This window comes from Phocoena sinus, chromosome 5 (assembly GCF_008692025.1).
Source record: "Phocoena sinus isolate mPhoSin1 chromosome 5, mPhoSin1.pri, whole genome shotgun sequence".
NCBI classification, from domain to species: Eukaryota; Metazoa; Chordata; class Mammalia; order Artiodactyla; family Phocoenidae; genus Phocoena; species Phocoena sinus.
In genome coordinates, this window is record NC_045767.1 from 137,549,207 (window position 1) to 137,693,385 (window position 144,179).

A 144,179-nucleotide genomic window follows, 5' to 3' on the forward strand; every position below is an offset into this window, starting at 1 on the left:
TGGAAATTCTCCAGGATTCTAAGTTTTTCAGTATCTTTCAAGTGATGCTGGTTGTTGTCACTAAGCATTGCTCAGTCATACAACTAAGGAAAAAAAGCACTTTACTGATCACTGTTGTATTATAAGAGGCACAGGCTGGGTTTTGGGAAAGCAAAAGAAAACCAAATATGTGTGCATTTCATTTTAAAAACACTGATTTTCTTCCTCTTTGATCTCAAGAACGTTCTATGTTTATACATGGAAGCGTTTAAGCTATAAACGTTTTTCTGTTTTGCAATTAGATTATTTCGTTACTTCTGCATATGGAAGAGGATATAATACAGATAATTAAGAGTAGACATTTAAAATATAAGAAATTAAAAAATAAATAAAATAAAATAAGATATAAGAAATTGTCTTTTCCTAGCTCAATCAGCCTAAGACCACCAGAGACAAACCTGTGTACCAACTAAGTCAGCTTTACTGACTCATTGCCATGTGGGAGACTGCACATCCAAGGAACCATGGGGAGTTTCACCAAAGAAAGGAAAAAAAAAGAGTTACTATGGGATTTTGCAAGAGTGGCCTTTAGGTGCATTGTAAATGAAGTGGTGTTTTGATGGGCTCCAAGCAAAGTCAGGCTGTGTGTAAAGGGGCCACCATCAATTCTGGCCTGTGAAGTGAACCCACAGTTACGTTTTTCTTGGAAACAAAGTTAACGTAGATGTCAAATTCTGTGTCCAAGACCTGCTTGCTGAAGCTCTGCACATGGACTGCAAATCAAGGCTGCTTCAGAGTATCACAATGATTAAACTCCTCCAGACCAGACTCTGGTGTTTTATCTTTACTGAAATAATGCCAAACAGAAATGTTTCTGATAGTCCATGATTTCAGAGAATAAGAATGCTCAGTATGAAATCCATGGTCACCCCAAGAATTGGGCTGTTACTGCCTTTTAGGGCTGCAGCTTGTATTTGGGAGAATTACTGTTTTCCAATAAATTCTCACCTGGCTTTACTTGCAGTTCTGATTCTGCATTGGCGAATGGTAAGGAAGATATTTACTCTCTAAATTCAAACCAATTTTTAGTTTTTTACTCTATATTATTATAACATACTATAGCTCAAAATCTTGATGCATACGTCCTTCTCCCTTCCTGGGTAATCTTGGTCAAGACACTTAAGGAGTTTGTACCTCATGTTTTTAATTCATAATATAAGGAGGTTGAAAGAAGTCCTCACCAGTCGGTTTATATAAAATTTGACCTCTTTTATTTTTAAAGCTGAAATTACAATGCCTCCTGCAGTATGTTTACAAGACCTCAGCATCCAAGTTCCCACAATTACGTCTGCCAGTCCCCAAAGGGGAAGCCTCCCAGGTGATCATGGGGCCTGTGTGACATTTTCCTCTTCTTCTTTTCCTGTCCTAGTTTCCCTAGGTTACCAGCTACCAGCATCACAGTCGTCAGAAGAAGACCTCTTGCTGCTGTGACTGATGGATGTGGCACCACCGCTGTGCTCACAACGCTGCAGCTCCTGAGGTGCAGGGCACCGTTAGTTCTAGAAGAAGCTCGGAGGAAGTCTCTCCTCACCATGATGTCCTCTGGGCCTTGAAGTGGTTCTGCTCCTGCTGGGTGTCTCAGCAGAGCAGCTTCTGCCTTCTGGGCTTCATCACCTGCACGTGATTCTCAATGCTTCAAACAAGCAAGCAAACAAAACAGAATCAAATAAACCAATCAACCAATAATAACAATAAACAAAGGATGTCAATATTCTCAGAGATGGAGTTCATTCTACCTTACATGGTGACTGATCAAACCACAACACCTGACTTCAGCCTACAGGTCACTGCAACTTTGTCACAGACAAAGGACTTGTCTTAAGTGTGTGTAGTCAAAGGGCTCATTTGTTGATTTTCTAAAAATGAGGTAATTTAAACTCTCCGTCTTTGGAGACCAAAAACTTCTCCTAGTATCACATTTAATTATACTTGATTTTACTCATCAAAAATATAAAAGCTCTTGAGTCCAGGGCTTAGCCGTGATACCTGTTGTGTACATAATCTTTACCGTGCCCGCCAGTGAACCTACATGGCCTCTCCACTTGCTTGTTGGTGTGAACGTGTGGTTTTTCTTCAACAGTGTTTCCAGTTGATGGATTCACGGGGTAAGAGGGAGGCAACACAATACCTGTGGTGGAAGGACAGTGGGGCAAGGTCAGGGGGGTGCTGATGGGTACTCTGACGAGAGCCGGCAGGCGCTTGGGAGGGTAGAAACAAGTCAGGAGAGAAGGTCACTAGTAGGGCCCTAAAATGAAGACTTCTGGATGGAGGATAATGATACTAATGATAAATAATAACTATGGAGTGTTTACCATAGGCAGGGACTGCATGGAGACCCTTCTCTGCATTATTTTGTTCAGTTCTTAGACCAACTGTGTGCGTTACACGCTATTATTACCTCCATCTGATGGGTGACGAGGCTGAGCAAGGTTCAAGGGGTGATTTGCTCAGATCCACACGGCACATCAGTTCTTAAGTCAAAATGTCTCTGATTTCAGTGATTTGGTTATTCATTGTTAATATACTTTCTAAAGTATTATGAGATCCATGTCTCATTCTGACCTCTGTGAAGATACCTGAAATGTGCATTCAAGTACCTGAAGCAGGTAAAAAACTATAATGTATCTATACACTTTGACATGTATGTTCAAAAATTCTCTAAGCCTGCTTCATCCACTGCTGATCACCTACAACCTTACTTGTTTTGTTCCTGACCTCTGAGTCCTTCTAATTTGACTCTGTTCCCACTATCTTTATACTTTTCAGGTGGATTCCTATTTTCAAACTTAACTTATGAATTCTCCCTTTAGGATCTCACTTGGGGGTTACTCAGTTTGGGGGGTCAAAACCAACAGTAAGAGACAGCTTTACAGTTGCCACATAATCACAAGAAAAAGAGTAGGTATATTTGAAAAGAATTGTCAACAATAAGCTATGGATCTAAAAATTCTGCTATCGAGAGATTAGCTCAAGATGGTGGAGTAAAATGACGTGCACTCTTAGAGAACACCAAAATTACAACTGCTGAACAACAATAGACAAAAAAATGCTGGAACCTATCAAAAAAGATAACTTACATCCAAAGACAAAGAGGAAGCCACAATGAGATGGGAGGAGGAGTGCAATCACAGTAAAATAAAATCCCTTACCCACCGGGTGGGCAACCCACAAACTGGAAAAAAATTATACCACAGAAGTTCTCCCACTGGAGTGAAAGTTCTGAACCCCATGTCCAGCTTCCCAGCCTAGGATTCTGGCAACAGGAGGAGGAATGTTCAGAGAACCTGGCTTTGAAAGTCAGTGGGGTTTGATTGCAGGAATTACATAGGACTGGGGGAAACAGAACCACCACTCTTGGAGGGCACGCACCAGGACCCAGGTAAAAAAAAACAATGACCCCATAAGAGACTGGGCCAGGCCTACCTGCTAGTATTAAAGAGTCTCCTGTGGAGGTGGGGGGTGGCTGTGGCTCACTGAGGGGACAAAGACACTGGCAGCAGCAGTTCTAAGAAGAGCTCATTGCAATGAGAACTCCTGGAGGCTGCTATTAGCCCCATCCAATGGCCTGTAGGCGCCAATGCTGGGCCTAACAATGAACCAAACAATGAACAGGGTGGGAACACAGTCCCACCCATCAGCAGATGAGTGGCTTAAAGTCTTATTGAGCATGGCCCTGCTCACCAGAGGGAAAAGACCCAGCTCCCCACACCAGTGGGCAGGAACCAGGCCTTCCCAACAGGAAGCAGGCACAAACCTCTTAGACAACCTCATCCACCAGAGGGTAGACAGCAGAAGCAAGAAAAACTATAACCCTGTGGCCTGAGGAATGCAAACCACAATCACAGAAAGTTAGACAAGAAGAGACAGCAGAGGAATATGTCCCAGATGAAGGAACAAGATAAAACCCCAGAATAACAACTAAGTGAAGTGGAGGTAGGCAAAATCCTGGAACAAGAATTCAGAATAATGATAGTGAAGGTGACCCAGGATCTAGGGAAAAGAATGAAGGCAAGTATCAAGAAGATGCAAGAAATGTTTAACAAAGACCTAGAAGAACTAAAGAACAAACAGAGATGAACAGTTCAATATCTGAAATGAAAAATACACTAGAAGGAATCAATGGCAGAATAACTGAGGTGGAAGAATGGATAAGTGACCTGGAAGACAGAATGGTGGAAATCACTGCCATGGAACAGAATAAAGAAAAAAATGAAAAGAAATGAAGACAGTCTAAGAGACCTCTGGGACAACATTAAATGCACCAACATGTGCATTATAGGGGTCCCAGAAGGAGAATAGAGAGAGAAAGGACTTGAGAAAATATTTGAAGAGATAATAGCTGAAAACTTCCTTAACATGGGAAAGGAAACAGTCACCCAAGTCCAGAAGTCAGAATAAACAAAAGAAGGAACACACCAAGACACATAGTAATCAAATTGACAAAAATTAAAGGCAAATAAAAAACATTAAAAGCAATAAAGGAAAAGTAACAAATAACATACAAAAGAACTCCCATAATGTTATCAGCAGATTTCTCAGCAGAAACTCTGCAGGCCAGAAGGGAGTGGCACGATATATTTAAAATGATGAAAGGGAAGAACCTACAACCAAGAATACTCTACCCAGCAAGGCTTTCATTCAGATTCGACAGAGAAATCAAAAGCTTTACAGAAAAACAAAAGCTAAGAGAATTCAGCACCACCAGACCAGCTTTTTGACAAATACTAAAGGAACTTCAGTAAGCGGAAATAAAGGCCACAACTAGAAACAAGAAAATTACGAATGGAAAAGCTCACCAATAAAGGCAAACACACAGTAAAGGTAGGAAATCATCCACACACAAATATGATATCAAAACCAGCAACTGTGAGAACACAAATGCTGGATATTGGTAATGCATTTGAAATTAAAAGGCCAGCAACTTATGACAATCTTTTTTATATATAGACTGCTATATCAAATCCTCATGGTAACTGCAAAGTGAAAATCTACAGTACATACACACACACAAAAGAAAAAGGAATCAAAACACAACATTAAAGTTAGTTGTCAAATAACAAGAGAACAAAAGAGGAAGGGAAGAAAAAAGACCTACAAAAATAAATCCAAAACAATTAACAAAATAGCAACAAGAACATATATTGATAATTACCTTAAATGTAAATGGATTAAATGCTCCAACCAAAAGACAGAGACTGGCTGAATGGAAACAAAAACAAGACCTGTATATATGTTGTCTACAAGAGACCCACTTCAGACAGACTGAAAGTGAGGGGATTAGAAAAATTATTCCATGCAAATGGAAATGAAAAGAAAGCTGGAGTAGAAATACTCATATGAGACAAAAAGACTTTAAAATAAAGACTGTTATAAGAGACAAAGAAGGACACTACATAATGATCAAGGGATCAGTCCAAGAAGAAATATAACAATTGTAAATATATATGCACCCAACATAGGAGCACCTAATATATAAGGTAAATGCTAACAGCCATAAAAGGGGAAATTGACAGTAACACAATAATAGTGGAGGACTGTAACACCTCACTTTTATCAATAGACAGTTCATCCAGACAGAAAATCAATAAGGAAGTGTAAGCTTTAAGTGACACATTAGACCAGATGGACTTAACTGATATTTATAGAGCATTCCATCCAAAATCAGCAGAATACACATTCTTCTCAATGTGCACATAGAACATTCTCCAGGATTGACCACATGTTAGGCCACAAAGCATGCCTTAATAAATTTAAGAAAATTGAAATCATATCAAGTATCTTTTCTGATCACAACACCATGAGATTAGAAATCAACTACAAGGAAAAAAACTCTAAAAAACACAAACATGTGGAGGCTAAACTATATGCTACTAAAGAACAAATGGATCACTGAAGATATCAAAGAGGAAATAAAAAATACCTAGAGACAAATGATAACAAGAGAACAATGATCCAAAACCTATGGGATGCAGCAAAAGCTGTTCTAAGAGGGAATTTTATAGCAATACAATCTTACCTCAGAAAACAAGAAAAATTACAAATAAACAACCTAACCTTACATCTAAAGCAACTAGAGAAAGAAGAAAAAACAAAACCGAAAGTTAGCAGAAGGAAAGAAACCATAAAGATCAGCACAGAAATAAATGAAATAGAGACAAAGAAGACAATAGAAACGATCAATGAAACTAAAAGCTGGTTCTTTGAAAAGATAAGCAAAATTGATAAACATTTAGCTAGACTCATCAAGAAAAAAAATGGAGAGAGCTCAAATCAATAAAATTAGAAATGAAAAAGAAGTTACAATGGACACCACAGAAATACAAAACATCATAACAGACTACTACAAGCAACTATATGTCAATAAAATGGACAACCTGGAATAAATGGACAAATTCTTACAAATGTACAATCTCCCAAGACTGAACCAGGAAGCAATAGAAAGTATGAACAGACCAATCACAAGGACTGAAATTGAAAGTGTGATTTAAAAATTCCCAACAAACAAAAATCCAGGATCAGATGGCTTCAAAGGCAAATTCTAACAATCATTTAGTGGACAGTTAATGCCTATCCTTCTGAACTATTCCAAAAAATTGGAGAGGAAGGAATACTCCCAGATATATTCTATGAGGCCACCACCACCCTGATATTGAAAGATATCACACACAAAAAATTATAGGCCAATATCACTGAGGAACATAGACGTAAAAATCCTCAACAAAATACTAGCCATCCGAAATCAACTGCATATTAAAAGTACCATACACTATGAACAAGCAGGATTTATCCGAGGGATGCAAGGCTTTTTCAATATCCAGAAATCAATTAGTGTGATACATCAACAAATTGTAGAATAAAATCCATATGATCATCGCAATAGATGCAGAAAAATTTTGACATCATTCAACATCCATTTATGATTAAACACTCTCCAGAAAGTGGGCATGCCTCAACATAATAAAGGCTATATACAACAAACCCACAACAAACATATTCTCAATGGTGAAAAATTGAAAGCTTTTCCTCTAAGATCAGGAACAAGACAAGGGTGTCCACTCTCACCACTTTTATTCAACAGAGTTTTGGAAGTCCTAGCCGTGGCAATCAGAGAAGAAAAAGAAATAAATGGAATCCGAATTGCAAAGGAAGAAGTAAAACTGTCACTGTTTGCAGATGACATGATACTATATAAAGAAAATCCTAAAGATGCTACCAGAAAGCTACTAGAGCTAATCAACGAATTTGGTAAAGTTGCAGGGTACAAAATTAATACACAGAAATCTGTTGCATTGCTATACAGTAACAATGAAAAATCAGAAGGAGAAATTAAGGAAACACTCCCACTTACCATTGCAACAAAAAAAATAAAATACCTAGGGATAAACCTACCTAAGGAGGCAAAAGACCTGTACTCTGAAAACTATAAGATGCTGATGAAAGGAATTGAAGACAACACAAACAGATGGAAATATATACCATGTTTTTGGATTGGCAGAATCAATATTGTGAAAATGACTATACTACCCAAAGCAATCTACAGATTCAATGCAATCCCCATCAAATTATCAATGGCATTTTTCACAGAACTAGAACAAAAAAATCTTAAAATTTGTATGGAGACATGTAAGACCCCAAATAGCCAAAGCAATCTTGAGAAAGAAAAATGGAGCTGGAGGAACCAGGCTCCCTGACTTCAGACTATACTACAAAGCTACAATCATCAAAAAAAATATGGTACTGGCACAAAAACAGACATATAGATCAGTGGAACAGGATAGAAAGCCCAGAAATGAACCCACACACCTATGGTCAGTTAATCTATGACAAAGGAGGCAAGATGATACAATGATGGAAAGACAGTCTCTTCAATACATGATGCTTGGAAAACTGTACAGGTACATGTAAATAAATGAAATTTGAACACTCTTTAGCATCACACACAAAAATAAACTCAAAATGGATTAAAGACCTAAATGTAAGGCTGGATACTAAAAACTCTCAGAGAAAAACATAGGCAGAACATTCTCTGACATAAATCGCAGCAATATGTTTTTCAATCCGTTTCCCAGAGTAATGGAAATAGAAACAAAAATAAACAATTGGGACCTAATTAAACTCAAAAGCTTTTGCACAGTAAAGGAAACCATAAACATAATCAAAAGAACACACAGAATGGGAGAAAATTTTTGCAAATAATGTTACTGACAAAGGATTAGTAACCAAAATTTACAAACAGCTCATGCAGCTCAATACCATAAAAACAAGCAACCCAATCAAAATGTAGGCAGAAGACCTAAATAGACATCTCTCCAAAGAATACATACAGGTGGCCAAGAAGCACGTGAAAAGATGCTTGACATCACTAATTATTAGAGAAATGCAAATCAAAACAACATTGAGGTATCACCTCACACTGGTCAGAATGGCCATCAGAAAAAATCTACAAACAATAAATGCTGGAGAGGGTGTGGAGAAAAGGGAACCCTCCTGCGCTATTGTTGGGAATGTAAATTGGTGCAGCCACTATGGAGAACAGTATGGAGTTTCCTTAAAAAACTAACAGTAGAGCTACCATATGCTCCAGCAATCCGACTCCTGGTCATATACCCAGGGAACACCATAATTCAAAAAGATACATGCATCCCAGTGTTCACTGCAGCACTATTTACAATAGCCAGGACTTGGAAGCAACCTAAACGTCCATCAACAGGTGAATGGATAAAGAAGATGTAGTACATATATACGTTGGAATATTACTCGGCCATTAAAAAGGATAAAATAATGACATTTGCAGCAACATGGATGGACCTAGAGATTATCATGCTGAGTGAAGTAAGTCAGACAGAGAAAGAGAAATATCGGATGATATCCCTTATATGTGGAATCTGGAAAAAAATGATACAAATTAATTTATTACAAAACAGAAACAGACTCACAGACTTAGAGAACGAACTTGTGGTTTCCAGGGGGGAAGGATGGGGGGAAGGGATAGTCAGGGAGTTTGGGCACAACATGTACACACTGTTACATTTTAAATGGATAACCAACAAGGACCTACTGTAGAGTACAGGGCACTCTGCTCAGTGTTATGTGGATGGGAGGGGAGTTGGGGAGACAATAGATACGTGTATATGGATGGCTGAGTCCCTTTGCTGTGCACCTGAAACTACTACAATATTGTTAATCATCTATGCTCCAATATAAAATAAAAAGTTAAAAAAGAAAGAATGAAGTAAGGCCATTTGCAGCAACATGGATGGACCTGGAGATTATCATACCCAGTGAAGTAAGTTAAACAGAGAAAGACAAATATCATATATAACTTATATGTGGACTCTTTAAAAAATGGTACAAATGACCTTATGTACAAAACAGAAACAGAGTCACAGACTTAGAGAAAGAACTTATGGTTACCAGGGGGGAGGGTTGGAGGAGGGATAGACTGGGAATTTGGGATTGACATGTACACACTGCTATATTTAAAATGGATAACCAATAAGGACCTACTGTATAGAGGGAACTCTGCTCAATATTCTGTAATCACCTAAGTGGGAAAAGAATTTCAAAAAGAATAGGTATATGTATATGTATAAAAATAAATAAATGAATAAAATTAACAAAATAAACTATGGATCTGATATGGGAAGTTTATTAATGAAAATTCATAATGGATCTAGCAATCCAATTTCTAGTATATTTCCAAAGAAAATGAAATCAGTACCTCAAAGAGATACCTGACCTATCATGCTCATCGCGGCACAACCAAGATTCGGAGACAACCTAAGTGCCCATTGACTGATGAGTAGATAAAGAAAATGTGATATTTAATGAAATGTTACTATATATACATTATAATGGAATAGTATCATCCATAAAAAAGAAGGAAATCCTGAAATTCGAGACAACATGCATGAACCTGGAGGACATTATGCAAAGTTAGATAAGCCACAGTCACAGCAAGAAATAAAGGCATGATCTCACTTATATGTGGAATCTAAGAGTCAAGCTCGTAGAAGCAGAGAGTAGAATGGTGTTTGCCCAGGGCTGGGGGTGGGTGGGGAGAGTGAGGGGATGCTGGTCAAAGGGCACAAACTTTCAGTTATGAGTAAGTTCTGGGCGTCTAATGTATAGCACTGTGACTATCCTTTATAATATTGTATATTTGAAATTTGCTGAAAGAGTAGATCTGATCCATTCTCACCACACACAAAGAGGTAACCATGGAAGGTGACGGATGTGTTAATTAGCTTGATTGTGGTGATAATTTCACAACGTATGTGTGTAATCAACTCATCACAATGCAAACTTTAAATATGCACAATTCTATTTATACCTCCATAAAGCTGAAAAAAATTATAATGAAACTTTAATCCAATTAGGGTCAAAAACTTATTAACACAGGTGACAAATCCAACACGAGGATAAATAACGTAGTTCTTTCAGTTTTTTTCTGTAGCTGATTTGGTCCTTTTCCCCAACGGCTGGTAGGAAGGAAAAACATGAACTTTTATTTAAGGCTTAGTGTGATCTGCTCATTTAAGCAGACGTTTTATTTAACACTCAAATTCTCTTAATGAAATAGAAACAACACAAACATCGTTCAGTTATCAGGACCCTCCCAGCCCTGCTCATCTCCCTCAGGGGGTAGCCCTGTGCGTGGGGGAGGGGTGTGGCTTACGAGGCGTTATGAACGTGGCTGAGTCAGAGCCTGAAGGTGCTGTGTTGTAGGAATCCTGGGTTTCCAGGACAGCGTCCCACTTAATCTCTGTCTACCCTGCTGGCGTTCATGCCTCCCGCGGAACTCTCGCCTTGCGCTCCCATCACTTCATGGAAACTGTCAAAATCACCGATGTCAGCCACATTGCTAAGTCCAATGGCTAATTCTTTGTCGTTATTTACGTGACCCTCCAGCCGCATCTGTCACAGTGATTTTCCCTTCTCTTTGATGTTTTTCACTGACATGGCTTCCAGAGCATCACATCCTCCTGGTTTTCCTCGCATACTCTGAAGGCTTCATCAATCTGCTTGGATGGCTCCTCATTTATTCCTGAACTCTCAATATCAGACCCACTGGATAGCACAGAGAACTACACTCAATATTGTGCAACAACCTGTATGGGAAAAGAGTCTGAGGAGAATGGGGATAAATGTATATATAACCGAATCGCTGTGCTGCACACCTGAAACTAACACAACGTTGTTAACCAACTACACTTCAAAAAAAAAAAAAAAAGACTAAAAGGGGGCATTCACCAAAATTTAAATAGAGTGTAGAAGTTGAAATCCACTCCCCAAAGTCAAATATGAAAAACAGAGAAATCCCACAAAAAACCAATAATTCAATCAGAAATAGGAGACGGCCCAGATTGCTTTTCTGAAACCCAGTCCTATGTTTCTAATAGCTTCCTTGACCTCTCCACATAAACGTCTGAGAGAAAACTCAAACTTACCCAGCCCTGCCCTGCTCATAATCCTCTCCTCTGTCAATGGCAACCCCATTTTTCTAATTGCTCAGACCAAAAACCTTGGAGTCCCGAGGCTCTGCTAGCTTGTGATCTTGTTTCCAAGAGGGGAGAAACACAGATCCGGATTTTTTGCTCATGAGGTCTTGCCTCTTTGTGACTCACACCCCTTTCTTCTCTCTTACTATACAAGGTCCACTCTACTAAATCCCATAACCATTTGAGAGTGAGCAAAATTGTTTTGGAGACTAGAGTTCCAGGTAATCTTGGGGTAAAATTACACCCAGTTTACAGTTTGAATTTGAAGTTTAGTCTGAGACGACCTGTTACATCAGAATCAATTACATGCATAAATTGTCTCCTACAGACGTGAGTAATAACGTTGACCATCCATACTTTCTTGTCACCCTCCATGGGGCTTCAACGTATTTAAAACATTATCCTTTCGGTAAGGAACACCTACGGCTATGTTTGCCCTTCTTCCGGGAATTGTACTGCTGTTCTTCTTGGAATTATTCCTCTCCTTCCTTTAACTTTGTGGTTTCCACGAGCATGGCTGTTTTCTTACGTGAGTCCGCCCCACTGGCCTCATTTGATGGGTTCAGGGATATCATCCTGGCCCAACCTAAGCCAGCGATAGGATTGCAATATCCTTGTGGCGATTGCTTGATCTATGACATGACACGAGGCAAGTCAATCAGAATCCTCCCTTAAAAATTTTGAACTTGGAAGTAAAGAGAGTAGGCAGAGAGTAAAACTGCCTGCCTTGTACTCTCTGCAGGTTCAAGTTCAAATACAGAGATAGAACCAAGTTCAAAAATAGAGACAGAACCTATGAAGAATAAACCTAGGGAGATGTTTGGTGGCCACAGGGCCAATGATGTAAATGAAAGTAGTCTGTAGTGGGAGACAATGACACCAGCATCCAGAGAGAGGTGCCGATGAACGGTGGGCCAGATTCTGCAGACAGGTCAGTCCCCAAATAGAGTTTTTCCTGAGGCCCAGTTCAGTAGCTCTGGCCTTCCAGCAGGTATTCGTGGAGAACCTAATACTTTAGATTCCAGAGACCCTTTGCTAACTAGCCAAAGGGAGAAAGAGGAATTTATTTCCTCATATGATTGGGAAGGATATTGAAATAGCTAATATGATCAAAGAAATACTGCATTACCCCGGCCTCTACTTATGCCTGGAACTCACACTGTCCATCTTTCACCTCCTCTTCTCTCAGCTTTTGAGTTGGTCTCAACTGAACTTCACGCAGTTAGACTCTTTTCTAGGTTGCTGAGGAAGGGGGTTGCAGGCTGCTCCAATTATTCATCCTGCCTGAACATTACCCCAAAGACAACAGCTGCAGGAGAAAAGTCTCTGCGGGCTTTACTGGAGAAGCTTCATGAATTGAGACTGATTGGCAAGCTCAGGTCTTACGACCACCTCTGAGCTGGTCACTCTGGCCAAAAGTGTGGGGCACTCTGACCGGCCAGTCCTCGCTCATCCACTTCTCCTGTGTCTGTGAGTACGTCAGATGTAGCTGTACTTGAAACCTGGAGACTGTGATTAGAAGGGATATGAAAATGCATTCTGAGAAGACAGCATAGTAGCTACCACAGTTCACGACATGGTTGCTGGTTCAAGCCTTTCTTTGATTCCATGCAACAAGAAAAGCCATTTTTTGTCTGAGCCAGTTGAGTTATTTTCTCTTATTTGCCACCGAGAGTCCTGATCTCATCTCTATTTTTCTTCTTAGGTGCTTATGTCCCTGCAGCATGCTGTTTCGCAGATCGCCCTAGCTGGAGGCATGGGGATCCTCTTCCATTTCTCCCTATTCCTCCTCTCCCTTTATCCAGAAATGTGAGAATTATCCTCCATTTCTCCCTATCCCCCCCTCTCCATATCCAATCAGATATCCTATGGCAGTTCTAACTCTGAAATGTCTCTAAAACCAACCTCACTCTTCCATTCCTATGGTCACAGCCATTGTTCACGCCTTCATCATCTTTTGTTTGATTTCCCCCTTGGTTAGTTTTCTTACTTCTAGTCTTGTTTCTTTGCACTCTGCCCACCATCCTTCTGTGAAAGTGAAATGATCATGTCACTTCCCTGAATACATATTTCTCTTGGACCTATTGCCAAGAAGTTAAAAACTTCCTGGTGATGCGTTTGGGATCCTTGTGAACCCTTGCCGAGGGTGCCTCACATGGTCCTCGTGTCCAGGTCTCAGCATCAGCTCCTACCTATGTATCCTGCTACTTGGTTACTGTGTTATCTTGTTACCTGGGTCCTATTCCTTTCAGGCATTGCTGTCCTGGCCCTAAACTCTAATCTCATAATTAGGTGACTTTTATTGGCTCTTGGGATTCCTTGATATCCTGACTCCTTCTGTCTTTGGTACTTAACACATTTCCAAGCCTGATATTATCTATAAATGACTTAGGAAGCTTTTAAGAAGCACATAGTTCCTTGACTCAACCCAGATACACTGCATCAAAAATATTTTTTGAAATGAACTCCTGGAGATACAGAGGCAGACGGTTTGTAGAAGTGGTCATTTGGCAAACACCAAGCTTGAGTGTGTCTGCTGTTGCCTGCTCTCGGGGTCCTCTGATGCCTCTTCTCTATACTGACTGAGTTTCTTCCTTTACCTACTCCAGAGACTCCTGATTGGCCGACCTGCCTTGGAGTCCCCTCAGTTTACATCCTGGTCATCTCTGCTCTGGACCCTCATGCCATCAGCCAAGAATCAGTTATTTCAACCACTGAGCTCTCCTATAGTTATGTAGTCCCTTCATAATTCCACATCCTTGGATTTATTCTGTCTATTCTTGCTTTATCATCCATACTTCAACCTCTAGTTCAAGTCTAAATTACTTTTCCCATCTGCTTTGGCCATGTCTCCAACCATAAATTCTCCTCTTCATTTAGGGGCCCCAAATACTAGGTAGTTAGGTAGATAGATAGATAGATAGGTAGACAGATAGTCACTAGCACTTTAAAATTATCATAAAGGCTCCAGTTAGTGGTAAGGTGCAGCTGATGGGAGACTGTGTACATCTCTCTCAAACTCCATATTCAATAAAATTACATTGTTTGAAATTGAATTTGAATATTTACACAGAAATCAGCAAATACTCAGAAAATCCTACTCCCCCCTCCAAGGGACTGGGAAACATTTCCCATCATACCGCTACTTCCAGAGTTAGACCAAGCTGTGGGAGCCCTGGTGCCAACCTGCAGTACCTAATACAACACTTGCAGGTAAGACATGTGTACCATGAAAGCACAGGCAGACTGAGCCTGGACAGGTGGGTGGTTAGTGTTCTCTAGATCTTGAAAAGTAGAAAAGCGAACTCCTTATATTGCTCCAATCTGTTCACCTCCTAGACGATCCCTCTCTGCTAATGGCAATTACATTCACATGTCATTTAAGCAATCTGTACATCAAGTTCCTCGTCCATAAATGGGGATGCTAATAACATTTATATCATAGGGTTGTTCCGACGATTACATGAGCTGTGATTGGCAAAGGGCTTAGAATAATGTCTGGAATAGTTGTGATTCCCTGAAATAGTATGTGAGTGTTTAAATAATTGCTCAGAGTAAAACCTGTGGAATCAGGCTTGCTCCGTTCATTCTCTCATATCCTAGATTTGAAACTCCAGGAAATCCTTTTATTTTGCCTTTTAAAATGTACATCTGGATCTGACCTCATCTTACCACCTCTCCTGTGACTACCATGTATCAGGGCTCCATCGTCCCAATCAGAGCTATTTTGATTGTCTGCAGATCCACCCCCCGCCACAATCTGTTCCTGAAACAACAATCAGAGCGATGATTTTCAGTCATTTTTAGACTGCATCCATTTCTCAACTGGAAACCCTCCAGGGCTCTCTACTTCCCTAGGGTAAAAGCCAGTGTCTTTACAATAGCCTTGGCTTTGCTCTGAGCTCTCCTGGGACACGATACCGTCTCAGTCTATCCAGTCTGGCCGTCCTAGCCATCCTAGAATGGAGGGGCAGTAGGGAGTACAGTAGGATTGTTAAAACAAGAACAGGGGAGAAGGAAGATGGACACAGTGAAGCAGTGGGGGCAGGCGTGAAGGGCGGGGTTTAAGTTGTACAGAGAAAACAAGTAAGAGATAGAGTAGGAGCAGGTCAGGAATTTTGTCCAAAGCAGATCAACTAAGAGCTTGATCTGTACCCAGTCCCTTGGAAATAGGCTTAGTATGAAGAAGGCAATATAGCAGCCACAACTAGTACCTGCAGAGAACCTGGCAACCCTGAATGCCCGTGAGTCCTGGGTAGACACGGGTCAAGTGTGGTCTGGCTTTGTTGTGCAGTATCGGAGCTGGGGACCCTGTGCAAGTCTGGATAAAAAAGATTTCCAAATCTGGTGGTATGTAGAATACACTCCGCTAAGAATATTGACCTCCTCCTCTCCTAGAAAAGTGATGGGAATTGAATGTTCCTTGGGAACACTGGGATGGGTTTAGGATGAGGGCAAAGGTTAACACAGCGAAGAACAAAACCGTGGCAACCAAGGCACTTGGGAGAATCAACCTTGATCCAGCTCATGGATAATCTTCCTTTTCCTTGAGACAGAGAAAACATAGACCAAGAACAAATATACTGTGTCATCTTTAAGGTCTCATCTTGATAAGGTCGGGATTATAAACCAAACAAGCAGATAATCAAAAAGAAAACAAATATAAAAACATTGCACTAAGGAAAAGATCCCGCAACAAAATCTACTGGGATTTCAGCACAGAATCAGGATGGGATCCTGTCTGTTTTCTTACAGACCAGCCTCATCTTCTGCCTTTTCTCCTCTTCTGGTACCGATCTCTGTCTATTGATCCTGTTCTGGTCTGTACATGTACCTTTTAGGCTTTGTGTCTCATCCATGAGCTTGCTGTTAGCTGCCAGTATCTAAGAGTCAATACCCCTATGATGACTTGGCTGTGGCTTGTCCACTGGCTACTTGCTTTGCTTAGATCCCTATGCTTTAGGTCCCTGATGGTACAGTAGGCTCTAGTGTTGTAATCTCTCTGCTGCTGCCTCTTTGTCCCCTGCATCCACCCCGTCCTGGTTTTCTCCAGACCACATCCTTGGGTTAACCCAGGGTACCCTCAGAGATACACCCACGGAGGTAGACTCTGTGCAAACACCTCAGAACAGGATAGAAAATTCCATCAGAGCACGGCCAGGTACCAGATAAAAGATTCTGGAGTGCTGACAAGCTCAAGGCTTGGTCTTGGAAAATTTGTTCCAACTGAGGGTTTAGGACTTGGTGATCAATCATTTCTACTCAGCAGCTGAGGCTGCTGGCTCCCCACAGAGTTCCCGTAGCCAGCGTGCCCTCCCCCAGCGGCTCAGAGTAGAGGAGCTCAAGCTTAGAACTACTACAGCTTCCTCCAGAGAACTGCCCTCGCCTTTGGCGGAGAGGAGCTGCCCCTCCCAGAGAGGCTTGGGGCCTTACTCTCCCCTCCCCCATCAGCCCACCTAGATTAGATTTCAGATCTCACTTTTTGTATAGGTGGAGTTGGGGGGAACGAGGCTTCCACCACATAATCACCAGGTAATGTGGTTATGAGTCTGTGACTTTGTGCTGATTGCGTGCTGTCAATTAAAATGATCCTGCTTCCGACCTAGAAATAAAATCTACCTTGTGACTTGGAGGTTTTTTTGTCAATTCAAGCATTAATAACTTTCTCTAACTCTGATTAGGGAATTATTTCCAGATGAGAGCTCTGATACATCTTCTTGGACAAGCTGTCAAACCCACACTTCATCAAAGGTGCCTCACCCCTGTGATGACTTGCATCTTTTGGAGGTAATAGATCTTTAGACTTATAAAAGAGCGGTAGGAGGTGGTGTGTGAGTTCCTCTCATCAAACTGCATTGATGTGAAGCTCTAGAGAGGGGTATTGGATTCTGTTTCCATGGCAACTGCTTCACTGCTCAAGGGGAAAAACAGGACAGCAATTGAAGTCTGTATTAATAGCAGCTCTAAATATAATCAGTAATGTGCTGAAATCAAGTGAAAAAAAACACAAAAAAGCAATAGGTAAAACTTACAACCATGCAGCGTGGGGTTGAAAAATGAGGTGTTGTACAAATATTATTGCAACTACAATATGCTTTAAGAATTACAGGAATGGGGGCTTCCCTGGTGGCACAGTGGTTAAAGAATCCGCCTGCCGATGCAGGAGACACGGTTTTGAGCCCTGGTCTGGGACGATCCCACATGCCGCAGAGCAACTAAGCCTGTGCGCCACAACTACGGAGCCTGTGCTCTAGAGCCCGCGAGCTGCAACTACTGAGCCCGTGCGCCACAACTACTGAAACTACGTGCCACAACTACTGAAGCCCACATGCCTAGAGCCTGTGCTCCACAACAAGAGAAGCCACTGCAATGAGAAGCCCGCGCACGGCAAGGAAGAGTAGCCCCCACTCGCTGCAACTGGAGAAAGCAGGCACGCAGCAACGAAGACCCAATGCAGCCAAAAATAAAATAAATTCAAAAGACTAGACTTAAAAAAAAAAAGAGAATTACAGGAATGGTGGGTGACAAATACAGTTTTGAGGAGAATCAACTATTATTTTATTTGCCCATTCATTCGGGTGAATGAATCTGAATCTGTAGAATCCTGATCGTATGTCAGCCACGAGTAGGATCTGAAGGCACAGAGGTATGTCAGGACTCTCTCTTTCTTACAGGCTCTCATGGTTTTATGCGGACAATAGAAAAAAACCTACTGTGATTATAACGATGCTTTATTCGTCTACCCAACACCATTCTAAGCATTTCCCACTGTGTAGCAGTCAGGAGGTTAGGGATTTGTATGGGATTAATATCACATGCAGCTCCAGGGATAATTCAAAGTCGTTTACTATAACTATAGTTATTGTTTCAGCAGTGAGCGGGTAACCAAGGTGTAAACCTATATGACATTCTTTCATCTACAGGGGTTGGCTTCTGCACGAAGCTCAGAAATCTTGTTTGGTGGCTGTGAGATGCTTCTAATTTGTTTTTCTCCTAGAGGTGAAAGAGGGGTCACGTAGAGTCTGTTGCTTCAGGAAGCCACCCACCTGGGGACCAGCCTGAGGAAGTCAGCCGTTGACAAGGGCACAGCCAAGAGAGTGACAGAGAATCATAGCCAGATGTGACCCAGCGACACTGAGGCCAGTTCTATCCCTGCCTGTTCCAGTGACACCAGCCAAGACCACTTTTTTTTGTGGATGCTTGAATTGGGTTTTTAGGTTTCCTGCTGTCTGGAAACAAAAAAAAGCATGGCACCAATGACAAATGACAATACCATGGAATAAGTAGAGTACTGGAAATAAGCAGAGGGGTTGACGTACAGAGGAAGAATAAATCAGGGAGAGAGAGGAGGGGACAACTGGCTCATCTGGCAGAAAGGAGTGCAGGAAAGATCAGAAAGGTCCTCTCCCGTGAGGGAGAGAATTCAGCGCTTCTGTCTGCGTAGCTCCCGACTATTGCTGGAGAAACGGGCCTCTCCCAACCCAGGCTCTATGCCTGGGGGGATGTGCCATGGACCCAGAGGGGCTTGAGCCCAGGTGCCCTTCACTTACACCGCCCTTTGCGGGGGCCGGGTGGATGTGCTAGCCCCAGCTGCACATCAGCACCTTGCCCCCTGGATGGAGGTCACTCTCCAAAGCCTGGTGGTGTTTCTGGGCCGTGGGCAGGGGAGGGGTGCCAACAGCACTGCTTCTACTTTTCCTGACCTCCAGTTCACAGCCCCTGGTGGACCCCATGGAGCACCTGGCCCTTATCTTTGACCCCGACGATGGATGCTGCTTCCTGCCCTTCTTCAGGCCTGCTCTGCACACTCATGGCCCAAGGTTGCCCAGCCACGTGCCCAGCCATGTGAGGGAAAGGCGAATGCAGACTTGGGGTCACCGTCTGTGACGATCCTCTTTCCTCAAACCCAGCGCCTCTGGCTTCGCGGACCCCACATGTGTCTCGGCCCGTGATACCCCTGCCTTCTTCTCGGGCCCTTGTTGCCCTGGCCACAAGTTGGAAGATGCCCACGGGAGACTTCTGAGGTGACTCGAGTCCCCTGTGTGTATCCCTTTCTAGGGATCCCAGCTGCTGCAAACCATTTGTGCTGGCTCTCCAAGGCCTTCAAAGGATTGCTTATATGTGTTTACAACTTTTAAAGTTATTTTTGGTAGAAGATTTCATTCAGTATAAGCTACACCGTTGGGCCCAGGGCTCAAAATTGTATCCATTGAGTTTTAATTTCTATTATCGTTTCTAAATGTTACTTTAAAATTTCTTTTAAATATGTGCTCAATCATTTTTAATTCCCTCTTATTGCATGCTCACTTTGTTGTCCCTTAAGCATTATTTATATAGTATATACTAAATTTATATTTGGTTTCTAATTCTAAAATTTCTCTTGTTTTTGAATATTGGTGATTTCTGATAGTCATCTCATATAAACTGATATTCTTTTGTGGAAAATTTAAATTTGAGAATTGTTTCTTTTTAGAGAGCTTGCAGACAGTGGTTATATGTTTTTCCTTATTTGTCCTGAGTCTAGGTTTAAAGTACGAAGGTCTTTGAGAGTAATGGCCTCTGACACAATGCTGAAGCAGAAGTTACACACTTTATTCTTGAATTGTGTTCTCCGTGGAAAACTTAGAAAAGTGATAAAATGTTTAGTGATGAACTTAGATTCACTAAGCTTCTCAGACAGTTAAAAGCTTCAGCTGTTGAAGTTCCATACTCATCTTTTAAATGTTTTAAAATTTATTTAAAAATTAATATATTTTACAGGGAAAGTTATTCACCTGTTAGCTAAAATTCGACTAATTTTAAAGGATTTTTTTTTTCTTAAAGAAAAGGACAATGTCTTGTTTTCCAAGGTCCAGTAAATGAATAAGTGAAAATAAGCTTTGGTTTGGTTTGAAACATACGACAGAGTGGTAGTTGAATTCTTCATCAAACTAAAATGAAAAATCTATAAAACTAATCAAGGCAGTCTAGTTCTGCCACTTGGCAGATGGCAAATTTGGCCTGATTAGAATTGTCATATTTGAGGCTGTGTGTAGGAGGGATCTGCTTAACTGTGCTGAGACCAGACAGGACGGGAAGAATTTGGGTCTGAAACCAGACATTATATCTGGGAAGGTCCTAAGGTGGTGGCTGGGGAAGAGGGTGGAGAACAGACAGAGCTGAAAGCTCCTGGGGAGTCTGGCCTGGAAGATGGGATCCCAAATTCCCCTTGACGGCGAGATCCTAGAAGAAGGTCAACCCTCTTCTCCACAGCTACATCCGAAGGGACTCGACAGTGCCTGTCCCAAAGTACTTGCTGCAAGGATATTTTAAATGAAAAAAACAAAATGACTAATGTAGGAGTCTAAAGATATGGCAACAGACACCTCAGGCTCTGATAACCCCTTACAAGTGTCTGCATAGGAGGGAGAAACCTGCCTGGAGAAAGACCGTTTAAAACCATCCAACAACTTGGTGACCCCTCCCCTGAGTGTGAGCAAAAGGCAGTGGTCAACTCTGAATCTCTTTCTGGCCGTGATAAGTAAACATTTCTAAGGTCTATTTTTCCCCACCACAGTGTCCTGGTAATGACTGAGTTAACTTCTTTTTGGTATGCTAAGGGCTTTTATTTATTAATTGATATAATCCTCACACCAACCCTATGAGGTGTTATTATTAAGAAAACTAAAATGAATATTAAAGTTTTATACTTCTACTGGCATCAGTAATTATTGTTCTGGTAATATTGTTCTGGAGGTCTAACCAGCTGGAAGATGTCAAATCACCCGGGGGGAAGTCCTTCCCGGTGTGATCCACACGTAATACCTTGTATGACAAATGCCCCGTGATGTCAATTACATTGCTAAAGATCTCCTGACTGTAGCCTCCCAGCGGTTACCATAGACTAATTCTAAATAAAGGCAAAAATCACTGAAGGTTTGAATCCAAAGTAGCCAGGAAAATGTACCTGATTATCTTTTTTTTTTTTTTTTTTGCTGTACGCGGGCCTCTCACTGTTGTGGCCTCTCCCATTGCGGAGCACAGGCTCCGGACGCGCAGGCCCAGTGGCCATGGCTCACGGGCCCAGCCGCTCTGCGGCACGTGGGATCCCCCCGGACCAGGGCACGAACCCGCGTCCCCTGCATCGGCAGGCGGACTCTCAACCACTGCGCCACCAGGGAAGCCCATCTGATTATCTTTTAAGTCCTTTGCTAAGTATAGAAGGAAATAGTGAATCAAATTCTGGATAATTTGCTGGATTAGTAATTCAGTAAGATTGATGACTGTTTCTTGAACCTGAAACTAAGTGTTGATCACTGTTTTACCCACTGGTGTTTTCTTATGGTCTCCTTAGAGAATGCTCAGTCAGCCGCGTCATCCTTGCAAGAAAAAGAGAGCAGGTGAATAAGCCATGACTTCTGTGGATTGAGCACTGTGTAAGTGCTTTATGTACATATAACATAGAATTTAATTGTTAGAACAACACTTGAACTAGATACAATAACCCCAGTTTTTCAGATGAGGAAATTGAGCAAAATGAACTTTCTTGGTCTCTTAGTCCAGGCTAATAAGTCTATGGTAATAAGAAATTACCATAGACTGGGTGGTTAAAACAACAAACATTTATTTCTCACGGTTCTGAAGGCTGGAAGGCTGAGATCGGGGTGCCAACGTGGCCAGGCTCTGGTCGAGAGCCCTCACCCTGGTTGGCAGGTGGCTGTCTTCTGGCTGTATCCTCACCCAGCCCAGAGCAGAGAGAGAAGAGGCATGCTCTTCTGTCTCTTCTTACAAGGGCACTAACTCCACCACAAGTGCATCACCTTCATGATCTCACAACCTCCCGAGGGCCTCATCTCAAAACACCATCGCATTGGCCACTAGAGTTTCAATATGTGAATTTTGAGGAGCGACAACATTCAGTCCACAGCACCCGCCGAAAGCACCTCGCTGAGGTAAGAGTATTTTGTTTACAAGTTCCTCAGCTCCACTGAATTTAAATGCAGATTTATTGTCATCTGCTCTATTGTCTGGTTGTTTCTATGTCCTAAGTAATTAGTGCAAAGGTAAAGCAAAGAGCATTGCCTTTGAGCTGGTGATGACCTCAATCAAGGTTGTCTTCATACCCCAGAGACCTGCAAAATAATGTGCCTTTTGAACCAAAGCATTGGTTATTTCCTGTAGGGAAATAATTGGGGTGTGTTTTATTTACAGAAGCAACATGTTCATTCTTATAAAAATAATTGATTTTCTTCTACGTGTACTTTGTATCTGTTCACCTTTTCAACTGCAGAACCCATTCCAAGCTTCTTACCAAAGTTCTTTGGCTTGTACTTTTTGGCTACGATACACATTACATGTGGGCATGGGAACCTGAGGACTGCCTTTCGGAAACCACTGTGATTTTACCGTAGAAGGTATCTTTATGGACGCAGAACAGGTGCTGGCCTGTGGAGGATCTGATTTCTTTCTGTGATTCTGTGATTCTCCTCCACACCCAGCCACGAGGGCTCCTGGTTTTCATTCCATGGATTGTGAATGGCAGAGTCTCTCTCAAATGTCTTCTTTTCCCAGTATTTACAGGTTATGACCTTGCTTTGAGCAAGGGCCTCGAATCATAGGGCTGGGTGGGGAAGGCGAGTGGCTGAGTATGTGATGTAACCTGTTCTCTGTGTGTTCTAAGCCAATGGATGCAATGTCTAGGAGGAAACAGAGCACTGTTCATGAAGGGAGAAAAGGTACAGAGCGGCCTCACATAATGTGGTTTTGAGTCTTCTGAACTTCTTACTTTATCCTTCCTCTTTTGGCATTTTCCTCTCTTCTTCCTGACCTGTCCCATTCTTTTTGGGGTTTGTCCACCAGGGCAATGGGTCTCAAGCCTAGGCATGCATCAGATAACTGGAGGGCTCGTTACCATACAGATTACGTGGCTTCTCCTCCAGATTTTCTAATTTAGCGGATCTGGAGTGAGGTTGAAGGCTTGCATTTCTGATAAATTCCCAGGTGGGGCTGATACTGCCGGTCCAAGGCCAGAGTTTGAAAACCACTGGTCTAGGGATTCTCGGCTGCCAACTGGCAAACTGCCAACACCTGGAAGTGGGACGGGGAGGATGGGCTCTTCCCTGACCTTGCACCCCATTTCCTGCCTGGAAACCAGTGTGTACTGCTAGGGCCTCTGTGTCTCCGAATAAAACATGAAAATCCCTCCATCAGGGTTTGCCTGTAGTTCTTTCCTGGGGCTTGAATGCATAGGGTGGACGGGCCAGATACATGACACTAACACATTCTGTCTTTTCTAATCCAGTTTCTTTATCAGTTTATAACCGTGTGTGCGTGTGTTTCAGAGCCCAACAATTTATCAGATGTGCCACACATGTCTGAACCATCGTGGGGAACACAACTGAGTCTCAAAAGAAGATACCAGTGTAAAAACGACCCCAGATTTCTCTCTGTCTTCTTTTCCTGTCCTTTTAAGGTGTTTATTTATAGCTCCATTTGTAATGTGCCCAATTTAATCTAGGATCGCCAGGGGGCCTTCCTTCCTTTACTTGTACTTCGCCAGCAGCTTATTTCTTTGACACCAACTTGCTTTCGGGGAGGAGAGGAGAGATCCTTCCTCTGCTCTGCACTAGTTTCCTGCAAGGAGCCTAAGGATTGAGAGTGCTTTATCCCATCTTCATCCCTCCACACAGGCTGAAAACCACTGCTGCTTGGGGCGTTCTGTCCTAAGACAAGAACGACCCAGGACTAGTGTGTCTGTCCATCCTGGCTTCCCTGGGAGTGTGGGTTGGAAACAGAGAATTGAGGCCTTCAGTATCCACGGCTGAAACAGAGAAGCTTAGCTGTCTAGACTGTCTGGGGCTTTTAGAAGGAACTTACCTCAGACTTAGCCCACTTTTTCTGTACTCCACAATGAGTCTGTGTGTTCTTGGGTTTTAGAATTATAAAACAGTTGCTGATTATTATCACATGCATAGATCATCTAATTATCTAGAAGCGAAATGACAACCTTACAAACATCTGTTGCTTCCAATATGTGTCAACTTGACTGTCATATATTTTACCTGTTTCCTATACTATGCTGTGTTTCTGGAAACATTGCTCAGTTTCTGGGCACGTGGTGGGACCATCCTAACACAAACACAACTTTAAATAAACGGAACCAACATTCCTAGGGAGATGAGGCTAAAGGGATTGTTGTGGGAGATTTCTACACCGGGAAAAGGCAAGGTTACTCTTCACCAGATATAACAGTAGACAGAGGGAAGGAGACCCAATGCAGTGAAAGGCCAGCCTGTGCATCCCCTGGAAATAGGCCTATTGGCGCTCTCTTGGTTGCACGTGAGAGATGGACCTAGGACACTCAGCATCGCTTCATAGATGGGTGAGTCTAGCTTTTTTTTTTTTTTTTTTTTTTTGCGGTACGCGGGCCTCTCACTGCTGTGGCCTCTCCCGTTGCGGAGCACAGGCTCTGGACGCACAGGCTCAGCGGCCATGGCTCACGGGCCCAGCTGCTCCGCGGCATGTGGGATCTTCCCGGACCGGGGCACGAACCCGCGTCCCCTGCATCGGCAGGCGGACTCTCAACCACTGCGCCACCAGGGAAGCCCGGGTAAGTCTAGCTTTGAGAAGACATGGGGTTTTCTTTGAAAGCACTTCTCCTATTGAGACTAGGTGTGGTGGCATGGGTCAATAGGAGAAATGTCCTTAGCAGTGTGTCATCAGTGTCAGATAAAAGTGCACGTATCTCTACAACACATAACACAAAACCTGTAACTTCTTTATGAGGTTTTAAAGACAGATCTAAGCATTAAACCCCTTTGTAACAAAATTTCAAAGCTTATCAGGCTAAGAGTGTTTCAGCAACAGGTCAGGCCAGCTTGGTCCCGCCCAGGCCTGTGTTAGGATGGGTAGCAAGAGTACTAGCAAATTCCTCATGACAAGCAGGTCAGAGGTCAGACCCAAGAACTGAGGCTAAAGCCAGGATTATGATTCTAAGAGAGCTGTGGGTCCTACAGGTCAGGAGGGTGGTGGGCAAGTGTTAGGGACCCTGGGGGCGAGTCTGGACAGCACAGACCAGGGATAGAGTATCCATCTGTGGGTCTATAGCCTATGTAACAAGTCTGGGTCAACCACAGCAAGGAAAAGCTTAATACTTAGGTCTTCAGTGACTGGAGCCCTTACGTATCCCTCTGGTGGGTGAGCTTGTTCCCATGGTAGCAGCAAACAGCAAACAGTACACCTGACAGACGTGGGGAAAGGAGAGTCCTTCCTACTGTCGGCCCTGGTCCTGGACTTCTCCCAGGTTGAAGGAGAAACAGCCTTTCCACATGTGGATCTTTCCCTTGGAAGACCTGAAGGATTCAAAGATTATTTCCCTGACAGTAAAACCTAACGCGTATCACTTGACTGTGAAAAGCTGTTAATTTGCCTCTGAAACTAGCCATTTAACCTTTAGAAGAGTGAATTATAACCCTGCACATTGGACATTTTTCAAACTATGGATTTCTGGGCCCCTCCTCACAGCAATTCAAGGAGACTCTCTGGGGAGCTGGATGAGACCTAGGCGTCTATTTTTTAAATTTTCAGTGATTTCGTTGTTCTTCAAGTTTTTAATTTAATTCTTGAATGATGAAAGTATCAGGACCTCTTCATTGTAAATAAAAAAGATGTAAAACATTTTTACTCTCTCACTCCCTTTCTGTATGGGGGTATAACGGCTATATCCACAATATAAAGAATATAAATGAATATTTGTCTACCCACCACCTCTTTCAGTTTTATTAAAGGATAAGATATATACGGAAAAGTGCACAAATAGTAAATGGATAGCCAAGGAATTATTCCCAAATAAATATCATCTAGGTCAAGAAATAGAACATTAGGGAGTTCCCTGGTGGTCCAGTGGTTAAGACTCAGCTCTTTCACTGCAGGGGCCCAGGTTCAATCCCTGGTCAGGGAACTAAGATCCCGCAAGCTGCATGGCATGGCCAAAAAAAAAAAGAAATGGAACATTGCCACAAACCCATGTTACTTCTCCATAAGTATATAAAAAATGCCCGGGTTATTTTACTGGGCCACACCATTGTCTTATTGTCTACCTTTCCGCTTTGTTTTGCTCATAGATTTATTTTTTAATGGAGAGAGAATACTTTAGGTATGAGGTAATATTATCATATCAGTCTCTCTGAGCTTATAATATTCAGAGCAGTAACAAATATTTTGAGTGTTCTATGTGTCCTCACGTGGTGTATGTGAATGTTATATCGTGACAACAAATTTTCAAACCGTGACTCACTCAAGGAATTCAGGCTTATTTTTCTAAAATTGAATGGAACTTCGCTCTGGAGCCCCATGACACCTGACGGGAGAAAATACCTTTCTGTTCAGTTTCAGCCGGGACCTTGAGCAACAGATGGGAATGGTTGCACATTCCAAAGTGTGGTGTGGGATCGCTGTGCCTGGGACGGCGGCTGCTGTCTTGGGGAGCCTGAGGTTGCTGAGGCAGAGGATGTGACTGTGTCTGTTGGACCATTTGTGGGAGATGCACACAGGCCTAAGTGAGAAAGCCAGCCTGCTGGTTATCTCAAATGCTTTCCAGGAGAAGGGCCTGAAGAAACAAGGTGATCTCCGCAGAATAGTGGGCTGCCAGATTCCAAGGGGCTGAGCAGACATCGACAGCCAGTCAGAGAGGCCACGATCTTCAAAGTGACTGCACCTTCCCCCCTAAAGCGGACACGCAGGCCCAGCGGCCATGGCTCACGGGCACAGCCGCTCCGCGGCATGTGGGATCCTCCCGGACCGGGGCACGAACCCGTGTCCCCTGCATCGGCAGGCGGACTCTCAACCACTGCGCCACCAGGGAAGCCCTTGGCCATACTTTTTTGAGGAACAGCAAGCTGCCCGAGAGGGGAAATGCTTAAACATAAAAGAAATGTGAACATCTCGACTACTACATAGAATCTAACTTTTGATTCGTTTATGTGTGTGTATGTGTGTGTCTGTGGCTCAAATGATGGAGAAATTTTAAAAAGTCGGACTACAGAAATTATGCCTGAATTTTTATCCAAAGGAGTTGAAAAGGGCTACTAGTGCCCAGAGTGGGTTTGAATAGGCAGTGGGAAGAATGATTCAAATTGTTTTCTGATTCTATCTGCTGAGCCCTGTTTATCCAGTGTATTTGTAATATCAGTATATTAGCGACACCCATGATTCCATGAGCTGGTTCCTAATTCTACCAGAGACCTTCCCCTTCGGCAGTGGTGACTCCCTGTCAGATGCCAGGGCTGGGAGAAGGGCCTCCAAGAAGTTCAATGAGGTGTCAGGGACAAACATTTTGGGGGCGAGAGGAGGAGTCTACCAAGTTTACTAAGTCAGACAACTCTTATCTACTTCCTAAGCATTTTGCTGCTAAAGAAACCTGCTTTGGAACCAGCTAGCAGAGTCTTCTGCTTAGTAGAACCCGGCCTCTGCCAAAGACTTACTTTTACTTTTTAAAGACTTCAGGTCAGTTATTCTTCTGAATACTGAAAATAACAAGATAGTTTTACAAACTGGCTTGGTTATAGTTTCCTTTCAAAAAGTTAATATTCACTATCTAGAAAACAATTCTGCACTCATGGAAGTGTGCTTTAAGAGTATTGCTACCTCATGATCCAGCAACCCCACTCCTGGGCGTATATCCGGAGGAAATCATGGTTTGAAAGGATACATGCACCCCAGTGTTCATTGCAGTGCTGTTTACAATAGCCAGGACATGGAAGCAACCTAAGTGTCCATCAACAGAGAATGGATAAAGAAGATGTGGTACATATACACAATGGAATACTACGCAGCCATCAAAGAGAATGAAATGATGCCATTTGCAGCAACATGGATGGACCTAGAGATTATCACACTAAGTGAAGTAAGTCAGAAAGAGGAAGACAAATATCATATGATATCACTTATATGTGGAATCTAAAAAAAAAATGATACAAATGAACTTATTTGCAAAACGGACTCACAGACTTAGAGAATGAATTATGGTTACCAGGGAGGAAGGTGGTAGGGAGGGATAGATTGGGAGTTTGGGATTAACATATACACACTACGATATATAAAACAGACAACCAACAAGGACCTACTGTATAGCCCAGGGAACTCTACTCAATATTCCGTAATAACCTAAATGGGAAAAGAATTTGAAAAAGAATAGATACATGCATATATATAACAATCACTTTGCTGTATACCTGAAACTAACACAACATTGTAAATCATCTATTCTCCAATATAAAATAAAATTAAAAAAAGAGTATTGGCGAACAAAGGAAATCAATTTGATGCTTAAGTTCTCATGCAGTTTAGCCAGAATCTATGGGTGCTTCTAGGAAGAATGGTCTGAGTTTGAGCGCTACAGGAACAGTTCTAGTATAATTTTTGGTATTTGATCACTTGGAAGTTTATCCTTTCCTTCTACACATATTCCAATGCCTTGATCTTTTCCGTATTGTTAAATATAGTCTTTTTACAATTACACACCATGCTCTAATTCCCACTCCTTGCCCCCACCCCCCATAACAACCTTCTTTTCCTGTGGGGAAAACATTCCCTGGCCCCTGCCTGCCTGCGTGCCTTCTAGACTCTATTTGCTGTAGAAGCAAAAACAATAAGTCTAAGTGAGACCCGGAGGTCATCAACCCCTGCCTTTGTGCCCGGACATGCAAGCCACCTAAAGCAATCACTAACCTGTTTTTAAAAGAAACCTCCGCTCAGGGAGAATCCACAACTTCTTTTTGTGCACTCTTGCACCGAGTAACGGCACACTATAAATGTCTCTTCCCACCGATGTGTACTCTCGTCGGCCTGTTCTTTTTTCTCCCTCATTTGCATTAACCCTTTCTTGCCTTTTTACGAACTTCTGGGCCTTCTCTTCTCAGAAGCGGCGGGAGGCCAATGTTACTCTGGACACAGCCAGGATGGAAAGGTAAGTCCCTGGCAACGTTGCTGCTCTAATCCCCGGTGGCTGGGATGGACAGAGAGGAGAATGCATTCACCTCATGTGGTGTTTATTTCACTGCTGCTAAGCGAACACTCTCTAATGCTTTTTAGACTGACACTTCTGAGTCTGTTTCCATACAGGACACTAGAGGGCTCCCAGGAGTTAAAAATAAGTGGAAAAATACGGCATTTGCTTTTTTTTTTTTTCCAGAATTTAAAATTAAAGTTTATTTTTTACAATATTAAAAAAAAAGAAACCCTTACACATCTTAAAAGTGGGTTGTCAGCAGCCAGTGAACAAGTACCCGTTTTGCTTTGCAATCAGGAGTTTTCAAGGGACCTTTGAAAGCAGAGCTGAAATATTTGAAATGTGGAACACTCTTGACCATGAAATATGTTCTACTTACATGCCTCAGCCTTTAATAGTTCTTTGCATTAGAGTGAGGGATTGCATTCTTCCTGGGGCCAAGCACGGGGCCAGCTGTGTAAGTAAGGTTGCTTTTTACCAGTTCTTCTTTTTAATAATGTGAAAAAGTAGAGCTAGAGGGCTTTTGGTTCTCTTCTTTCAGCTGACTTTGGTGAAAAGAAGAGGAATAAAAAGCAGTTAGATGTCTGTTTTGTGTTTACGTGTGTGTGTGTTTCTGTGTGTGTGTGTGACTGAATACATGTAATCGCTTCCAAGATACATGGGCATGTATGCCTTTATATTACGATAACCCTTAAAGTAAGATAATGGAATATATTATGAAGAAAAGACTGTACCATACGATTAAGAGAATATGTTTCTGAATTTGAATGTTAATACTCGGTGCTTCTGTCCAATTAGTTAAAGCAGGACTTTTAAAAATAAATAGAAGACAGCTACAGATTTCTAAAACCTGTGGTTACTTTTCTTAAATTATTTCTGAATTTCAAAACGAAAAGCCTGGATTTGTCCAATTTTAATGCTTTTCCTTCGGGATCAAATTAAATGACTCTAGCTACAAGTTATAAAATAGTCTTGGATTTTGGTGGTTGGTTTTCACTAATTGAAACTGAATATCAAATCTATACATCTATCTTGTTTCTACTTTTTTTAAACCTCACTTAAAAAATCATTTCGTGGTGATAGTGATGAAAGGAAAAGGTTCCGCGTTTTTCTTTCCTCTTCTGGAGGAACTGACCGAGTTTGAGACTGTGACTCCGTTCGCTCTGTTTCCATTCATTCCCAGGAACTAGCCAGACTTCTCCTCGGGGAGGCTGTCGGGGTTTAGAAGGTTTGTTGTGGCCAGTGTCAGAAGCCTGCCCGGCTCCATCACCAGCCCTTAACTTCCTCCTCGACCCACTGGAGACCACGTAGACACCTGAGTGGAGGCGACAGCTGCGTTCAGCAAACCATGCATCATGCCAGAAGGAGCCAACAGCAGACTTTAAACTCTGTGCAGCATGCGGACGAAGCTCAGAAATGAGCTGTCCGGACAAGCCAGGGCAACTCATAAACTGGTTCCTCTCCTCCCTGTGCGTCCCGAGGGTGCGGAAACTCTGGAGCAGCCGGCGCCCCAGGACCAGGAGGAACCTCCTGCTGGGTACGGCCTGCGCCATCTACCTGGGCTTCCTGGTGAGCCAGGTGGGGCGCGCCTCTGCCCCGCACGGAGGGCGCGCGCGCAAGGGGCCGCACTGGAGCCGGGCCACCGCCGAGGCCCCCTTCCCTGAGATACCCCTGGACGGCACGCTGGCCCCTCCCGAGTCCCAGGGCAATGGGACCACGCTGCAGCCCAACGTGGTGTACATCACCTTGCGCTCCAAGCGCAGCAAGCCCGCCAGCATCCGTGGCACCGTGAAACCCAAGCGCAGGAAGAAGTATGCGGTGGCTTCTCAGGCCCCGGGACCCGGGGCTTTGGTCGGACCGTCCCTTCGGCCTCAGGAAGCTGCAAGGGCAGCTGATGCTGAAGTGCCCGGGCACGTCTGGGGAGGAAACCTGGCCAAGGCTGGGGAGCGACCCTGGGGGTGGATGCAGGGTGTGGGAGCGCAAGGTGGGGACGCAGATGTGCAGCTGCCCCGGGCCGAGGGAAGCAACATCAGGATCTACAGCGAGAGCGCCCCGTCGTGGCTGAGCGGAGAAGACATCGGCCGGATGCGCCTGCTGGCCGACGGCACGGTGGCGGGTCTCCAGCCGGCCTGGCCCAGGAGCAGAGCGCGCCTGCTGGTGTTGCAGGGGACCGGCAGGCCCGCGGGGCCCGCCTGCGGCCCCAGCCCCTGCGGGCTGCTCAAGCAGCCTCTGGACATGAGCGAGGTGTTTGCCTTCCACCTGGACAGGATCCTGGGACTCAACCGGACCCTGCCTTCTGTGAGCAGGAAATCCGAGTTCATCCAAGGTAACCGTTTCCCGGGCTTCTTGTTTGCAGCTGTTGGATTGGGCTTGATTTTCTCTTTTCCCTCAGCCTCTTTTTCTAAATGATTTTCTCCACCTGCCTTTCCCATTTGGACAGCAGCAGCGCGTCTTTCCATACGCTTGGCATCCTCGATTTTCTCAGCTTTGGGAGGACACGAGAGTGCCCGGGCGATGCCGCGCTGCACACGCGAGAGAAGCCCCCGCTGTGCAATCTGTGCTTTCCGTTTCCCTCGCCGCGCTTCCCGGAGGCTTATCACATCTGATGAAAGCCAGTGGCAATTGTGTGATCAGGAGAGCGAGCCGGGGTGGGGGCAGAGGGCTTGCTGACAGTCAGGCATATTAGTAACTGGGTTTGTATGGAAGTACGTAGAATCCTGCGCACTGGAAGTTTTTAAAAATAAAGGCAAAGAGGGTTATCTTTCTTCGGCAGATGGAATCTTTTTAAGAGGCCCATGTTAGATTCGACCCCTTCATCTTTCACGATGGACATAACCGCTTTAGTTTAGAAAATGAGGCCAAAAGAGGTGATTTGTTCAGTGTACATACCGACCAGCCACGTGGTTTCTCAAAGTCCATGACTATGGTTTATTAAGCCTGAGTGCCGAGAGATGCCGTCAGGTGACAAACACTGTGGCAGGTTCTGGGGTGTGCAGCCTGCCGATTCAGCTGCAGGCATCAGGGCTGCTGTGTGACAGTGCTCACGCCACAGAAAGGATTTTCTCTGAATCCTAAGGCTATTCCAGCGTTCCAACACAAAGTAGGGTGGGTCCTTGGCTGTGTTTGAAAGCAGAGTGCTTCCAGAAGTTGCCACTCTGAACCCAGGCTGGTCCAAGAGGCTAAAATGGACCCCAAAGAGATTATAAGCTCAAAGCCTATTTCTTTACAAAACGTAGCATTTCAGCCCAGTTCCCATGGAGTCTGGACTGGAATGGATTAAAGCCTTGGGAGTGGCCAAAAGCCAAACTGCATTTCAGTGGCTTCAGGGGTATAATTTAGTCTTAGAATGGGTACTTCTTGAAGTACTACTGGTTTGTTTAGAAGGACTCGGCATTCCCTACTCATCCTGGTTCGTGGCTAAGTGCTGCAGAGTCACAGGTGTGTTTCGATGCCTCAGATTCACAAAGTCTTCCACCAGTATGATGCCGATGTGAGAAAGCCTCTCAGACATGCTATCAAATGGTGATACAAGTTCACTTCTAGAGGGTGCTCGCTATTTGCTAAGCGCTTTGCTGCCTGAGACATAGAGTCTCTATACATCTTGACTCCTGTGTTTCTCGCAGCAGTACTAGGAGGTGGGTGCGATTCTTCTCTCCACTTGGGAGATGAGAAAGCTGAGGCTTATTTAGGTAAAGTAACTGGCCTCATGTTAATGGTTAAGCTGGGTTTTGCGCCCAGGCCCAGCGAACTTCAAAATGTCAGCTCTTAGCCATTGGGCTTAGGTGACGCTACCACTTCTGTCCAGACAGGTGCACCCTGGAGAGAGGGAGTATGTGGGTGGGCATGGAGAAGCAGGCACACACGGAGCCTCTCCTGGACCAAGCAGGGCAGAGGGTCCCCCTGGAAGGCTCCCTTGCCGTTCATTCATGTCATAAAGGCCCTGAGAAGAGGTGATGCGTGCTTGAATGTATCCTGAGGCATGGTACTCTGATCTGTCCTTCCAGCTTCCCTGGGAGCTCCTGGACGGAAGTTGAGAGAGGAAAGTAGTGGTCAGGAGCCTGGGCTCTGGAGCTGGACCCCTGGGTTTGAATTTACCAACCTGTGACCCAGAAACACTCATGTTCTCAGCTCTAAGTGACAACAGTACCCACCTCATGAGTTTGTCGCTAGTTAATACAGGGAACACACGTAGACCTGGTGCTTGACACACAGTAAATCTTCAGTAAATACTGCTATTGGTGTTACTACACGAAGCACATGAGGTTCCATATTCACTGAGTTACTCGTATAGCCTCCAAGCCTCACCTATCACTTCTTTTTTTTAATTGAAGTCTAGTTGATTTACAATGCTGTGCTGTTTCAGGTGTACAGCAAAGTGATTCAGTTATACATATATATATTCTTTTACAGATTCTTTTCCATTTTGGTTTATTACAAGATATTGAATATAGTTCCCTGTGCTACTCAGAAGGTCCTTGTTGTTTATCTATTTTATATATAGTAGTGTGTATCTGTTAATCCCAAATTCCTAATTCCTCCCCTTCCCCTTTGGTAACCAAGTTTGTTCTCTATGTCTGCGAGTCTGTTTCTGTTTTGTAAATAAGTTCATTTGTACCATTTTTTTAGATTCCACATATAAGTGACATCAAATGATATTTGTCTTTCTCTGTCTGACTTACTTCACTTAGTGTAATAATCTCTAGGTCCATCCATATTGCTGCAAATGGCATTATTTCATTCTTTTTTTGGCTGACTAATATTCCATTGTGTATATACCACATCTTCTTTATCCATTCATCTGTCAGTGGACATTCAGGTTGCTTCCATGTCTTGGCTATTGTAAATAATGTTGCAATTAACACTGGGGTGCATGTATCTTTTTGAATTAGAGTTTTCTCTGGATACATATCATTTCTTCATGTGACAGGGCTAGGACTAAAACCTAGCTCTCCTGCTGGCTTAAACGTTTTGGTGTCAGGGGACCTCTTAGGTATTTAATTCTGTTCTCTGAATATCCAGCATCTTTGGGAATGAAGAAGGCAGTTGCATTAAATTTGAAGGAGACATTTATAATTCCAATGTAGACTGGTGTTCCTCTCTCTTTGCAGAAGTAAGTGATGATAGAAAGAAACCAACAAGGTTGTATTGACATGACTCTCAATATGATGAGTTAAATACCTAAGACTGTATCTCAAGTAATACCAGAACTTTCTTTATTCTCTCTTTGATACTTTCTACTAGAATGTAGTTACTGAGAGTCATAAAATCAGACCAGTTTCCTCAGGAGGCTAGGACATGATTTATAGTTATGAGCACCCTACACAATAGAATTCTACTCATGGAGACATTGTACTGATGCAAAGTACATAAATAGATCAGTTCTGGTCACGGTAGGGGATTAACAGTCTTAGGTCCTCGGTATCTCTCTTCACTCACCTACCTCTAGTCTTTTCCTGACTTGTGTCTTTCTTCCCTTGATTTCCACAGATGTGTGGATCTTCCCTCTAGGGTCCTCCTAGTCTTCTCTTGGTCCAAGCTTAGCTTTATTTGCGCCTCCCTAGGTACCTAAGGGGGTGATAGATCTTATCTTGTTACCCAGCATCTGTTTCTGGCTCATTCTATATCATTGCTGTATAATTATAATTGCTTATTTAATCATCTCTTCTTTCCCACTACGCTCTAGATCTGTGAAGGCAGAGACGTTTCCTGTCGTGTTCATCATTGAATGTCCAGATCCCAGTGGAGAGTCTGGCACATGGTAGTTGCTCAATAAATATTTTTGAATGAATGCAAGAATGCATTTTTGGTCTGTTTCACTGACTCCAAACAGTAAATCTGTACTTGCTTCTGGCTTCAAAAACTCAGGACAAGTGCTACCATTTTAGTCCCAAATCCAGGCTGGGATTTCTCCTTGAGATTCTTATAAATAACTCATTGAAAAGGTAAAGAAAAATATCCTTGGCAGCCTCTGTTTTATGCAAATAATAAGGTTTATGGAGCTTATTCTTGTGAGGACCATCAATATAATATGGTCTGTGGCTTCACTCTGTAATGTAATTTGATAATGAGTTTTCTATAGGAGGAAAAACAGAACTCAGCTTAGGTATGCATTTCTCTGATGATCTGGCTTGGTCTGGGAGGAGATCTTTTCATATCTGGGAGAGTGGGTAGTCAGCCAGTCCTGTAAATAATCTGCCTTAAGTGTTGTTTCTGTTCTCTGACTTTTGATGAATGTTTGTGAAAACAAATTCATGCTCAGTACCAAGAACATCGCTAGTCTCTTGTGAGTCGAATATAGATACTTGGCTTATCGCAGTTAATCTTTCAAAGAAACCTATGCAGGAGATACTTTCTTACCTCAATTTTGAGAAGAAAGAAAGATCAGAAGAAGGCAGCTCAAGGTCATACAATGAGTTAATTGTCCAGAAAGAATTCAAGCCCTTGTCTTGTAACTTCCAAGACTTTCCTCTTTATCAATCTGCTTTCCTCACCAAATCCTTTTGGGAGTCCTTAAGGTGTGTCTTCTTTCTCTATCACCACGACCTATTTGTATACCTGATTATCTAACGCAACTAGACATTGATGACTTGTGTACTGCTGCACAGATATGGGCTATGGGAACCTCTTATTTCTCAAGGAGACAACAACTGTAACCATAGCAAGAGTAATATTGAATGTTACCATGTACTGGCACTGTTTTAAGTACCATGCACCTATTATCTCAATAAATCTTCCTAAACTTTTATAAGGTGGGTACTCTACGAGAGGCCTTTTGTGGATGTGTAAGTAGAGGCCCAGTGTAAGTAAATACCTTTGCTGAAAGTCATGTAAATTACCTGGCTGTAAAAAGGAGACATATGATGCCAAGGGAGATGTAAAAGAGTGTCAGAGGCTGTGACTGAATGATATGTCTGCCCCAGCCTCTCAGATGAACTTTCTGTTCATCCAGTCCAAAGACAAAAGGTCCCAATGATAAAGCTCATCTTCAGGTATTTATTTGTTTGTTTGTTTGTTTGTTTGTAAAACTGACACAGGTGATCCTATTGGCCCAGAGCCACTAGCTCAGGTTCCTCTGGGACAGGTTCTTGGTTGTATAACTTGAATTCTAGATGACTCCCCTTGAATCCAAAAAAATATATATGAAATTAGCAGGTTTACTGGCCCTGAACTGTATACTGGACCATTTTCTGACAGGTGTCACTCCAAAGATATCCCAGAAAATGGGAAGGTTGTACTTGGGGAAGGACAAGGCTGTAATTAGGTAGGGAGGGCCAGGAGGGTACCACCCTACAAAATCCAGCCATGACCACTAGACCAGAGTCTCATCCTATGCGTATCTGTGTGGGAAATACAAAAGTGAATTGAAATATAGCATCAAAGGCCCTGTAAAGAAATCCATGTTTGCAATAATGATGTATTTTTCAGTTGTAAACTTATAAAGAACCTAGTATTATGCCTCACAGCGTGTCTATGCTGCATTTGCTGTCATTTGACTATTGCATTACTTAACAATTCCACACAGCAGATAGTATTGATACTTTATATATGGGACTCCTGGGGCTTGGTGAGGTGTGAAATTTGCTCAAGGGCGCATAGCTAGTGAGCAGTGAAGTGGAATCTGTACCCAGTTCTGTCTGATACTAAAGTATCCTCATGTTGCTTCTCTTAACCTACATTACCTCTCAAATATAACTTGATATAATCATGCGACAGTGAAAACAATGTGCAAATTTTATCATGGTGATTTCTGATTTACCATTATGCCGATCTTTCTATTTAACTTCTTTTTTCAACTCAACCACTTAACATTGTTAAAATTTTCACTCAAAGGAAGTGTGGCCATACTACCCTGAGCGCGGCTACAAGGGCTGTTGTTGTTGTTTAAATACAAGCCAACGCTTCCCAGATTTTCTTGTTTTACCGTAAACAATCGTGTATATGCAAATATGACTGAATGTATTAGTATGTTTTCTGCCAAACCGTCCTTGCAAAAATCGTCAATCATGATAGAGGTCACCAGATACTATGTGATACTGATACATTTAAGTACTTTTTGAAACAAAATATTTAAAAATATGTATCTAAGACAAGACAAAGCAGACTCTGTCTATGTAGAGAGCAGAAGAACCCCAGCCCCCCTGTGATCTTCCACTGACCACTTTGGCCAAGCTCCCCAGCAGTCTGCACAGAGATGCACATGAACCCCAAGGGCTACCATTTTGGTAGCACTTAAGCATCGGACTGTTTTTCATGCCCAGCGTGGGAGATGCATTATGTGTGCTTTATTTTTAGGATGCCGCTTTACGGCCATAGAGCTGTCAAACTGCATCAGGTAGCCTCGTTCCAGGAACGCTGTGTGTCAGGGCTGCTTGGATGACAAACTGCAGGCCCCTCACCCACTTCCATTTAAATTCAGTGTAGATTCCAATGTGCTTACTGTTCTCTGACTTGTACTGCCTCGTCTCATCATAGAGCAGGAGAAATACAGTGGGTACTTTCCTCTCTCCTCTCGAGCCCCTGCGAGCAGTGCTGTGAGCTGCACGCTGGTGGTATGGCTGCCAGAGCAGGGGAGTGGCAGCTGCACAATTCATGTTGTCCCAGGCTCTCAGGTAAAGAGTTACGAGAATAACCCAGATGCCCTCACAAGTTGGAAACACACTGACCTCAAAATCCTAGAAGTCCTGGACATGGGTGCAAACTTTCTTAAAATATTGACTCAGGAGTATAGGAGTCATGTCTTGTTTCTGAAAATTTGGATGGAGAGCACATTGTGTTCTTTATCAGAAAAGCCCCAAGGGTATTATTCTTTAGCGATCAAGTTGAGCTGGTCAACTAAATACATTCATAAGTGGACAAAAGTTTACTGAGCATGGGCTGCAAGCAGTGCTGGGCTTCACTGTTGTCTTGTTTGCTCACTACATACCTTCTTCGGTAAACTGGGGGAACTGGGGAACCTTCTCTGCTGTGTCTCTGGAAGGCGTCCCCAGATCTCACACGAGGCTGGGATAGAAGGGACAGTGGCTAGTAGTTGCCACGGTGCTCACAGCCTGAAAGATGCATGTTCCTCAGCTCCGTGCAATCTATTCCCTTCTACAGCATCATATTTACCTTTTCTTCTTTTAAGAAATAGTTGTTGAGCACCTGCTATGTGCCAGCCACTCTTCTAGTCATTAGGGGCTACATCAGTGGACAAAAGAGTCAAGAATCCCTGTCCCCCTTGGAGCTGGCACCATTGGACCGTGTGACAGCTCAGTGGCCTGGAGGGACTCTTCTTATAGCCACTGATTTCAAGATTCACTCAGCACCAGCCTGAGCCCAAGGTCATAACCTTTCCATTGGGACTGAATCTGTCGCCATCTCTGGGTGGGTTTAAGGACAACACAGGTGCTGACCTCAGTTAATGGGCAAATATTGACGTTTCGGTCGAATTTGGTTGTCACTGACAGCATTTAGTTTCTATTTGTGACTCTAAACATGGGGAAGGAGCTGTACAGTTTCTAATTCAAAGAGCTTTGCAGTTCAGATTGTGGACTGGCATATCTGCTTGCTAGGGCTACTATCACAAAATACCACAGATGGGCGGCTTAAACAGAAGACATTTATTTCTCACAGTTCTGGAGGCTGGAAGTCCAAGGTCAAGGTGTCGGCTGGTTTGGTTTCTTCCCAGGTCTCTCTCCTTGGCTTGACGATGGCCGTCTTCTCACTGTGTCCTCATAGGCTCCTTCCTCTGTGGCCCATCCCCCTCCTGTCTCTCAGTGTGTCCAAACTTCTTCTCATTAGGATACCAGTCAGATTGGATTAGGGCCACCATAACAGCCTCATTTTAACTTAGTTGCCTCTTCAAAGGCTCTTTCTCCAAATGCAGTCACGTTCTGAGGTGCTGGGCGTGGGGTTTCAACGTATAAATTTGGGGGAATATCATTTAGCTTCACAATGACTGTCAGTCTAGACGCCCTGAATTTGAATCCTGGTTCTACTGTGTGACGTGGGTGAATTCACTTAATCTCTTTCTACCTTATTTCTTCGAGTGTAACGGTATTGATAACAGTACTGACCTCATCGAGTTGTGAGAATGCAGTGAGCCGATACGGATAAAATATCTCTAACAGTGCCCCCCGCATAGGAACACGCAGTGATTGCTGTGTGTTATTTTCATTCAGTTTCTAAGCTGACTCAGCTCTTGGTGATCTATCACCTTAGATTTCCTTAGTTTGTTTCTCTAGATTGATGTTCACGTGAGCTAAATACACAGGCACCTCAAATTGTCATGTAAAGAAAGTGCCTGGAGTGGGTGGTGGAGGGTCCCAGTCTCTCCCGTTTGTGGAGGGCGAATCGCTTTACATTCAGCATCTCACCAAACCGCGCAACAGCCCCACACATCAGCTGTTCTCGGACAGATTTCCTGTGGGGAAAGTGAGGCTCAGAGACTAGCATATGTCCAGGTCGCATGCAGTGGGGCTGGGATGCATACGTGGGTGGCAGGGCCCGCCAGGCTCCCCTCATCACTGTCTGCACCATCATCATTATTCTCTCACATCACCTGGACCCTCGGTGGATGTGGCGGCGTCATCATGCGTCCCCATGGAAACCCCCTGCCTCCGCAGCCTTTCAGTCTGATTCCCGAGTGCAGCCACGACGCCTTAAATGTCCGCCTTCTTATGACGGTGATTTGGCGTCAGGAGGAGTGAGGCAGTGGTGTCTCCACCACCCCTGTGTTCATCATTCCCGAGTCTCAGAGGATTATGGAGACATGGTGGTGGATGGTAGAAGGAGGGCCTGGAAACCCCTCTGCCCCCACCTCTACCTCTCAAGTGTCTCAATCCTTCTTAACCCACTTAGAGTGAGGACAGTGGCATCACTGCTTATGAGGAGGTCACACCAACCAAACGTTTGTTCAGGGCCCATTGACCATTGCTTAGAACCTAAGGGCTGGAGGTGAAAACTGGGGGGTTCTGAAAAATTCACTCATTCATTCCTTAACATTGTTGAATGCTTGCTTTGATCGGGACTTATGGCAGGAGCTGGAGAACCAAAGATGATTGGGAACCAGTCCCTGCTCTCACAGGGCTCCCAGCTTGAGGGCAAGAGACAGCTAACCAAACCTGTCCTACAAGAAGGGTAGGATCTGAAAGAGAAATTAAGGACACACTCCCATTTACCACTGCAACAAAAAGAATAAAATACCTAGAATAAACGTACCTGAGGAGACAAAAGACCTGTATGCAGAAAACTATAAGACATGGATAAAAGAAATTAAAGATGATACAAACAGATGGAGAGATATACCATGTTCTTGGATTGCAAGAAGCAACCTTGTGAAAATGACTATACTACCCAAAGCAATCTACAGATTCAATGCAATCCCTATCAAACAATCAATGGCATTTTTCACAGAACTAGAACAAAAAGTTTCACAATTTGTATGGAAACCCAAAAGACCCCGAATAGCCAAAGCAATCTTGAGAAAGAAAAACAGAGATGGAGGAATTAGGCTCCAGGACTTCAGACTATATTACAAAGCTACAGTAATCAAGACAGTATGGTACCGGCACAAAAATAGAAATATAGATCAATGGAACAGTATAGAAAGCCCAGACATAAACCCACGCACATATGGTCAGCTTATCTTTGGTAAAGGAGGCAAGAATATACAATGGAGAAAAGATAGGCTCTCCAATAAGTGGTGCTGGAAAAACTGGACAGCTACATATAAAAGAATGAAATTAGAACACTCCCTAACACCACAGATGAAAATAAACTGAAAATGGATTAAAGACCTAAATGTAAGGCCAGACACTATAAAACTCTTAGAGGAAAACGTAGGCAGAACACTCTTTGACATAAATCACAGTAAGATCTTTTTTGACCCATCTCCTAGGGTAATGAAAATAAAAACAAAAATAAACAAATGGGACCTAATTAAACTTAAAAGCTTTTGCACAGCAAAGGAAACCATAAATGAGACAAAAGCGCAGCCCTCAGAATGGGAGAAAATATTTGCAAATGAAGCAACTAACAAAGGATTAATCTCAAAAATATACAAAGAGCTCATGCAGCTCAGTATCAAATAGAACAAGCCACCCAATCAAAAAATGGGCAGAAGACCTAAATAGACATTTCTCCAAAGAAGACATACAGGTGGCCAAGAGTCACATGAAAAGATGCTTGACATCACTAATTATTTGAGAAATGCAAGTCAAAACTACAATGAGGTATCACCTCACACTGGTCAGAATGGCCATCAGAAAAATCTACAAACAGTAAATGCTGGAGAGGGTATGGAGAAAAGGGAACTCTGCTGCACTGTTGGTGGGAATGTAAACTGATACAGCCACTGTGGGGAACAGTATGGAGGTTCCTTAAAAAACTAAAAATAGAATTACCATATGACCCAGCAATCCCACTACTGGGCATATACCCTGAGAAAACTATAATTCAAAAAGAGTCATGTACCACAATGTTCACTGCAGCTCTATTTACAATAGTCAGGACATGGAAGCAAGCTAAGTGTCCATCGACAGATGAATGGATAAAGAAGATGTGGCACATATATACAATGGAATATTACTCAGCCATAAAAAGAAATGAAATTGAGTTATTTGTAGTGAGGTGGATGGACCTAGAGACTGTCATACAGAGTGAAGTAAGTCAGAAAGAGAGAAACAAATACCATATGCTAAAACATATATATGGAATCTAAAACAGAAACCAAAAAAATGGTTCTGAAGAACCTAGTGGCAGGACAGGAATAAAGATACAGATGTAGAGAATGGACTTGAGGACACGGGGAGGGGGAAGGGTAAGCTGGGACGAAGTGAGAGAGTGGCATGGATATATATACACCACCAAATGTAAAAGAGATAGCTAGTGGGGAGCAGCCGCATAGCACAGGGAGATCAGCTTGGTGCTTTGTGACCACCTAGAGGGGTGGGATAGGGAGGGTGGGAGGGAGACACAAGAGGGAGGGTATATGGGGATATATGTGTATGTATAGCTGATTCACTTTGTTATACACTAGAAACTAACACACCATTGTAAAGCAATTACACTCCAATAAAGATGTTAAAAAAGAAAAACAAAGACGGGTAGGGTAAAGACCTCCAGGAGATATGTTTAGGGAAGCCTGCAGGCACAGAGAGTGATGTGTGTGTAAGGGGGGTGGGTAGGGGGACTGCAGAGGTTCTAGAAGCAGTAGTGTCAGACTAGTTCTTCAAAGTCACTGTGGGTGGGTACAGAAGGGTGGAGAGAACCCATGTGTGAGAAGCTTGTGAAGGGAGTGTGTGCGTGGAAACTGCACACCGTTTTGGAAAAAGGAGAATAGGGGCTGGCGGTGGTGAGTGGAGAGTGGGTGGGTTTATGTTATGGAAGGACATGGACTTCATCCCGCAGATAATGAGAAATCATTGAAGGGTCTGAAGAAGAGAGGTGATGTGATGAGCTTTTGACTGTAGGAAGCTCACTCCAGTCAGGAATTCATGGCTTCTTCATCTACCTTAATCAACATTAAACGGCCCAGGACCAGGTCCCCCTGATGTAACCAAGACTTTACTGGCAAAATGTTTGTGGAGTTTGGCAGTGACTCCATCATCACGACCCTCTGAAGTCAAGGTCGGTTCCTGTTTTTCTAAAGGGAATATTGAGACAGGAAGTGTCTGGGAGCTCCCATTTTTATAGCGGAAGTCCAGGGCAGACCTAGAAAGCAGAAGTTCCCATCCATTAGTCAAAGGTTCAGAACAAAGAAGGACACTTTGTTTTTATTTATTTATTTTTAAATGTTTATTGGAGTATAATTGCTTTACAATGGTGTGTTAGTTTCTGCTTTATAACAAAGTGAATCAGCTATACATATACATATATCTCCATATCGCCTCCCTCTTGCACCTCCCCCCACCCTCCCTATCCCACCCTTCTAGATGGTCACAAAGCACTGAGCTGACCTCCCTGTGCTATGCGGCTGCTTCCCACTAGCTATCTATTTTACGTTTGATAGTGTATATATATGTCCATGCCACTCTCACTTCGTCCCAGCTTACCCTTCCGCCTCCCCTTGTCCTCAAGTCCATTCTCTACGTCTGCGTCTTTATTCCTGTCTTGCCCCTAGGTTCATTAGAACCTTTTTTTTTTAGATATCATATATATATGTTAGCATATAGTATTTGTTTTTCTCTTTCTGACTTATTTCACTCTGTATGACAGTCTCTAGGTCCATCCACCTCACTACAAATAACTCAATTTTGTTTCTTTTTATGGCTGAGTAATATTCCATTGTATATATGTGCCACTTCTTTATCCATTCATCTGTCAATGGACACTTAGTTTGCTTCCATGTCCTGGCTGTTGTAAATAGTGCTGCAGTGAACATTGTGGTACATGTCTCTTTCTGAATTATGGTTTTCTCATGGTGTAAGCCCAGTAGAGGGATTGCTGGGTCGTATGCTTTTAAAGTAGAGCTGATGGTTTGGGTTGTTTCAATCGTCTGTGACAGAGGGAAGTCACAAGTGCTTCATGCTTAGCTAACGCTTGAGGAAACGTGGAGATTATTTTAACTCAGTCCAACCTCGAGAAAACCAGTTAGTGAAACAGTTAGGAAAGTAACTAAATACATTTCTATTTTTGTTGGAAGAACGGTTTTCTAAATCACCCAGAAATTGGATTCCTAAGACAAGCCCTTGTATTGAGGATTTGGTTGGCTGCATGGAATCTACACGTGTAAAATCTATGGAATTCTGCTTCTCTGCCACCTTCCCCTTTTAAAACCTAATATAGGTTGATTCTTTTTAATATCTGACAGTGCCGTATTTTCAGTGTCTCTGGATCTCACACTTTTCACGCCTTGGGGAGCCCGTTGCCTCAGTCAGGGTGGCTGGAGGACTGGTCTTGAGTCCTGTGGAGACCAGAGATGCAGCGTCAAGTGTAGAATCAACACTCATGACTTGGTTTTCCACCCAGGCACTCAGCTCCTCTTCAGACATGGCTCTTCTTGTTCATGGCCATAGCTGCTCATTTCGCTATGCTGGGGCCCGGCAGTTCTTCATTGCTTGGCTTGGCTCTGAGAGCTCAGCCTTTATTTTAGTCCTTCCTTCACTTGGTCCCTTTAAAACACTCTTCAACTGGCAGACACACAACCTGATCGTCATTACACGCGTGCTTGTCTGTTTCCATTAAACTCCCAGCTGTGGCCCAGGCCTTGCCTGGGACTGGGATTTTGCAGGGCCTCTGTTTCTGGTATGCCTCACTCTGAATTCTTTCTATCCCAAACACAGGAACCAAATGCGTCCAGATATTGGGGGACAATGGTAAATATGTGTTTTGGGAATAAGTGAATTAACAATGTTTGAAAGCCTGAGCATCTTATCCTCCACATTTCCTCCCCGGCCAGACTGTCACAGAATCCTATTTCACCCGCCCTCACATTGACTGACTTGTCCACGTTCGCCATCCCTAAGCCAAGAGATCTTACCTACTTTTTCCACTTTTAATCGCCAGAACCCTACTGTGAGAGGCACCGTAGAAAAATAGAGCAGATAGTACTTAAGGGATCATTAACAACCAGACACCTGCTACCTTCTCCGTGGAGGTACGCCCACATCAACACTTGCTTTTCGATTAGAGAGCTGCAGCATTCAAGTTTTCCTTCAATGCATTGGAAGTTGCAATGGAACATGACAATTTGTTTCCCATAACAAAGGTGAACCTCACTGTTTGGCCGGTCTTTGTTTTCTTTAGAGGGTTTGGGAGTTATTTTTAATGAAGGGCTCTGAGCTGAACTGTCACTTTCTTTTTTGTCTTGTTCACGAGAAGCTTGGAACTTGGCCCATGTGATAAAATAGGCTTGTGATTTCAGAGCTCAGGATGTTTCTACTTGGTTTTGCCCAGTGATAGATGCAGACATTCACTGATAACTCCCCCTGTAGTTCAACAAAACGGGTCACTGGTTCAAGGTGAAGGGCACCTGATAAACCAGAGCAGATTGTGTAGAGCATTCATTCTTAGTGGATTTTCACGTTCGTCTTCTCACAAGAATGTCTTCTTTGTGCTTTTGAATAAAGAACGACTTGGGAGAACATCAAAATTCAGGGGAGATATTCAGATTTTGGAAAAAATAAGTTTTACTGGCAAGTCTCAGTTTTTTAAAAGACAGTTATATAACCGTTAATTCACATGAACACCCACGTTTCTTTTAAAACCCCACTTCCTCCCCATTCTGACAGGTAGAATTTTCTCTCTTCACCGTTAAGATTTCTCTAGAGAGCCCAGTACTGCCTCATTCTGACAAATCCAAATGCGAAGAGATGAATGCCCTTCATCTCTGAAACACTTCAGGTAAGTTGCTTTAACCTGTTTGCTGCTTTCAAAGGGTATTTTTCTGTCATCCCTTCAGATCTATCAAGCTTCATTTGATTCTGTTATCAGCCGTATTTTATACAAAGTGGAATGCACCTCACAGTAGTTGCTCACAGCTCTGAGCTCTGGAACCAGCCTGGGCAATGTGTACAAATACTCTGCAAGACCTGCTGGCTGGAAGGAAGGGCATCCAGCCTGGCTCAGCCTGGGAACTGCCTCTTACCCTGCTCTCTGGAAGCCCCTTTCCCTGTGGTGACTGACGCCAGGCATGGCAGGACAGAATGTGTTTCTGTGGCAGTCAGAATATTTTGCTGAGGGGAGATGCATGTGGAGGAAAACAGAGGATGTTAACTGAAAACCAATTATTCCTATCCGTTGAAAGCTCCCTGCGGCAGTTTGAGAACCATTTAATAGAAAATGTATCATTCAAAAAAAATTTTAAGATTTAAAGGAGAGAAATGGTAAATGAAACACAATAAACCCACACACTAGATTAGGGATTGATTCACTACAGTCTGTGGGTGAGGGATAGCCCACAGCCTGTTTTGTGTGGTCCCTGAGCTACCAATGGCTTCCACAATTTTAAATGGTTGAAAAAAATATCCAAATAATAATAATACTACTATGACACTTGAAAATTACAAAAAATGTAAATTTCAGGGTGTGTAATACAGTTTTATTGGAACATAGTCACCACCATTTGTTTATATACTGTTTTGACTGCTTTCGTATCACAATGGGGTTGAGCACTTGCTAGTTGACATTGTGTGGCCCTCAAAGCCTGAAATACCGTCTGCCCTTGACCAAGTTTGCTGATCACTGGGTTACATTATTGTATCACAGTTAAAGTGACACTGTTTAAGAATATTTAAGTGTAAGAGAAATGTTTGCAATGTAACATTTAGTGAAACAATTATGATAAACTATATATATAAGGTGATTCCAAATAGTTTATTTCCCTTGTGTAATTTTTGCCTCTTTTCCCTGCTGGAAATGTAAACTCTATGAAAGCAAAAAATCCCACAGAACAACAAACAACTGAAAACCTTGCATGTATGTCTATATGCTTTAGGCCTAGAATAGTGCTTGAGACATAGTAGATGTTCAATAAACAAATAAGGGCTAGAAGGCTGATGAATTATGTGATTGTATAACGCATGCATATAAAAATAGTCATAGCAGGGCTTCCTTGGTGGCACAGTGGTTGAGAGTCCGCCTGCCGATGCTGGGGAAGCGGGTTCGTGCCCTGGTCCGGGAGGGTCCTGCATGCCACGGAGTGGCTGGGCCCGTGAGCCATGGCTGCTGAGCCTGTGCGTCCGGAGCCTGTGCTCCACAGCAGGAGAGGCCCACGTACCACCAAAAAAAAAAAAAAAAAAAAAAAAAAAAAATAGTCATAGCAAAACCTTTCCAGGATATGCATATATGTTAGGCACCAGGCTGAGAACTTTAAACGTATGATCCTGTTTAACAAAGTTTGTTTTGGAAGGTACAGTATTGCCCACACTTTACAGAGGATGAAAGTGAGGTTTGAAAAGGTTATATAACTTGTCCAATGTTACAAAGCTAAGAAGTAGTAGGATCAGAATTCAAAAGGTCTGTTGGGTTCTAGAGTCTGAACTCTAACCGAAAGCTCTACTCCTTAAATTTCTAAAAACAATTTACTTTTTCATGTGTGAAAGAAAGGGATGGGAAAATACCAGATGTAAATATACGAATAACAGAACCGGTTACTAGGGTAGGAGATTGTAGATGATTGCTGTTTTCTAGGCTAGACATTTTTTTATGTTTGTTTATTTGTTTTTTGTATTGAAGTAGAGTGGATTACAATATTTTATTAGCTTCAGGTACAACATAGTGATTCAATATTTCTGTAGTTTTACATTCCATTTAAAGTTATTAAAAATCACAGATATATTTTCCTGTACTGTATATCTTTGTTGTTTATTTGTTTTATACACAGTAGTTTGTGACTCTTAATCCTATAGCCTGTATCTCACCCCTCCCCACTTCCCTCTCCCCACTGGTAACCACTAGTTTTTTTTACCTGTATCTGTGAATCTGTTTCTGTTCTGTTATATACATTGGTTTGTTTTATATTTTTAGATTCCACATATAAGTGATGTAACATAGAATATTTGTCTTTCTCTGTCTGCCTTATTTCACTAAGCATCATACTCTCTAGGTCCATCCATGTTGTTGCAAATGGCAAAATTTCCTTCTTTTTTATGGCTGAGTAATATTCCATTGTGTACATATACCACATCTTCTTTATCCATTCATCTGTTGATGAACACATAGATTGCTTCCATATCTTGGCTATTGTAAATAGTGCTACAATGAACATTGGGGTGCATGTATCTTTTAGAATTAGTGTTTTTGTTTTCTTTGGAATATACCCAGAAGTGGAGTTGCTGGGTCATATAGTAGCTCTGTTTTTAGCTTCTTAAGGAAACTCCGTACTGTTCTCCATAGTGGCTGCACTGATTTACAGTCCCACCAACTGTGGAGGAGGGTTCCCTTTTCTCTACAGCCTCACCAACATTTGTTATTTGTAGTCTTTTTGATGTTGGCCATTCTGACAGGTGTGAGTTGATATCTCACTGTGGTTTGATTTGCATTTCTCTGAAAATTAGCAAGGTTGAGCATCATTTCATGACCTGTTGGCTGTGTGTAAGTCTTCTTTTGAAAAATGTCTATTCAGGCCTTCTGCCCATTTTTTAAGCGATCTTTGGTTTTTTTTTGATATTGAGTTGTATGAGCTATTTTTATATGTTGGATATTTACCCCTTGTCAAACATATAATTGGCAAGTATTTTCTTCCATGTAGTAGGTTGTCTTTCCATTTACTTTATGGTTTCCTTTGCTGTGTAAAATCTTTTAAGTTTAATTAGGTCCCATTTGTTTATTTTTGCTTTTATTTCTTTTGCCTTAGAAGACAGATTTAAAAAATATTGCTACAATTTATGTCAAAGAGTGTTCTGCCTTTGTCCTCTTCTAGGAGTTTTATGGTTTCAGGTCTTACATTTAGGTCTTTAATGCATTTTGAGTTTATTTTTGTACATGATGTAAGGAAATGTCTAATCTCATTCTTTTACATGTAGCTGTCTAGTTTTCCCAGCACCAGTTATTGAAGAGACTGTCTTTTCTCCATTGTATTTTCTTGCCTCCTTTGCTGTAGATTAATTGACCAAAGGTGTGTGGGTTTATTTCAGGGCTCTCTATTCTGTTCGCATTGATATATGTGTCTGTTTTTGTGCCAGTACCATGCTGTTTTGATCACTGTAGCTTTGCAGTATTGTCTGAAGTCAGGGGGTGTGATTCCTTCAGCTCCCTTCTTTTTTTCTCAGGATTGCTTTGGCAATTTGGGGTCTTTTGTGGTTTCATATAAATTTTAGGATTATTTGTTCTAGTTCGGTGAAAAGTGTCATGGGTATTTTGATAGAGATTGCATTAACTCTGTAGATGACTTTGGGTAGTATGGCCATTTTAACAATATTAATTCTTCCAATCCAAGAGCATGGGATATCTTTCCATTTCTTTGTATAATTTCCAAATTCCTTCATCAATGTTTTATAGTTTTCAGCAAATAGGTCTTTTACCTCCTTTGTTAAGTTTATTCCTAGATATTTTATTCTTTTTTATATGATTGTAAATGTGATTGTTTCCTTAATTTCTCTTTCTGAGAGTTCATTTTCAGTGTATAGAAAAGCAACAGATATCTGTATATTAATCTTATATCCTGAAACTTTACTGAATTCATTTATTAGTTCCAATAGTTTTTTTGGTGGAGACTTTAGTGTTTCCTATATATATTATCATGTCATCTTTTAGCTATACATTTTAATGTTATATTTCCTAAAATGAGTAGATTTACTCTTAATTACTTTTAAAATATGAAACAAATGTTTCTAAAGGGAAGGAAAAACATCACAGAAGTTAACTGTTTCAACTGTTTATGTGCATAATTTCCTCATTTCTCTGAGGGCCTTGTGTACTGAGGAAACTGGTGCTTTGTCTGTCTTGTGTATTGATTTGTGTTGTTGAATTTCAGTGTTTTTCAACTCCCTTTGAATACTTCCCAGCCCTGAGAATGCAAAGTGCTAGCTGTGTATCAGTTTGTTCCAAAGACACTGAGTGATAGAGCCTCTTGGTGTTGATATTTAGAAGTCTGAAGTGCCCATATCTTTGAAAGCTGTGTTGTGTCTCTTACATGTATTTCGTTACACTGGTTTATGTGTGTCTCCCACTACATGATGGCCTGTTTTTACCTAGAATTTATTATTATTATTTTTTAAATTGGCATAGTATTTGGAGCATATACATTTAACATTATATTTATCTAATACCTAAGAAGATAATTGGGTCCCAGCAGCCCCAAATCATTTAGTACAGTAAAAGGAAGTAAAAAGGAGAGAGATAACAATTAAGTTCTTTATATATGGTTCATGTTTCTTTGTCTATTTTTCTTTCAATTGTACATCAGTGACTGTGACCTATTTTCCACAATCTAAACGACTTGCTACTGGCCCTGGCCTAAATTGCAAGGCTAAAAGGAGAAAGATTTTTCTTTTGAACAAAACTGGAATGTAGGTGATTAGAATGAGTAAGTGAATGTTATTAATATTATTAAGGTCATTGTAACACCACATTCAGGAGTGGTTAGAGGAGTGACTGTCCTTGCATTAAAGACCAGAGATTAGAGCTCTACATGAAGGCAAATAAGCAAGGTGGGAAAATAAAAGTCTTTAACAAAAAACAGTTACAGATTGAGAACCTCTCAGGTCATTTGAAAGAGCTTTAAAAATCCCTGCGATGTGTCTTGACATTCCAGCCATAGTTTCAGAGGATTCGAATGCCCAGGCCTGTTAAGAATGTTAAATGGGATTTTTCAGACCTTTGTGACTTAGTCATTTTTCTTTTTTTCCCCAAGAGATCATTCTGATTTTTAAGTTACAAGCAAAGCTGCTCTTCATCATCTTTCAGTGACTTTATTTGACAGACATGGGAGCTTGAGAGGGATGCTTTGGCTTTAAGCTTACAGTGTCATTTAATGTACAGTTGACCAATGAAATTTCTAAACTATCAAGAATGAGACAAAAACATTCGAGTGACAGACTTTTTTGGAAAAAATATTCTATGCACAGGAAGTTGAATAAATGACATTTGCTTAAATACACTTTGTGAGGTTTTATGTGAATAAATGACCCATTACCAGAAGTGCTGTTGTTTCTATCAGAAAAACAAACAAAAAAAAACCCCTCTTGCTTCCTTTTTCTTTCTTTGGAGATTATAGTGACTGGTGCGAAACATACAATTTCACTTTTAAATTTGCAGCTTCTAAAAATTCTTTTTCTTCCTGACATCATAATATGGCCTCAGAAAATCACACGGTTGTTATTACAAATAGAGAGCCACTCCACTCAGACACTGAATAGATAATTATAAATGTCTGGATTCTTTCTTTTTTCATGGTGACTGCTTTTAGATGTGGAATAAAACCACATTAACCAGAGCACGTAGTTATTGGTGGTTAGTGGCCTGTTCCTGCCACATCTATAAAGTATCTGTTTAAAAAAATCTTTTCTTTCCTTGTCTAACAATAACTTTCCATCTTATAAGACTGCTATCAGGAAGCATCACTGAGGTATAAAAATAGTAAATATTCAGAAGGGAAAGTGATCATAAATGTCATCTAATCAAACTCTCACATGTGACAGATGAGAGTGTGAAGCTGTGAAAGACTGAATGACATCCAAGAGTACACACTGAGTCAGTGACATTCTAAAAGTGTTTTTTTTTTTGTGTTTTTGGATTCTATAGATGGCCGCCCATGTCCTTTCATTCTCTGGGACTCATCCTTGTCTCCAACGAGTAATGAGACCCACTCTTCTGTTAAGCTCACCTGGGGAACTTATCAGCAGTTGCTGAAACAGAAGTGCTGGCAGAATGGCCGCGTACCCAAACCTGAATGGGGCTGTACTGAAATACATCACCACGAATGGTCCAAGATGGCTCTCTTTGATTTCTTGTTACAGGTAAGTTCAATCAAGTAAGTGGTTATCTGAGACTGACGCAGAGTTACAGAAGTCTGCCACTAAGGAATTTCCTGTACCTTGGGGTTTTATGAAGCCAGAGTTTAAGTTCTATAAAGCTGTATTTGGCAAGCCCGGTGTTCTATAAGGTTGTATTTGGCAAGCCTGGTACCACATCACGAGATGCTATATCTTTTGGGGAAATATTCAGAAATGTCCCTTGGCCCTCATATTAATTTCTGAATAAGTAATTCTTCAGTATTTTACTCATGGAATAGTCATACCCATCATAGATACAATTTACTGAGATAACCCATCAACAGCTCTTCAAGGTAGAGAATCTTACCCCACTTGGGAGGTAAGTAAACCAAAGTTTTTTGAGGTTAAGTAACTCACCCAAGTTCTCACAACTACTAAAATCTGGGACTTGGAATCCTGGGATCTGTTGACAGTAAAAGTGCCTTTTTATCTATTATTCCATACTGTTTCAATGGTCACTTGGCCACATACCTTACAGCCACCATTTCCCCTGTTTTTTTTTTCCAGTAATTCTTTGCAAATATGTCATTAAGATTAGACATTGGAGAATAATAAATATTGGCCATCTATATAACTGAGTGACTTGATGTTTTATAGGTTTTTTAATAACTCTTACCTCCTTGTGATGAAGATCTCATGACTCTCCCTACCCCCTCATTCCAATTACTGCCTTCCCCTTCTTCCACCTTAGAAAAACTGGTTTTCTGTTTTTGTATTGTTAATTAGTATATTTGTGGCAATTTAGGACTGCCTTTCTACAAAAACATGGGAAGAAAACCAGTTTAGTGAAGGTTGAGATTTAGGAACTTTGAGAAGAAGAGATGATCTCTGGTGTCTGTGCCTCAGAGCCACCATTGAGAACTGAGCCGAGAGCAGGCCACTTGGTTTGGCAAGGAGTCACCAAATACTGATGAAAAGGGCAGCTGTGAGACTCAGGCTGGGCTCTGTATATGTATAGCCTCATTATTCCATTTAATTAGCACACTATCTCTCTGAGGTAAGTGTCCTCTTCCATTGCACAGGTAGGGAGACTAAGGCATAAAGAAGTTCCTGTCAAGAACTGTGAAGGGTCTGAGGTCTTACCCTGCTTGCAAGTTAACAAGTTAGCCAGCCATAGATGCTATAGCAGAAGACAAGAGCCTCCCGGGTCAGCGACAAATGACTTCATCACTCACGTTCCTCTGCCCTCAGGTCCCACTGGGGCGATGTGAAGTCACCCCACTGAACGCTACACCCAGTGAGGTTTTGTACCTTATGAGGAAACCTCCAGTCTTATAAGAGGCTGCTGACACAACGGTCCAGCATTTGCCCCAGAAGGAGACATTATCGTTATTATCCTGGTCAGGAGACAAATCTGACTTCCACCCCAGAGGGAGGCACTCTTTGTATCTTCCAAGACTGTTTGCTATACTGACATCCTTGAAGAGATAGTGCAGAAGAAAACTTGATATAAGATGTGCAGAAATGCCATGGAGAGCTGTTTCTCAAGAGTTACCTCTCTTGTTTGCTGTTACTTAGCTAGTAAGTTCCCAAATAGAGATTTTAGCAGGTTTGGCTAACTGTATTTTTCATATTTTTAACTATTATTACATAACAACTACCAAGTTTTTCTTAGTTTAATGGAAGATGTTGGTATGATAACATGTAGCAGCAATACAGTGGAGAATGGAAGAAGATAGCTAGGGTGAAGTAGGTAAGGGTATTCGCTATGGGGAGTGGTCAGCATAGATGTTGAAGGTCCTGAGGTTGATGACCATGGTAGGGCATGGGGGATGGAGAGGAGATTCATGGACCTTGTGGTGAAGTCTACGAGAAGGGATAGACCTTGAGGTTTGCAGCTGATGAACGGAAGAGCTAACCTATAATGATTAGATGGCAAACCCTGTTAGAAGTTGTCTCTGGTGACATTTGTTTTAATTTTGGAACCTTCAACTAAATCTCAACCTACCATCTGTCTTTATCATTCTCCTTTCTGTTAAGGGAAGCTCCAACTATCATTCAACCAATGAAGATATATTTGTGCGACATCTGCTGTGCCTTAAACCATAGAAAACCACCGCAGGGGCAGCGAAGTAGTATGAGATGGTTATCCCAATGCTGTGCGCCAAGTTTCATTTTTAAAACGTTACTTAGGTAGGAAATTATACTGTATAAAACAAAAAGATAGATCCATGTAAGGATGGCTGGCCGAAAATAATATAAGTTCTTGCTGTTATGCAGTCAAAAGAAGAAGAACCTTTTGCCATAAAATAGTGAAGGAGAAAGTTCGAGTGGGATCGTAGGCTGGGAATGATAAAGAGGTTGGGAAACCATGAGAAAAAGAACATGGATTGGCAACGTTCCTATGATACTTAGTGCACCCTAAATACAGGCATACTTCGGAGAGATTTCGGGTTTGGTGTCAGACCACTACAACAAAGCCAATGTCACACTAAAGTGAATCACACAAATGTTTAGGTCTCCCAGTGCATATAAAAATTATGTTTATAGTATATTATGGTATATTATAATCTCGTAAGGCTGCAATAGAGGGAGGAGTCTTTCTCATCCCCCATAATTCATGAGGATGAGACCTTTGCAAGACTTTAACCTGGAACCGTCCAAGGTAAGACACCAATATTGGAGTTCCCAGTTTTGGCTCTGGTTAAAGCACTGAATGTAGAAGTCAGAAGTTAGTCTGACTGTTAAGAGTTCATTTGGTCACTATTTACAAAAGTAGATCAAACTATATATACAAGGGTGGCATCTGTGAGAATGGATTTACATTTTTGACTCATCCAGCATTTATTTGTCCCAAAGTCACAGACAAAGGCTATTTTTCTCTAGATGTTGCAGTGTTTCACAATTCTACAAGTAATGTGCGAGAGTGTCTGCTTCCTTCTCTCTTACCAACTTTGGGAAGTGGAAAACTAATAAATGTTTTTGCTGATTTTATGGAGGATGATGGGGTCTTGTATATATTTCCGGGTCCTTCATTACAAGTGAGGTTGAGGATAACATATTTTCATACATTGATTATTTGTGTTTTTTTCCTGTGAATTGCTTGTTCAAATCATTGATGTTTTTATTGCATTCCATAACTTTTTTCTTATTGATTTATAAAAACATTTTTATGTGATGAAAGTTAGCTATTATCCAACCCTAAACGTCTCGAATAATTTTTCTTACTTTGTTGTTTTTCTTTTGACTTTTTAAAAAATTTATCTATTTTTGGCCGCATTGGGTCTTCATTGCTGCGCATGGGCTTTCTCTCTAGTTGCGGAGAGCGGGGGCTACTCTACGTTGCAGTGCGTGGGATTCTCATTGCAGTGGCTTCTCTTGTTGCAGAGCATGGGCTCTAGGTGCACGGGATTCAGTAGTTGTGGCATGCAGGCTCAGTAGTCGTGGCTCGTGGGCTCTAGAGCGCAGGCCCAGTAGTTACGGCACATGGGCTTGGTTGCTCCGCGGCATGTGGGATCTTCCCGGACCAGGGCTCAAACCCGTGTCCCCTGCATTGGCAGGTGGATTCTTAACTACTGCGCCACCAGGGAAGTCCTCTTTTGACTTTTCTAATAGATTTTACTCCAGAGAAATTTTACATTTTTTGTAAGATCTTATTTTATTTATTTTTTGCTTCTTATATTTAGCATCATACAATGTTTATAGAGAGATGTTTATTGAAAATGTTTACTGAGCAAATAAATGAATAAATGAACAAGCTTAGGCCATTTTTCATGAGTACCATAATAAATGGTTATTTTTTATACAATAATGCTTCTCATCAATTACACTGAAATTTTTATTTTAAAGTCAAATATATGCCTTATTTAAATGGTGTTTGGGAATATGTTGGATTATACTGGGTGGATTTTGTGAGCAGTCTTAGGAAAGTTATGCCTGAAGCAAACTGAAATCACTTGCTCTGATGCTACGGCAAGGGCAAGGGAATACAGAACACAGTTGTTAATTTTCTGTACACAACATTCTTTCTGTTTCACTCAGTTAAAAAATCTACATTCCCAAAGGCTATGGCATTTTACTGGGTCTGTTAACTATGACAGAGGCACAAGTAACCTTTTATTCTTGAAGCGTGGGTATCTGAACTGAGTGGATAAAAATTCTCCCCCATTAGGATGACAAAGGGTAGTATTCTAGAGAGCATTTGAGTTTCCAAGATTTGGTCAAATTCCTTTCAAAAGATTAAATAAAATAACAGAAGAAGATTTAGGAGGTATAAAACTTGCTTTTTGACCTCAGATATAGTCTGTTTAACAGTTAGAAACTGAGATTCTGGAACCAGTCTGCTAAGTTTGAATTCCAATTGCCAATAACTAATTTCTGAACATTGAGAAGCTACTTAACCTCTCTTTGCCTTGGTTTCCTCATCTGAACTTAATGCGACAGATACCACATTAGTGCTTTTGGACCCTTTAACATTATATGAAAGACCATGTTTGGCTTCATAGGTGTTGTATTTAAATAATTTGCTTCACAACCATTTGTTCTATTTTTCCTATGAGCATATGTTAGTACTTTTCATTTTACTTTATAAACAAAACTAGGAATTATAAGCATACAGGATACTGCTTACAGGGTTCGATTAAATTCAACCAACTTGGACTGAGGGATTTCTGTGTTCTAGTAGATAATTCCCACCCAATCTGTGGGCCTCAGGTATCATTTCAGATCTTGTGTCTTGGCTCTCAAATCTGACACAATGTCATCTCCAGGCCTGGGAACTATTGTTATCTCATTTCTCAGTGTGATTCTTTCCCAGAAAAGATGACCCCTTGGTTGACTCACACACCCAGCTCCATCTAGGAAGTTGGTAAAGCCTTCTCCTGCAGAAATTGACCCGTTAGATCATCCCTCCTACTAAGAAGTTAGGCCAACTCAAAACCTCGTGGAGATTAGGAAACCAGCACTATTTCAAAAGGCGAATAGTTTCACGTTTTATGGCCCTTACATGGAATGTACTTCTGCTGCTAAAAGTTCTCTACAAGAACATGACAGGATGGAGAAAGTAAGCACAAAGGCCCTGACCTTTGTCAGTCTGTCTTTTGGCTTCGACATCTTTTCTCCGGTGGAGAGCTTTTAAAGACCACATTCTCTCACTCCACAGAATTTAAGCTATTTATTTGATTTTTCAAGGATGCAACTTTGAAGATAAAGAGCTGCCACACCAACCCTAGTCCGTGACAGAGGTGTAGCTTACTGGCAACCTGGCCTCTACAGCAGGAAGGTATTTCTCTGGATCCTGGCCCACTTCCTGTTAAGGGTTCTCTGTGTCTCAAAGCATCTCCTTCCTGTGAAGAAGCACAGAGTTGCTCAGACGTCTGCTTCCAACTTCAAAGCCTTTAGAATTTTATGTATCCTTTCCACCTACTGTCTAGCATTTATTCTCAGAGCTTTCTGGCATGGATTATGCTAAAGCCTCATTTGTGTAAAATGTGGGCGGGTTGACATAAGTCTTTGCTCTTGTATCTGTCGGAATCAAAGGAGAAATGTCTGGTCAAATACATTATATTCATAAACCTCATTGCCAAGTGACAACCAACTGAGCATTTCTGGGTCAATTCTAATGTAATTGTTAATCAAAGCACAGTCTATTTTCCTTAATTACAGGTCATCTTTGCTTATTTCAACCCTTGCCATGGAATTTTTAGGCTGTGCTGAAATTGATTAGTGCCTGGTCAGTACACATCAATCCTAAATCTTGTTGTATCCATCGCTGGGCTGGAGAGATCAGGGATTAGAGGAAGCCTGTGTAATTCCATAAATAATCTTTTGATACTCAAAGATTGTTTAATGCACTGTTTGAGCTAGCTTTTGGGATTGGCTTTGCCACTGATCCTATGCCATGGAAACACAGACAGTTTGAAACCATCCTTGACTCTGCTGTTTTCCGGGAAAACAGGAGGTCTAAGTGTTGAATCTAGATAAATCTACCAGGAGGTAAATAAGGAAACCGTGGAAAAAACAACCCAACAGTATTGCCATAGCAACAATGAGAGGACAAGCAACTATTTATCTGGCTCAATATATATATGTTTTGTATGTAATTATTTTTTAAAGATTCAAGGTTTGTTTTGCCCAAGGAAGTAGACTCAGAGAGATTTAAGGGAGAGCTGGTCCATAAGGATTCTATTAGTGACAGGCTCTTTCCAACCATATTCAAAATGTTTATGGACACAGATAACTAAGAGATAAACAGGACTTTTCACATTTGTTACTGATTATGGTCACATTGAATGGGACTGTTTGGGGTGATGGCTTTTCTGTGGCCCTTTCAGGGGAGTCTGTGAGGTCACAAAACTCAGAGTTTTTGCTTTTTTCTTTTTTTTACAATATTTACAAAATTTGCAATCATGGGTGAATCTGTTGGTGCCTTGGGATGAATCGAAGCTGGCACCAGACTCTACCAAGAGTTGTTCTCCTTTTGTGGCCAATGGACTCATGTGAAAAGACCCATGGAATGAAGGCCTGATGCACTTAAGAAAATCCTTGATGGAGCAATAAAAACTGTTAATGTTCTTAAGTCTCCACCTGTAAGTGTACATCTTTTTAATATTTTGGGTGAGCAAGTGGAAAGTGTATATAAAGCACTTCTATTGCTTCCCACTGTGCAGTGGTTGTCTTGAGGAAAACCACTTATACAATTGTTTGAATCAGGAGCTCGACTCATTGCTGTTTTTTCCTTTAACACCATTTTAACTTGCAAGAACAATTCCATTTCTCTTATTATTTTTTTAGAGATACAGCAATTTCTTGTAAAAATATGTTATGTTAACATGTCATGGGTGTATCAGTGTTATTTTTAAATGAGTTAATATGTAACTATTCAAGTTTTTTCAGTTTTAATTTTGATATGATAAATAACCCACATAAAGGAGGATTTTGGGGGGCTTCAATACCTTTAAGAGTGCCAAAAGGTTCTGAAATAAAAAAGTTTGAGAACTATGGCTCTAGGGTAATTTTTCTGAAATAAACTCACTTTTGCCTGTATAGTCTCTGGTAACTTCAGCGTTATGACGTTTCTGTAATTCTAAGATTCTTTGATTTTGATTTTAACACTCTGAGCTTTTTACAAGATACTGGATCAGGAAAACGTGGAGGTCTGCCCTGATTAGAGAGAGGTCTCTTAGTAGTTAGCTATCTGCATTAGACAGATTTCAGTAGGAACTGGCGTTCATTCCTTCATTTTTTCCAACAGACATTTATTGAGTATTTGCATTGTGCAAATCGTGGTGTTGGTTGGTGTGGAGGATACACAGTGAATCATACTTAGAGGCATTCGATTGGAATCTCTGTGAAAGCAAGAATCTTGTCTTCTCCATGTTGGGAGGCAGTGTGGAAAAGGCGGAAGTTGGTAGAAATCCACATCATTCTCTAGCTGTGTCTCGTTGGGCAGGTTACTTAGCCTCTCTGAGCCTTTTCTTTATTTGTAATGTGATACCTAACCTTTTGGTTTATTTTGATAATTAGTAACTGCATGATATAAAATGCTTTTGCAGTATCCTGGGATTTCATATCTAAGCTACATAAACGGCTTTACTTTATAGCTATTTGCCAGCCCAGGGAGCATAGAAACAAATACATTTTCAAACAGGAAATTCTATACATGTGTGTAAAACTAATCTTTGTTTTTAAAGTCTAATTTAGTAAAGCAGAATTTGTTTATTTATTTTCTCTTTTTTTTCCCTTCTAGTTTTATTGAGGTATAATTGACAAATACAATGCATATACTTAAAGTGTACAATGGGGTGATTTGAGTTACATATATGTTGTGAAATCTTTACTGCAGTCAAGCTAATTAAGACCTCCGTCACCTCACAAAGTTACCGTGTGTGTGTGTGTGTGTGTGTGTGTGTGTGTGGTGAGAATGTGTAAGATCTACTCTGTTAGCAAATTTCAAGTGTACAATACAGTATTATTAAATATAGTCTGATCCTCAGAACGTATTCATCTTCTAACTGAAAGTTTGTTCTCTTTGACCAGCATCTTCCATCTTCCCGACTCCCCAGCTCCTGGCAATCTCCATTCTACTCTCAAGCATCATTTATTTTTAAAGAACCAGAAAAGAATCAGTCTATCTTTCTTATAAAGAGAGCTGATTTCCATAAAAAATAAGTTTCAATAACTTTGGGGTATTTTTAATTAGGTTGTGTTAATCGTTGTTAAAGAAAAACTATTCCATGGTGCTTGTTAACGATGGTAAGTCAGCCTTTGTTCAGGATCATCGAAATAGGTGTAGGGATCACTGCAGTGGGATTTTACAGTGGGGAGAGAGATGGGGCTGAACCCAGAATACAGCAGTGCAGGTGGGAACGTATAGCTGGGGGGGGACAGAGTCGGGGTCATGGGGTGAAAAATGGCTAAGAGCAAACATCTGGGGGAAGGGGAGTTCCAGGTAAAGTGACCTAACCAGATTCTTGCTAAAGACAGGTGCTCAGACATCACCTTTGGGATGGTGGAAGCTGAGGACGCAGGTTAGGTATTAAGCGTGATCAGGTAGCTGTAAGGGTGAGGGCTCCTGGTTAAACTGACTTTGCAGGGTTCTTGCTAAAACTTGATTTTATAAGGAAGGGCGTGAAAAGCCTCGGAGCAAGTCCAGGAGCCTGACTTTGGTCAAACACAGAATCTTTGTCAGCAAAATCAGCATTGTGTTTTACTACAGTCATTTAGTTTATCTTTACTCATTTTTGTCACTATCCTTATAATAAAATACTACATAATAGAGGAAAATAAAACAGAAATTCCATAAGAATGCTAAAAATGAATACACGTCAAGTCACGCAAGGGGAAAGCTTTGAATGAACTGTTCCCTGAGATGTAAAATTATTGGCAACCCTGTTTAATGTTAAATCATTAAAATGCTGTTTCATTCCATTGAAAGTATTTTTAAGAAAGTGTACTTATATTAAGGTTATTTTATTGCTGTTTTAAATATTTGCTTCATGTAAATCCATTCTATAAATCAGAATTCCATAAAATATTTACTGTTTTTCTTAGTCAAGTGCTCTTTGTAAATCTTTACAGGAAGGTGGGTGTGCCTTTGACAGGCTTTTTTTTTTTTTTTTAAACATCTTTATTGGGGTATAATTGCTTTACAATGGTGTGTTAGTTTCTGCTTTATAACAAAATGAATCAGCTATACATATACATATGTTCCCATATGTCTTCCCTCTTGCGTCTCCCTCCCTCCTACTCTCCCCATCCCGCCCCTCCAGGCTGTCACAAAGCACCGAGCTAATATCCCTGTGCCTTGCGGCTGCTTCCCCCTAGCTATCTACCTTACTACGTTTGTTAAACACTCTCTCGCCCTGTCAAAACTCACCCTTCCCCCTCCCCATATCCTCAAGTCCGTTCTCCAGTAGGTCTGCGTCTTTATTCCTGACAGGCTATTTTCACGCAGCTCTGCTTGTGCAAATTACGGAACGTGAATTTTCTTTCTCTAAAAATAGATTGTCACTTGCCTGGTGACAAGTGACTCTTTCCAGAGTCTTTCTGTGGCAGAATGATGTTTGACTTCTGGTATTTATTCAGAGGTACATGAATTCAAATACTGCATCTGTAGAACTAGATCCAAATGTATTGTAGCATTAAAAAGTTTTACTTATATATAAAAAAACACTGTTACTCTTTACTTATGATTCAGTAATGGGACAGAAACTGGAGAGTCTGCATGGAATTGGTATACACTGATAGTTATTTTTAAGTGTGGAATTCTGGAGGATAGGCGGTGTAGAGCCATGACTGCTGTTTACAGAGGCCGAGGCACAGGGGAACCGATGCCCATAGTTAGATATATGTACCGCAAACGATTTTTACTTTTCTCATCGTTCACCAGCTACTCTGCTGGTCACATTTGCATGCATACTCATCTAACAGGCTAGCTGCTGCCATGGTAGCACAGAAGAAAAATGAAACCTATTATTTCATGAGATGAGAGTTCCCTAGCTCTACAGGTGCAGACTGGTGAGAAGGATGCTTTTACTTTTGCTTTGTTGAGCTCCCAAGGTATGGGCCTAGGTCTGTGATCACAAGTACCATAGGGGCCGGGGTGCTTGTCTGAGGTCGCCCTTCTCTGTGATCTAGTAGAGATCCACACACCACTAGACCACAGGGATCCAAATCTGGTTCCACTGATAACATGGCAACAGTGCGTTGATTGACATCAAGACAAATCCAAGTACGAGGATTTTCCAACGTGAGTTATTAGCTGGCAAATAAGTAAGTCCATATGCTTGTGTTTCTCTTCCTAGGGTGGGGCTGACAATTCTCACTGTTTTTTTGCCTTTTTGAGATAAAATATGTACTGAAAGTTTTCTCTCCGTGCATTTTCTAAAAACAAATGAGGTGTCAAGTGAGACCACTGGAATTCAAAGGAATCTTCCAGAAAACTGCAAATGACAATACTATTGTTATTTCTGTCACATGTGCGTGTTGTTTTTCAAATGCCTCTTGCATGCAGGGTGTTCCATGGACTCCCCGTGGGCTGTGAGACTCCGTGGTCCACAGTTAGTGAAACTGAACCACGTAAAGACGCCAGTCAGAAGCAAACGAGGAGGACAGGCAGCCCTGTTCTTTGTTCCCTGCCCATCTTTCCCACTCCATCCACTGGATGCTGTTCTAAAAAGACCCACGTCTTACTCTGCCGGAATCATTTTGTTTATTTGAGTCTTCCCAAAGAAGACAATGTTTTGGAGGAGCTTTGTAAATAGCCAAATGCAAAGTGGATGCTCTCGGGAGAATTCTGTCAATGGTACACGTAGGTCAAGTGCCTGCTCTGTACCAAGCGTTGGATGAGTTACTACAGTGAATTGTTCAATTCCACTCATTACATGTTTTATTGTGTAATTTCAACTTTCTTTATAAAACGCAGTTTTCTTTGTAAAGGGGCAGTTTTAATGTTTTAAATTTTATTTACATTTTTACATTTTCTTTATTTTTTATTTGAAGTATAGTTGATTTGCAATGACTCAGGTGTACAGCAAAGTGATTCAGTATTTTTTTTTCACATCTTTATTGGAGTGTAATTGCTTTACAATGGTGTATTAGTTTCTGCTTTACAACAAAGTGAATCAGTTATACATATACATCTGTTCCCATATCTCTTCCCTCTTGCGTCTCCCTCCCTCCCACCCTCCCTATCCCACCCCTCTAGGTGGTCACAAAGCACCGAGCTGATCTCCCTGTGCTATGCGGCTGCTTCCCACTAGCTATCTATTTTACTTTTGGTAGTGTGTATATGTCCATGCCACTCTCTCACTTTGTCACAGCTTACCCTTCCCCCTCCCCATATCCTCAAGTCCATTCTCTAGTAGGGGTGTGTCTTTAATCCTGTCTTACCCCTAGGTTCTTCAGTTTTACATATATATGTTCTTTTTCAGGTTCTTTTCCCATTTAGGTTATTACAAAATATTGAGTATAGATCCTGGTGCTCTACAATAGGTTCTTGTTGTTTATCTATTTTATACATACTATACATAATAACATAATATATTTTAATCCCAAATTCCCAATGTATCCCTCCCTTCCTTTCCCCTTTGGTAACCATAAGATTGTCCTCTGTGTCTGTGAGTCTGTTTCTGTTTTGTAAATAAGTTCATTTGTATCGTTGTTTTAGATTCCACATATAAGTGATATCATATGATATTTGTTTTTCTCTGTCTTACTTCGCTTAATACGATAATCTCTATTTTATCATCTTTTAACAAAGCAACAGGCCACATGGAATATGGGGCCCGGGGAGAGAAAAGGCAAAACCACTAGGTTTTTCATGGCAGACCACTTGAGAAGCATTGGTCTAACGTACCCTCAGGTTCTCTAAAGATGCCTTTGGATTTGCTACCTTCACGCCTTTGCGTGTTTTTTAGCTAATACTGCCTGTCTTTTAAAACCCAACTATAATATCCACTCCTTTATGAATTTTCCCTGAACTCTTGCGCTGAAGTTCTTTGCGTTTCTGCTGAAACCTGTGACCAGTACTTAGTGAAGTGGGGTCAGTTAACATTCTGCACAAACGTACTCACGTCTCTGCAGCACCGTGTTGGAGGATGCCCCTGAGAAACACAGGGCGATGGACCTCTGGGTTGGAAGCCTGACTTTTGTCATGTGTCAGCTGAGGGACCTTGAGTCAGTTCTCATTCATCAAATGGGACTCTTGTTAGCACTTAGCTCTTGGGGTTACTATGAGGATCGAATAAGCCACGTAAGGAATTAAGTGGACAATTCCTGGCACACACCAAACACTCAGTAAATGACTGCTATTATGTTTTTCATTATTCGTATTACCAGCATGTTTAGAATATTTTTATTTCCTTTGTTCAGGCAATAAAATTAATCATTTAATTGTTTTGCTTTGAGGAAAAAGAGATAAGAAGAAACTCCCACAGATCCCCTTTTTGAAGACACAGGTAGAAAGGGTGGGGTGCAGAAGTGTGGAGAGTGATTGGATTTCTGCAGGTTTCTACTGGGCCTTAGAGAGCTAGTCAGGGCAGCTGAGACATCCTGGTCTGGGCTCTGTGCACATAACTTGAGTCGCTCTTATGATACTTTTTCTTACAGACAAAACTCACACTACCAAAAGGAAAATGGGGTTAAAAAAAGAAACTTGAGAAGAAGGCAAGATATCTAAAAATATCCCCAACAACAAAATATCTGGCAGGAACACCTGAATTTTCTGAGTATAATTTTAGTTAGGTAAACATTGAAAAGATAGATTTTCCTAAAAGAGGAAAGAGTCATTTTATAGAAACTCATCGTTGGCAGGAATCTTCACGTTCGGAAGATCAATTTTGCAAAAGATTTTCCTTGTTTTAAAGAGTAAGAAGATGCGAATTTGAACAAGTTGCAATAACGGTGATCAACACCTAACTGCTTAGCTGACAAGATTTACCCTCAAGCAGTCTTCTCTGTAGGACTATTACCTAAGAACATAGACATGTAGATGGTAACTATGGGGTCTGATCATACAACACTTAAATGAAATGATTGTTTTAATGTGTGGACTAAACAAGTACATATATCAAAACCATAATTATGGATATATAGATGTCTAGGATGTGCTTTATTGGGCCTGAAAAAGTGGGTAAACTCTGCTCAGTGTAAGTGGAAATATATTCAATATATAACTAAATTAAATGCCAAGCAAAACGGTGTTGAATTTAAGGGAGTGGATTATGGTTTTGTGGTCAAATTATTTTGGGTATATTGAATGTCAATTTGAAAGGGAGACTATAAACAGAATTCTGGGAAGGGCTAGGAACAAGATTTAAGAGCTGCTTAAGCCCTTGCTAGACAAGGTTATTAATACAAAGACATAATTTACTATAGTTGGATGCTAAGAAAAACAAAGTAAAACTCAGAGTGTTTAAAGCCTTGCAATCTGATTCTCTATCTGTAGGTGTACACGCACACACACCACACACACTCAACGTGTGTTAACATACCCACCGGGTACATGCATAGATCTGAAAAAAAGGAACGATAGACATTTTTGGAAGAGAAGTTAACCTGAACGCACACACCCCGTTTCAATAACAAGGTCTGTGAGACTTGAGAGCACAACAGTCTGACAGGGAAGTGGTGAAATCATCACAGACTGTTGAGTGATTCAAAACGAGATCAGACAAAACACTTTAAAAGTGCACTGTTCGAAACAGTCCAGTGTTAGAAGATAGTAAAAAGGTGCCCTAAGTCGGTCTGTCCCACTTTTAACTTTTAATGCTTTCTTTTAGCTTAAAAATAGAAAAGTATAATATTTGCAGAAGTTCTAAAAGTTAGGCCTGAACATTAACGTGCTTGTTATTTAGCAATAGCATGTATGATACTCGTGTCCTTGTTGTAGAAACAACAGAAATATTGCTATATGTCTTGGTCCTTTCCCGCTACTAGAAATCAAAAAGGAAGAAAGAGCTTAGGGTTCAGAGCACCATTTAAGACCTGGCTGGTAGATCTGTCGTTAAAATTTAAGTTCTAAACACACATATCCAACACAACACGCCTTGATTTTGTAGCCAAAATGAAAGAGGATTAAGTTTTCCCCCCTGTATATAATGTCATTATAATCGGATAAAAACATATGAAGATGATGGGAAAAGGATTCTTTGAGAATTATTAGCTAATGTATATAAAAAAGAGACATTGGCAATATAATTTTATAGACAAGCCCTCAAAAATAGTCAGCCCACTCTCAAAAATCCTCTCGAGTCCAATAAGCAAATTTTAAAACCCCACCCCCAAAGGGGGGACATCGGGTGAGAAGCATTCTCTAGAAGAGTTAATTTTACCTTCTCCCTGACCCCCCAATGGTAACTCAAAAACTGGTGAGCATATACAATCTCTCTGTATCATTTGGTTTCTCTTATAGTCAAAGGCAGTCAGGGTGCTACATAAAATAAATCAAATTGAGAAGAAAAGGCTCAGTACATTTTTCTAATCGTTTCCAACTTATGCTTTTTTTCATTTAACCTGCAGTCCTGTGGTTGGGCATTCTTGCCCACCTTTGAGAAAGTTTGAACCAGCCCCGGGAACTCACCATGCCCTGGAGTCAGCCGATGTGACGTTTTTGGATAAACCACTGGTTAGGTTCATGACCCTATGGATCGGCTGCCTGGAGCCAGTTCTGCCAGAGCCCTCCCTGATCTGTAGACTGTTTCTCGACCAGCACTGTACCCTCCGAACTGTCCAAGTGCTTGTGGTTCATGGGCCGCCCCATCCCATGTAACTGCTTTTATATAAACCTCATAGAAAATTGGCCTATGCTAACTTCTCTTATAATTCCTGCTTCCCAAAGTGTGCTATTTGATACCAAGTCTACTTACCTGCAGAAAACAGAGAGGAGGGTCCTTTGTCCAGTTCTCAAAGTTTGCTGTGGTAGTGAGACAAGATTAAACCACTTCATTTTCCTCAGGAAGTAGTGCTGGTGGAGGGGTGCTGGCCATGGGTGACATTTGCCTTGGTGCCTGGCCCACTGCTAGAGGGTAGAAGATGTTACATAAACATCTGTTGCATGAATGAATGAAGAGTTGTTTCAAAGTAGGCTCAATTTTGGTACTACTCTTTCTGCATCCGTTCCTTAGCAAGTGGCCACAGCCCCACAGGATCTGCAAAAACCCAGGAAGAAGAGAAAGGATGGGAGTTTAGTGACAAAAGAATAAAAATGACACTCTGTGTTGAGCCATCTTTTGAATTTTGAGCGTATGTACAATCTTCGACTAGCCTTAAACTATTCAACGTGACGTATTGGGGGAAAATCGTGGCATTTTGAAGACAAACACAACTGTGTCTGAATCTTAAATTTGCTACTTACTAATATTTAAGTAGCAGAGCAGATTATTTAAACTCTCTGAGGCTCAGTTTTCCTTCACTGAAATGGAGAAATTACCTTTTGCCTTGGAAGCTTTTTCTGAGGTAAATCACTTCATATCATGTGTGTGTTGTGTCTCAACAATAGTAATGACAGTTTTCTTTTTTTTTTTTGAGTATCTTCTAGATGCCTGGGTCAGGGCTGGTGTGTATCCAGACACTTTCATTAATCTTCCCACTAAATGCGCAAGGTGAATAGTTTCATTCCCATTATGCAGATAATTAAACTGACAGTCAGTAACGTAAAGGAATCTATACAAGGTCGCGGAGCTGAAAAGTGTGAGAGAAGAGACTTGAGTTTAAATTTATCTAACTCCGAGCCTGGGCTTTTCTTTAACCTGACTAATAAATATTATTTCTTCCCTTGCCCCAAAGAAATGGAAGTAACCCAATTCTCCCTTTCTTAGTTAATCTGTTTGCCCTCTTCTAGAAGGTAGGAGCCCTATTACCCACAATAAACACCAGTAGGCCCAACTGTTCTGCTCACTCTGCTTACTTATTTAAAATCTAACTCTGGGCTCCATACATAGAGTGTTCTTGGCTATCATTACTGGATCGCGCATCTTTTCAATAGGTTTCTTCTCTGTTATTTCGCGTTAGACACTGCAATGCTGAAATCCAGAGAGGTTAGGGGATGCAGTAAACTTTTAGAGCCTCTGAGATCACTCAGGTTTTCTGGATGTGTCGAAGTACAATGGTTTCTATCTTCTGTCCCGAGTAGCATCAGAGCAGAGATTCTTCTGGCCACGCATCGGTGTATGATGTCAGTGGGAACTCTGAATATTAAGGGTGGAGATGCTTAGCTTGGATGACCTGCCTTTGGAGCTGTTAGCAGATCTGGCAATGCTTAGACCCATCGCTGAGTGAGAAGGATATGAACCTTGGACTTTAAGTGTTGCCTTTAATTAAATGAGCCTGGCCCCAATTAGATTCTGGCAAGTCAGCTATTTAGAAAGCGCTCATTCTTTGGAAATCTTCTGACTTTCCCAAGTTTTGTTTTTACTCAGCATCTCAGAATTGTTTTTGTTTTCCCTTTTAAGATTTATAATCGCTTGGATATAAACTGCTGTGGGTTCCGACCTCGGAAGGAAGATGCCTGTGTACAGAGTGGACGGAGGCCGAAGTGTGACAACCAGGATGCTGTGGCTCTAGCCCACATTGTCCAGCGAAAGCAGGACCCAAGGCACTTGGTCTTTATAGACAACAAGGGTTTCTTTGACAGAAGCGAAGATAACTTGAACTTCAAACTGTTAGAAGGCATCAAAGAGTAAGTTTCTTGAGGTAGTAACATCTGCAGGACATTACATTTCTCTTGAATAAGTAGTAAGGTCTGGAGAAGACCCACATCCTGTGTCTGATAATTTAGCCCTTAAAGAGAATCTGGGAATGGAAGCCCAGAGAAGGGAACCAAACCCAAGGGGAACAGAATAAGGGTGCCGCCAGGTTTTACCATCACTGACCCGTGCAACCTACAAAGGTCCTACTGAGTTTCACCTCCATCACGTGGCTTGACCCTCACTGTGAAAATCCATGTGGGTGGGGTTGGAGTCACGTGGAGGTCTGTGGAATAGGAAGCAGCACAGCAGGGGTGAGCAGGTGACAGGGGCTCCATTACCAGGGCACAGGACCGGAGAACTAACAGACGAGCTGATATTGACAAGGCAGGATGTCCAAAGGCAGAATAAACTCAGTGACTTTGATCAGCGCATGGGAAGTCAGAGCCAGTCGGCTGAGTAGGACATGGTAGCCAAAGACAATGGCTGTTTAATTCAAGTAGGAGGGTTTCGGAGCATTTGAAAATCCTTCCATAGACATAGATTATGGGGAAAAGTATCTTGAGCTTACACTCAAGAAGTATTTGGAAATATAGGAAACTAAGACACTCCATAGTGGCAGGAACCTCACTGCAGAGTCTGAGCTATTCGCCCCCAACCATGGAGGTTGAGGCTACATTTCAGTGCTTCCCCCCAAAAAGCACACTTCATAGTCTTTGTCCCTTAGTGAGAAATCAGGGTCACTAAGAAACTGGGGTGTGTGTCTGAACTTGAAGACAGAAGGGTGCTTCAGTGAAACAGTCAACCGGCCTTTTGTGAAACTGAGTGACTGCTGGGGACACAAGAGCGAGCCTAAAAGAAGCCAGGTCTTCCAAGTCCAAGTCCAGTAATTTTTCTGCAGTGACTCTTGGTGTTTCTGCTGTTCCTATTTCTCTTGTTAATAAAACTCTGAAGCATATTTCAACAATTCTTCCTAGCTCCATGAATTAGGTAATGTGGATTTTATGGTCTTTTGACACTAGAGACAATGAGAGTTTCAGGAGCCTCACTTTCTTGAGTTTTATGGTCTTTTGACACTAGAGAAAATGAGAGTTTCAGGAGCCCCACTTTCTTGAGTTTTATGGTCTTTTGACACTAGAGACAATGAGAGTTTCAGGAGCCCCACTTTCTTGAGTTTTATGGTCTTTTGACACTAGAGACAATGAGAGTTTCAGGAGCCCCACTTTCTTGAGTTTTATGGTCTTTTGACACTAGAGAAAATGAGAGTTTCAGGAGCCCCACTTTCTTGAGTTTTATGGTCTTTTGACACTAGAGACAATGAGAGTTTCAGGAGCCCCACTTTCTTGAGTTTTTGTTGTGTCTTTCCCTGTTAATATTCATTCTTCACATCTCTTTGTGGACTGAAGGTAGAATATGTGGATTCTCTAAGATTCTCTCTTCTAAGTGTCTAAGTTCAGGAAATTTTATGTGTAGGCAAATTTACATACTAGAGACATCACTCACTGAGTTGGTATTATGGGGTCTTCTTTAAATCCCTGCATTTCCTCTTAGAATTAAGTGTGTGCCTGGAGAATCCATCTATCCTATACCTTCATAAAAATATGAATAACGTTTTATTTATGCTTTCAAAGAGGATTTAACCTTAAATGCATTATGAGGAGTAATGAGTTTAAAGTTAAATCTTCTTTGAATATGTAATTTACCCATTCAACAGCAAAAATGAAAACTTTGCTAAGCCAGATTTATGCATAGAATATTTCTATTAATCAGTGTAATGCAAAGTCAGGTAATTTTTTTGATTTTCCTTTATGAAAAGGATTAGTCGCTAAAGAGATCCATGGTTTTAGCAGTTTCATCTCGTACATTCCGCCACAGCTAAATTAGTTCAAGGGCCATAGAATTTATAAATCGTGGATTATTAGCACTTCATAGAGCAAAAATTCTTACTTAATTAGTACTATGGTCACTAACTTATATAGGACATGTCTTCGGGAAGCTCCGAGCATCTGATTAGCATCCTTTAAGCACGTCCACCTCTGTGGCCTTTGGTCTCTCTGCAGCATCAGAAATGCTGGAGCATGTGGGTTGCTGTATTCACGCTCCCTCAGTGCTATCCCCAGCTTGCTCCACTGACTTTTGGAGAAGGTGCTTAGAGGCCCGAAACTCCTGGCAGACTGTACTCTTGAAACAAGTATATGTTCTGTTTTAGTTTTTATATGTTCTGTTTTAGCTTTTAAGGAACAACCAAGTTTACTATTACACCCCAAAATTTGTACTGTGCTTTCATCAGCATTTTAATGAAAGCTTGGAGAGAGGCCAAATTGGAGATTCAGCAAAACATTGCAGGTAATTTTGAACCAGAAATTTTACTAAGTCCTTCAGATAATGTATATGCTAGACCCCTGGCTTTATTCTTCCTAAATGAAGAGCGGAAATCACAATGCACTCTCTTTAGGTAATTCAGCAAGGATCCTTCTAAATTGACGTCGGGTTTTCCAGAGAGATGCTTCATTGTGGAATGCCCTGGGTCTCAAACTTGAGTTTTGCTAAATTTATTTGAAAACAATTTAGTATTCCGGTTTAATAGAATGTTCCCAGATTCTTAGAAATCCTGAAGTATTACCTGAACCAAAGGCAGTTCTTTATTTAATTGGGCATTTTGGAATGATTTCTTTCTTTTTACTACATACATTTTGGATTATTTCTCATTAATTTCAGTCATGCGTCTTCTTCTCTAGAAGAGTACTCTACTGAAATTGTCAGCATTTTTCTTCTCATATTTCCTTGCATAAAACCCCATGTTGACACTTACAAGGTTACCATTCTACTTGACTGATTCAGGTGGTTTCTATGGGTGCAATGGAGCTTAAGATTGAGGAAAGTATTTTTCCGGGTTATCAGAATCCATTCTCATTCCATGCCTCTCTTTGCCTACATATTATAACCTTAAGTTAGACATTGGTATTTATGTCAAGTTCTCAATGGTATAGAAAATGCAGTTCCCTTGAAACCTATTCTCCTAGTATGTAATTATTAAGAGATGTGTCAGCTTGACAGTGACAAAAAACGTTTTGATTCTCAAGGTATTATCTGATAGTGTGATTTCTGCCAGATTAATGAAGGGCAGAGCCATTGGGTAAGGCATAATATTTCCAAGCAATTACGAAGAATGAAATATCATTTTCTCTTTTTAGGTTTCCTGAATCTGCAGTTTCTGTTTTGAAGAGCCAGCACTTACGGCAGAAACTCCTTCAGTCTCTGTTTCTTGATAAAGTTTACTGGGAGAGTCAGGGAGGTAGACAAGGAATTGAGAAGCTTATCGATGTAGTTGAACAGAGAGCCAAAGTCCTGCTCACCTACATCACTGCACATGGGGCCAAAGTGTTACCTATGAATGAGTAGCAAAAGGTCTTGTGGCTAGAGTTCTACATATATTTATGCATTTTTGTTTTGGGGTCAAGTACACAAACCTCAAGTCCTTTCAGGGATGAGGCAGTAGCGATGAATACACAAAATAAATGAATTTAATCAAGTATATATGATGAACCCGAACACTATAAGCAGACTCTAAAAGCTTTTACAGTTATACCGCTACAAAAGGTGTACATTTTCCTCCAACGCCATGACCTGTGAGTCGCAACATCTGGGCACAGAATGGTTGCAATTATCATCCCAGCTAGCCGTGTTAAAATATCTGTCGTGTCGGTTAGTGTGAATCAGACGTAGTGACTCCTTTAACAATTTGCTGCTCTGATGGGAACGGTTCTGGATGTCCTTCTGTTGCTAATTGTTAGAACATAGAGCAGTCTCAACACTTTGCACAGGCAACTCTATGTTGGAAGTTGGAGGCGTATGATCTGCAGAAACCTCAGAGCTTACAGTAATTCTTAGGAGAAATGGTGGTTTATTTGTAAAACCCCCAGTGTATATTCTATTGTACCTATAAATGATCAGCCAGCTCTGTGATCCTGAGCTCAAGAATCGCATTTTCCATTCCTTTTTAGAAAGGTATTTGTTGCCAGTATAGAAACCATCCATATCCGAAGATTTATACGTTAAGTAGTTTTGCTCTCTCAGTTTCGCTCCAGCTTACGTCTAGTGGCTTAGACATTCAGCAGTTATAAGGTATTTACACATGTGAAACTATACTTATGAGTATCTTTTTGTTAAGTGGATGCTCTTTTTACACTTTTTGCCATCTTTACTGAGGATATGCTATAATTTCTGTATATTTCATTAATAGCAGTGGGTTTCTTCTAATTTGTTCTGTGTAATTATATTTAAGCTGAATTAATTGATATTGTCCAGATATTGACCATAGGACCGGACACTGAATGTGTTTAAATATATGGTTTGGCTTATTCTAATATGAAAAATATGAACAACATCAATTAAAACCCAACGCTGATCAATTCTCCTCAATGAAAGCACATGACTAGAACTGAAACAGCCAAAATTATTTAGGCTCAAATAATTCTCTCCAAACTCTACCAACTTTTTAATGAGGTAGAAGGACGTGAACACATAGTATTCCTGTGTTGAGTCCTCATGTCCTTGAAGGTGTCCACATAATGGTGTTTGATAGATGGTCACATACAGATTTCAAATCCTGAACAAATCATTATTACCCTGCCCCATCCCTTATTAAGAAGCTACTCTACTGACTTCTCCTTTCAGTTTAAAAATACAATTTAAGAATGTTTATAATGCATTCTATCCTCTGTTTTCTCAGTTCTGCGTGTTATTCCTAAAGTGCACCCCATTTTCTGTGTTCTGATCGAGGGTCACTCAATATCACTGTAAATTAGAACTATTGAAGACATTTTGATAAAGGCTAACGTATCTATAGATTATAATTTACACCAATGAATGGGGCAGAATGTCAAAATGGCATGTTGAACACAAGAGAAGACAGACCAAGGGAAAAGGAATCATTCAATCATCTAATTATAACTTTTCTAGGGTCGCATTCAAGCCCTATTCTCAGCACCTTCCCTTGCTGGCTGACACTTGGAGAGCTGGTCTTCAGACGATCTTCTCTTCAGTGTCCCCTCTGTAGCCCTGAGCGCCTCCCCTGGTCCTACACATTCAGTGTACGCTTGGACGCTCATGAGTCCTTCTGCCTGCTGGATTTGGGCTTTTTAAGATCGCTTTATGTCTCAATAATCAGCACATTAATGAAAAATTGGCCTAACAGAAGTCTGGAGATCCAGACTCTACTTTAAAATAACTCTTTGTCAAGTTGCCTTATACCTTGTCTTATCCATGTGGCATATTTGCATTTTAAAATGCTTTTTATGGAATATACCATCTTATCCAAATTTGTGAAATCGATGCTGGGAATTCCATGGTCCTCAGAAGCGGCTTTAATTTTGCATCTCAAGCTACACCATTTCGGGGTAGCTTGGTCCTCCCACTAGTGGGTCTGATTGTAAGGTCCAGGAACACATGTTTATTTTAGTCACCTTTGCTTTTCAACAATGTAGTTTGTTTTGGAATCAGTGAATAATTCATGCTGTATTATTTTTGAATAACGGATGACTGAGGGCCAGGCTTTTCATTCTAATAAGTAATACTCTGCTCTTACTGGAACTAAGGGAACACTCTGTGCCTTTCAGGTGTACTCACTATGCTGTGGTTTGGTTCACATTGCACATTATGGGGTTTATTTGTAACTTGACAAATTTGAAATAGAGCAGTTTACCTGGGCAGACATACAAAAGCTTATTCTTCTGTGATTATTTTTTTAGCTGATATCTAAAAAATGTATAATAAAAATATTAGAGATGAAAGATGCGTGCTTTTTATTCTGTAGGTGGTTTTTTTTTTGTTGTTTTGTTTTGTTTTTGTTTTTGTTTTTTTGTAGATGGGCTGCTTTTCAGAAGTGAAGTCTAGGAGAATGTTTGCTGCCTTCATTCGTGATAAAAGAAACGACTGAATAGTCAAAAATTATACTGGATTGTGTTTGTGTACGCATGTATTTGATATCATTAACAGTGATTTCATGACTTCTCTTGGTGTACATTTAGCATTGTTTTAGGTGGTATGAAAATTAGGTAACAGGTATCATAAACTAGAAGAAAACATTAATTTAGGGTTTTCTTTGCTTTGGGTGAGTCTTACCATTATGTTTAAAGTTTTCTTTATAGTATTCATATTTATTAAGCTTATTATTATAAAGTGTTTTAGACTTATGCTCAAAATATTTATAATCCCTGAACTTGTGTAATAGCCTGTTTATACCATTGTACTTTTAAATATACATTAAATTACAGCTAATGACTGAAATAACTTAGTCGTAGATTCATCTACACACTGTCTTATGAAATTCTAATGTTTATCTTAGCACAGAACAACTAATGCCCATTTAGGGCACTAGTCTGAAAATATGATATGGGAATTGTACATGGGTCAAATAAAGATGATGAAGACCTTTCTCTAAACACTAAATAGTGCCATCAAGAATTAAGAACTTTCATGAATGAAAGGTGATTCGACTTGTCAGAGAAGTTTCCGGACACTTGGAAATAGCCAGAAGCGTTCTTTCAGTGCAAGGCTGGGCTTGATTTTTTATTGAATGGACTATTTAACAGTGCTCTAAAGCAGAGGTTAACTTGTCAATTTTTATCCCAGGGAGATGCAAATCATTTCTGTCTGGTGGAAGAGACAACCCTAATGGTTTTACAGTTTATTACCCTGTTGGACATTAACCAGTTTTTATATCTAGTCCAACAATCTTATCTTAACATAGCCTGTAAATATTTAGCTTTGAAATACTCTTTAAAATGATCTTACCATCTTACTGGTTCCCTTGTTAGTTAATTATTTGAATAAAATCTTTGACATATGTTCATTTTACATTTGCATAGGAGTTGCAGTTCTACCTTTTTGAAAATTTTGCTTTAATAAATTTTTGACTGCAGAACCAAATATTTGTAGTTTCTTGAGAGTCATGATTTAAAAATTTTGAAACTTTAACCACTTTCAAAACAGAGTCACATAATTTTACGAACTGAACGCTACCATTTGATCAACAGCTTAAGTTTATTTTCATTTAATCCTTTAATTTATTAAAAGTTATTACTTGATCATCTACTTGAAAGGTCTGACTCAGTCGGGTTACTGGCACACTTTGTTTTGTAGCCTAAAAATTCACATGGTATGTGAATGAAGTCACAGAAATCCTTTCTTACATCAGCGTTTCATATGGTTAAATTGGTTCAACATTTTTTTTTCACCTTAGAAAGGTATCCTTTTACACTCATGTTTCCAAAGTGCACTTAATTTGTTGATAAAAATATGCACAATTTTGCACACATTCAGAAATCTCTATGCATCTTCTTTCTAAAAAAAGTAGTGTGTATTTCTTAGCAGCACTTGTCAAGATTTCTAAGGCGTTTGAGACAAAGAGCTAAAAACAAAACAAACAGAAAAACCCTCCCTTTTCACGGGCTTTTATCACATGCTGCAGAATAGCTAGCTGAGCTATATTTCAAAAGGCAAACTGGGCTGCAGGGAGTGGACCAGTAACTAAATGAGACTGAAACAGCTGTGATTTTGCAAAACGTGCCAACATTTTCTTTAGCTCCAGGACACGAGACACTATCTGGCTCATAAAGTACTCTATGTTATTGGCTCAACTTCTGTTTAGGAGAACAAGAGATCTTGTTCTGTATCCTCATTTCAGTTTCTCAGGAGTATTACAAATTGAGGTCAACATTATTATTTTGCCTTTTAGTACTTAAAAAATTAAACTGTGAGTCAGATATCTGCTCTAACTTAGTGAGAATACATTACAATGAAACTTGCGAGATTCAGGTCTTTCATAAGAGAATTTTGAAATAATTTATAGCATCTCCTAGGAGAGAGTCAATCTTCCTCTCTCTTCATCAGGTAACAAGTGACAGTTAAAATATAAGACTTTCCCAAGACTTCTGGTGACAATCGTGGCAGTACCATTTGTGTCATTTCCTTACTTTATTGTTAGTTGCAAGTAGAGACGAACTATGTTTAAAGAGGAGTGACATGGCAGCATCCAGAGCAGGTACTTCCTGATTAAGGACATAGATTCCTAATTAAATCTTGACTTTGTCCCGGGCTACCTACCAGTTGCCAGTAGTAACATGCCTTCAAGTTGTGACAACCAAAAATGTCTCCGGATATTGTCAACTATCCCCTGAAAGGCAAAATCATCCCCTGGTTCAAAACCACTGCTTTAGTCCGTTGCTAAAAGGTCCCCCATAGAAGGTAAACCTTTAATTTTCTTCTGTCTTCTTACGTTCAGTTCATGAAGATGTTATCTGTCAAATTCCTCACATTAGAATGGATTGCCATGTTGTATGACATCAATCAGAGCCCCAAGAGGTTTGATGGTTTGGGGGAAGGGATCTTGAAATAAGCCACAGGAGAGTCAGGAGGAAGAGATATCTTGGGCTATGAAATACAGACTTTAGGTGAGGAATAAATCTAGGAGCACACGACAAATTAAATGTCAGCGCAAACATTTTGGAATGAGTGGTGGTAAAATTGCTTTACCTTCCTCTGCCCCCGAGGCCAGTATCTGTATCCTTTGAGAAGAAGACAGGTCTGTAAAGAAGACATGCTCTCATCAGGACTCTAACAGCCCAGGGGACCAACCCTCCACCGCCCCCCCCCCCCCCCCCCCGACAGAAAGTCAAATATTGCGGAGGGTGTTTCCTTACAGCAGGAGGGAAGAGTAATGAAGTGCCTTAGAGGGAATTGTTGGACCAGCATGCAGTTAGCAGCCAATGGGAAGAGCAGAATCACATGGGAAATCCGAGAAAAGGATGGAATATCAATAAAACAGACTAAGTAATGCCACAGAAACAAAGTGCCATCGAATCTCCGTGGCTTGAAACCACAAATGTCGATTTCTCCTTCAAATGCCCATCCCGGCTTGGCAGGAAGGCTTTGTGTTTCCTAAACCCTGGGACCCAAGCCGATGAGCAGGCTGGATGTATCCATCGCTGTGCCCGAATGAAGGGACGTTCTGAAGGGCTGGTATATGCAGTTACAAGTCATTGGACAAAAGCAGTCTGGGAAGTGAAAACTTGAACTATTTGGTGAATGGTACAAGTGGTGGCTCAGATTATATTTGAGGCAAATACAACCTATGTCTACTATTGTCCATTCAATAACCCTCTTCTGCTGGGGACCCCTCCCATCCCCATTTCACTTCCCCTCTGCCTGGGCCCCCAGGCCATAGTCGAGAGGTTAAGGGATGTATGTGTGACTTCCACTGGGCAAACACAGTCTCTTTATTCAGCTCTCTTTGCTGTCATCATTGATTGGTTCAGAATTGAACACCTGACCGACTGGGTCAATCAGAAAACGTGCCTCAGAATTTTAGACCTGAAAAGGAGGAAGACCAGGACTAAAGTGATAATGGGCAATATTCTGGAGATCTTACTCAGACTTTACATGAGCCGGAGAAAGCTGATTACAGAGAAAGGAGGAAAGATGGAAGGGAACCCGCAGAGGATCTGACAGCTGACAGGAGGGGCGGCTGGTGCCTGTGGTCCTGTTGCTGCCGTTGCCTTAGTTGCCATGGAGATGCTTTCCAGTTCTTGGTCTCCTTGAAATAGCTCAGTGTCCTTTATTAATTCACCTTTTTGCTTCAACTTAATCTGGGTTGGTTGTTTTTCTGATACTTGCAACCAACAGAAAACCTCTGATTGGTTTCTAAGGTAGTTAGGTCTTCTTCTAATACAAAGTTTAGAAAGCACGTCGTGATTTCTTCCTATGACAGATGAAGATGTCCGTGCTCTCAAGTGTTCTTCCCCCACTTCTTTCCTTCCCAAACCAACTTCTGAAATATGTATCATCGTGCTCACATTGTTGATCTTCTTACTATTTACCTTCCGGCTTCCACCTGTCACAGGTGCTTTATTGCTTTGTGTGCATGGATTCCCTGTCCACCATCAGTTACAGCTTCCTCATTCCTGACGTCTTTGTTTTTCCTGCTTCATCTCTTTGCTGACAGGTTTCTTCATCAGATGATGTTTACAGACTTACTCATGAGTTCTATATTCACAGAGACCTGCTCATTTGTGAATAACACTCTGTTTTATTGATGTGTTTAAACAACAGCCTGGTGTTAGGAAATTTGGATTTCATATACTTTTTTTCAAAACAAAATGTCGCTGGAGGTCTGTAGACATTGCAACCCTATCATTTGGCATTGAACATTACAGATAAGATTTCAGAGGCCAGCCTGCAGTTTTGTTTTTTTTTTCAGTCTGACTTGTAGGTGATTTGCATTTCCAGTTTTGATGCACACTGAATTCTTTCTTTATTCTTTAATTTTAATAAATTCTCAGGACATGTCTTAAAGTTGGTCATTCTATATCAAATTTTCCTGGAACACAACAAGAAATCCACATATTTATATTTTTCCTCATTTCAGAAATACTTTTACAATATATATTTGAATATTCTTTTAGTTCTATTTGTTCTGTTTTCAGGTACGGAGATATTTATGATGTGTGTATGGAATCTGCCTCTGAATCAATTGTATTTTCCTTATTTGCTTACTTTTCTATATTTTTTTCCTTCACAAAAGATACTATTTTCTCAAGGGTTTTCTTTATGTCTCTGACTTTATTTCAGGGGCATCTATTCTACTTCTTACTACTTCTCAGTGTTAATTCCACTAACGAATTTATCTTCAAATTTCCTGTTTAGAAAGCTCAGCTTTCATCTTTTGCTGCTTTTATTAATTCTTTATTGATTATTAATTTTTTCATTCTTTTTAGTCGAACTAGTTTTTCAAAGGGTTTTAAAAATATCCTTCAAGACTGTAGGAAATAGTTTCTGTAACTATTCAAATTAAATTCAAATGAAATAAAGTTAAAAGCTTATTTCCTCGTCACACTAGCAACATTTCAAATGCTCTGTAGTCACAGGTGTTTAATGGATACTCTATTATCATATCAGCTCAGATGGAGTGCATTTCCATCATTGTGGAAGGTCTGTGGGCCAGTATTGCTGTAGAGCACAGGCCGCCTCTGTGTATTTTCATGTGCCGTCCTCAGCAGCGGCTGCTGTTTCCCTATTTCTCCCCCTCTACCTCATCTGTTGGGCAGCACATCTAGGTTAGGGTTTTGGTCTCTGTCTTAGTCAGGTTGGGCTGCTGTAACAAAACGTCACAGACTAGGTGGCTTCAACAATAGGAATTTACCTTTTACAGTACTGGAGATGGGAAGTTCAAGACCAAGGTGCCAGCAGGGCCAGTGTCTGGGGAGGGCTCTCTTCTTGGGTTCCAGACAGCTACCTCCTTACTGTGTCTTCACATGGCCTTTTTGGGGTGTGCAGGTGGAGAGAAAGGAAGCAAGCTCTCGGATGTGTCTTATAAGGCCCCAATCCCACCATGAGGGCTCCACCCTCACGACCTTGTCTAAACCTCCCAAAGACCCCATCTCCAAATACCATCACATTGAGGTTAGGGCTTCAACATATGAATTTTGGGGTGACACAATTCAGCCTATAGCACTAGCCCTTCAAAGTTCACATCCTTCTTGCATATAAAATACATAAATTCCATGCAAACAGCCCCAAAAGTCTTAAACTGTTTCAGCATCATCTCTAAAGTTCAAAGTCTCATTTAAATACCATCTAAGTCACATATGCAGGAGACTTGAGGTATGATTCATCCTGAAACAAGATTCCTCTCCAGCTCTGAACCTGGGAAACCACACAAGTTGTGGGCTTCCAATATACTGTGATGGGGCAGGTCAAGGATAAGCAGTCCCATTCAGAAAGGGAAAAATAGGAAAGAAAGGAGGGGAGACAAGGTCCCAAGTAAGTCCAAAACCTAGAAAGGCAACTCTCATTGGCTCTAAAGTCTTGAGAATAATCCTCTCTGGCTCAGTGTCCCGCCTTTCAGGGTCATAACAGTGGCAGCGTCATCCCCACAGCTCTGCCCCTGCAGCTCTCTGAAAGGTCCTGCCCACATGACGTCTGGGATGGCAGCAGGTTTGGGGTATCCTGGCCAAGTGAGAACTGAAGGAACTAGTTCTGTCCCTTGGGACTGTGGTGAGAGTATCAGCCCTGATGATCTCTGAATCACCCTCAGCATCATCCTTCTGTTTTCTTGAGGAGTAGTGCACATTCATAACTGAAGAGATCTATGGTCCTGTCTTGTAGAATCATGCAGGCTGAGAAATCCCATGATCTGCAGTTAGTGAGTTTGACAGCATTTCTTCATTCTGTCCTGCTTTCTCTGTCTCTTTCATTTCAAAACAGCAGTGTCTTTGCTGGCATAAGCCCATCTTCTCCTTCTTAGGTTTCTTAGAGCCCTATTGTTTATTTTCAAAGAAATAAACACACTGCTTTCTGCTTTTGGTGATGGTCATCTTATAGCTTTATACTAGAGACATCATTCTTTCTCATTTGCCATCTTCTTTATTCATTTTAGTGGTTTCCAAAGAATAATTGTATGCCTTTCTCCCATTTCTCGTTCTTCAGAAGGAGAACCATGTGAGAAAAGAGACTATTGGGGCAGACTGGCAAGTGTGTCAGGGAGGACGTGGAGAAGTGATCTAAAAGCTCTGGAAGTTACTTAGGCACAAGGGAATCAAGGAGTGAGGCAGGATGTGTCTAATTTTGAAGTGTTTTTCATACATAATTGTGGGTCATTATATATTTTAAGGTTCAAAGTGTATTGACTAACCATTCTGAGAAAACTCATGACTATGGGAGATAACTTGAAAAGATATTCCAGAAACAATATGTAAAACAGGCTGCTGTGGGCTTAGATGCGTTTTCTGCACCTGTAGTCATCACACCAGTAGTAGTCTTTAAAGGGAACTATGTCAACCAGAGAAGGTTACCTGTGTTTGTATCACTGAGAAAGGTTCAGAGCAATTGACAGTCCCCCCCACCCCCCCACCCACACACCACACCACACACGTGGGACAATAAATCCAGTTAAAGAGCTAGATTGTTTTCTTTCTTTTGTTTCTTAATGAACAGGTTGATTTCTTTTCACAGTTGATTATAAACTGAGTGATTTACTATTATCAGAATTGAGACTTTGAACTCAGGTTGGGATGCCCCAAACCATGAGATTAAACCCACATCTCAGAACTTTCTGGACCAATTATCTCTGAGCTGGTGGTGACTACAGAATTTATTTTAACTTGATTTCTTTAAAGTTTTATTGTTTTATTCATGTAATAAATATTTCTTGAGTGCCAACTGTGTGTCAGGCACTGCCTTAGATCTTGGGATCCAGCAGAGGAAAATAAGGGAACACATTTTTCTTCAGCAGCTTCCATTTTCAAATCTTTGATCATGAAACTGTAAAAGTTAATATGTGTCTATATGTGGTATAATGGAAATCAGAGGCATTAGCTAATTTTTTTCATACATAAGAAAAACTAATTTTATAGAGAGTTTTTTAAGACTTTCCTTTCTGTTCTTCAAATGTTCCTACTAAAAAAAGAAATATTATTTTTTCAGATATATTTATGAATCAGAATCTCTTACATAATTTCTCAAATATCCTTCATGATAGCTCCAGCCAATGCATTTTATTATCAGGAATTGTGTTTTGTGCACTTAACGCTCTGTTCTTCTTCAATTTTATCTTTGGTAGAAAAACACTCCTCCTATAAATCCTGACAAGGACTCCAGGAAGAAAGAGCTTGGATTTTTGCCAATCTTGGTAGTGTGCTTTCAGATCAAGGAAATGTTCTAAAATCAGTATTTAAATAGCATACTTGGCAAAATGTTCTGCCCTGAAAGGAATGGATAACTTTTTTTTTGGAAGAGGAAGCATAATGGGAACCAGACAGTGAAGTTCAAGAAGCCAGTCCCGTAAGCCTACTTCCCTTTGTTGCAGCATAATCCCCTTCAACTCCCTTCAACATCTCAGATCTCTTTCTCCACTATCAGCCGTCTTCTTCTCTTTCTATTTTGTTTTCAGTGAATTGCAACCTTCTATTTTATTTTGTCTAAAAGCCTCTTCAGTGCAATATCTGACTATCAGAATACTTTTCTGCCATATACCACCATTTCATATTTGTAAAATCTCCATTGGTTCTTCCCCTTTCTCACTAACATTGATTTATCCTCCTTCTCTGAGATGGAGAGACACAGCCTTTGATATTCTGTCCTATTCTCCTGCTTCCCTCAAAGCTGTATCCTTTTTCCCCCTATGTTGTTGCTCTTAAGAAATTTAATAACTTTGTTTCTACTGCCTGGGCTGATGACAGCTAAATCAGCTTTGCCTTATGAATACTTCCACAAACCGTTTGTTTGTCTTATCTTTCAGCTCTTTAAAAGTTTCTTGAATAAGTACTGGACACCATTTAAATCAATTGAAAAGAGCATGAGATAAAGCAAAAGACAAATAATGGGAGAATGATACAGTTGGAGATCTGGTCATCATGTAGGCTCATTTGGTACAAATTTTTCATTTATATTTTGTGAGTTCTAGAGGGTTGTGGCATGAAACAGTATGGTAGATCTCCTAATTTAATCACAATAGCTACCCACCATGGCCATCATTAAAAAGTCTACAAACAGTAAATGCTCGAAAGGGTGTGGAGAAAAGGGAACCCTCCTACACTGCTGGTGGGAATGTAAATCAGTGCAGCCACTACGGAGAACAGTATGGAGGTTCCTTAAAAAACTAAAAATAGAGCTACCATATGATCTAGGAATCCCATACCTGGGCATATACCCAGACAAAACTATAATTCAAAAAGATACATGCACCCTAATGTTCACAGTAGTACTATTTACAATAGCCAAGATGTGGAAGCAACCTAAGTGTCCATTGACAGATGAATGGGTAAAGAAGATGTGGTACATATATACAATGGAATATTACTCATCCATAAAATAGAATGAAATAATGCCATTTGTGGCAACATGGATGGATCTAGAGATTATCATACTAAGTGAAGTAAGTCAGACAGAGAAAGATAAATATCATAATATATCACTTATATGTGGAATCTAAAAAATGATACAAATAAACTTATTTACAAAACAGAAACAAACTCACAGACATAGAAAACAAACTCATGATTACCAAAGGGAAAATGGAGGTGGGGGGATAAATTAGGAGTTTGGGATTAACATAGACACACTACTATATATAAAACAGGTAACTAACAAGAACCTACTGTATAGCACAGGGAACTCTACTCAATATTCTGTAATAACCTATATGGAAAAGAACCTGAAAAAGAATGGATATATGTATATGTATAACTGAATCACTTTGCTGTACACCTGAAACTAACACAACATTGTAAATAAACTATACTCCAGTATAAAATAAAAAATAAAAAAAAGATAGCTACCCATATGAGGTTCACACTGTGAGGATGGCATGGTGTGATACGCTTCAAAAATAGTAAATACTTTAGTCCTCTAGACTCTGTCACATGAGATAAAGAAAGAATGGAGAAGTTAATAATTTGTCTAAGAACAACCAGGAAGTGACAACCTAGTATTCATATCCAAATCCACCCAACTTCACAGCTTGTGCTTATGACAGACAATCGGGCCACACAGCCTTCCCAAGTTCATTCAAGGCCTCTCACCACTCTGTCGCAGTGACTCACTTCCTTGAGAGAATTCGTATCTCTTATACACACCGAGATAAATTGCAGAAACCATGGCCAGGTGTTTAAGTGGAAACATTGACTAAGAGCCATCTAATCGAGAAGAGCGTCAGCGGCTCAAGTTTGCAATAGCCCTCACACGTCTGGTTCTACTCATGTGTGTGAAATGGTCATTGTCATTGTTCCCCAAGATGGCTACCTACTCTTTAAAAGTGTTATCATCTGGGGCCATGTGTTTGGGCTTCCTGATTCATAGGAGACAAAGAGAATTTCAACTCAGAACTGCAATCTCAATCTATTTGCCGTGATGCTGAGTTACACAGAACTCGGGCACATGTAAAATAAATACCTCTTTCTGTTCCAAGCCCTGATGAACATTTTTCTTGATGCATTTGGATTCCTCGGGTAAGAAAATCACAATGTAAAGCCATTCTTTACATTCGATGTTGTGAACTTGAACAAAAGGCTGTGAGACCGCTATGGCGTGAAAGCTGCTGAAGTTCACAGAACAAAGGAGGATTAAGCCCCCTTAAAATCACAGCCTTCCACTTCATTTTACTTTGTGTTGTTATGTCGAAAATTGAATTTGCTAGTTTGCAAGTACATATAATAGCCAGTTAGGGCTTTGTTCAACTGATTAGTTAGTGTGTTTTGAAGCAAGAGATTGAAAAAACAATGAACAGATTTGAACTCATATAAAATCAGCTCTGTGCTGGGAAAGAATTTTTACTTTCACTGAGAGTCATATAAAAAAGTTTATTTTCATGACCAAAAAGTGATCCTTTGTAAAATTTTTGTTACCATTGCTTTGATTTAAACATTTTTTTTGCTTTCCTGTTGCCAGTTGTATGAGTGACAACACTCTTAAAAATGGTGTTAAGTCCCCAATATATACTCAACAATCCAGTATCTATCTGGTTGGCTTATATGAAGTCATTGAGGATTGTGGAAGATTAAGAGGTAAAAATAGACATCTTTCCCTTTAGATTGTGGAAGATTGAGAGGTAAACATAGATGTCTCTCCCTTTATCATCGTGAACAGTGTTTTAAGAACCTGGACTCTCCAGGCAGCCATGTATGTCATTGTGACCATGAAACAACATCAAAGCTCATGGCCAGTGGGATATCTGAGCGCGCGATGCACAGAGTATTATGAAATTCATGGCTCAGTCCAGTGTTTCAGGGGGAGATGAGGTGCTTTTTTAGAATACCACATTCTTTCTTATGAAGCTGATAGACTATCAAATCTGTTCCATCACCATATGTAAAAATGAGAAGCCATTCCCAAAGAACTGGTTAGTACAGGACCCATTTTACAAGAAGCTACTGTTGAAAAGTAAAGCTCCTTAAATTCTTTCTATCAAGACTGCTGCATCGCACAGGGAGATCAGCTCGGTGCTTTGTGACCACCTAGAGGAGTGGGATAGGGAGGGTGGGAGGGAGACACAAGAGGGAGGAGATATGGGGATATATGTATACGTATTGCTGATTCACTTTGTTATACAGCAGAAACTAACACAATATTGTAAAGCAATTAGACTCCAATAAAGATGTTTAAAAAAAAAAGACATGCATTTGTACAGCATTGATTTATTTTTCCCTGTGTCTTTCCCTATGACATTCCAAAAAGGACTTGAAGCACCTGGTTTCACTTGCTCCCAGTTGAAGCTAGGAGCAGCAAAATGCTACTCCTGTATTTCAAGATATAAAAATTCAAATGATGAACTCTTGGAAGCTGAAATTTGATCCACAGAAAACAAGAGACTAAGAAATAAGGTGATTCTTCTGAAAGTTTGGTATTGGATATAGGACCTCATGAAACAGAAAAAAATCAGTGAGCTATTCAGAACCAAGACAGTCGAAGTGTAAGGGGATGGATGAATGTGTGAGAGAGAAATGTCTTCAATGTCACAGCTACACAAAATCTTCACCAATGTTAATATTAGCTTTGGAGATTAAAACCAAATTATAAAATATATTTACCTTGTATCACATACAGATTTAATGCATTATATGATATATGGTTATACATACATATAACGTATATTTTCTGTCTACATATATTACATACATAGATATGTATATATTTAATATACATGTGCATAAAATATATACATTATAAAAATATATGTGCATACACATAAATATTTATATAATGTATACACACATGCATGTATAATGTATAGTATGCATACAGGTATTTATATTACATAATGCATTAACCATTTAGTAACTGTGTATAACTTGTTTCATAGTATATGTTCAGTCACATACACCTAAAGCTTGAAGTCCTTCGAAATTCAAGATCTGCAGAAGCCCTTCAGTCAGTGTTAGTGAGCGATCACTCCTGGTAATTTCTGTTACATATTAACTAATTCCTTTAATAAATGTTTCCTGAATACCTGCCATATCCCAGGCCCAATAAGAAGTAGTGAACTAAACAGACACCGTTCTTGATTTTCTGAAGCTTATATTTAGGGCAGAATATATACAATAACAATGACAACTGCAGTGAAAGTTGTGAGAGGGGAGCTATGTTACAGATTAGGGCAGAAACGAGGGCCCCCATAGGAGGGATGTGGGTGGGATCAGAGGACTAAGGGGCACTTACCCTGCGAACTGGAGAAAGAGCGTCTCAGGCAGAAGCATCCGCACGTGGAGTGCAGCATTCCCACTCGGAGCTGGAGAAGTGCGCAGCGTCCTCCAGGAAACCAGGGAAAGCTAATTTGTCTAGAATGTAGTGAATGAGGGGGAGGTACAGAAGGTGATTGGTGAGACCACCACACCGGACCTAAGGCCTGCTAGGGAGTTTGGATTTCATCACACATGCAGTGAGGTCGCCCTGTGGTCCGTGTGGAATACAAGCAGGAGACAGGCAGTTTGGAGGGAGGGGGATAGGACAGAAGGCCACCGAGTAGCTCCAGTGAGAGGTGACGGATGTGATGGGGTGAGTGGATACGGCAATTCAAGTGTATTTAGAGGGTGAAATACACCTAATTGACTGTAAAGATTTCAGGCATGACCACAGGGTTTCTAAGTTGAGCCATCAGGCTAATTATGGTGCCCTTAACTCAAATGGGAAAGATAAAGTGAGAAACAACTTTGATGAATGAAGACAAAAAGAATATTCTGTTTGACAGAAGTCACTGTGCATTCAGGTGGAGACGTCAAACGCAGATGAGAGGTGTGAGATGGGCAAGGTCCTTCAACACTGGTGCCTTTGACATTTTGGACCAAGGTAATGTCCTGGAGACTGTAGAATGTCTAGCAGCATCTTTGGCCTCTGCCCACCAGATGCCAGTGACACTCTTTCTTGCTGTGACAATCAACCTGTCTCCAGACATTGCCAAATGTCCTCGGCGGTAAAACCGCCACTGATTGAGAACAACAGGCTTAGAAATTTAATTCGGGAATTGTTGAAGTGTAGATGAAATTCAAAATCGAAGAAAGCAGAAGAAATCACCTAGGGGCTTTCAGTTCCTGCAAATTGAAAAAAAATTTTTTTAATTATCAAAAAAATGCAGAAACTCTCCCGCTATGTTTGAAATGCTTGATAAGATCTAACTATCAAAATGTGTCACTGAGAACATAAAAAAAAGAAAATGCCCAGGCAACAGTATTATATTATAATAATAAAATTCATTATATTATTAGGATATAATAGGACTATTATATGATAATGAAAATAAGAAGGGATGGAACTTAGTAAACATGGAGCCGCTGATGCTGTGGCCTTGACCCTGAAGGTGGAGGGGTTAGTTACTACATGAAGAGAACATGGAACTTGAATTTTAACAAATATGTAGGTGCTGTACAAGGAAAAGATTCAGAACTCTGCGTGAAAAACATTCTTTCATAAAGTCTGGGCTGTAGAAACCTGAAGTTTTAGTGAAAGGTGGACATGAAATATCTACCCATCATCCAGCATTTGACAAGGAAGCTCTTATGTCTGGTGTCAGGAAAAAGTCTCCTTTTAGCAATCTGAAGCTTGAACCTATGTCCCCTTCTGGTTTGGAGGCTAACTTTGCAGCATCGGAGAAGGCCAGAATTGCCAAGCTGAGAAATTAATATAAATGGTGGTCCTTGGGGTACTCTTAGGATGTACAGAAGAAGTAATGCAAAACTTCCTTGGAGGGTCATTCTCAGAACAAGTTAGCACATGAGACCCTGGGCAAAACCAAGCCCCTCTCAAAGAAGTGCAAAATTTTAAATTAAAATATGAAGAACTTAGTTACCATGAAAGAAAAGTTTACAGGAATAACAAATAGGAGAATCATTGCTTTAATCAGTTGAAACAATAAATAACCTGAAGCCAACTATATAGCCAAACTATATAATAACCTGAAGCCAACTTTAATCAGTTGAAACAATAAATAACCTGAAGCTAATTAATAATGTGGAAAATGATTAAAAATATTAAATATATACATATATGTATGTAAGAAGAACAAGAGGCCAGGGGAAAAAAAGGACAGAGTGGAATTCTTGAAATGACAGTTATAATAAGTGACTGCAAACGCAATGGAAATCAGACAGTAAACTCTTGCTCTACAGAAACTGAAGAAACTGGAAGATAGAGCTGAGGAAATATCACAGATTACAGCTGAAAGATGACTTCTTTATGGAAGATAGTACAGAAAGGACCCACACGTATCTGTGAGGCATTCCAAAAAGACAGGACAGAGAGAAGAGAGAAGTGGCAATAACTGAAGAAGCAATGCTCACAAATTTCCAAAATCGATTCAAGACACAAATTCTCAAAGTGGAGAAAAACTGAAACATAAATCTCAAGCAAGATAAATAATACATTCAGCACAGGCACAGTGTAGGGCAACTGCAGAACACTGAAATGAAACAAAGTATCTTAAAAAGAGATATCATCTAGTAAAGGGAAGAGGGACAGATGGCAAGAGGCAGTAAGACCCGTCCTGGGTGAGCGCCAACAGTGAGAGAAGGCGGATCAAGGGCATCAGAACAGCCAAGGCACGGGAGCACCCCAGTGCCCAGTAACAGAAAATGGGCTTCAGAAGGTGTGAGATATACAAGCACAATGGAATACTACTCAGCCATAAAGAAGAGTGAAATAATGCCATTTGCAGCAACATGGATGGACCTAGAGATTATCGTACGAAGTGAAGTAATTCAGACAGAGAAAGACAAATTCCATATGATATCACTGATATGTGGAATCTAAAGTATGGCACAAATTAATGTATATAGCAGAACAGACTCACAGACACAGAAAACAAATTTATGGCTACCAAAGGGGAGAGGGAGGGGGAGGTACAAATTAGGAGTTTGGGATTAACAGATTCAAACTGCAGTCCATAAAATAGATAAGCAACAAAGATTTACTGTAGAGCACAGGGAATTATACCCACTATCTTGTAATAACGTTTAATGAAATACAATCTGCAAAAAACCGAATCACTAGGATGTACCCCTGAAGCTAGCACAATATTGTAAATCAACTATACTTCAATAAAAAAGAATATTTTGGAGATTAATATCTGAATAAGTTTGTTCCTGTGTGGTTTTGCTATTTACCACCTACAAGTGGAAAGAGAGGAAAAGCAACCCACCTAAATATAACATTTTTCTTCTGGGCGCATAGAGCACCTAACACCAAGACTAAAGCTCTTCTGCTTCCATATATATAATTTGATCTTGGGGCCTTCTCTCTATTTCAAATCAAATCAAATCAAAGATCCTCAGCCTCCACCCAAGATCTTTCACTTGGTGTTAAGACACGTAACTTGTCTGACTTTTAAAGTTCCCTTTTATTTTATTGATAAGGCATCAACTCTGTTGCATGAAAACATTTTTTTTCAGATTTTATCAAATTATGACAATCGAACATAGCCTTTACATTTATTTTTTATTTGAAATGTTCTTTGTATCCCAAACTATTTGGTAAATATTGCATGAGTAGTTGAAATGGGTATATTCTCTGAATCCTAGAAAATTTCATATGTGTCTCTTAATGTCACCTTTTAAAGTTAAAAAAAAAAACTCCCAAAGACTTTCAGAATTTTGTTTTGTTTCCCACCATCAGCTAATAGTGTCTTGTTAGAAATTGCCTCTTCATATTATTATTGATTTTTCCTTTAGTCTCACAAAGACTTTATTTTGTGTACTTTTTATTATGCCCTGGTGTTTGTAACATAAATATCATTGTTCCATTTTACTATATACTTATTTTTAACATTTCTATATTATATGACTTTAGATGAATCTCTCTAAGTAGCAAATAACTATGGTTTTATAATTCAGTTTGAGAGCCTTTATTTTCAAGTAAGTCGATGTAGGTCATTTAATTTTATTGTCAAGATCACTGCTCTTGAGGGGTGGAGTCAAGATGGGGGATTAGGATGACACAGAATTTGTGTCTCTGCACAACTAGAGCACCAACCAGGCACTGGTGGGTGACCACGGACTCCTAAGGGGACGGGAGGAACCCCCAGCAACCGGGTAGGATGTGGGGCGTGAGGTGTGGTGGGAAGCGGGGGGTAGGAGAAGTGGAGATGGGATGGGACTGGCATTCCTGAGGGGCGGCTGGGGGAAGAGAGAAGTTCTTACACCCAGAGGGACCCACCCACTGTTAGGGGTCCAGTGGGGACAGGGGAGATGGGGGAGACAGTGGGGGAGGGTTTCAAAGAAATGGAAGGGAACAGGGCCAGCACTTTCCCTGTCCACTTGGGCACTGGTGAGCCTGTTGGGCTCCCAGCCTAATCCTCTGCTCTTGGAGCCTCCCTCCTGCTGTGCAGAGCCCAAGCTCTGCCCCTACACCCTACCAAGGGCCCCACCTCTACACTCAGAGACCTGCTCGGAGACATCCTTCAATGTGCTGGGCCCAAACCCCACCCACACTTAATAAAGGCCATATATAACAAATCCACAGCCAACATCATTCTCAATGCTGAAAAATTGAAACCATTTCCACTAAGATCAGGAACAAGACAAGGATGTCCACTCTCACCACTATTATTCAACATAGTTTTGGAAGCTTTAGCCACAGCAATCAGAGAAGAAAAAGAAATAAAAGGAATGCAAATTGGAAAAGAGAAGTAAGGCTGTCACTGTTTGCAGATGACATGATACTATAAATAGAGAATCCTAAAGATGCTACCAGAAACTACTAGAGCTAATCAATAAATTTGGTAAAGTAGCAGGATATAAAATTAATGCACAGAAATCTCTTGCATTCTGATACACTAATGATGAAAAATCTGAAAGAGAAATTAAGGAAACACTCCCATTCACCATTGCAACAAAAAGAATAAAATACCTAGGAATAAACCTACCTAAGGAGACAAAAGACCTGTGTGCAGAAAACTATAAGACATTGATGAAATAAATTAAAGATGATACAAACAGATGGAGAGACATACCATGTTCTTGGATTGGAAGAATCAACATTGTGAAAATGACTCTACTACCCAAAGCAATCTACAGATTCAATGCAATCTCTATCAAACTTTCAATGGCATTTTTCACAGAGCTAGAACAAAAAATTTCACAATTTGTATGGAATCACAAAAGACCCCAAATAGCCAAAGCAATCTTGAGAAAGAAAAATGGAGCTGGAGGAATCAGGCTCCCTGACTTCAGACTATACTACAAAGCTACATTAATCAAGACAGTATGGTACTGGCAAAAAAACAGAAAGATAGATCAATAGAACAGGATAGAAAGCCGAGAGGTAAACCCATGCAATTATGGTCACCTTATCTTTGATAAAGGAGGCAAGAATATACAATGGAGAAAAGACAACCTCTTCAATAAGTGGTACTGGGACAAGTGGACAGCTACATGTAAAAGAATGAAATTAGAACACTCCCTAACGCCATACACAACAATAACCTCAAAATGGATTAGAGAAATAAATGTAAGGCCAGACACGATAAAACTCTTAGAGGAAAACATAGGCAGAACACTCTATGACATACACCACAGGAAGATACTTTTTGACCCACCTCCTAGAGAAATGGAAATAAAATAAAAATAAACAAATGGGACCTAATGAAACTTAAAAGCTCTTGCACAGCAAAGGAAATTATAAACAAGATGAAAAGAAAACCCTCAGAATGGGAGAAAATATTTGCAAATGAAGCAACTGACAAAGGATTAATCTCCAAAATATACAAGCAACTCATGCAGCTCAATATCAAAAAAACAAACAACCCGATCCAAAAATGAGATCTAAATCGATATTTCTCCTAAGAAAGTATACAGATTGCTAACAAACACATTAAAAGGTGCTCAGCATCACTAATCATTAGAGAAGTGCAAATCAAAACTACAATGAGGTATCACCTCACACCGGTCAGAATGGCTATTGTCAAAAAATCTACAAACAATAAATGCTGGAGAGGGTGTGGAGAAAAGGGAACCCTCCTGCACTCTTGGTGGGAATGTAAATTGATACAGTCACTATGGAGAACAGCATGGAGGTTTCTTAAAAAATTAAAAATAGAACTGCCATATGACCCAGCAATCCCACTACTGGGCATATACCCTGAGAAAACCATAATTCAAAAAGAGTCATGTACCACAATGTTCACTGCACACTATTTCCAATAGCCAGGACATGGAAGCAACCTAAGTGTCCTTTGACACATGAATGGATAGAGATGTAGCACATATATACAATGGAATATTACTCAGCCATAAAAAGAAATGAAATTGAGTTATTTGTAGTGAGGTGGATAGACTTAGAGACTGTCATACAGAGTGAAGTAAGTCAGAAAGAGAAAAACAAATACCGTATGCTAATACATATATATGGAATCAAAAAAAAAATTGGTTCTGAAGAACCTATGGATGGGACAGGAGTAAAGGCGCAGATGTTGAAAATGGACTTGTGGACACGGGGAGGAGGAAGGGTAAGCTGGGATGAACTGAGAGAGTGGCATGGACGTATATACACTACCAATTGTAAAATGGATAGCTAGCGGGAAGCAGCCGCATAGCACAGGGAGATCAGCTCGCTGCTTGTGACCACCTTAAGGGGTGGGATAGGGAGGGTGGGAGGGAGACACAAGAGGGAGGGGATATGAGGATATATGTATACGTGGAGCTGATTCACTTTGTTATAAAGCAGAAACTAACACACCATTGTAAAGCAATTATACTCTAATAAAGGTGTTAAAAAATGAAAATTAAAAAAAATTTTAATTAAGAAATATAAAACAACAGGACATTGCAAATGGGTGAGAAATTGTGTCTGAGAACTGAGAAATGACCACTTATTAATGACCTTCAAGCAAAGTGTCACTGGAGTAGTGGGGGTAAAAGTCCAATTGGAGTGGTTTTAAAAAAATGTGTGGAGATAACTTAGAGATGGCAAGTATATACTGAAACATGGTCTAAGATAATCAATTCATTTTGAAATTTACCTAGAAAATCTAATTTTCTTACCTTATCTTTTGGATTTTTTTCCCCTCTTTTTCTTCCCACCCCAGCCCTGGGGTAAGATCTATACATGACAAGGAAGAATAACTAATACGTTTGGACTTGTTTGAGCAGTATATGACCAAACCAATAGGGAAGTCGAGTGCCTTGAATTCTTCTCCTATCGTAGTTAATGGAATGATCCATTAGGTAAGTTATGCATTTTCAGATGATACCTATCACCATGGTACAGATTTTAATGTTGTGAAGTTGTATTTAACAACTCAAATATAAACAATATCGATTTGCAATTTTCCTAATGACCCTTCCTAGCTGGAATTTGACTGAAGATTTCATGAACCTCAGAGCCTCACATACCAATCAATCTTCCAGTGTATTCTATGAAAGAATATCCTTATTTGGCAAAGAGAAGAGTCAAACTTGAAAAATAATTTTCTTTTTTATTTCTGGCCTTAAAAACAGAAACTCCTGGGGTTTTAATGAGAAAGCTCCTTTAACGTTAGTGGGAATATTTTAGAGAAGTTCCCAGCAGAAAGCCTCAGGCTGTGCTCTGCTCTCTAACTAGTGCCTGTAAATATCTCACATGATGGTAGGTTTCTGGCCCTCAGAAAAATAAAGACCAAACTGTACAGTAAGTTTTAGATTTTTGTGTTTCATATTAGGGGTTCTTGTTCTGTGTTTAGTGGATGATCAAACACCCCTGAGGCACCACTTTGGTTTATGTTCTATATGCCATACCTTCCTTGACTTTTCTTGTTCTGCCACCTCTGATGACTTTCAATCAACCCAAAGACATGTATTTATTGCTGCCCTTCATGCCTGCATCTTCTCTGTTACCCACCTAATCACTCAATGGCAGTAGAATTGACAAAAACCACAAAAAACATAACCGGAAAAGAATTGGGCTAGAGAAGATGGATGGAGGTGGGGACTAAAAGAAAATAAGTAAATCCTGCACAGGGAGCCTTGGAATAGACTATGTCTTCTTGATGTATATGGGATCTGCTTTCCATATTATAAGAGGTGAGGAAATGTCAGTGTAGTATGGTGCTGAGAGCTGAGGACAGGAACGGGCCTTGTTTATGGCCCTGCTCTGGATGGACACTGCAGAGATTACAGCAATGGATAAAGTCAAGTCTCCACCACTGAGAAGTCTAGGATCTAGTGCTAGGTGGTCTCTCTAAAAACTAGAGCTAAAATATCAAGTGACTCCCTAATAAATATAATTAGGGACTAGGTATTACATACGAGCCAAAATATTAGTTACATTTGGGTCAAAATTTTACTTTATGAAATGCCTCCTTGTTAAATATTTTATTTTCTTTAAGTTTTTAGGAATATCTCCAGTCATTTCTCAGCCAAACTGGAGAAAATGAGGTTCCCCTTCAGTCCAGGGAGGAGGAGGTAGGGGTATGAAGAAGTAAAGCAATCACCCCTCCCACCTCAGCTGCTGGGCATGTGCTCACAGCGGCCTCAATCCCCACACCCTGGAGCAGAGGTGAAGGGACAAGACCACCTGTGCAAACTAGAACTTCTCCTTGCCTGGGGGACCAGTGGTGACAGCCACCTCCTAGAACTCTTAAATCTGGGTCAGGATATTTGCCTGTCTGAGCTTACTAGCAGGAAATACAAGTTGTGCTTCTGTCGTGGCTCATCCACATGTTCACTTGTCTCTGTGTGGGCTTTTCTCTCCCCCATCTCCAAACACAGAGGCTGCGTCTGCAACCTGGAACTTCACAGCCAAGCTGACATGAGCAATACCAGATCAGCATAAGGGATCATTAGTAAAGTGCTAAAATCACAGTTAAATCCCATGCCACAGTTGGTCGGGAAGCATTTATTTACCACTTTTATAGACCATTGGATTTCCAAATGCTTCTGCAGAATTACTTTTCATTAGAACAAATTAATCACTTGGTAATTTTAGCTTTGATCCTCCATAACTTTGACACATGTTCATGTTTTTTCTTTTGCTAAGGATTAACCCACTGCCTGAATCCAAGTCCTTTGAAGACATACCTAAACAAACTTGCAAAAAAGCAGCATTTGTGTGGCATTTCCTTTGATGTGTGCGGCCAGAGGAAACACAAGTCACCTTTCCTTTCAGGGATACCTTTTGTAACAGCAAAGGTCTCTCATTTAATTCCAGCCATTTGATATTGGATGAATTTCTATTGTTGCTTGTTACTCAAGGTGAATAGTCTGTTTTGCAGGTTAGAGTTTGGATCTACTCATAGTTGGATCTACTCATAGTAAAAAAAAATATTTTATCTCAACGAATAGTGGGAAAACTTCTGCAACATTTCACGAAGCTGGAATTAAGTGGGGTGATTTTGCCCTAATTAGAGATCAGTTTGCTAGAATTTTACAATTCCAGGTGAGGAACTCATGGTAAAACGAACCCTAATAAACACTGTGGGCTGCCTTTCCTTCTCCACTGAGGTCAATGTAACCCAGCAACAGAATCATTGGTTCCTGCCGTTCTTGTATGTCTCCCATTTTCTGTAATTTTCTTCATCTGTCATGACTGGATTTTTTCAGATAGCTCTGACCTTGGTGTGCTTTTTTATTCTTTTTGGACAGCAGGGTGGACAGGCAGCTGCTTCTGCAGTTGCTAACATCAAAGTTATTTGCCAAGAACAGAAGACAGGTTTCTCAACATTCTGCAAATAAATCCTTAAAAAAGAAAAGGGCTTCATGGGAATGAGAATATTTTGCAGTTAAATACCATATGATATCACTTATATGTGGAATCTTAAAAAATGATACAAATGAACTTATTTACAAAACAGGCTTAGACTCATAGACATAGAAAACAATCTTATGGTTACCAAAGGGGAAAGGGGGGAGGAGGGATAAATTGAGAATTTGGGATTAACAGATACAGACAACTATGTATAAAATAGATAAACAACAAGGACCTGCAGTATAGCACAGGGAACTATATTCAGTATCTTGTAATAACTATAATGGGAAAGAATCTTAAAAAGAATATATATGTGTGTGTGTAAACATATAAAATTGGATCACTTGGCCGTACATCTAAAACTAACACAACTTTGTAAACCAACTATACTTCAATAAAAAAAGAAAGTATCCCTTAAAAAATTAATGGAAAACTTGTTCAGTATTTTTGGAGGTGAAAAATATTCATGAATCATACATTTGCTTCTTGGATGGGCATAAATCTCTGACTGTCTCACCTTCCCTACTCAGAGGTATCTGCATTAGATCTCGTAAAAATTTCAGAATGATGGCCAAAACAATAACAGTTCAAGAATGCTTCTTCATTTAGTTTGCTATCACCAATCTCTGCAGGAAGTGAAGAGCACTTTATTTTTTTTTAATTTTAATTTTATTTTTAACATCTTTATTGTAGTATAATTGGTTTACAATTGTGTGTTAGTTTCTGCTTTATAACAAAGTGAATCAGTTATACATATACATATATCCCCATATCCCCTCCCTCTTGCTTCTCCCTCCCACCCTCCCTATCCCACCCCTCCAGGAGGTCACAAAGCATCGAGCTGATCTCCCTGTGCTATGTGGCTGCTTCCCACTAGCTATCTATTTTATGTTTGGTAGTGTATATATGTCCATGCCACTCTCTCGCTTCGTCCCAGCTTACCCTTCCCCCTCCCCATGTCCTCAAGTCCATTCTCTAGTAGGTCTGCGTCTTTATTCCTGTCCTGCCCCTAGGTTCTTCATGACCTTTTTTTTTTTTCTCTTAGATTCCATATATATGTGTTAGCGTACGGTATTTGTTTTTCTCTTTCTGACTTACTTCACTCTGTATGACTAATGCACCTCTTGAATACACATGCCTTCAGGGTTACTCACACTTTGTACTCATGTGGTCCTGTTGGGAGTTTCAGGAAGATAGATAAGGAGGTGGCTCCTGTTTGTAGGTGAAAAAAAAAAGACGTCATGTGCAGCCAATGCTTAAAACTCCGCTTACATTTTCAAGAGGTGTCTATGGCCAAGCCTTCTTCTCACAGATTGTGAAAGATTGAAGAGGCTTGGGGCAAAGTCTCAGCAGGTTGTCCGATTTCTTTTATGTCTTATTTGTCGCTTCATGACAGTGTGGATGCTTATTTTTACCTCGTTTCACCTCTAGAGAATGTTGCCAGGGGACACACTGAATGCTTGCTAGCATCCTCTGTGTCTTCTCTGTTTACCCATCTCCAGAGAAGCTTATGCAAACAACATGCTGATGTTTCATGATTTTAAATTCCAGGGGAGCAAATAAGCCCCTTTCTTAGAATGCTACCAGGAGAAAAAAAATAGAAAATAAACCCAAATTAAATTTCACCAGTCATGGCCAAATTCTCATCTTTTGTAACTTTATTAGGAAATTTTATGAAAAGCCTCTTAGCCACTTTTATGTATAACTTTTTCCCCTTTTTAACAAAATATTGCTTCAAAGTTCATAAAGGATAAGAAATCAAATGACTGGCTTTGACATATTAAAGATGTATGGCTTTTACGCACTTTTAAAATGAACTATTCATAAATCCACTAACTGTAAGTTATAAATTGACTTTCCAAACAAGTTTCTCTTAAGTGGACATAGTTGCTGTACTAAATGTATTTCTACAAGCTGCCATAAATTATTTCTGAATTACTTATTGCTAAAAAATAAACGAGCAGATTTCCCCCCTTTCTCTCCACCTAAAACCACGTATTCTTTAGTTAGACTTCAAAATATTGAACTTGACATGAATAATCTTGACACTGAAAAAGCTAACCCCAACTTAAATATTTATTTTCTCAATTCCTTAATGCAATATTCAATCAATAGCAGTTAATTTTAGTAAAATCACATTTGGACAATATATTGCAAGGAAATGGTTAATGTAAATCCAGAATTTTGATATGATAACATCAATATGTATTTTATACAAATGAATCAGCTCTATTTTTCTTGAGTTCTGAAGAACATGAGTTTCTAATTCTAGAGATGTTTTAAAGCTGAACTCAGGGGTAAAGGGCTGCTGAATCAATGCCATGCTGTGAGTTCTCTGCATGTGCCCTGTGGGGTGTAGACTTTGGTAAAGCCTCATCTTGGGGTGAGAAGTGTGTGTTGCACGGGCTTGGGGGTAAGGAAGATTCTGGTTTCTAGAGACTGAAAGTTTCCATAGAAAAAATATTAAGAATAACTTAGGGCTTCCCTGGTGGCGCAGTGGTTGAGAGTCCACCTGCCGATGCCGGGGACGCAGGTTCGTGCCCTGGTCCGGGAAGATCCCACATGCCACGGAGCGGCTGGGCCCGTGAGCCATGGCTGCTGAGCCTGCGCGTCCGGAGCCTGTGCTCCGCAATGGGAGAGGCCACAACAGTGAGAGGCCCGTGTATGGCAAAAAAAAAAAAAAAAAAAAGAATAACTTAAAGTTTTCCATTGTAACATATTTGCCCTAATGACTTTTATAAAATCATATTCCGTTTTAAATATAATATAATTGCATTTAAACTTTGGGGAAGTGGAAAAAGAAAAAATCAGTCATAGCTGCACGGCTCTGATGTTAACCACTGCTAACATCTTGCTGTAGTTACCCATTATTTGTCATTTTCCATATTTTATGCTCCAAATTCCTTATTTGACACAGCTTTTGCAGGCAGATAATACTGAATTATCTATGGAGAACTTACTACAAGTACTTTACATACATTATCCCGTTACGTCTATACAACATTCCTGTGAGGCAGGGACTATTTATTACCTCTGTTTCACAGACAAAAGAAAATTGAGGAAGGCTTATGAAGGTTAATTCATTTGTCCAGGTCATACGGCTAGTAAATTGCTATGTCTGGCCTCAACTCAAGGAAGCACCTAACTTTGGAGCTCTTGATTTAAATGTTATGCTATATTGTGTCTCTACAAAGTTGCTTTTGGTGGAATTTATGTAGATTGAAAATAAAATTATCTGACTACTGCCAGAAAAAATTTTTACCATGTTTCTCTGTTAAAGATACAAGTAATGGGCTCCAAGCTAATTTTGTAGATTGATTATATTGTTCAAATTTATTGGCCTAATTTTTCTTATCAAAATTATGGTTGGCAAAAATTTTAAGAGATATTTGGCTCAGTAACTAACTGAATTACCTTTAATTTTGACTGACTTTTCCTTCCTCCCCTGTAGGTTCTAAATCCTTCCCTTTTCTGTTTTTTTTTTTTTTTTTTTTTTTTTTTTCTGGACTGTGGTTGCCTTACTTAATCAGTGAATATGTTTAGTGCTGCAAAGACACTTGCACACTGAAATTCGTATTTACTCTTTGGCTTTAAAAAGGGATCAAGGCAAAATTAATCACGCTTCCTTTTAAAATTTATTTCTGCAAGTGCAAAGCCACAATGGTGCTTGAGATTTCGGATTGTATAGAAAATGAAACTTGGAGAAAGGATGAGTGAATTGCAGGCAGGAAGGCATAACTTACAAAAAATCAGTCTGAATTTTTATTGCCCAGTTTCAAGGGTGTAAATCACGCCCTTGATGAAGAATGTGATTGTTGCTTGTGTAACTGTCTTTTTTATATCCAGAGCTAGACATTAGCAGCTGCCCAAGCAAACCCTTCAGTGCTCTTTTGAGCAAATTGAAATGCTGAGAATCAGGAGAGTTTGGGGAAGAAAGACGACTTTGAGATGGTTTAAGCAGCTGCATAGAATCTGAATGAGGTTTTGGCTTTTCCTACCAGATTATTTATTAGATAAAGAGTGATAATAGCAAAGGTTTGCCATATTCACATATCATAATGTACTCTAGGTCCTCAGAGTGAAACACAGAGGGGAGAATTCCTCTCCTGGAGACAAAATCAGGAGCCCTCTCCTCCACACTGTCTGTAATCAGGGATGGAGAGCAAAGGAGAGTAAAAATTGGGACAACACTACCCCACATGTATTCTTGTGAGTTATACAGGCATCGTGGGGTAGTAGTGAATTGAAACCAGCACCATTTACAATAGGCAAGACATGGAAGCAACCTAAATGTCCATCGACAGATGAATGGATAAAGAAGTTGTAGTATATTTATACAATGGAATATTACTCAGCCATAAAAAAGAATGAAATAATGTCATTTGCAGCAACAGGGATGGACCTGGAGATGATCATACTAAGTGAAGTAACTCAGGCAGAGCAAGACAAATACCATATGATATCACTTATATGTGGAATCTAAAATATGATACAAGTGGATTTATTTACAAAACAAAAATAGGCTCACAAACATAGAAAGCAAACTTATGGTTACCAAAGGGGAAAGGAGGAGGGAAGAATAAATTGCGAGTCTGGGATTGACATATACACACTACTCTATATAAAATAGGCAATCAACAAGAGCCTAAGGTACAGCACAGGGAACTCTACTCAATATTTTGTAATAACCTATAAGGGAAAAGAATCCGAAAAAGAATGGATACATGTATATGTATATGTATAACTGAATCACTTTACTGTACACCTGAAATTAACCCAACATTGTAAATTAACTATATTTCAATGAAAATTTCTTTTAAAAAAAGGAAGAAGAAAGAATAGATTAGGTACAATGGATACCTGGAGATGTCTATCTCTGTCACTAACTAGAGGGTTAACTTAAGAGACAACTAACCTCTCTGGGTCTTAGTTTTCTCCTCTGAGCACCGTGAAAAGATTGGACCTGTTGACCCCTTCTCTCATCACGTTCTTTGCAATTTCAGTAGACTCATGACTCTTAGTTGGTGTTGAGCACATAGGAAGCCATTACATAGCTTCTGATTAAGTGGCTCTTGCATCAGATGTAGGTGAACCTGGGGGTGACCACATAATACAGGACAAAAAGGAATACAAGCTTCGCATGATTGATGAATAATACATAAGTGGTACTGAGGAAAGAAGGATTAGACATTATACATTTCATATTTTAACGGACGGTGTTTGAACTGAACATTTTCCTTGATTTCCATGAGGACTTTGATGCCTGAGGTGATGGTCTTCAGAGTGAAACCAAATTCTTTTCTTTAATAATAATTTTTAAATTAAATTAAATCAAATTTTTATTGAAGTATAGTTGATTGAAAATACTGTTAATTTCAGATATATATATATATGGGGATATATATAAAAGAGTATAATATATAAATATATAATATAAAAGAATATACATACATTCTTTTTCAGATTCTTTTCCATTATGGTTATTACAATAGTTCCCTGTGCTATACAGTAGGTCCTTGTTGGTTATCTATTTCATATACAGTAGTGTGTACATGTTAATCCCAATCTCCTAATTTATCCCTCCCCCCTTTCCCCTTGGTAACCATAAGTTTTTTTCTATGTCTGTGGGTCTGTTTCTCTTTTGTATATAAGTACATTTGTATCATTTGTTTTTTAGTTTCCACATATAATCGATGTCATATGATCAAATCACTGACTTCTGTAACGTATCCATATAATTAGGTCTAAGTGGAATCTTGGCTTAAGTGATTCTTAACATGTAAGTTCTTCAACAGGTAGGGCAGTGCTGTGGCTTGGATTGTGTCCTCCCCAAAACGTCTGTCAGAATCTGACTCTCCGTCACCTGTGAATTTGATCCTACTTGAAAATAGAGTCTTTGTAGATTTAGTCAAGTTAAGGTCATGATGAGGGACCTTAATCCAATATGACTGATGTCCTTATTTGAAGAAGGAAAATTGGGCACAGATGCAGATACATAGGAAAACGCTATGAGAATGGAAGCAGAGGTTGGAAGGAAACATCTACAAGCCAAGGAACTGAGGATGCTCGGCTGTGACCAGAAGTTGGGAGGGGGGACAGAGCAGATGTCCCCTCAGAGCCTTCGGAAGGAGCCAACCCTGCCGACAACTTGATCTCAGACTTAGGGCCTCCAGATTTGCAAGACAATACATTTCTGTTGCATTAATCTACCCAGTGTGTGATAATTTGTTTTGGCAGCTCTAGGAAACCAGTAGAGGTAGGAAACTCTTCCAAGCCATTTAGTCCTGGATGATGAGACTAAAATAAATCCAAGTTATAGAAAAAAAGTTTAGGTAGTCAGCTATTTCCTTCCTCACTGATGGAAACCAAGCTTTGAGAAACCTGAGGACTCTGGCCTTGAGATAAATGTTCTCACTAATCAGCAGAAAGGGAGCCTTTTTTCCTCCTAGGTTTAGAAGCTGTTCACAACTGCCCACAGGGTCAACAGTTTGTGAACTTTGTGACTCTGCTTTCTACCATTCTAGTGAAAACAATTTCAAAGTTGAACTGTTTTAAGATGAAAAGGTAGGGATCACGCCTAGTATTCCAGATTCCGGTGTATATACGTGTGTTTATGAAGACAAAGAACAGCAGATCTCAGTGAGCTGTCATGAGGCTCTTTGCGTGGCTGACTAGCTCTCACTGCAACCATATAACATTATTTGTCTATTGTACCAACATGTAAACTAACGGTAGTTATATGCTGTGCTCTCTGTCACCTCTTCCTCACCCACCTCCTCCCAAGGAAATCAGGGGAGCACCTTGGGGACACCAAATCTATCTAAATTGCTTAATAGTTAAAGACATGAAAGGAGTACATATTAATTGATCAGGTAAATGTTATACGCTTAAGTGCTAGCTAGCACTGTGCCAGGCGTTTAAAGCACTGTGCCAGATGCTTTAAACAAAATATTAAGGCATGATCCCTGCCTTCCAGGAACTTAAAATGCGGTGAAAATAGGGATCAAGAGTATAGACCCAGGACTTCCCTGGTGGCGCAGTGGTTGAGAGTCCGCCTGCCGATGCAGGGGACATGGGTTCGTGCCCCGGTCAGGGAAGATCCCACATGCCACGGAGCGGCTGGGCCCGTGAGCCATGGCCGCTGAGCCTGCGCGTCTGGAGCCTGTGCTCGGCAACGGGAGAGGCCACAACAGTGAGAGGCCCGCGTACAGCAAAAAAAAAAAAAAAAAAAAAAAAAAAAAAAGAGTACAGACCCAGGAGTCAGGGTGTCGTGGCTTTGGTCTGACCTCCATGCAAACTGTTTCAGAAACGTTGGGCAAATTACCCTCTCTCTGCTTCATTTCTTCGCTCATCAAATGATAGCAGCTACTACATATGCCAAAAGAGTTATTTAGGTTAAATCCTTATATAATAGTAAGTGCTTAATAAATACTATTGTTATATTACTGACATTACTTTTGAAATTAGTTTGAGAAGTAACATTAACGAACACAACAATTTTAGAGAAGACTCTTAGGAATAAGTGCTAAGAAGCAAAACTGAACCGTGAAATATATCTGTATCTGTATCTATATCTATAATATAAATATATAGAAAACGATATATAAATATATATACAGAATTCATTGCATGTTAGACTTCACTATTTTAATCTTGGTGACTGAGAAAGAACCAGTATTACGGGCCAATAAAGGAGGGCTTAGCAGTAGGTTGGGTAGAGAAAACAGTCAGACCAAGTAATTTTTTTCATCAACTGGGTGGAAAGGAAAAACTAGCAAATTTCTTTTCTTAGAACTTTGTATTTGACTGAATGTTTTTAAAAGGATTTCTGTGAATGTCATTCTCATCGCTTAAAATGAATAGAATACTAAAGCTTACGTCACCAAATCTTAGTTGTGGTAGCAGAATAATGATCCCCTAAAGATATCCATCTCCTAACCCTTAAGTCCTATGAATATTTTACCTTCCAGGGCAAAAGGGACTTTGCAGAGATGATTATGTTAAGAATCTTGAGGTTGTCGAGAGAATGCTGGATTTTCCACATGGGCACAGTCTCACAATGGGTCATTAAGGGCAAAGAATCTTTCCCTACTGTGGTCAGAGGGAGACAGGACTCCAGAACAACAGTCAGAGAGGTTGCTGTGTTGGAAGACGGAGCAAGGAAGCTGCGAGCTGAGGCATGTGGGTGGTCTTTGGAAGCTGGAAAAGGCAAGACAATGGATGCTCTCCTAAAGCCTCCAGGATGAAATGCCAACATCTTGACTTTTGCTCACTGAGACCTGTGTCAGACTTTTAACCTGTAGAATTATACATAATAAAATTGTGTTGTTTTAAGCCACTAAGTTTAAGATAATTTTTAACAACAGCAACAGAGATCTGAGCTATCAGGTACTGTACCCTATCAAAACAAGCTAGGAAGAGGACATTTTCAGCCTTTCCCCGCTGTCTCTTTAACTGTCTGTTGCTTTTTCCTTTGTTCCTTTAGTTGTTGTTGTTGTTTTTAATTGTTAATATTTATTTATTTATTTATTTATTTATTTATTTTTTTATGCGTTACGCGGGCCTCTCACTGTTGTGGCCTCTCCCGTTGCGGAGGACAGGCTCCGGACGCGCAGGCTCAGCGGCCATGGCTCACGGGCCCAGCCGCTCCGCGGCATGTGGGATCTTCCCAGACCGGGGCACGAACCCGTGTCCCCTGCATCGGCAGGCGGACTCTCAACCACTGCGCCACCAGGGAAGCCCCTAATATTTATTTTTATTGATAAAACTCTAGCGACGATATGGTCAACAGAACTACACCGCTCAACACTTTCTCCCTTTAGTTGTTTTTAAAAGGTGAGGGATAACTTCGTCTTCTGCACAAGATATAGTATCAGTGACTGAATATTACCCTCCTGCTTGATAAAACCAAAAACCAAAAACAACCACCCAAAAAACAGACAGTACGTAAAAAGTGTTTTCAAGACACTGGGCATCAGACTCAAAACCTAACGATCCCCGAAAAGAAAGCAAGTCCTATCATTTCCCCAGTTTACTGCCCCAGGTCACAGCAGGGAGACGGGGGAGACCCAGGTGCAGCCCAGTGGATTACTGAGTTGAAGAGTTGGATGTGAGGGTTGATCTGGGGAGACCAAGGAGGCTGGAGTTCTCAGGACAGAGCCCTGGAGACTACAGAGCTGCACTGAGTTCGCTCCCTGGAGATCTAAAGAGTAGATTTTCCTTGGAGTCGTCATCAGAGCACTGGTCAGTGCAGGGGAAGAAATAACCATCCAAGCCTAAGGAAACAACCAACCAAAAGTGTCAGCAGGAACAGTGATTGGCACTTACACAGCTTGGGAATAGTTCCCGTTTCCAGCAGCCATGCTGGAAAAACTCACAATTCAAGATAGCTCCTGCCCAAGTACCAGGAAATTATTAGTCCTAGACTGAGTACCTCTCTGGATCTGCCTAAACAATCAGAAAGGCAAGCTCAAAAAGCTTAAATTATTTCCAAGTCCTTAACTGAATCCTAGAATAAAGCCCCAAACAAGGCAAAATTTCACTTTTTAAAGATTTTTATTAAAGTGAATCTTACCAGGCATGCAAAGAAGTAAGAAAACATAATGCAGAGTGAAGAGAATAATCAGAAAATCAAAAATGACCTAGAACTGCCACAGATGTAATAATTAGCAAAAAAAAGGACATTCAAATAGTTATAACTGTTTTCCATATGTTCAATGTGTTCAGTAGAGAAAGACTACATTCAAAATTTTAGAGGCTAAAGCTACAATGTATGACGTTGGATGGAATTAACAATTTCCATCACAGAAGAAGAAACCAGTGAACTTAAAGCCATAGTAGCAGAAACTATACATAATGAAGAGCAGAGAGGAAAAATTAAATGAAAAGCATCAGTGGTTGTAGGAAAATTTCAAGCAGGCTCATGTAATTCAGGTCCCTGATGGAGAGAAGTGTAGGGGCAGGAAAAACGTCTGAAGAAATGATGGCCAAAATGTTTCCAAACTTGATGACAATTTTAATACTATAGGATCAGTTCATCCAAAGCATTTAAGAATTCTAAACGTTTATGCCTCTAGTAACAGACACATGAGGCTAAACAGATAGAACTGCAAGGGAAAGTAGAAGTGTCCTCAACTCTGGTCAGAAATTTCAATACCCCTCTCTCAGTAAATGACAGAACAAGAAGAGACAGTATTAACAAGAATGTAATAAAACTTAACCGCACTATTTCCAACCTGGTCTATTGGACATTTATAGAATACTCTACCCAACAAAAGAATAATATGCAGGTTTTTTCAATTGCATGTGGAATATTTACCAAGATAACTCACATTCTCAGTCATAAAATAAGTCCCGGTCAAAACCTCAGCAGGTGATTTGTAAAAATTGGCAGGCTGATTCTAAAATTCATACAGAGGTACAAAGGATTTAGAATAGCCAAAACAGTTTTTAAAAGAACAAATTTAAAGGACTAATCCTAACAGATATCAAGACCTTTAATAAAGCCACAGCAATCAAGTAATGTGGTATTGCCTTTAAGATAGACAAATAGATCTATTAAAAGGATAGAGGTCCAGACATAGGCTCACATGTATAGGGACAATGGATTTTTGACAAAGGTGAAAGTAATTCCATGGAAAAAGGATAGTCCTTTCGATAACTGATGCTGGAACAATTGAATATGTATATACAAAAACAAAAAGCAAAATACATTGGTCCATACCATATCTCACCGTATACAAAATTAACTTAAAATGGATTATAGGCCTAAATGTCAAACCTAACGTGGTAATAATTCTAGATGTAAACATAGGAGAAAATCTTTGTGACCTTGTGTTAGGCAAAGGTATCTTAGATACATTACCAAAAGCATAATCCACAAGGAGTAAATTGACAAATTGGACTTCATCAAAATTTTTAAAAATCTGCTCTTCCAAAGACACTCTTAAGAGAAAGAAAAGCCAAGCCATATACCAGGACTTGTATCCAGAATATATAAAGAACCCTCAAAACTCAATAAGTACAAAGAACCAAGCCATCAAAAATAGGCAAAAGATCTGGAGTAAATTCACAAAAGGAGATTTAAAAATGGCGAATAAGTACACACACAAATGCTCACTCATTAATTATTAGGCAAATGAAAATTAAAACCACAATAGGATGTCACTACAGACTGTGCAAAAAGGACAAAAATGTAAAAGGCTGACCACACCAAATGTGGGCAAGGATGTAGAGGAATACAGCACACATACACTGATGGTGAAAATGTAAAATGATACAACCACTTTACAGAACAATCTGGCGATATCTGTAATAGTAAAACATATAGCTATCACATGATCTAGTCATTCTGTTCCTAGCCACTTATTCGAGAAAATTACCCAAATACTTGTACACAAGTGTTCATAGCAGCTTGATTTGTAATAACCAGGGACAGAAAACCATCCAAATGTGTATCACATGTGAATAGATAAACAAGCAGTGGTACATCCATACAATAGAACATGAGTAAGTAAGAAAAAGTGACGACCTATTCATACATGTATCAGAATGGATGATTTCAAAATAACTCTGCTGAGGGAAAGAAGACAGACAGAAAAGGAACATGTACGTTGTGATTCGACGTATATATAACTCTAGCTATATTCACAGTAACACACTAATTTATAGTAATCTAATCTGTACTAGTCTATAGTAACATAAAGCAGATCAGTGTTTACCTGAGCAGGGGGAAGTGAGAAAGGGATGGCAAGTTTGGGAGCTGGATCTATGCGTCATTTTGGTTGTGGTGATGGGCTTCACCACGTGGACATGTGTTACTCAGTATGGGCTATGCGGATTAAATGCATTTGGACCTGCAAAGTCCTAAAAAGTGTGTTAAAAAAGTAGATGCTTGCAATTCTTAAATATTAACATAGTGTCTAAATTAAAGTATTTCCTGTATCAGAGTTTTATCATTTTCAACTCAGTTTCCTACAATTAGAACCTTTCTTCTCATCTTCTGTTTTTTTTTTTTCATCCTCTTCCTTTCAAGAGTTTCCCCCCCCACCTTTGGTTACTCTTTTTTTTTACTTCTCTCATTATTCTTATTCTAAAAATGCAGCCCTGCTGCTTCTCTTGCTACCACTAGATTTCTTTGTCAGTGAAAGCAATGGATCTAATGAAGGGGAAAAGGTAAGCTTTTTCATAATTCTAGTCCTCTGGAGTTAATGCAAGAAACAGTGGAATAAATCACCAGATCCTACCTGTTCATAGATAGTATAACTGGGACTCTTATAAGGAAATAAAACAGCATTTTAGTTCTCAATTTATTCAGGAATATTAGAGGTGGGACGGGGAGTAAAGAGAATTGCAGTGTGTCAACTCAAATGATCCATTCTTAAGAATGTCTTTTCTTTCCAAAATAGAAAGGGGATATAGGCTAGAGAAATCTAAAGATGAAGCAAAATAGTTGTAGTAATCCTCTCATCTAGGAAGCACTATGGTGGTAGCACAAAATAGTCCTGCAATTTTCTTTCCACTAAATGAAAGAGGAGGGGAGTGTAGAGACCAGCAGTGATTATTTAATACAGGTTAAGAGTAACTAGCATCAAATAGCATTTCATCCATGCCCTGTAATAATACCTTTTATTCCTTGTATGTATCACCATACATATAAATAAAAATGTCTTCACATAAGTTTAGTTTCATAAACTATTTCGTAGGAAATGTGTCCTGAAGACATAAGTACCATAACAACAGCTAATGTTGGTTTTATTCAACCACAGTGAATTGTACAAAATATATTAAAGGAAAGAGACAGAATCAATAGTTTTATCAATAGTCTACACTTTAAGAAATATGGACATGTCATTTTGCATAGCAACTCATGAATGTTTGTGGTCTATTGCTTTAGAATTTTGTGATTTATTATTTCCTTATTGTTAATAAAATGATTTTTCTATGGAATTGCTTGTGGCCATTATAGCTTGAGCTGTAACCACAATTCTAGACAGTTTTGCCCATTATGTGGGTGAAGAACCTATAAAAATTGTTTCCATGTTGGGCTTTCTGTGTCTCCATGGAAACTCTCCATGAGTTAAATGTTTATGAATGATTCGTGGTCCTTGATGAAGCAAACTTTCTATGAAACAAACACCTTCATGAGCCATTTTTGTGTGTGTGAAAATTTCAGAATCTTTCCCTCTAAGATTCAGTGCCCAATTTACTTTTGCTGGTTTTAGTTCGCTCAGTTTAGTTACCAGTGTGCTTCTAATTTTTGTTTTATCTATTGCACTTGCTTTTTGCAAATTCCTCTGTTTCTGCTTTCAAACAGTTCTGTGGTGGTAGTGAAAGGCTGCCAGATCCTGTCTCAGAAGTGACTGTTCTCTTTCCGACATTTTATTCAGTGCAGAGTTGCAAATAGACAACCATGCTTTCAGTATCACATCTGGCTAAGATGCTTCCCTATTTCTTAAATCATTCTTGGAACAGAATTAATTTTCCTTCCATTTTCTTTATAGCACAGTTGTAAAGACGTTAAGCAGACAGACATTCTTACTTAGGAGGCAAAGCCAAAGTATTTCCATCAAGTATTTAAAATATTAATTTCTCAAATTCGTACTACTCATTTTTATCAGAATATTTTAAACTTATACTGTTATTAGCCTATATATTTAGAATTTTACCCAGGAATACAGAGGTATTCCGATGTTTTTGGTAATAGCATTCTAACTGCAGTACTTTAACACCAGTATTAGAGAATACTAGCCCTAATAACTTAATATTTAAATAAACTTTAAAAAATGTATTTCCGGGCTTCCCTGGTGGCGCAGTGGTTGAGAGTCCGCCTGCCGATGCAGGGGACGTGGGTTCGTTCCCCGGCCCGGGAAGATCCCACATGCCGCGGAGCTGCTGGGCCCGTGAGCCATGGCCGCTGAGCCTGCGCGTCCGGAGCCTGTGCTCCGCAACGGGAGTAGGCCACAACAGTGAAAGGCCTGCGTACCGCAAAAAACAAAAAACAAAACAAACAAACAAAAAATGTATTTCCACAGAGCTCTGGCCATAAAGGTTACACTCTGTGAAAACTGTAGTCATCCTGGTGGAGGCGTGGGAGGGGATTTTCCTGTTTTGACTTGTATTTCCCTGATGGCTGGTGAGGTGACCAGTTTTTCATATATTTCTTAACTGTTTGTATAACTTGTTTTGGAGAAATACCAATTTGGATTCTTTGCCTGGTTTTTAATTGGGTTGTCATTTTATGGTTGAGTTAGACTTTTTAAAAAAATTAATGAGGGTGGCTTCCCTAAAGCTATTTTTTAGCTGGTGAGTTTTAGCTGACTTAAAAAAATGATTTCCACTCTTAATGTAGAGCCTGCTCTACTTCAACCTAATGGATAACATTGATTTTTTATATAAAAGTATCAGTATCGTTTTATATTTATTTAAAAGTCAATCATAGCAAAATGATTTCATTAAGCAGTACTTTTAAAACAATGCCATCTTCTCCCTCAAGGATAGCATTTCTTGAGAAGAAACACATAGAGCGTATTTTGGAAAGCAAGAACTGCTTATTGCTTTAACAAACAGTAGGGCCTGATATCATGAAGACTTTTACAGTTCCAAGAAGACCTTGGCCTTTAGACAATGACAATATTGTTTGAATAGAAGTCATTTTTTAAATGGCGCTAACTTTTTCCTACCCTGACTTGGTAATTTCCCCTGGATGTCTCTGTAGGAAGATTAACAGCGTTGTGAAAATCAGCTGCGTGTCTGAATCTTTAAAACGTGAAGCGGGCTGGATGTCACAGCAGGAAATAAAAATATTTTCTGCAAAACAGCAATATTCTAATCTATTGACCGTGCAGATCCCTGGAAATACACGTTTGATTTTTAACACTCTTTGTAGAGTGGCAAAGTAAATTACAATACAAATGAAAATACTAGAAAAATGATTTAGAAAAAACATTATTAGTATATTTTTCCAGACAATTGTCAAAGGGTCTTCAAGAATTGTATCACTTGTAATTTGTAAAAAAAAATTTTTTAATTATATTCTTGGCATTTTCATCATTTAAACAAATCTGTCTTTCACAATAAAAACACACATTAAAAAATTTCAACCACCACAAATTAATCTCTTTTTACTTTAAAAAATTAATACTTAAGGGGTAAAATTTTCCTTAAGTGTTTTACCTGCAAGTTTCCTGAGCACAGAGACTTGCCTTGTGGACCACAGAACCTGGCATATAATAAGTACATAATATATGTTTATTGAATGAGTGAATTAAAGCTATTTTTTAATTGGTGAGTTTTCAGTGAATTAAAAAAATGATTTTCACCCTGCTCAAGTTCATCCTAGTACCTACCATTGATTTTATTTAAAGGTATCAGTATAATTGCATACTTTATAAAGTAAAGGCCACCCCAAACTGGGGTTCCTGGGGTGCACGTGGTCTGCTTCAGCCCAAGAGGGACTGGAGTATTTAGAGCCACTAGGGATGGAGGGAGAAGGAAGGTTGCGGGGAGAGAGAGCTTTGGCAAGAGGGGTGAAGGGAGTGCCTCCCCTCCCCCCTGCCCCTCCATCTGGCAAGAGGGGCAGGTCTGGGGCAGGGGGCTGAAGAGTGTTCTCAACGGCTGGCCCTCCACAGTGAAGAGGCGGCTCCCTAGCTTGTCTGCAGGGCTCAGTGGTCCTAGGGTCCTTCCTGGTCCTTCTCGTAGCAGTGAGCTTGGTCCCCGTTGTCAGCATCTTCCTGACGGCCTCCTTGGGGCTGGCAGAGATCACTGTGCTCCGAAGGGATGCAGACTCAGGGACCCAGAGGTTAGACACCAGACCCTCCTCCTTATTACACTTTTAAATAATAATGTTTTTTTCTTTTCCCTAAAGCAGGCTCCCTATTATGGCCAAGGATGTCTGTGAGTGTTACTGATGAAAGGAGGAATGAAACCCTTGGACATAGACTTCCCGCAGGGTTGCAGCTATTGAAGGATGGTCTGTGAGCCCTTTGCCCTTTAACCTCTCCCACCCTGCGAATTCCGGCTACACCCAGTGCCTGTCAGAGGTCACAGGCCTACCTCTCAGCGGCATTTGCCAGCAGTTCCTTTCAGATTCTTGGGAAAGAAAAGGAAGAGGAGATACATTTGCCTTTTACATTGTTTAGCCAATGATTTACAAAACAAACAAACATTGGTTACCACTGGAAAGATTGTTGCCAACTATGTTTGTCCCAGGACATCATTCCTTCCTGATGCTGGATATTTTTAGCCAATGCCAGATTAGCACTGCAGCCAAACTGTGTAACAATGACTCTACAAAGCCAGTGCTGAGATGTAACAAAAATTGAAAGCATTTGACTGGCAACAAACCAATTATTTCAACAATTTTCTTTTACTTATAAGAATGCAAGCAATCTTAGGCATGAGTTAGTATTTTTAGAATCCCTGTTATAATAAGTTTCTTTCAGTTCTAGACTCAATTAAATTGAAATTATGTAGGAAAGAACAAGCATGACAACAAACCTCACTTCACCTTAATCACGACCATGAATGCATTGCTTTTTCCTCCCTAGAGAGAGAAATGCTGAGGGGAGATAATTAAATTCATTTGGAATTAAAAAGAAAATTGAGGAAGTAAAATATAAAAGAGATTTTGGGGGATAAAGGACCTTAGAGATGTAATCTAGCGATTATTCAGCTGTTCTTATTCTGCTCAGATATTTAAGCCCAGGAATGTTCATTTCACAAGAACATCCTGCACAAGAGACCAGGCAATAAATCTGAAAACTGAGTAACAATTAAACTGTCACACATCTACCAAAGAGAAAATATGCAAAAAAATAACCCCTCACTAAACGTATACCACAAACCCATGGTCAAAGATGAAGAATTTCACTTAAACACTGACAGTCTTTCCTGCTATAGAATTAGCAAATTATCACTGCTCCAAGTGACGAGAAGTAGATGTTGTGATGGGAAAGTCTTCTGGTTGGTCCTCAGCAACAGTAAATGATAGATATTCTGTCTCTGACCTTGACTGACCAATTTTTAACATCTTGCATAATTGACTTTGTTATTCTCTCTTGCTCTCTCTGCCTTTGTCTCTCTGTCTCTCTGTCTCTTTCTCACATAAGCACATATACACACACACTGTGTTTTTTTTTTGTTTTTTATCTGAACAATTTGAGAGTAGGCTGCATATGCCGTACTCCTTTATCTGTTATGGCTTTCATGCAGAGCCATTGTCTCTGCTTTGAGCTTCTACACATAGGGGCATAGTAAACAAGTGTGATGCTTCAGGCTTCTGCATGATTAAACCGGGTAGCCAGGCTAAAGCATCTTGTCTGGGTTTTATATTCCACATAGTTGCACAGAACTACTTAAAAGTCTAGTCTTTATAAAGGCAAAATGGTCTACTAAGGTATTTTGTAATGTTGTATCATGGTGTCTAAGAACTCTGACTACTGAATTTTTCTCATTTTCTCCCTGCAAGACTGGATCTCTCTCTCTCTCTCTCTCTCTCTCTCTCTCTCTCACACACACACACACACACATGAGTTTTTCTGGAAAGAACTCAAAGTTCTATTGTTACCAAAATTCTTTCCATGAAGAATACATTTTGTTTTCCTCTTCAGAAAGTTGCCTGTTTTACATGGAGAGGAACTGTTTTCTCTTGTTTCTAAAAAACCGTCATGCATGGAAAATGCAAAACCTTGTTTGAAAGAGAAAGTGATCCTCTATTCAGTGGGAGAGAGGATGGCTTGTATAAGAATTCCTCATTGTTAGGAACAAATCCCCAAACAATGGCAAACTGCCTTGTCTTTCCTTGGGACTAAACCAATCAGGCTGGGTGGCAGGTATATACCGATGTCATTGCCCCTTTGCCCAAGAGGCAGTAGGAGCTGAAAATAAGTTTGACTTTTCTCCCGATGGTGAATCAAGGCCCCAGAGTTTCCAGAAAGGATAGACAGGAGGGCCTCCTTGACTCCCTAGGGAGAAGCCAGGGTACTCACTCCAGCCCCCTGCAGGAGAGGCAGAAGCTGTCTCAGATCTCTGCTGGTCCCCGCCTACCATCTGGGGTCAGTCCCGTTCTTGTCAGCCTTGTGCTTTAAAAACCAGGTCTTATTTCTTCTCTCTTTAAAACTGTTAGTAGTTTAATTGCTGTAAAAGATCTTTTCTTGTCTATGTTTCTGACCTTTCTGTCGCTGTGTCCCAATAAGCTTTTCTGAATTAACTCTCCGCTTCACCCTTGGCGGACACCTCAATGTGCTGGGTTTAGAGTCACATTTATAGTGTTTATTATGTGATATGATTGATATTATTGTCTTATGTGATCTGGTTGATATTAATATCTTGATATGATTACCTCAAGACTATTAACTGTTCTGGAATTTAATAGACTGTACATCCAATGAGAAAGGAAGAAAATCTGGGTTCTAATTTAGCTTCTATCATTAATGAATTGTCTGATTTTGTAGACATCAGTTAGCCCCTGGGAGCCCGTCTCTGTATTTGCAAAATGCACATGGGTTTGAACTGTGTGGGTCCACTTACTGGCCGATTTTTTCCAATAAATATGGCCTATAGGACTACACCAGACAATGCTGGCTGAATCAAGGGATGCAGAACCCCTGCTGCTGAGGCTGGCTGTAAAGTTATACTCAGATTTTTGACTGCATACAGGTTGGTGCCTTTCATCCTCGTGTTGTTCAGGGGTCAACTGTATTACTACCAACTCTAAAGGCTTCAGAGAACTTGAAAGAATAAAGCTTGTTAATAATGATAAGGTATTTGGGAATATGATGTTACGTAAACACGACTGAAATTTCCCTTGCTCATCAGTTATTTTGCAGTAGTCTAGAATAGACAGTCTTAAGTACAATGTACCGGGATATATAATTATTCTGCTATTTAAAAGATCTTTTTCCACAAAATATTAATCAATATATGAGTTGCCAAAAATTCTCTCAATGTATCGCTTAGCTATCTAGATATGTTTATTAGCCATGCTGGTCATAGGGAAAACTTTTGTAACTGTACAACTATAGCAAAGAGACTGCTATTTGTTATAGATGGTGAAGAAATAGAGCAGAATAAAACTAGCATGTGTTTGCATCTAGTTTGTGCTACTCACTATCCTATGACCTAGACAATTTCTGTGTATTGCATATGCTATCAAAAGAGAGGACAGCATTAAAAAGCCTTAAGAAAAGAAACCATCAACAGAGTGAAAAGGCAACCTGTGAAATGAGAAAAAATATTTGCAAATCATATATCTGATAAGGGGTTAATAGTCAAAATATATAAATAACTCATACAGCACAATAGCAAAAGACCAAATAACTCAATTAAAAATTCACAAAGAGGGCTTCCCTGGTGGCGCAGTGGTTGAGAGTCCGCCTGCCGATGCAGGGGACGCGGGTTCGTGCCCCGGTCCGGGAAGATCCCACATGCCGCGGAGCGGCTGGGCCCGTGAGCCATGGCCGCTGAGCCTGTGCGTCCGGAGCCTGTGCTCCGCAGCGGGAGAGGCCACAACAGTAAAAGGCCCGCGTACCGCAAAAAAAAAAAAAAAAAAAAAAAAAATTCACAAAGAACCTAAATAGATATTTCTTAGAAGAAGATATGTGAAGGGCCAACAGGTATATGAAAAAATGCTTAATGTCCACTAGTCACTAGGCAAATGAAATTAAAACCATCATGGGGTATCACCTCACACCTGTTAGAATGGCTGTCATCAAAAAGAAAAACAACAAGTGTTGGTAAAGCTGTGGAGGGAAGGGAACCCTTGTGCACTGGTGGGAATGTAAATGGTGCAGGTACTATGGAAAACAGTAAGGAAATTCTTCAAAAACTAAATATAGAGCCACCATATGATCTAGCAATTCCACTTCTAGGAGTACATCCAAAGGAAACAAAACACAAACTTGCAAAGATGTCTGTACCTCCTAGTTCAGAGCAGCATTCTCCATGATAGCCAATAAGAGAACCAGGATTCTGTAAAGTATTTGCTAAAACAATATGGTTTTCTTTGTGAGATCCTCACCATAGATCGGAAAAGACATTGTGAAATAAAAACATAATCCACCAATTCTACCATTTATAATTAATGTGTATCCGAGAGGAAAGGAGATGAATGTGTGGTAATAAAGTGGTATCGAGTGACATCAGATGCTGCACTTATGGAGTCGCAAAAGACACGTGGCTGGTGAGATTTGGGACTTGGGGTTATTATTTGTTTTTCACTATACCTTTACGAATCATTCACGTCTAATTACACAGATCAGCGGTAGGCAAACTACCACACGATGCAAACCAAATCTGGCCTGCCTCCTCTTTTGTAAATTAAGTTTTATTCGAACATGCCAGGCCCGCTAGCTGACCTGCTGTCTATAGCACTCCAGCGGCAGGGCTGGGTTCCTGTCACAGAGGCCATTGGGGTTACACAGTCTAAGATATTTTCTGCCTCTCTCTTTACGGGAAAGCATCCCAATGCCTGAAAAAAACCACAGGTAAAAATCGAAAAAACACAACAGCTTACCTCACCTCCCTTCCGTGTGGAAAAGAAATCAGTACTGATTCATTCCTGTTTATCTGGCTGTGTTTTAATTTTTATTGTTTTCATTATGTGCAAAAGTTGGGAATAACATTGTGTTTTCAACTTATCTATCTAGACATATGGGAGTATTTCTTTTTGAAAATATTACCAAAGTTAATGGTATTGTCTCCCTAAATTCTGTAAATTAAATCACATTACTAGTGGCTATCCACATTAGCAGTTGCTTTCTCAATTATTAAGCAAGGAAATATTTGAATATCTTACTAACATTTTAAGATTAAATAAAATGTTCTTTTTTTAGCTGAGTAGTTAATCTTTCTTATACTTTTAATTCTCTGGGAGTCAGATCTGGGGAAGTATAAATCTGCATTAGCATTATTCTCCATTTTTCTTTTCTTATTCTCTCTGTACACTTTCTTAAGAGCACATAGTATTGTTTTCAACAAGATCACAACATGTTCAAGATAAGTCAGTGTTGAGTTCCTGAGTAAAGGCTGTCTTTGAGGTCCTCACTAATTATAATTCTGCTCTAGAAATCGAAAATGTACTTATAAAGTTTTTGCTGGGTTGGTGCGAGATAGAATTACCCTTATCTGTTAAGTAAGGTGAATAGAGAGACTTAGGAAAGAAATTGTCCTCAATTTAATGATTCGGAGCTTTCTGAGTGCCAGTTGATGGAAGTCTGAAAGTGTACCAGAGAGCAATGGGTAACATGTATCAAGGACAATTTAAGTGAATGGCTTTTGAGATTAAAGTGAAGCTCTAACAAAGGTACTCCAGAGAGAGACAGGAATTGGAATCTATTCTCACACTGGGAAGGTCCTTTCACGGGACACTTCCCAGTACATCTGCACATCGATGCATTCGGCATTGTCACGGGGAATTCACTGAGCCCCTTAGCACCTAGGGATCCTTGGCTATTTAAAAGAGAAAATGCTGGTGTGTGTCCTAAAAGTGATTGTTACCACCCTACTAATGATTCTGACTTCTAAATGAAATGTTGACTCATCAAAGTCTTCGTTTTACTTCCAAGCATTGTAATGTATTAAATATTATAAAAACTTAGAGTTGCAAGTATGGATAAAGATAGCTGTGTTTGAATATAAAATAAATTTTAAATAAAGCATGGACATGTTTTAGACTTTCTGACTTCATAGCAGTCCTGCTTTTGTTATTCTCATTTGTCACCTTAATCAAAATATCACAAATACTTAGATTTTACTCTTGGCACTAATATAGCCTATGGTAAGTTCATTGCTGACTTCAAAGTAGACAATTATTTTATTGGTGTTAAGTTTTCTTTAACAATGCATTTTATTTATTTGTTTGAATTGCTAATGCAAATAGACTACAAAATTTAAAATAAATGATATGCTGTAAAATGTAAATCTCCCATCCAACTGCTGTCAGCTGGCTATGTAGTTACCTTTCCTGGAAGCAATCACCATCACCATTTTCTTCTGTGTCCTTCCAGACTTAGTCTGTGTATATGCAAGTATTAACTTATATATTGGTTTTTTAATAAAGCAAATAGTACCATGCTCTTCACATAGTTTGGAACTTTGCTATGTTACCTTAATAGTAAACCTTTGAGATTGTTTCCCATTAGCACTTCATTATTTGTAACAGCTTCATAAATATTCCATTGCATGAACGTACCATAATATTTTTGACCAGCTCCCATACCAAAGTTTTGTCTAATTTTCTGGCTTTTTGTTTAACTTTTTGTGTGCAAAAGCATATTTTGGGGGGTTTTCTTCCAGAATTTTAAGGGTAACACTCGTTATCTTCTCACTTACGTGGTTTCTGATGAGAAGCAGCAGTAATTTTCATCATTATTTCTCTGTATGTGGTGGGTCTTTCTCTCCTCTGCCTACCCTCAAAATTTGCTTTTAATCTTTTTCAGCAGTTTGAGTGTGATATGTCTCTGTATATGGCTTATATGTTTTTATCCTGCTTTGGGTTCTCTTAACCTCTTGACTCTCAGTTTTGCTGTCTTTCATTATTTTAGGAAAATTATGGCCATTATCTTTTCAAATATCGCTTCTGTCTTGTACCGTCTGTTCTCTTTCTGAGCCTTCCATTACAAGTATGTAGACGATTTGATGTTACCTGACAGCTCTCTGATGCTCTGTTCTATTTGTTTTTGTGCTTATTTGCTCTCTGTGCTTAAGTTTTGCTGATTTCTATGGACCCATCTTCAAGCTCATTGGTTCTTTCCTCAATGGACCCATCTTCAAGCTCATTGGTTCTTTCCTCAGCCTGGATAAGTCTATTACTGAGCCTGCTGAAGGGAACTCCTCAGTGGATGTTAACTTAAGCCCCAGAGCTGACAAGTGTCATTTTCTCTCCTGAAGGCATTTGCTTCTGAAGAGACAAGGGGGTGGCCAGGGGAGCAGGGTTTGCCTTTCCCAGGGTGGCAGGGAGTAGGGATCCCCCCTCCAACCTCTCCTCCATGCCTGTCTCCTGCCCTGTCCCCAAACTTTCACTTGTGTACCTGCTGGAAGTCTGTGGAAAAGGGTTTGTAAGTAAAGGCAAATTCTTCTTGTGTCTGGGGCTATCAGCAGTTTCATCGTGTCACACTAGCCTATACTCAGTCTTCAGTAATTTATTAAAATGTTAGAAGATCCCTTCTTGCCTTCTTGTCTGGTGGTCCTAGCATCTTCCTGTGTTCTGCCCTAGATGAGACAGTTCATACCGTCCCTCTCTCTCCTGGGGCCCTGCCCCTTATTGGATTTCCAGTCTACTTGGTGTTACTTTGTGACATCAGCTCTTTGATAGGTTTAAGAAAATGTATGATTTTGTAGTTTTTTCTGGCTTTTTCTTGTTGTTAAAATAAGAGAAGCCTTCTTTTCAGCTTTCCACAGCTTAGGTATGGGAAGAACTCTCTTATTAAATTCTTTTAAGATTTTATTTTTTTAGAGTAGTTTTAGGTTTATAAGCAAAATTGAGGGGGAAGGTACAGAGATTTTCCATATACTCCTTACCCCCGCACAGGCATAGCCTCTCTCATTATCAACATCCCTGACCCGATGGTACATTTGTTACAGTTGGTGAACGTACAGAAACACATCATCATCTCCCAGGGCCCAGGGTTCACGTCAGGTTCACTCTTAGTCTTGTATGTCCTGTGGCTTTGAACAAATGTATAATGACGTGCGTTCTTCATTTTAGTATCACACAGAGTAGATTCACTGTCCTAAGAAATCCTCTGTGCTCTGTCTATTCATCTCTCCCCCTCACCCCCAAACCCTGGAAACCGCTGACCTTTTACTGTCTCTATAGTTTCACCTTTTCCAGAAGGTCATATAGCTGGAACCATATAATATGTAACCTTTTTAGATTGGCTTCTTTCACTTTTGCTTTCACTTTCACTTCTTTCACATACAGTAATATGCATTTAAGTTTCCTCCATGTGTTTTTGTGGCTTGAGAGCTCATTTCCTTTTGGTGCTAAATAGTATTTCATTGTCTGCTGTACCACAGATTAATTATCTGTCCACCTACTGAAGGACATCTTGGTTGCTTCCAAGTCTGGGCGATGATGAATAAAGCTGCTGTAAACATCTATGTGCAGATGCTTTTGTGGGCATAAGTTTTCAGTCCCTTTGGGTGAGTAACAAAGGACATATTTCTTGGTATTATAGTGAGAGTATGTTTACTTTTGTAAAAACACAACACAAAAACCAGACCTGTAAACTGTCTTCCAGATTGGCTGTAGGTGCCATTTGCATTCTCATCAGCAATGGATGAGAGTTCCTGTTGCTCCACATCCTCAGCAGCATTTGATGTTGTCAATGTTCTGGATTTTGGCCATGCTGATAATTGTGTAGTAGTACCTTATTGTTTTAATTTGCATTTCCTTGATAACATAAGAGCATCTTTTTGTATGCTTATTTGCTATCAGTGTATCTTCTCTGGTGAGATATCTGTTAAGGATTTTAGCCCAATTTTTAAGTGGGCTGTTTGCATCCTTATTGCTGGTGTTAAGAGTTCTCTGTATATTATGGATACAAGCTCTTTATCAGATGTGTCTTTTGAAAATGTTTTCTCACAGTTTGTAGCTTGTCTTCTCGTTCTCTTGACATTGTCTTTTGCAGAGCAGAAGTTTTAAAATTTTAATGAAGACCAGCTTATCATATATATCTTCATGGATCATGCTTTTGGTGTTATATTCTTATTATTTTTTTATTGTGAAATTTGAGGTCAGTGTGTTTAGTCCCCAAAAGAAATGACTATTGTGTTTTTATTGTAATCTTGAAAACTTTGTAAGCTGATGGAAGAGATTTAACATCTTATGATGTGAAGTCTTTCTCCTTAATGAAAACATGTGCCTTATAATTGTTCAAACTTCTTTCTGCATTCTTTAGTAGCATTTAAGTCTTTATTTATGTACATCTTATAGGCTTCTTAAGTTTATTCCGAGATATTTTACTTTTTTTGTTTTATTTCAAATGAATTATGTTTTCCAACTGGCCGTTATTTAGTGATGTGAAGATTATTGATTTCTGTATATTTAATTTTCCACTCAAAGTTAGTAACTATTTTTACTGCTTATAATTCTTTTTCAGCTGATTCTTTTATTCTTTTCCCCTGGAAAGCAATCATATAATCTAAATATCATGATAAAATAAATTTCAAACTTCATATATCTTCTCTTCTCTGATCTAACTGCACTGACTAATACATTCAAAACAGTGTTAATTAAAATGAGGAAAAAGGATATATTTGTTTTAGTTTTGATTTCAGTTAAAATGCTGTTAATGTTTCCCAATTAAGCATGATTTATACAGGTAACTTAAATGTCAGATTATTGAGATACTAGTAATTATGTTAGCTCCTTGGTAAATGCCCTTTAAATATGTATGAAGGGCATTTATATGACTTTTATTTATTGTTTCCTCAATTAATCTTCAAATTTATATAAATAGATATACTAACGTTTAACCATCCTTGAGTTCTTAGAGTAAATAACAGTTCTTATGCTGTATTATTATTTTAACGTGCTTTTTGAATTCTATTTACTTTTATTTTTACATTCATAATCATTCAGTGAGAATGATTTTTACTCAGCTTTCCTTTCTGCTGTTATTCTGGGTTCAGAATCCATATTATAATTATTTCCTAAAGAGTATTTGAGTTCTTTACATTCTTTTCCCCATTGTACTTTATTTTATTTTTTGAAGAGCATGAATTGCATTGTAGTTAATTTTACCTTACAAGTTTGGTAGAAATCCCTGTGAAACTGTTTGATCCTTTGAGTTTTGGAAAGAATAGCTTTATAGTGAAATTTTTTAGAGTGATTTGTCTGGTAATATTGTATAAGTTTTCTGGGTTTAATTTTAATGTATATGTTCCCAGAAAATAATTTATTTTATACAAGTTCTCATTGTTATCAAGCAGAATAGTGTGCAAAATATTCTCTCATTATTTTATTAGGGTTTTCTCTGTCCATGGTTATTGCCACAAAAACATTTCAATGTTTTGTATTCATGCTTTTACTCTTTTTTTCTTGTTTCAATGATTCATGGTTTACCTATTTTTTTGTATTTTAAAGAAAATGATTCTTAGATTTATTTTTATTCTATTAATCTAATGATTTTTAATCCATTAGAGCCTTTTTATATTTATTAATTCCACTTACTTGCCATAAGTTCATTTTTTATAATCTCCCAAGATAAATGCTTTCTTGATTTATTTTACTATTTTATTCATTTTAGTGTTTTATGTATTAATGTGACATTTAAAACCATGCATTTTTTTGAGCAGTGCTGCGGTTGTATAACATATGTTTGTTTAAAATTTGCTAGTCTGGTGTGAACTTGCATTTCTTTCAAAAGTTAACTTCCTTATGTCAAACACATTTTTAATACTTGATTTTACTGAGCCAAATTAGCCTTAATGTCCTTTAGTCACTTTGAAGTAGCTCTATGTAATCACTAAATAAGAGTGCTTCTACGTAACATGATAGGGGCCAAATATATACATGGGAAATACATACTTTTTAATCTGAAAAACATGAGAGTTTTTTATTTCATGAAACAGCAATAATATAGAAAGGAATAAAAGTTTCTACGTTTGAATCCTTAAAGTTCTCTTTTGATTAGCTGGTTAGCATAACCTTATACTGACAATAATGGCTTCTATTCTAACTGATCTCTTAGAAGTTTGAGAAGTACACCTGGCTTGCTCCTGTCCCAGTCTGTCAGTGTCCACAAGCTTGAGAATGACGTATTCTGCTGGGTATAATAAAGAAGTTCACGGTGCCTGAGGGCAGGCTTGTGTCTATGTATCCATCAAAAGCAGTTTCATTGAGTTTTATGGAATTCTGTGAATAAGCCCATTTTGTGTGATATGCAGTCACTTTATTCACCTTGGTTATGACCTGAGGACCCGAAAATTAGAAAGTATTTAAAATTTTCTCTCCCTCACATACTAAGGGGGCTATAACCTGTACAAGGATCTGCTTCTGCATAGTTCTGACATTAGGACAGAAAGCAAGAAGGATGCAGGCTTCATGACAACTCTTGCCTTTGAGTGAAAGTTACTATATTGGCATTTTCACATTCGGTCCTGTTGAGGGCCAGGCAGGATTGTGTGGACCTCGTCCCACACTCCCTGCTTACTCCGTGCCTGACCCCAACATCAGGAGCTGCATAGTGACAATGATAATAATGATAGAGCCAATCACTGAGCACTTGTATGTGCTGGTGTTGTTCTAGGTGCTTGCATTTACAACTCAGGCTTCACAACAAGCCCAGGACATAGGTACTATTATTGTAGCAGATGTCCCAAGGTTGTCCAGTTCTGAATCCCCGGAACCTGTGGATGTGTTGTATTACATCATATATTACATGGCAAGTGGCCTGGTTTCAGATGGAATTAAGGGTATCAATCAGCTCTTAAATTAAGGAGATTTAAGGCTATTCAGTGGGCCCAAGGTAACCACCAGTGTTCTTTCTTTCTTTCTAAATATTAATTTATTGAAGTATAGTTGATTTACAGTGTCTTGTCAGTTTCAGGTGTACAGCACAATGATTCAGGTATATATAATGAGAGAACCTGCAAAAGAATATATATGTATTTATATATATTCTGTCCCCTTATAGGTTATTAATGTGGAGGAAAGGTAGTGCATCAGAGTCAGAGGGAGATTTGAAGATGCTCTTCTGTGCACTTTGCAGATGGAGGAAGGGCTACAAGCCGCGTAATGCCAGCAGCCCCTAGAGGCTGTAAAAGGCAAGGAGGCAGATTGTCCTCAGAACCCCAGCAAGGACAGAGCCTGGCCAGCACCTTCATTTTAGCCTGATGAGGTCCATTTCAGACTTCTGAACTCCAGAAGTTTATGGTAATATATTTGTCTTGTAGTAAGCCACTAAGTTTGTGGTAATTTGTTCTGGCAGCAATAGGAATCTAATATAGTTGTCATACTCACTTGGGATATGAAACAGAGGTTAAGTAACTTGTCCTAGGTCATTCATATATTCACAGGCAGAATTAGGAATTGAACCTAAGTAGTCTGACTCCACAGACTAGATTATTGTTATTGTGAAACCAAGTTTCTTAAGGTATCAGTTACCTTAAGAAATTCACCCTGTTTTAATGGACAATTTTATGGGTTTTGACAAATGCATGTAGTCATGTAAACAAAATCAAAATGAAGATCCAGAATGTTTCCATCACCCCAATAAGTCCCCTGGTACCTCCTTTGTAGTCAGGACTTCTCTCCACCCCAAGTACCTGGAAAACATTGACCTATTTTTTTTTGTCTCTATGATTTTGCCTTTTGCAGCTTGACACATCAGTGGGATAATAGCTGTGTGAATAGCTTGGCAATTCATCTCCACAATAAAAGACTATAAAACTGTGTGAAATTGTCAAAAACAATCATTTAAAGGCACTGGAAATTGACCAAAATCAGCTAACATTTCAAGAAGTATTAATCCCTAAACGCCAGTGAGAGCTTTGGATGAAGACAGTAGGAGTCTCTGACCATCTTCCTGAGACTGCTCAACCCACCCCCACCCCCAGTCCCTGCTTGGATGACAAGAGCTCTAGTTTCGTGAGCTGGGGCTGGGTGCAAAAAACCTGTGGCTCTGCAGTCAAAGGCGGCAGATTGACTGAAATTCAATTCAGGGTAGGACGCAAAATCCCCAGCTTTGCTGATTAACAGCGGTGATGGACTCAAGTGGGAATCAGCAGGAAATACATTCCAGCCAGATGTTTCATGGGGAGAGTCTGGAAATGAGGGGGCTATGGAAGTGCTGAGATAAGCCAGCCTCCTGCCCACTGGTTGTGTGCAGAAGAAGTCTAACGGAACCCAGCAGAACAAAACAGAACAAGCAAACGCACAAAAAGAAAACAAGCAAACTAAAGCAAGACTGAAGAGACTTGAGAGCAGGCTGAAACTTTGAATGCTTTCTCAAACTACAGGTAGATAAATTGGCAGAGGGTAGCAACCTTATGTGTTCAAGGTATTTGAGCAAAACCTCTGTCCAAAGCATTAGCTCACCTCTTAGCTATGCAGGCACAGGAGGCAACACCTAAGAAGCCAGGTTGAAAAACGAACATGTGGAGGGAAAACCTGAGCAGAGACATCTGACTGTGTACCACGGAACAGGTAGATTCTGCAGTTTACACACAGACAATAAACCTCGGAAAAAATAAAAAGGGAATTGTTATAGAGCTGCTACAATAAACCATCTAACATGTACAGTTTCAAACAAAACTTATGGGACATACAAAGAATTAGTAAAGTATGGCTCACACTCAGTTCCAGAAGCAGAAGCTGTCAGTAGAAACTGACTCTAAATGGGTCCATCTGATGGATTTAGCAAACACTTACATTCAGCCATTGTAAGTATGTTCAAAGGATTAAAGTAGACACTTTGAAGAGTAAAAGTAAATGAGGATAACAATGAATAAATAAAAAATATCAGTAGAGAAAATAAAATCAAGAGTCGATCGTCACAACTGGAATGAGGGGAATCAAGAAGAGATTTGAGATGGAGGAAGAAGGAATCACTGTGAACGTGCGTTAGATCAATAGAAAATAGCCAATTTAAACGATAGAGAACAGATTGAAAAACAGTGAAGAGACGACATACATTCCAGCTATGAATCCCAAATGTCTCCTATATCCAACTAGGAGGTAGAAAAAGAAACAGAAAAAAAATTGAAGAAGTAATGGCTAAAACTTGCCGAATTTGATGAAAAATAGAATCCCAGGGACCTCAGAAACTCATGAAACCTAGATAAGGTAAATACAAAAAACCAAAAAAACCCACTTCTACACGTTGTCAAATTGCTGAAAGCCAAAGGCAAAGAGAAAATCTTGAAAGCAGCAAAACAGAAATGATTTGCAACAATATGATTGACAACTGACTTCTTATAGGAAAGACTGACAGGCAGGATGGAATGACATATTCAAAGTGCTGATGAAGAAAAATAAAGTCAATGAATAATTAAGTATTCTCTGTGTGTATTACATGTAAAATTAAAAATCAGTGGAGAAAGTAATATGGTAAACTAATCATGCTCTTCTTACCACAAAGCAAGGCAGTAAAAGAGGAACAAAAAAGATATGAGATGTGTAAATAATAGCAAAATGTAAATCCAACCTTAACAATAATTATTTTTAATATAAATAGACTAAACATTCCAATCAACAGGCAGGGATTACCAAAGTGAGTCAGAAAGCTTTCTCTAAGAGAAATACTTTATTTATATCCAATGAAATAAATAATTGAAAAATGGTAAAAAGATATACCATTCAAACTGCAACTATAACCTGAAGTAGCTATGTTAATACCAAAGTAGACTTTTAGACAAGAAATAATGCTGGAGACAGAAAGGGACATTTCCCATTGAAAAAGCCAATACATCATGAAGATTTAGCAACTGTAGATGCATGTAAACAGAATCCCTAAATAAATCAAGAAAAATCTTACATAATCATAAGAGAAACAGACAACTCAACAATTCTAATTGGAGATTTCAATACTCCTCTTGCTGTAATTGAGAAGGCAACCAGAAGAAAAAAGCAATAAGGATACAGAAGACTTGAATAACCCTATCACCCAACTTGACCTGACACATAGAGGACTTTTCAATCAATGGCAGAATCCACATTTTCACTGCAGTGACTCATTCTCTCAGGTAGACCCTATGCTAGGACATAAAACAGTTTCCAATAACTTCAGATGTATTGAAATCATACTAGTGTATTCCCCAACTGCAACCGAATTAAATTGGAAATAAACAGCCAAAGGGAGTCTGTGGTTAGAGGAAAATTTATGACTTGAAGCACTTAAAGTTGAGAAGGGAGAAAGGTCTAAAATCAATGATCTCAGCTCTTACCTCAAGAAGGGAGAAAAATAAGATCAGCAACTCCAGTGCCAGTAAGAGGAAGGTGGACACAATAAAATCAGGGTGGAAACCAACTGAAGGGAAAAGAGAAAAACATGAGAGAAAATCAATGAAACTGAAAGTTAGTTCTTTGTAAAGATAACACAGTTAATAGATATTTTGCTAGACTGATGAGAATAAAAGAGGGAGAGGTAGAAGCTAGAGCAGAATAAACATTAGACGTTGACCTTGACCTCACCTCTGTCAGGTACAGATTGCAGATAATGGAACTCCCCAGATAAATCTGGGACACTAGGTGACATTAGTCAAACAGATGTTCCCTATGCTGTAATGATAGGGAGGCAGTAGGAGGGGGTTTGACACAACTCCCAGCCTCCTGCAATGGCAAAGAATTTCAGAAGAGAATCCAGACATTCTCCATGCCACTAACAAAAGTTGGGAACCTAGCTAAGAAACACTTAGCAAGATGATTCTCTGGGTTTGATGAGAGACCCAAGAAGAATGTTTTTCCCTTGAGAAAGACATAGCCCATATATTTTGTTAGATTGCAGAGACAGGAATATTATCCTAATTGATCAAATTCTACTTATTTTGCAGGGAGTGCTGTGATTTAATAAGTGGACTATTTAACATTAGGCAAACAGATTCAGGCACAGACTCTTGGACCCTGGTGATGGGACCTTGGCAAAGCCATGTAACCTCTTTGAATTTCCTCATCTGTAAAATGGTGTTAGTCATTATCTACTTACACCTAATTCTACAAAGCAAGAGTTGTTTTGATGCATAAATGATATAAAATATGTGGAAGATGCTTCATAAATATTCAAGGCACTGTAAAATATTTATTTCTGTATGTTTTAATTGTTGTCAATTTGTAGGTAAGGGGCTTTTTCTAATTTTTCCACTTGACATTTATTTTTCCTCTAGTGGGTGATTTTTGAAAGTCTTTCAAACTATTACAAAAATTTATTGTTTTATAGTTTCTTTGTAAAAAAATAAAGGTAAGCCGAGGGCTTGTTCACTTCGTTAAGTCCTGTAATATTTTATTTTCTCATAAGTTTCTGTTAGACCTAACACATGAGATGACAGTCCACCCTTTTCTGGAATTGGTACCTTGGTCTTTCCACAGTTACACTGAAGGACCCTTCTCTTCTTTACCTCCTCAAACCTTCCTCCAGGTAATTCACACTAAAATACAAATGCTTGAAAATGGCTTTAGGTGAGAGGTCTGCTAGGAACATGCATGGGATGGAGACAGGGTTTGGTGTTTAGTGGAGATCAATGTTTTCACACATAATTTATCCAACCCCAAAATATTCTGATTCAGTACATCTGGGTGGGGCCTGGATGTCTGTATTTTTAAATAGAGTTTTTAAAACACTGAAGGGCACCACTGCTTAGGATCACTGATCTGGGGGGTAAAGACTCTATAGAACGTCAAGCATCAGCTAGCACATGCGAAGTTTTGGAAGCCTGCCTGGTATCTTTGGATCACTCCACAGAGATCATTGCTTACTGCCCTCAAAGCCAGTCAGCACATAGAGCCCTCTCTGACATCTGATGGGCTCTGAAGTAACACAGGGAGACTTGTTGTCATAGAAAAAAATAGAAGCATATAGAGAATAGAAGCCCAGTATACCAAATATTTTATTGTATGCTCTTTGTCCCCATCTGAATAATTATTTATCTTGGTACAATTGTTAATGTTGATACGTAGTCAGTTTGTGAAATATAATTCAAGGGAGGCTATATTTTCATCACTCACTGAATTATACTTTAACCTGTTACTTCATCCTCAGAGTTTCAATTTGACAGATGCATGATTAAAGGACTTGGGGTTCATGTTTATAATAACCTTGGGTTCTTACAAGATCTTTATGTAAACTCACATTTTGTTCCTGAACAAATTATTGGAAATAGAAACATATTTAATTTATTGTAATTGTACTTAAGATGAAAAATTTCTGGAATAGGGAGGAGTTTCTTTGAAAATATTTTAATTTTCTACAGGATTTGAAGACAACTCTTAGAAAGGAGTTACCATATAAGTCATACACACTTTTACCATCTAGATTAGCAGCTAAATATGTCAATGTTTCATATTCTTTTGTTGATGTAAAGTCCCTGTGATATTACAAAACCTTGGCTCTCAGCAGCTGGTTCTCCCAGCCATGTGGAAATCAGAGTTGACTTTGCCTGAAGACGAGGGCAGAGGTCCTTTGCTTTAAGCAAAACACGGTGCTGCTTTTCTAAGTCTCCAACGAAGTACAACGAAGTTTGGGAAGCACAACAGTTGAAAACATATAAATCAATTAAATAAGGGTTTTTGTTTTTACAAATAAATTTAATTATGTCTGTTATCCTTTATAAAAATGTACATTTATTCACTGGTTTCTGAGAGCCAGGAGCTATTTCAGATATATTCGCATCCATTATGGCAATAATTTCTTTTCAGAGATGTGACTTGCTAGATTAAAAACAAACTAAAAAGCAATATTAGCCTCTCTTCTTTGGAAGGAAAGCAACATAGCATCATGACGCTTAATTCTAAGTAAATAGCTTCAACAACTATTGTTTTAAAATGAAACAGGCCTTATCACATTCCTTTTCTGAAATATCGCCCAAATTGTTTTGTTGTTGGTTTGGGGAGTAGTGAGGAAAGGAGGTGAGGAGAGGACAGAATTATTCTCTTTTCTTATTATAGGCCTTCTAATCTGTGCTATATGATGTCATCCAGAATGACTTAAAATATCCAAAGGCCCTCAGAAAGTTGAGAGGAACAGTTTTGCAATGCTGTGAGGAAATGGGGTCCCATTCCGGGTCCAAGGTGCCTGGAATGTGAAGTGTTGGGCGACCTTCAAGTTCTCCCCTCTCAGTGAGGTTTAACTCAGATATCATGAGCTCATCTCAGGGGTGGGGCTCAGGATGGTTATTCTTTTGAAGTCCTGCATGAGGTCTCCATGCTGCATTTGGTGCCGGGTATTTGGGAAAAATTTCTTCTGAACGTTTTTTTTTAAACTTACAGTTGAATGGGAACACAATGATACATAATATGTCAAAACTCTTAAAATTCCTGCTTTCTTCCTCAGGGCCAAAACCTCAGAGTATCGTTGCAAAACTTCCTCTGGGATCCCAGGGCTCTTGGTGGAGTCGAGTCATTGAGCATTCATGATGAGGGAGGAAACTCTTCCTCAAGAGAGCCTGTGGGAACCAGAGTTGGGAAAGTTGGTACTCAGACTGATGTCTGTTCTTACTCCCTTTTCTGAGATTTAAAAAAGAAAAGGTCAACTTAGATATTAAGGAAAAAACAAAAATCAAACTCCTTTGCTTCCTTCTGCATTATAAATCAAAGATCTAATTTAAAGAAGAAACTTAATAGAACATTTGGTCCAAACACCTACCTAAAGAATTAAAGTACTCTCATTGTTTGTGTTTAATCTCTGATCATTTGACAGAGGTCTCAAGAGGCTAAATAAAAGATTCCATATTACATATTTGGAATAGTTAAATATATATCTAGCCAATTACATTCTCATTCTTGAGAATGATTTAGAGTTTAAACAGTTGTTTTTTTAGGTTTGACAGTTTTATAACAAGTTTTTGTCGTAGGTTGCCAACTTCATTCTGTCATTCTCAGCCTTGTGCTGAAAGGGGAGAATTTGATGTCCTTTTCTGAAAGAGCAAAGTGTGAAGATCTCAATCTTTCCTCTGCAGTCATCCTCACAGTACAAGATCCATGACCTTTCCACAGCAGACACCAAATTTCCCCCTCTATATTTTTGGTTTGAGCTAGATTATTTTAAAATTAAAGATGAGGTTCAAACTAATATCCAGAGTGTCTTTGTTACTCCAAAATCCAATAGCTTTTATGTACAAAGCACATTTATGTGATTTGATATGTTACAATTTATTAATTGTCAACTCACAGCACCTGCTCATCAACAGGCTGGCCTTTCTGTTGCCTAAGAGCAGGTCCAGTTAGATATGAATAAGGATGTCTTAAAACATTGAACCGAGGGATAGTACTCATCTAGACATAAACAGAAAAATTCAGTCATGTCACTCTTTTATTCAATTAATCCAGGACATGGTTTATGTGGTGATTAAATAAAAGTGGATGTAAACACTGAAAAAGCTTAATATGTTAATATTCCTAAATCTTAGTTTACCTCTAAATATATCTGTGAGGATGAATTGGTCTTGACTTGCATTAAAATAAATGTTTTTAAAATTGTAATAGATAGCATACTGAAAATGAAAGTTAAATTTTTCTCCAAGTTTGCATCTCTGAAAATAGATATGTCTTTGACCAAGTCTATTTTTTAGTTTTTTTAAAAATCTCTTTTTCCTCACTTTGATGTATCTATGGGTTAATAAGAAAAGCCAACTTAAACCAAAACCAAATCTATTAACTTGATCTATCAATACCCTTATGAAACTTCAGAATTTTTGTTAAAAGTCATTTTATAACAGAAAAGAACAAACCTGACTCCATATTGGATCTATTCCTTTAGTTCTAAGCCTTGTATTCTGTTGCCTGTGCTTAGTCCAGCTGGCTCTGCACCTTCGTAAAAGACTGTTGTCTATAGCCTGCAATATACAGGATAGTCTATTCTCAAGGCTCTGACCTTTAAAGGTATAATGCTCTTCCATTCATATAGTGATAAAAAGTTGCAGAATGGAGAATAACCTTTGTCTTGGAGGTTTACAGAAACACTGTGACCTGACCTACGTGGACAGCAGCAAGAACAAAGGATTCCAGCACCAAGAAGTTTGCCACAAACAGCCATACCCTGTCTCCTTTTAGTATAAAAGAAACCTGAATTCTAACTTGAGTAAAGTGGTTCTTTGGGACACTAGTCCACCATCTTCTCAGTCAGCCAGGTTTCTGAATAAAGTCACTATTCCTTGTCCCAACACCTTGTGTCTCAATTTATTGGCCTATTTTGTGGTGAGCAGTAGGAGCTTGGACTGGGTAACTATTCTAAGCAGGCAAATTTTATTATTTTTGTGTCATTAACTTTTAATAAAGTCATGTTTAGGTGCTGTATATATATTCAGAAAATAAAAAAATTTAGAAAAATAATGATTCTGAAAAATATGAATTTAATCAGAGATTAAATCATACAAAATCCATACAGAAATGTTTTTTGTGGATGGAGGTAAAAGTGACAAAACTTGCTTACCTCATTGATACCATCAGGAAGAGGATCTGGTTTCTTTCATTTAAAAACAAAAAAGGCACAACAAAGATAAAGAGTGATATTGTAAATGGAGGCCTTGCAAACACTTCAGGCTCAAATTCAGGGGTTGGGTATTTCTATTGAAGTATCTTTTTTTTGTTCTGAATTGCATAAATGATTGCCTACTTTGTGTGCACTTTCAATCTTAAACACTTTAATAAGTATAATATTAAAAGCAGTAACTTCTTTTTCTCCACACTGCAGTTCAGATATATGTTGTTCTCTTTAGTAAAACTGTTTCTTTAAATGAAAAATACCAGTTTTAAAATCTGAGATTAGAAAATGAGAGTTAAACTTATCACTTAATTTATTTCCTGGCTTCCAGTTGGAGTGTTTCACAAATGCAATTTATTAATACAGAACTTTGCTTGAAGTGCCATGATAGTAGGATTCCACCTACTCAAGAGTTTGAAATATAGGTATATGATTGACATGTAAAAGGATTTTTTTGATGAATTCCTGTAGGACATCATAAGATAATAAATAAAACTAACCAATGGGAACTCAGTAAAGAAAGGTTAATTTGGAAGACAAATAGAGTTTTCACTAAAGAAAATTTAGAAAACAATTTTTTTCTGAGAAATCTTTAGACCATTCTTTTGGAATGATAATGTTTATGGAACATTAAAAAGCCAAGGAAATATTCTGTGGGCTCTTCAAATTCAATCTCTGGGATGTTGAAATCAATTTTTATTGTATCTAAATAAACTAAAGATGTTTGATACCACATTTTACATGTAGATGAACTAATGTTGACTTCCTTAAACTAAGCAAAATTTTTATGGAGAAGGTAACGTTTACTGTGTACATGTATACATGGAAATCAGTGGACATAAGATCTCACAGAATTCAATCTTTTTAACATTAATATCCAATAGATTTTGATGAGAAACAAATCAGAGTGCATGGGTTGTTGCTGACACCAGAGTTGTAATCTCTGCAACATTAAATTCTCGAGCATTTCATGTCACATGGGGAGAGGGAGTGACATATCCCGGAGGAGAAAACAGCTCAAGGCACATCAGCTTCTAGGATTTTTAGATCAATAGTAGTTTTTCAATTACTTTAAAAGTGTACATGTCAGAAAGGATAGTTCCACAGAAGTTGTATAACAAGCAACCGCCAAATCTCAAGGACTTAAAAATCAGGGTTTACTTTTCTGTTCACTCTGTATGTGCTTCAAGGATTAGCTTTGGGATCTATGCCACATTGTCCTCATTAAGCGATACCAGGTGTCAGAGTGTCTACCTTTTGGTGAAGAGATTAAAGGGCTTGTTTTCACAAACTTTCAACCTGCAAAGGACACATAATCTTTTACTCCTATATCATTGGCTGACACAAGTCACATGACTATCCACAACTTCAAAGGTCAACTAAGCACAGTTTTACGACATGAATGAAAGAGGAGAGCAGAAATGGTAATAAGACACCTGTTTCAGAGTATCATCCAAAACCTCATTTGTAGGTGAGAATACAAGCAGTCAACCCCTGGATTAAAGTTCCACAGACTAATGAAAACTGCTCAGCTTTTCACCTTTTCATTCAGTGCTTTTTGTGGAATCCATAGTCACCCAGCAGCCAGGTGGCTGACAGAGTCTTGGTGCTCCGGCCAGGTGTCAGGCCTGAGCCTCTGAGGTGGGAGAGCCAAGTTCAGGACATGATCCATGAGAGACCTCCCAGCTCCACATAATATCAAATGGCAAAAGCACTCTCAGAGATCTCCATCTCAACACTAAGACCCAGCTCCACTCAACTAATGGGAAGCTCCAGTGCTGGACACCCCATGCTAAACAACTAGCAAGACAGGAACACAATGCCACCCATTAGCAGAAAGGCTGCCTAAAATCAAAATAAGTTCACAGACACCCCAAAACACACCACCAGTCATGATCCGGCCCACCAGAAAGACAAGATCCAGCCTCATCCACCAGAAAACAGGCACCAGTCCCCTCCACCAGGAAGCTTACATAACCCACTGAACCAACCTTACCCACTGGGGACAGACACCAAAAACAATGGGATCTACAAACCTGCAGCCCACAAAAAGAAGACCCAAACACAGTAAGTTAAGCAAAATGAGAAGACAGAGAAATACACAGCAGATGAAAGAGTAAGGTAAAAACCCACCAGACCAAACAAATGAAGAGGAAACAGGCAGTCTACCTGAAAAAGAATTCAGAGTAATGATAGTAAAGATGATCCAAAATTTTGGAAATAGAATGGAAAAAATACAAGAAGTGTTTAACAAGAAATTAGAAGAACTAAATAGCAAACAAACAATGATGAACAACACAATAAATGAAAATAAAAATTCTCTAGAAGAAATCAGTAGCAGAATAACTGAGGCAGAAGAACAGATAAGTGACGTGGAATATAAAATAGTGGAAATAATTACTGCACAGAAGAATAAAGAAAAAGAATGAAAAGAATTGAGGACAGTTTTGGAATACCAACATTAAACATTACAACATTAAACATATACCAACATTACAACATTAAATGTACCAACATTCAAATTATAGGGGTCCCAGAAGAAGAAGAGAAAAAGAAAGAGACTGAGAAAATATTTGAAGAGATTATAGTTGAAAACTTCCCTAATATGGGAAAGGAAATAGTCAATCAAGTCCAGGAAGCACAGAGAGTCCCATACAGGATAAATCCAAGGAGAAACATACCAAGACATGTATTCATCAAACAATCAAAAATTAAATATGAAGAAAAATTATTAAAAGCAGCAAGGGAAAAGCAACAAATGACACACAAGGGAATCCCCATAAGGTGAACATCTGATCTTTCAGCAGAAACTCTGCAAGCCAGAAGGGAGTAGCAGGGCATATTTAAAGTAATGAAAGGGGAAAACCTACAACCAAGATTACTCTACTCAGCAAGGATCTCATTCAGATTTGATGGAGAAATTAAAACCTTTACAGACAAGCAAAAGCTACGAGAATACAGCACCACCAAATCAGCTTTACAACAAATCCTAAAGGAATTTCTCTAGGCAGGAAACACAAGAGAAGGAAAAAAACTACAATAACAACCCCAAAACAATTAAGACAATGGAAACAGGAACATACATATTGATAATCACCTTAAATGTAAATGGATTAAGTGCTCCAAACAAAAGACATAGAGTGGCTGAACGGATATAGAAATAAGACCCATATATATGTTGTCTACAAGAGACCCACTTCAGACCTAAGGACACGTACAGACTGAAAGTGAGGGGATTGAAAAAGATATTCCATGTGTATGGAAATCAAAAGAAAGCTGGAGTACCAATTCTCATATCAGACAAAACAGACTTTAAAATAAAGACTATTACAAGAGACAAAGAAGGACACTATATAATGATCAAGGGATCAATCCAAGAAGATATAACAATTGTAAATATTTATGCACCCAACATAGGAGCACATCAATAGTAAAGGCAAATGCTAACAGCCATAAAGGGGAAATCAACAATAATGCAATCATAGTAAGGGATTTTAACACCCCATGTTCACCAATAGACAGATTATCCAAAATGAAAAAAAATAAGGAAACACAAGCTTTAAATGATACATTAAACAAAATGGACTTAATTGATATTTTTAGGACATTGCAACCAATAAAAACAGAATAAATTTTCTTCTCAAGTACTCATGGAACATTCTCCAGGATAGATCATACCTTGGGTCACAAATCAAGTCTTGGTAAATTTAAGAAAATTGAAATTGTATCAAGTATCTTTCCCAACCACAACTCTATGAGACTAGATATCAATTACAGGGAAAAAAATCTCTAAAAAATACAAACACATGGAGGATAAACAATATGTTACTAAATAACCAAGAGATCACTGAAGAAATCAAAGAGGAAATCAAAAAATACCTAGAAACAAATGACAATGAAAACATGACGATCCAAAGCCTATAGGAGGCAGCAAAAGCAGTTCTAAGAGGGAAGTTTATAGCAATACAATCCTACGTCAAGAAAAAAGAAACATCTTAAATAAACAACCTAACCTTGCACGTAAAGCAATTAGAGAAAGAAGAAAAAAACACCCCAAAGTTAGCAGAAGGAGAGAAATCATAAAGATCAGATCAGAAATAAATAAAAAAAGAAATGAAGGAAATGATAGCAAAGATCAATAAAACTAAAAGCTGGTTCTTTGAGAAGATAAACAAAATTGATAAACCACTAGCCAGACTCATCAAGAAAAAAAGGCAGAAGACTCAAATCAATAGAATTAGAGAGGAAAAAGAAGTAACAAATGACACTGCAAAAATACAAAGGATCATGAGAGGTTACTACAAGCAACTATATGTCAATAAAATGGACAACCTGGAAGAAACAGACAAACTCTTAGAAAAGCACAACTTCTGGAGACTCAGCCAGGAAGAAATAGAAAATATAAACAGACTAAACACAAGCACTGAAATTGAAACTGTGATTAAAAATCTTCCAACAAAGAAAAGCCCAGGACCAGATGGCTTCATAGGCAAATTCTATCAAACATTTAGGGAACAGCTAACACCTATCCTTCTCAAACTCTTACAAAATATAGCAGAGGGAGGAACATGCCCAAATTCATTCTACAAGGCCACCATCACTCTGATACCAAAACCAGACAAAGATGTCACAAAGAAAGAAAACTACAGATCAATATCACTGATGAACATAGATGCAAATATCCTCAACAAAATACTAAGAAATAAAATCCAACAGCACATTAAAAGGATCATACACCATGATCAAGTGGGGTTTATCCCAGGAATGCAAGGATTCTTCAATATACGCAAATCAATCGATGTGATAAACCATATTAACAAACTGAAGGAAAATAAACCATATGATCATCTCAATAGATGCAGAAAAGGCTTTTGACAAAATTCAACACCCATTTATGATAAAAACCCTCCAGAAAGTAGTCATAGAGGGAAATTACCTCAACATAATAAAGGCCATATATGACAAACCCACAGTCAACATCATTCTCAATGCTGAAAAACTGAAACCATTTCCACTAAGATCAAGAACAAGAAAAGGTTGCCCACTCTCACCACTATTATTCAACATAGTTTCGGAAGTTTTAACCACAGCAATCAGAGAAGAAAAAGAATTAAAAGGAATACAAATTGGAAAAGATGAAGTAAAACTGTCACTGTTTGCAGATGACATGATACTATACATAAAGAATCACAAAGATGCTACCAGAAACTACTAGAGCTAATCAATAAATTTGGTAAAGTAGCAGGATATAAAATTAATGCACAGAAATCTCTTGCATTCCTATACACTAATGATGAAAAATCAGAAAGAGAAATTAAGGAAACACTCCCATTTACCATTGTAACAAAAAGAAAACAATACCTAAAATAAACCTACCTAAGGAGACAAAAGACCTGTATGCAGAAAACTGTAGGACACTGATGAAAGAAATTAAAGATGATACAAACTTGGAGAGCACCATGTTCTTGGATTGGAAGAATCAACATTGTGAAAATGACTATACTACCCAAAGCAATCTACAGATTCAATGCAATCCCTATCAAACTACCACTGGCATTTTTCATAGAACTAGAACAAAAAATGTCACAATTTGTTTGGAAACCCAAAAGACCCTGAAGAGCCTAAGCAATCTTGAGAAAGAAAAACAGAGATGGAGGAATCAGGCTCCCTGACTTCTGACTATACTACAAAGCTACAGTCATCAGGACAGTATGGTACTGGCACAAAAACAGAAATATAGATCAATGGAACAGGATAGAAGGCCAGAGATAAACCCACACACATATGGTCAACTCATCTTTGAGAAAGGAGGCAAGAATATACAATGGAGAAAAGACAGCTTCTTCAATAAGTGGTGCCTGGAAAACTGGACAGCTACATGTAAAAGAATGAAATTAGAACACTCCGTAACACCATACACAAAAATAAACTCAAAATGGATTAAAGACCTAAATGTAAGGCCAGACACGATAAAACTCTTAGAGGAAAACATAGGCAGAACACTCTATGAAATAAATCTCAGCAAGATCCTTTTTGATCCACCTCCTAGAGTAATGGAAATGAAAACAAAAATAAACAGTTGGGACCTAATTAAATTTAAAAGCTTTTGCACAACAATGGAAACCATAAACAAGATGAAAAGACAACTCTCAGAATGGGAGAAAATATTTGCAAATGAAGCAACTGCCAAAGAATTAACCTCCAAAATATACAAGGAATTCATGCAGCTCAATATCAGAAAAACAAAAAACCCAATCCAAAAATGAGACCTAAATCGACATTTCTCCAAAGAAGATATACAGATTGCCAACAAACACATGAAAGGGTGTTCAACATCACTAATCATTAGAGAAATGCAAATCAAAACTACATTGAGGTATCACCTCACACCATTCAAAGTGGCCATCATCAAAAAACTCTGCAAACAATAAATGCTGGAGAGGGTGTGGAGAAAAGGGAACCCTCTTGCACTGTTCCTTGGAATGTAAATTGATACAGCCACTATGCAAAACAGTATGGAGGTTCCTTAATAAACTAAAAATAGAACTACCATATGACCCAGCAATCCCTCTACTGGGCATATACCCTGAGAAAACCATAGTTCAAAAAGAGTCATGTACCACAGTGCTCATTGCAGCTCTATTTACAATAGCCAGGACATGGAAGCAACCTAAGTGTCCATTGACAGATAAATGGATAAAGAAGATGTGGCACATATATACAATGGAATATTACTCAGCCATGAAAAGAAACGAGGGCTTCCCTGGTGGTGCAGTCATTGAGAGTCTGCCTGCCGATGCAGGGAACACAGGTTCGTGCCCCAGTCCAGGAAGATCACACATGCCACTGAGTGGCTGGGCCCGTGAGCCACGGCCACTGAGCCTGCGTGTCCAGAGCCTGTGCTCCGCAACGGGAGAGGCCACAACAGTGAGAGGCCCACGTACCACAAAAAAAAAAAAAAAAGAAGAAAGAAACCAAATTGAGTTATTTGTAGTGAGGTGGATGGACCTAGAGTCTGTCATACAGAGTGAAATAAGTCAGAAAGAGAAAAGCAAATACCATATGCTAACACATGTATATGGAATCTAAAAAAAAAAAAGAAGAAGAACCTAAGGGCATGACAGGAATAAAGAGGCAGATGTAGAGAATGGACTTGAGGACACGGGGAGTGGAAAGGGTAAGCTGGGACAAAGTGAGAGAGACATGGACACATATACACTACCAAATGTAAAACAGATAGCTAGTGGGAAGCAGCCGCATGGCACAGGGAGATCAGCTCGGTACTTTGTGACCTTCTAGAGGGGTGGGATATGGAGGGTGGGAGGGAGATGCAAGAGGGAGGAGATATGGGGATATATGTTTATGTATAGCTGATTCACTTTGTTATACAGCTGAAACTAACGCACAGTTGTAAAGTAATTATACTCCAATAGAGATATTTAAAAAAAAAGAAATAGTAATAAAAATATTAATGAGCAATATTAATGATTATGCCTGCCTGGAATATTGGTATCAAATATTAAGCTTATATTCTCCATCCTGCATAAAAATATAAATTCTCCTTCCTGTGGGGAAACACAACTCCTTAGATTTCTCAGTTCTACCTTAAAAAGCCCTAGCCCTCTGAGACGAGGAAATGTTAGGACACAGAGATAGGCCCTGTTTGCTTTCATTTTTCCTGGAAGCATTTGACTCTTCACATATTATGAGAGATCTGCAATAATTTGGACTAGGTCCCTAGGTTAAGTCCCAAGGTGCCACAAAGACTGGAGAACTCTTTTCCTAGCTATTTACATTCCCAAACCTGTGAAGTCCAGAACTTGGCAACATCTCTAGGTCACAAAAGCTGGAGACATTCAGTGTTTATTTGGCCCTTGGAAAGATGTATTTGCATTCCAAAAGTTCAGGGTGAGAATCCAGGATCCTTGCCATCACTTCTCAAAGGAGCAAAAGTTATATATTTTTTCTCCTTTTCCTTTCAAAATAAGAGGCAGATAACTGTCTCTCTACTGGATATAAACAGAGAAAATGCACTGTTCTCCATTCCTTTGCGGATACAGACTGAAGTGTATATGGGTAGGACATTTTACCTGACTTTCCTTGTGTCACCCGTAGGGTAAGAATCAAGGTGTTAAGGACCACAATGTCATGTTTTGCTTTTTAAGTGAAAAATGATAGTCTGTCTTTGATACTTTTACCTCATTTGCACATCCAGGATAAAATTACTAAATATCAACATTAAAAATCCAGCACTAAAAAAAAGCTCAGGCCTCTGGTGTTATGCATTGTCTCTACCTCACCAGGTGATGTTGGGGGTATCTCCATGAAGTCTAAGTGTGGCATCTCTTGATCCAGAGATTTATGAAGATTAAAGTTATTTGCCTTGAGTATACTCAATATACAATGACTGATCAGCTCCAGGACACCACAGTAAACACTCCTGGTGGGAAGGAGAAGGATGGAAGTCACATGGCCAACCTGTCCATATGAAGATGACATCCTGCAGGACAACAGATCAAGGGCCCTCTGCCCTCCCACCCTTATCACACTCATATATTGGGTTCTGAATGTTAACTGCTTGCCATACTTATTGTTATTCTCTCCATATTCTCTGGACAGTGTGTTATCTGTAGAACAGACTTCCACCCCTCTGAGCTACAGCCTTCCCTGTCCATTGCTGGATGCAGTTAACAGTTAATTGAATAAGTGTGATTAAAGCTCACTCAGGAACTACTTACTGGAACTAACCCCGAGTAAAGATTCACAGCTGGATTAGGTACCCATGGAATCCCCCATCTTCTCCAAAATGTCTAATTTTTCACTGTTTGAATTTTTCAAACTGTATTATACTGCCTGAAATTTACTTTTTGTATTATGGGTAAACTTTTAACGATAGTAATAAAAATACAGTAATTCTCATCTCTACATACATACATACAAAGTGCTAATCTGAAAAATGAAACACATTTCGAATATCCCCTTAAAGGCATCAGATGAAAGATGAGGCTGAAATAAATCAAAGATGCAGTCAAGTTGAACAGAAATACAACTCTTGGAAACCAAATTAGAAAATTTCTATCAAGTTTTATTCTGATTGAAAACTCTAAATTAAGGAAAAGTGCTATCCACCTCAAATTTTCTTTCAAATGAAGCACAAGGTACTTGCATGCACAGTGGGTATATATATTTAAACCGTATCTCAATACTCACACAATATGTATTCATAACAGGATATAATGCATCTTGGTTTGATACAGCATTACTTAAACTCTTGTGCTCAGATGAAATGCTTTCTGATAAGACAACAAATGTTATATTTAAAATTAACCTCAAATAAAAATAGAATGTGTGAACACAAAAGTCAAGTGGAATTTATTCCCCACTCCTTCTCTTATCTGTTTCTCCTTAACCTCCTCCTTTCTTTTCTTCCTTCTGTTTGTTAATGGAAGAGAGAATTTTTATTCTAATGCATCCATGTTCTCAACAAATATTCATTGAGTACTTGCTATACAGCATTTCTAATTCTATAATATTCTAAGCTTTGGGAAAATATTTCATAAGTATTGAACTAAAAAAAATATTTTTTGAGTTTGTAGTGCATTCGTGGAATTCAAAAATCCAAATGATATAACAAAGGCATGCATTTAGATATTCATCACTCCTGTCCCTGGCTGCCCTGTATTGATTGAACTCCTTTAGGAAACATGTTTTATATGTTCCTGGGTAAACTTCCAGCGTTTCTTTATGTACATATAGGCAAATATAAACATGTATCATTATCTCCCTAAATGAAGGATATGACACTATTATATAACTTGACTATGTTTTTGTTGTTTCACTTAACTATGTATCCTAGAGAATTTTCCATATCAGGGTATTAAAACCCTCTTCAATTTTTTTTTTTTTAATCTTCACATGTGTAACTACCCCATAGTTTATTTAATCAGCCCCCTTTAGATGGATATGACTAGTTGTCACATGGCTAATAGAAAAGTACTGCAAGAAAATAACTTTCTATGTAAAAATCACTTTAGGTGTTTCTGTAGGTTAAATCCCCATTAAAAAAATTGCTGGATAAAAATATTTTAAATTTTGTTAGGTTTTATCAAATTGCCCTCTACATGGGTTGTGGTATTTTATACTCCCATCAGAAATGAATGAAAGTGTTTTCTTTTTCATATAACCCCACCAACAGACGGTATTGTCAAACATTTTGAATTTTGATGAATATTATAGGTAAAAAATGTTATAGTATTTTAATTAAGATTTCATCTTTGGTGAATGAGGTTGCACATCTTTTATTTCTCCAGAAATATTTTTATTTGATTTTCAATGAACTGTTCGTGTCTTTGACTAGTTTTCTGTTGAGTTGTTGGCTCTTTTCATGATTTCTAGGTATTTCCATATTTGGGAAATTACACTTTGCCTCCCACAAAGTTTCTCTTTATTTCTAGGTTGGCCACTTGTCTTTCTTTTGCTTATGATAGCTTTGTGATTAGTTTTTCTTTTAGTGGCATTAAAACAACAACAGCAACAACAAAACCTCTCTGATACTTTTATCACTTATTTTAAAGAGTTCTGCACTACCAATGATGGTTACAAAGGCCTTCTTTCTCCACCCTAATGTTACCGAAAATGCATCCATATTTATTTGTAATACCTTTATGATTTCATGCTTTGAAGTTATTTTATTTTTGTTCTATTGCTAACTAATCTTGGATTTTCCAATTGACATCCATATCATCTGCAAAGAGTATTAATTTTATTTTATTCTTTTGTACTTTTAAACTTCTGATAAAAATAAATTTCTACCCTAATTGCAACGACTCTAGTTCCTGGATCATTAGTCTCAGTGGTGGTGAGCCAACTCCTTCCTGCTCTCCGTGTTGCTTTCCCATGTGGCGCTGGTCCCCGGGCTTAACCTGTTTGTGGGCACCCATGACCCTAAGTGTGTGCTAGTGAATATTTCACTAACTTTGATTTTGCGTGTTTTTCCTTTGTAAGTAAAACTTAGTATAAAATTCATCAAATGCCATTTCGGCATGGAGGAAAGTGATCATGTGAATTTTTTCGCCTTAGATCTATAAAGAGAATTAAACATAATGATAGATATTTTTAATATTCAACTATCTTTTATTTTTTTTGCCTGGAATAAATCCCACTTGTTCTTGATACATGGTTATTTTAATGTGCTGCTAGATGGGTTTGCTACTATTTGATTTAAGATTTTCTTAAATATTGAAAACTGGTCAGCTTTTTTTTTTTGGTGATTTGTCTTTTTATGATTTTTTAAATGTTTTAATATCAATATAACTCACACTTTATTAAAATAATTTATGATCTTAATGTGCTGTAGAATAGTTTAACTTGAATTATTTGTTTTAAAGTTTAGAAAAATTGTCTGTGAAACTATCAAAGTCTAGTGTTTTTTATTTTAGGAGATAGTTCTTTTATATATAACTTTTAGATTTTTTGTGTTTTAGGATTTATGTAGATTCTGTGGTCAACTTTGGTAAATTGTATTTTCCTTTGAAAATGCTTATTTCATCCAGATTTTAAATTTGTTACACTTGTAATTAGGAAAGTAGTCTTTTAATATTTTTAAACTACTCAAGAAATAAGCTTCCAAGTGTACTTCTTGAGATCTATTTTCTTGTGCACTAGCTATCTTTCTTCTTTTATTCTTGATTATAATAGCTAAGGTTGAATTATTTTATTGATTTATAAAAACGAGCTTTGCTTTTGATTACTTTTATTGTTTTATTTTAACTAATTAATTA

General features: G+C 39.5%; 1 protein-coding gene across 2 annotated transcripts; it reads left to right on the forward strand.

Moving 5' to 3' along the window:
• Positions 1-29,365: 29,365 nt before the first annotated feature.
• GASK1B (golgi associated kinase 1B) lies at positions 29,366-75,496 on the forward strand. Of its 2 annotated transcripts, none has more exons than XM_032632399.1 (5): positions 29,366-29,484; positions 30,710-31,852; positions 51,691-51,905; positions 68,333-68,559; positions 71,761-75,496. In XM_032632399.1, exons 2-5 carry the CDS (start codon positions 30,943-30,945, stop codon positions 71,966-71,968), a joined length of 1,560 nt encoding a protein of 519 aa, XP_032488290.1. In that variant the 5' UTR covers positions 29,366-29,484; positions 30,710-30,942; the 3' UTR covers positions 71,969-75,496. The 2 variants fall into 2 exon arrangements, with proteins under 2 accessions (XP_032488290.1, XP_032488289.1); XM_032632398.1 differs by lacking the exon at positions 29,366-29,484 and adding an exon at positions 29,735-29,983.
• Positions 75,497-144,179: the final 68,683 nt, after the last annotated feature.

What these genes read in the sequence shown, in the direction of transcription:
- GASK1B (XM_032632399.1), top strand. Translation starts at nt 30,943, where the DNA reads ATGAGCTGTCCGGACAAGCCAGGGCAACTCATAAACTGGTTCCTCTCC. An exon ending in GAAATCCGAGTTCATCCAAG is followed by an intron (nt 31,853 to 51,690) that starts GTAACCGTTTCC and finishes TGGATTCTATAG; the next exon opens with ATGGCCGCCCATGTCCTTTC. An exon ending in CTGTTAGAAGGCATCAAAGA is followed by an intron (nt 68,560 to 71,760) that starts GTAAGTTTCTTG and finishes TTCTCTTTTTAG; the next exon opens with GTTTCCTGAATCTGCAGTTT.